The following is a 144,179-nucleotide window of genomic DNA, read 5'->3' as shown; positions in this document are numbered from 1 at the left end:
GTAAAATCCTACAAAAGCGTACCTTTTACGTATGCCCGTATAGTATACGAGCGTTCTCGGAATTTTCTAATTGGGTAGTACCTCTGAGGCCAGTTATTCGTTTGACTTGTTTTACGCAACTTCATTTACATACTTAGCGGTGAGCGATTGCTGGCGCGTCGTTCTCCAGTGAGTGTTTTAATCAGCCGCACGACGTTTACTCTCTACCGAGCCTGCGGTAGTCATTTTGCTTTCCATTAACCACGTTGCGTTGCCATGTGTTGGAATATACATGCAGCGAAAGAATAAAGTAGTGTCAATCATTTCATATTTTTTGTGTATCGATATTTTCTTATGTTTGCTTAACGAATGTTTTGTTTGCATATCTACAAAGCAGTATTCTAAAATTCCTTTTTTTTTTTCTTCGCGACGAGACGCAAACGCGCTCCCACGTGGAGAGCTTTAGGGCATTTTCTATTCTTTCACAGATTCTGCTCAAGCAGAAATATTTTAAAGCCACATTCCAATTCCCTCCTTTCATTCGGTTCTAGAATGCTTAATACTATTTCAAAAGCGATTCAGAACCGCTACAATTTTCAGAAGAATGCCTAGAACCAGGTTAAAATTTTAACTCGCTTCTAATGACGATTGTAAAACTTGATGTTTTTCCTAATAGGCATTATATCAAGGCAGCGCGCTTCACATACCACGTATAATTCAGCCCGCCACTTAATATTTCAGCCGTCGAAAGTGTGATGTAAATGTGGCTTTGCCACGCAATGAAACATGTTGCAACGCAGCCAGCTTTACAGGCGGCACAGGCCGTTAGTTGTTTTAGCACGCAGTATCATAATAATAATAGTTGGTTCACAGGAAGGGAAAAGCGCAGTATCTGTCACACTTGCTTCTGTGGACACCTGAACCGCGCCGTAAGGGAAGGGAGGAAGGTGGGAGTGAAAGTGGAAAGAGAGAAAGAGGAGCCGTAGTGGAGGGCTACGGAGTAATTTCGACCACCTGGGGATGCTGACATCGCACAACACACGGACGCCTCATCGTTTCGCCTTCATCGAAACGCAGCCGCCGAGGTCGGGTTCGAGCCCGGGCGCTCCGGGCAGTAGTTGGGCGTCTAAACACTGCACCACCCCGGCGGGGGCACACCCAGTATCACGCATCGGAATTTTAAGGTGGACGCCTTAAATTCATGTGTTTCAAGGTCGCCTCGTGAGTACAGAAAAATGAACGTGAGGTGCCTACTAGAACGACAGATAGTTTCGCACTCGTTTCAGTTCCGAAAAGTTTTTCTTTAGGTTCGCCTTCGTACTGGCAGCGAATTTGGAGAGTACACCGTTTAATGAGTTACTTGTTAGCGACGTCGCGTGTGCTCAGAGCTTCATTCCGTATAGTGATTGGTGACGACGCACCAGCCTGGCCTTAGTCGCGGGTGGGGCAAGCTTAAAAGTACGCCAATGCGGAAGAGGTCAGAGCAGCTCGAAATGCAGCTCGTAGTAACCGCCATCGGGAGGAAGTGGTTATGTATGAAGCTGCGGCAGCTGGCCGAGACAGCAACACGTGGCCCTAAAGGGACGCAGGTGTTATGAGATTGTAGAATTGATGCAGAGAGGCCGCTACTGCACGTTCGAGACAAGTCGCCTTGAGAGGTGAAGGTACCGACAGGGGCGAACAGAAGGATCCCGGCACTGGTGAGCGGAACAAGCTTCGTAGTGGACTTTCTAGGAAGCTGGGCAAGCGGTAACGGGTACGGCTTCCGTGAAGATAATACACTATGGAAAGATGCCGGGCCAGTTGGCTTCCATTAAAGTAATACATGGTGACACAGCGGAGCGACATCAAAATTTAAGGACTTTGTAGTATAGTCTCCTAAGTGCAGTGCGATGTGCGTTTGAGGGTGACTCGAAAAGAGTGAAACCTGTATGGTGCTCTCTAGTGCGTCCAGAATTTCTGGGTAACGAAGTGAATGCCTTCTCTGCTTTTCGTACGTGTTGAGATTCGCTTGCTAGGGAGAAAACACCTAATATAGCAGTCTGTAATAGGTATGTACATCCCAAACTACCAGATCATCTACTAAGACTCAACTACAGGAGTGAAAAACTGATCAACCTGTCATCAACCAGGCTTTCGTCTTGCACATTCTTAAAATGTGCAAGACATGCAATTCTTATAAGGATCTTCCATAAATATTTACGTGATTTCAACAAACAAACGTTTAAAAACATTAAATCAATGGTGATTTCACAATCCTGCAAGGAGGCAAGCACTGCGGCAAAAGTTCTGGCCTGGAAACGCCGGTTGACGACTACATTATTTCTCGATTTCGTATAGATAATGTCGCCTTCCTCTGAGATAACTTTAATAAAATGTGTTTAGCGGTAAGATGGAGCGTGCAGTCTGGTAGATAGCGCTCACCGATTATATTGAACCTATGCATATCTGCACTAAACGTAAAAATCATACTAAATAGGTCCGATAGCTTGAAGTGCCTATTTCTTTTTCTTGTAACCCTCTTATAGTCTCTACTGAAACAAGGTTATATGACAGTCCTAGATATACAATAATCATTATGACTAAAATATATACATCGGCGTGATGATGATTCTTATAACGGAGAGTTTGCGCTTATTGCAATGTCCCCTGTTGTTTTTTTAATGTTCTAGGCTAAACCCCTGACCACAAGAGATATTTTTACTTAAGTCACTGTTCTTCTTGCTTTGTTCTGCTTATCGGCCAGCAAACTCTGTTCACACTTTTAAATATTTTTACTTTCGCACGTACGCTAATTGCGAATGTATATCGTAACAACAGGCGATTATTATTTGCTTGATTTGAGTTAAAGGTGGAAAAAAAAAGCCCCATTAAAACAACTTTAATTAAAGACATAATTTTGATATAATGGTAGCTTTGAATTTGGAGCAAACCACTTATATTTTGAACTCTCGGAAAAATTCTTGCTTAGATTTAAGTTAGCAACCATTTTCTGAACTTTCCATTTTTAGTGTCGAACGTGGTATTCTCGACCATTGCTAGTTGTCGTTCTGTTTGTCTCTTAGTGTGAACAAACAACTCATAATTGCCTACCTGTAAGCGTTTGAAATTTTATGTGAGCAGAAAGCACAGCTGCTATTGGTTACCTAGACAATTATCTGTTTAAAATCTCTGGCAGTATTTCGAAAAAGCTTGGTCCAGTCAGGAAATCATTCACCTTATGCGCAAAATCTAACGACACCGTGGGCAACATAAAACTGTCATAGTATATTTTCATAGTTAAAACCCGAGCTAGTACAATAGTTCACCTTGGTAAGAAATCAATACACTGAAAAGTTACACTTACATTATTTTTAAATGCCAATCTCAGCCGTTTTCTCGCCATCTTGGTCAGATATGTGAAATGATAGATTAGAATTAGATTAGATTAGAAATGATAGATTAGAAATAGAATTTTTTATTTAATTTTTTCTTTTTCTTTTTGAATTTCTTTTTTTTAATAGAATTTATAAATAGAATGGAAATATAATAGATTAGAATTTTAGAAGGTTACTTACCACAATTAGAATAGATTAAAGGCGGCGCTCACGTCCTTCGGTGAATTTTTAATCCCTCAATTTGCGCTCTTTATTTAGGTTGCATTTAAATATTGATCAGAGGAGGGCGCGCCATTCTTAAGACATCGTCATTGAGGTAAGGGATCTTATAAATTCTGGTTCTAAATGTAGGTAAAAGCATGATATCTGACGGTCAGGAGGTCGTTGATTTTTTAAACCATTGCTTTAAATGTATTGTGATCACTGTGTGGCACTTCATCTTTCACACGGGTGAACGTGCTGGTTCATCTTCATCCTGCTCTCTCTTGTAGATACCCATAATCATCGCGGAGTGTGGTTCGCTACATTGTGCGACCAGGGCTTCAGGACACCAATAAAACCTAATCCGCCAAGCACGACCTTCGCGTTACCTTACAATATATTAACTGGGGAACCGGTTTTTACCAACCAGAAACGATGTACAACCCCTACAAATATTCCTTTAACCTCACCTCAAGACTTGCTGTTTACGACGTGAACTTGTTACCAGTAAAAACAACGGACTTGATGGCATTTTTGACACCTCTTTAGAAACATATTCTGCAGCTAGAGTAAGTTTTAATCATAATGTTTGCACTTTTTTCACGTTCCAGTAAATGTCTCTTGACTGGAAAGTGAACGGATTAGTCTAATTCATAAATGGGGAGATCGATAAGTTGCGTCGAATACAGGCCAGCCTCATTTCTAAGTCGCTCTTGTAAGTACCTAGAGGCTGTAGTAGCAGGCCATGACAGAAATGTTCTCAGTCATACAGGTATACGATCATGGTTTCACCGTAGATGTCGAAGAGGAATAGCAACGTATACTTAGCTGGAAACTGCTGTCAGTGAACTATCATCTCTTCTTGACAATTCGGATCAAGTGGATATGTTGTTCTTAAATTGTCCTAAGGCTTTCAACGTGCTCCCAAGAACATATTGCTTATGCACCTGTTTTTTTGGCCTATTATAATCCAGTTGCAACGGGCAGTGCGAACGACACGCAGAATGCTGAAATGGAGGATGGCTACAAGGGAGTCACCCTCCGGGCGAGAACCGTGATTGGAGGAAGATGTGGAAACAAAGTACGAATGGCGGGCAACCAGAGTTCGGTTATCTGGCGAGGAGGTGCATTCTGAGAGTGCCAGGAATGCGAAACCGCACGGTGCCAGCCACGAGAAGCATCGGAAGAGTGCTTTCCGTCAAAGGAGAAGTGAGACAGCGCTTCTTTTGTCTGTGTGCGTTTCTTCTGCTGAACGTTTACCAACTCGCCCAGTTTTCGGTTCTGTGGAGGAGTGAGAGTGTAGGGAGAGTGGACATATAACTACTACGTAGCATCCAGGTAGAATGAGAGGAAGAAGATGGTTTACACGGTATGAAGGAGCACTGGGTAAAAGGCGTACGCCTCAGTTCGCAAGTCGAGACAACATTTCGACAAGTGGACTCTACTTCATCTGGGCAAAGCGACCATCACAGGCAGGGGTTTAAATACGGTTTTGCTTCCGAAGAAGAAAAGCTGGGGACTGGAAAGTGGGCGAGAAGAAAGTAGGTGAAGGAGTGGGGAGGGGAGGATAGGTGAGAAGAAAGTAGGTGATGGAGTGAACAAAAAAAATTCTTCAGTATGTATTTCTCAGCCTGGAATCAGAGATACTGTAGCCTGCAAAAGAAGTAAAAGCGGCAGTACCAGGAAAAACTACAATACCGGGTAGATGATTAGTCACCACTTAAGCAGGTTTGGTGCAGATACACCTTACAAAGGAACAGGCTTTGCAAAGGGCCCTGATAAGGAATATATCTAAGGGGGAGAATTCTTATAACTTTCTGTAAAGGAGGGGGGAAGGGGGGGGGGGGGGGAGAGAAGTACAAAGTAACAAGGTAATAACCGCACAGTGAACCACAACTGACATGCAAAGAAAAATAAAGCTAGTTCGAGGACAAACTCAAGCAACAAGGGATGACGAGGAAATGTGTTGGAGAAACATGTACAGCTTATGCTATTGTAGAAGGGAATAGAGTGTCCATGCGTTGTGAATAAACTGTACAATTAACGCTATGTGGGATTGTTTTCCCGAATAGTTATGATGCAGAGGGTACATACCTAAGGGACTCTAACGTTTCCTTAGATATATTTATTCCTGCTGGTTCCAATGCTAGAAATTTATGAATTAGATATGCCTCTCTATACTTTCTATCCCTTGCAGATTTAAAGCCTGACTGGAGAATATATAATTTAATTTCTTCGAACTTATGATCTTTCTTATTGAAATACTGGGAAACTGCTTTCGGGAGGATTTTGCCTGCGTCTGCCCGATGTCCATTAAGCCTTAGGTTCATTGGTTTTCCTGTCTCTCCGATGTACTGTTTATGACAGAAGGAGCATCCTAGAAGGTAGATAACGTTTGAAGATGTGCAGTTAAAGCCTGGTTTTATGTGAAAAGTGACATCGCTTGCATTATACTTTTAACCGTGGTGTCTTTTTGTACATATGGGCATGGTCTCTCTCTGTCTGCGACTCTTTCGCTGCAAAGCGCCGCTCTAAAAGATACTCAGCCGCAGTGTTCCTGGTGTGCACGTGCGTGCGTGCGTGCGTGCGTGCGTGCGCGCGCGCGCGCGCGCGTGTGTGTGTGTGTGTGTGTGTGTGTGTGTGTGTGTGTGTGTGTGTGTGTGTGTGTGTGTGTGTGTGTGTGTGTGTGTGTGTGTGTGTGTGTGTGTGTGTGTGTGTGTGTGTGTGTGTGTGTGTGTGTGTGTGTGTGTGTGTGTGTGTGTGTGTGTGTGTGTGTGTGTGTGTGTGTGTGTGTGTGTGTGTGTGTGTGTGTGTGTGTGTGTGTGTGTGTGTGTGTGTGTGTGTGTGTGTGTGTGTGTGTGTGTGTGTGTGTGTGTGCGTGCATGCGTGTGCGTGTGTGTGTGTGTTATTTTCTAGGTTTTGGCTTAATTTATTCTGTTTTTATTAACAATAATGCATTCATTTGTGTCCCATAATGCATACAAGACACTGGAGGCCTGCAGAAAAAACTGCCGTAAGTACAGGGATGGTGGCAGGTTCTTTGAGATTATAGCGCCGCAGTAAGCACAGATAAATTTCCCTACGTTCTCTTTGTCTCATTATTAAATATTGTTACGCCCTTAGCGTCGCGACCGAGACATTCTAGCCGGTTCAGCATGCCAGGTAATCACGGCCAGCGGGAAGCAACACAGGTGCCACAAGACAAAGGTCGAACGGGCGCGCACACTTCTTCCTCTTCCTTCTTCCCTCCTCCGTGCTCTGCTTGAGACCAAGTCCGTAACGGGCGCCGATCGGCGAATGCCTTTTTGCAGCGACGTTGCATGCTTTCACCTTTTGCACGTTTCGCATGCATGCTTTGTACCGAACACGTTTTTCGAACAAGCGCGAATTCGGAAGAGGAAGAATGAAAAAAGCTGCAGATCTGAGCGATTATTTATTGTGAAGAATGAACAACACTGCCTAAAACTGGCAAGAAGTGGTACGTGCCTGGATAAAATCGCATGGAAGGCAAAAACAATGATGAATTTTCGAAGAAGGACGTAAGCGCCGTCTGAAAGAAAACAAGCGGCTCAGGAGTACAGCAGTATAGTTTGCTCTGCGTGGCACACAAGCAAGCAAGCAGCGCACTTCATCGCTGCTTTCGAGATGACGTCGATAGCTTAAGAGTTCAGTTTGGAGTGCTCAAGCTTCTTTCGGCGGTGTGCAGATCCCTAAAGCGAGCTCGTAAAAACGATATTCTCGACCTTTCGTAGGCGACCCATATTCAAGGCACGTGGCTCGCATTTCGAACCGAGCCGGGCTTTGGACACGGGACGGGAGTTGCCCGGCCGCATGTTCTCGCGGGCTTCGAATGGCGTGATCGCGGCGAATAACGTTGGGGGGTAAAGAACAAAGCAGGAAAATTTTTTAGTCATTTTTTCTTTCCCTCTGTTTCTGAAACTAAAATTGAGAGCATCGTGAAAAAAAAAAAAAAAAAGACTAAGAAAGAAAGACGAGACTGGCAGCGCGTGCAGCAAAACAGCAACAAAAATTTCTTGCAGCGAAGTTTCTATGCCGCAAGCCGACTGCCTCCGCCCCCTCCCCCTCCTTCGCCTTACACCGCTGCAGCAATGATATCGTCCAGGATAGAGGAGGTCTCGGGAATCCAGTGTTTCGTGATCAGCACTCGCTTAAATCCAAGGTGCCAGACATGCACACAACTGATTCTTTTTGTTATTCTTATTTTGCAATTCCAAACCAAACTGTTTTATGACGTAAAAGGGAAGTCACACGCATGCAATGACAGTTCGCGCATTTTGTTTGAATGTGTCACTTAGAAAGTGCTTTTATAAGTGCCCTCAGCACAACGCGCAGCTTATAGTCGACATGTTGATGCTCCGAATAGGGTACCAGCGAAATAGTTTTGCCTAAACGATAGTCAAACGATGAGCCTAAAAGGCGAGCTTAAACAGGTGAGGTGTAAAACAACTGAGGTGGGACAAAATTTTATGAAAGGAAAAGAGGTATGCAAAGTGAAGTGAGCCAGTGTATTTATGAGCGTCATAAATCCAAGCACGTACGCTAGCGACGACAATATCTGCTGCTGATTTTAGTATTAGAAGGTTACTGCAAAACTAAATTACTCAACATTTCTTACCAAACATAAAGACTTAATTCTGCTTCGAGTTACAGCTAACGTCTATCGTCTTTTACCTTCTACTTGAATGTATTTTTGTCTCACACAAGAAAGCGCACATATTTTTTTTTTTTTTTTAGTAAGCTTAACGTGTTTCCACGCATGCAGCCGAGACTGGTAGAGCTTCGCCTAACGTTCATTACCACTTGTCAGGCATGAAGCCTATAAAGGCAACACGGCAGACATATACATTTTGATACTTTTTTTTTTGCCATTCCATCTGAAGAGCACGTTTTTGCGAACACTAGGATAGGCATGGGTGCCAACCCAATAACGGCGGCGTCCTGTTACTGGAAATATGACCTTGTTCCTTAGAATTTAAAGTAATTGAGCGGAATGCATTTTCTTCATATTAAATTGATAATGGCGACTGGCCAAAATGTCTATACGCGAAGAAGAGGCCTTGAGAGAAATTTCCGCCCCACTGACCTCTTTCCGGCCGATGGAAAGGTCAGTAACGCATCTTGGATCGTTGCAAACACCCAATGCGTGCTCAATGGGTCTCATTCCAATAGAGCCTCATTCCAATAGGGCTCCAATGGGGGTGCACCCTATTGGAATAGAGCTCAGTTATTGGAGCGAGGGACCAAGGAGAAAACGAACGCTGCCCATTTTATAGCCTCGAACTCAGACCACGGCGCCTTTGGGCTGCCGTCTGTCATCCGTTATATGGCTGACCGGTCGTGTGGAAAAGTTTGGACGCGCATTAAAATTTACCCTTGGCTAAGGGGAAAGAGGGAATCCCCATAAAACGGAAATAAAGTTCAACGGCGTCTCCGACAGAACGGCGCGTCACCCGCCTACGTCTTCGCAGCGTGAAGTAGCGGCCTAATTCCGTGCAGTGCGGCCAGTGAAGGGATAGGGTCAGCCGATGCGGATGTTCAGCGTTCCAAGCGGTCCGAGTACACCACTATCGACCAGCGTGTCCTGTATTCTTTTACGCATTTCTGCCGAGGCGTGGGCTTCTACAAAAGTCTCAAGGATTATGGTCACCCACGCAGGCTTTACAGGCCAAAGGGACCGAAAGTCTTAAAAACCACGAAGACAATACTGAAACACTCATAACAGGATGCTGTTTAATTTAGCGCATTCAGATTCGAAAAAAAGATCTTCAAACGCTGGCCGAGACAAGCAGACGCATCGAGTGGTGTTCCAGCTTATTGTCCTGGTATTATTGAGCGGAAACAATTTTAGGAATTATCTATTTTTACTGTTTCAATGCAAGAACAATTTCACAGCTGTTCTTTTTGTATTTGATATGCCTAGTGTGAATTAAACCGGGAGTAAGAAACTGATATTGTGAGAACACTATAAAGCTCGGCCTCGAAGAATACAACGCGGTGGAGTTTTTTTTTTTTTTTTCTTTACTGCCTGCCTTTGATACAAAGCATTTCACCAAAACGACCTCAACAAAAAGCACAAAGAAAAAAGATTTTTACATACGACACTATCGTGATCAGCCAACATTGGTCTGGCTTCATCACATTAAATTTCACGCATACGCAACAAAGTCACTAGGGAGGTTCCGCAGCAACTTTCTGTATTGCCAGAAAACAAAATAATGTACGCTTTTCCGAAAATAAATTCGGGAAGATCGTGCGCATTTATCCCAACCAGCCATTCTTGGGTGTTATATACAGTGGGGGCTCGTGAGCATAATTAAATCAAATGGTGCCCCATCCTCACTTTCTACGCATAAGTACCGAAAACCATACGGGTCTAGCGGAAAATCTTTCTTTATCGTTCTTTGTAATACATCCCAGTAACCCCTCCTGTCGATCCTCGTTCGCGTACCTGGCTTATATGACTAATCATTTACCTTATTCCTAAATAATCAATTATTTAATTAGAATGCAATTGCAAGTTACTGCATTACTTGAATGCCCATCTGACATAGATAAAGAGTCACGCTTTAAATAAGCCGTATGAACGTGGCGGAGTGGCCTATGGGTAGCATATTTGACTCGAAATCCAAGGGTCCAGGGGGTTCAACTCTCATATCATCCTCCATAATGACCTCGTGACAAGTAGGTCATGACATTTGGGGTCGAGACATCGCGCGAGCCACTGGTCAGTCAGTGGCCGGTCATGTCGCCTGCCAACTACAGCACCTGACAGGTGCACGTTCGCGATTTGTCTAGACGAAACCTACGCCGCGTTTTCTGAAGAGCTAGAGCCTTATTGCTATAGCGTTGATACTCTCACCTACGGGAGCCGTGCCCACGAAATCTGCATGCCAGGCGGCATGCAGATTTCTTCTCTACCGCTTCAGCTTCCTCTTATGTTTGTTGGCGTTTGCGCGTGTCAACGTATGGACAAACCGGAAGATGTATAAATATTCGTTTGCGAGAATACCTACGATTCCTTTCTGACAATAATTACTCCCATTTGAAAGACCACTGTCGCAACTGCGTAAAACATAAAAATAGAAAAAAAAAACTGCCGCCCTTTAGTTGCGAACACTAAGATTTTATTTAGACACCGGGATAAAACAACAAGAGAGCTGATGGCGGCGTACCTGATCCAAAAAAGACAGTCGCAATGTATAAGCCAGCCTTCGGTCATACTAGTAGATAAAGAGGTGGCGTTCCTTGATAATTCTTAATCGTTTCCTTAACCTTCAAGGAAGAGGGGGAAAAACGTGTCGGAAAAAACTATCATTCAGTGATTATAACTTCTCATATCTTTTGTTGACCCCTTCTGATGTGTTTTGCGCAAGTGCTATATACTTGTTATGATTATCATTGAAGAAATTGTAAAAAGATGTGTTTCTTTCCAATAAAAATTTAGTTGTGAGTCAGCGCTCGTGTGTACGTCTTCTTCCTTTCGTCCCGTGTCTTTTTGCGCTGTGCCTTTCCAGTATCAACGTATGACGCACACCTATAAAATTCCCCTCAGTACTGGAAATTGCACGAGGTATACAATGAGACGTATATACCGGCTACACTGCTCCTACTACCGAGGAGGACATCACACGATCGCCTTCCCTCTTGACTACTACAGGCGAATGGATCCACAATATTGGAGTCATTCTCCGCAGCTGTCTTTATTTGCTTTTTTTTTTTTTTTTGTAAAGTTGGGCAACAAACTTCAACGACATGTTTTTGAATAACTAGTGTGCAGCTTTTTTAGGTCTGTTAATGAATTTTGGTAATTTTAAACCTTTCACCGAACGATTTCTGCATGTTGTTTTGTCCAGGTTTTAACAGCTAAAGCATGTTTAAAAGCTTTTTGCTTTACTCATGAAGTGCCTAGTAACCACTCGATTATATATTTTCATACTTCGACTAACCTTTTGTTCCAATTTCCATGCATGTTGGTGATTTCTACCTAGAAGTAAGAAGGCGTTGTTGCCGTATTCGTCTGCTAACACCAAAATCGTCCGAGCAGGGATGCACTGAAAAAGAGTTTCCACCGTAGCGTAAAGCCAAGCTGTTGTAACCAATACGAGTGTTTGGAAGCCGCCGGTTTCACAAAAACGCTTTAGAGCGCTCTAGCAGAAACTTTGCTGCAAAATACTAAGAGTCAAGATGTGAAATTGGCATACCCAACAGCTGAATGAAAAAAAAAAAAAAATCTGAAGTGTTGCCACATGTGCATAAGAGTTTCCCACGCCCTAAAAGTTGCGGTGAGAAAACGCGTTACCGTCTTCTTTTCTTCCCGCTCAAGTTTTCGATGCTTTGTTCACGTGCAGCGCGTACCAAAACCGCGACCCTTTGTGTGTATGACGGGCCATGAAAACTGTTATATCACATGGCCGACACGTGCGGTGTGCAATATTAGATTGACATATGGAAATATTTACATTGGCAAAACAGACCGATATATCACTAAAAGGCTGCGAGAAGACTCCAATTCTTCGAACCCTACTGGCGGAGAAAAAATGCCTCGCAGAAGGGGCTGCGTCTGCTGCCCGCTATTTTCTGAAGCCAGCAGTCTTCTTGCCAGCGGCAAGCGCGAAGTTGAGTGCGAAATTCTCGAATGTTATGCAATGGCTTAACTGTATCAGCATGCCTTCTATCTCGTTGATTCATAAGGAGCTGCGTTGCCTATTGCACGGTGATAGCGCCTGTTATCTCAAACTCTCGTTGTGGTTGTGCGTGTTTTCGTTGTGTTCTTCAATAAAGCACAGTTATTAGTCCAGTCACTGTGTGTGCCTCCTCTCGTACCTGTCCTTCGTCTCCTCACTATTTTTTTTTTTTTGTTTTAATGCAGAGTGATTATAGCCCTTGTATGCCTTGTTATGCTGACGGTCTCACAGAAATTGATAAATTCCTTCTGTAAAGCTAGACTAGGCTTCTTTGTCGTTAAGGTTAGTCACTAGCCTTCCTCCTCCCTTCGCCCCCACCCTCACTTCCCCTCGCGATTTGGCAGATGTAGTTCCACTTTCATTTGCGAAAAGAGATAGAGATCGTGGCACGGCGTATAACAATATGGAAACTGGCACCTCTTTTTTTTTCCGCCCTTGTGTGGACGTACTTTAATGACGACCTTGCTTCTATCATTCTTGATTTCATACCTAACATAAGAAGTTTCTCACACATCTCCCACCTTCTACCACGTTCCACGTGACAAAAGCGGTGATAATTTACGTACTTCGCCAGCCGCTACTAACGAGAGTGGTGCTGATGAACACTGTCGAGGTTCAGTCACACGGTAGATAATTTACGTTGTTTTTAATCTAACCTCGTAAAATCAAGATTGGATAGCTGCCGCCGTAAGTCAGTCCGCACAGTCTCGTGCTCAACATACGGAGGTCGTGGGTTCAGATCTCAACTGGCGTCATATAGTTGCTCTTTCTTCCTTCACATTCATTACATTTCAGCTGTGGTTTGTTGACGCTCTTGCCGTCTCATTTTTCAAAACAGAAATAAATATGAGACATTATCCTAAGATATCCTTCCTTGGTTTCAATGGATATTGGTTTCCTTAATATGTTTCACTTCCATAAAAACAGAGCAATAAATTAAAGTATATTTATTACAACGATAACTCTAGCGTTGACAACCCAAGATTAGCCATGATGTGTTAGCCCAAGTTTCAGCCTGTATTTTCGGCTTTTATCCGGACTTCCATCACGAGTACGAGCTTGAAGACGCAGAGAAGAGGAGCGTCGATCGCAGCCTCTGCACTCATTTAGCGGAAAGCAGCTGCGGCCGCTTACTCACGCAAATTGCTTCACGTCAAGCGCGGTTCTATTGCTACTGCTGCCGCATGTTCGGGCAGACGACGAGGTTTCACCACAAGGCAGGAGAGAGGAGATGGGGAGTAAGCTTCGGCCTCCTCACCGTCGCCTCCGCTCTTGATGCCGCAGCTCCGAGACCACGTCGACGGCGCAGAAAACAAATGCCAGGACCGCGAGCACCCGATGGAGACGAATCAATCGCCGGCCTCCGGCCGTAAAGCGGCTTCTTCGTCTCGCTACTGACCCCCTCCCCCCTAGTAGTCTCGCTGGCTCGCCGGTAGGTCTGCGCGCTTGGCTTCGATAGACGCGACGGCGGTCTATCTTTCTTTGGCGACACTGGCCCACAGGGCTATACGCCCGGCCGTCGGTTTGCCTGATGGCTTGTTTGCTTTTGTGCAAGAGGGATGCTGTCAGTTGGCGGCGCCGCCGCGTGATGGTTTATGTCCGTGGTTGTTACTTAATTGTGGTTACTACCACGTCGTCGTCACGAATACCCCCACCCCCCTCCCCACACACGCACACACACCCTTCATGGCCTGCCCTGTTTTCATGCGCTTCCTTTTGCTCCAAGCCAAGGACGAGGGTAGGAGGGCTATAAATTTAACTGCAGAGGTTAGTCAGGGTCAGCTGGATATTTGTTCATTCAAAGACGGAGCCAGTGGATAAATGAGCGACTAACTGAATGAATTTGTGAGGGCATATGTGTGGGCCAGCAAAGGTAGCAGGTTCAGCTAGGCAGATAGCAGGTGGCGGTATAAAGTTAGGTTGGCCCAAGAAATTAACAAGTTTGCAGGGGTCAAATGAATGCAGCTAGCACATGACTGGTTTAGTTGTGGGAGTATGGGAAAGACGTTCGCCCTGCAGTGGGCACAGGCCGGCTGGCGATGCATGACTGAACTAACGAACCGATTCTCTCGCGTTCAGCTGCTGATCCTGAGGTCACGTGATCGATTCCCGACTGCATCTGCCGAATTTCAGCGGAAGTGGAATGTGAAAACACATTTGTGTCCTGCGACCATTGCCCAGTAAAAATGTCAAGATGTTTAAATTTATCCGGAGTCTTTCAAAGCGATTTCTCTCACAGTCTGCTTGCAGGTTTGGGATGCTAAACACCATATGACACGCGGCATAAATGAGTTAATAAGGCCTTCAGTGCATACGTCAGAGCATGAGTGAAAGGGTTGCCGATCAGTGAAGTGAGGGATTGAATCAATGAAACAATGATTTAGTGGGCCAGGAAATCAGTGGGTTATCGAAAGTTTAATTCAGTGAGTGATTCTGCGAGTCAGAAGGTCAATGATTAGTTGAATAATTGATTAAGCTAGCGGCTCATTCTTAATCAATTATTCGCTGACGCCGCTAGCGAGTGGAGCGAGTGAGAACGGGATGCACGCACCGTGATCCGCTTAGCAAGTCGGCGTTTCGGCAACCGGAGAGCACCCTCGCCGCCACTCAGGAAAAGAGGGGGGGGATGGTGTTCCTTGTCTTTTTGCATGGCGGCGACGGTGTTCTATGCAGCACGTTGTTCTTGAGTCGCTAGCGGAGTCAGCGGCATCAGTCAGTCGCTGCTAGCGCTGCCTCCGGCAACCCCCCTCCCCCTTCTTTCCTCCTCGTGTTCTCCGGTTGCTGCGCGCGCTCCTGCCTCCATCGTTCGCCGCTGAGTGTACCCCCCCCCCCTCTTCCTTCGAGGCTCCGGTTGCCGAAGCACCGGCTCGAACTGGGGAACTGAAAGGAGGGCTGAACTGGTTACGAGGCCGACGACGCCGACGCCGCCGCAAAACCCAGGAACGGGCGCCAAAGAGCTGCGCTCTAAAAAAAAAAGCCAATTTGAGGCCGTCTTCAAGGCCTAAAGGGGGCCAACCCCTACTCTCGTGTTCCCTTTAAGAGTAGATCAGGTTATACACAGTGTGACATACGCATTTTAACAACGGCTATTGACATAAAATGTAAAGTCCTAATCGCGAAATAAAATTATAAAGGTGTCAATAAGCGTGCCAGTACGGACGTGACAGTCACGGGCGAACAACAAGAATGAAATAAAAAAAGGCAAAGCGTTGCTAGAGCTCATGCTTCGTTCGCGTCTCTAGATTACGTCAGCAGAGCAGCGAGCAAAGCAGTGGGCGAGTAAATGATGGAGCAAGCGTATGACATAACCGTTATGCAACGCACCTTTGATCACTTCAAAGCAACTCGGAGGAGAAGCGAGGCGACCGCTCACACGAAATGCAATTCGCAACCGCTTTATGCATCCACCTGTACCATGCCAAAGCACCTCCCTGCGATGCCGCTTCCCGTTGTTTCTTGGTACTGAGTTCTTAGTCGGAGACCGGGGTTTCAATAGAGGCGAGACGCAAAAGGCGTCCATGTGTTCTGCCGTTGTTGCGACTGGATGAAGAAAGGGAGGGAGGAAAACGATGATTAGGCCATGCCAACTGGATCTATAGCTGAGCCACCATCCACTGCCTCTTGGAATAAAATGGAAGATGAGACGAGTGTCGTGACAGCCGTTGTCTGCCACTGGAGTGGTGAGTACGACGGTGGCTTTGAGAGGTGCAGCTGTGGCAGAGGCCTTGCAGCTTTGGAGCCCCAAGGTTCCCAACACCGGAGTGCAAAGAGTAGCTGATGTCAACGCACGAAGCTTAAGACTTAGACCCCGGGCGGAGAGTATTACACTGGATCCCTCCACTATGGCAGTTATTTCATTATTCTTCCTCTCACTCCTCCCTCCATCACTCACGGTGCGGTTAAGGTGTGCACCTAGAATTGAGACAGATGTTGCGACGTTTTTCAGCAAAACTATTTTCTATTTTATTTTTTACGCAGGTCACATTGGCGATAATACCAGGTGTCCCCACTAACTTGTGTCAAGAGTTAAAAAATTACAAAAAGCTTGAACAGCCGTCGATGTAGCTCAGTGGAAGAGTACAGGACACGATATTCGGAGGTCGCGGGTTCGACTCCTACCATCGACGCGTTGTTTTTCCTTCCACTTTGCGTTTGCATTTATTAATCTTTCTGCCTAAAAACATCACATGACAAGTTTGGGCCAATATCAACTACAAAAAATATATATATATATATTCCCTACGTTTACATTGGACTCGTATACTGTTGGCTCATTCAATGGTATTATAACGAGCCCCTCATTCCCCTTCAAGTTCCTGTGTGCGTGTGCGCGTGCGTGTGCGCGTGTGCGTGCGCGTGTGCGTGCGCGTGTGCGTGTGTGGAAAGACAGCAAGCCCCTTGCTCGCTACGGGCGCTTGAAGACGGGAACCGTGTCGCGAAGGGGGCGACGGATGACTGAGCCAAAAAAGAGAAACATATTCAGTATTGAATGGCTCCAAATCCATTTCAAGCACCTGATAATATTTAACATTCATTTATATCACACAGCGAAGCAGGGTGGCGGCACCTCTTCTCCCTCCGGAGCTGGGTGGCTTTCGCTCGTCGTAGCGGAGGGTACTTGCCACAGGATTACATTTTGTTAAAGCCGTCGTCACACTCACCACTTCGGTGGTATAGACGACGGCTGTTGCGATGCGCGGCTCCTCTAGCGACCTTCTTTTCCCATCTCTTTTCGTCGCACAGCACGTGGTCGGTCTGTGCTACGTCAGTTCACGTTTGAAGAACTTCGGGTGGTCGAAATTTTCGGAGCCCTCCACTACGGCGTCTCTCATATGCTGAGTCACCTTGGGAAAGTTAAATTCCGTAAACAAATCCAAGCCAACATCTCTTTGAACTCTCTTCTCTCTGCATGAAGCAGGAGCGATGGCTCAGCCGCAGGTTGTCGGGTCTGCATTTCCCCCTCATTCTTCCTTAGGCGCAACAACAGGAGGGAAGAAAGGAAGTCTTTTGCATTTCACCTCAGTCGAAACGCGGCAGCCGCGGTCGTGATTGGATCACTTTAATGAAGTGGGGCGACTCCTCGTCCCAGGCTATGAGAAGGCGTGCAACGCTCGGAAGCTCTGACACTCAGTCGCGAATCAACGAAACTAACAAACTACGCTCGCCAGAAGTGGATGCCCGCCGTCCATTTGTTGCGCATGCATACCCACGGGCAACGGGCCATAATAACGTGGTGCAGTAGCCCCTTTTGTTTTTATTTACGTTTTGTCTTTCTCGCAGGTGCTACGTGGAAACGAGCGCGCGAAGAAAGAAAGTAAGGCAAACAGAAAAATCCGCTGAGAACCGCGAGAAAGTCCGAAAGCGCCGTTCGTCGGAGAACTCGCGCATTACGAGTCAGTCCTCAAGCCGCGCGCGCGCTGCGCTGGCTCAAATCTTTTATTCATGGCGGCATGTTTTCTTTCCCCGCCTGGATTGCAACGGTGAGCTTCGGTCTGTCTCTGTTTTGTTTTGCTTTCTCGCTCTTTGGAATTAGTCTGCGACGCACGTGCACAGTTTTCGTCATTAGGTCCACGTGAGTTTGCGCCATTTCTGAAGGAGTCAAAAGTTACTGTTGCTGTCTCTTCATTCCAGAAAAAAAGAATAAAGAAAGACGTGCTTGCCTGCTGGAACCTTTTTTGTGTCTATTAGCGCGTACAGGAATGCACTTTGCGCGTGAACTATTCTCCGTAACAGCTAGAAGCCAGTGTATACGATAGCGCAGCTAATCGCCCTCGCAAAAAGCAAAAAGGGTCGAAATTTCCAACACATCGCAAAACCTTAGTCATATATGTTCTTGCTGTTGTTTTGGTATACACTTAACGGAGGTTACTGTCCGGTAACTCACTCTGACTGGACAGACAAGAAGCAAGCGTCAGTACTCCAAGCAGTCGAAGCCTTATTCTGCTGAACTCGACAACGACCCTTCTCATGACCCAGGAGGCGAGTTCTCCCTTGACCCTGAGTGTTGCAGTGCTCAGTTTACTCAAGCCCACATTTCCTGGACCCTATAGGATGCCCCTCCGACTTCCAACTTTCCAACCTCGACATAAAATGAGTTTGCTGTGCTTCCTGCGACTTGGCGTTGCGTTCGCAAACCAATACTTCATCAATATAGCTGATAGGCCTTCATGCCCTGTTTTGACATTGCGGTGGAATTTAACACCACAGTTGCTGACAGCTCTTCTTGAGAGCCGTAATCCAACACTCTGCTCAAGAAGCTCATTACTTCTTGATGTGTTCTGCCGAATCGAAGTTTTCTTTGATGTAGATAAAAAAAAAATGCTTCAGGGCGGTAAAATTTCTTGCTGTCGGCTTTCGCAGAATCGAGTCGGCTTCCTGTGTTTGAGGATCGATCGTAAGCGGTGCGCTCGTTGAAAAAGGTAATAAAGCATTGCGGCAATATTCTAGTTGACCCCGGTTTAAAATATCTGCAGTACTGTTACACGTATCACTTCAACGCGCCTGTACTTTGAAAGAAAACGATCAGAAATGCTTATTGGGCAAAAAGTTCATCAGGAATCCTGAACATGCTCGGAAACCTCAGCTTTTAAGTTTTAACCGATCCCACATATTTTTAACCGTAGTATACTTATCGGCGCCTTTCGGATAAAACCTAAGAGTCATCGGCCCAACAATAGACTGTCAATTTGCTGTATGCGATGTTACAGTGTGCTAACTATAGAAACGTCTTTACTTCGTCTCTTCATCAACAACAAAATTCGCTTCCGTGCTTGTACACTTTTTCACAATATTTCCACACACCTACCCAAACTACACTCCAATAGTACTTTCCTCTTCTCTACATTTTCTTCTCTATTTGCGCTCTCCTCTTTGCAGCAGTCAAACCTCCTTATATCCACATGTTTTTGTTTTTCATTGCCCAGAGGGAAATGGTGGTGCCCCCGTCTATGAGAGTTTCTTAAACAGATTTTCATAAGACGAGCTGAAAGTACAAAATTTGAAATGTTCGCCAAAAATACTCCGACAGAAACACTTTGTTGTTGTTGTTGTTGTTTTACAATCACAGCGTCCCAAATTATATGGGCTGACTACAATTGCAATAAACAGGCGCAATTTTAGCCCGAAATGAGAGTTCGCCCTCCCACCTATTCACGTTAATGTACCAGCCTCCGAAACCATTTTGTTTTTTCGTTTTTTTTTTTGCCTTTGACAGGCAGACTTTTCAGGGTGAATACATATATTCTTTATCTGATTTTGCTTAGAGGTACATTTATTTGATGGAAATGCGGAAAACCAAAACTTTTACTAATGTCGCCTGCCGGTTCGCCCCTGTGTTCATGTAATCTACCAAAGCGAGTTAGTTTATGCTCTCCTTAATGCCGGTGTACATACGAAGGGAGGAACAGCACTTTCGGGATGAGGCAGCTAGAAAGTCGCACTGACCCACAACAAATGGCACGTCTTGCCAGAAGAACGTCACTGGTGCATCCCCAACTGTAACGCCGCCAGCTTTTCTTCTAGGTAACATTAAGAACTTATGCCCTACTCCACTCAGAGGCATCACACAATACGATACGGAATATGTCGCAAGATGTGGTATGGTATGGTATGGTATGGTATGGTATGGTATGGTATGGTATGGTATGGTATGGTATGGTATGGTATGGTATGGTATGATATGGTATGGTATGGTATGGTATGGTATGGTATGGTACGGTACGGTACGGTACGGTATGGTATGGTATGGTATGGTATGGTATGGTATGGTATGGTATGGTATGGTATGGTATGGTATGGTATGGTATGGTATACGTCATAGTAAGTGATGTTTTGAGCCCTGAACTTGTGTGCAGCTAGTTCTATTTCTGACTGTGATGCAATGATCTGTGTTACTGAGATCTGATCTTACATGTATTGATTGGTTGATTGATTGATTGATTGATTGATTGATTGATTGATTGATTGATGACACGTCTTTAAGCAGAAAACACTTAGATAAATAACATTCCACCACGACGATCTTTCGCGTTATCACTAGATAAAAGAGGCACATATCGCTGTGTCTGTACATATGCTCTTGAGAGGCCTGCAGAGACATAAGACAGTGTCACGGCCATAAGCCTTGGCTGCAACTTTGTAAGGACAGCAACACGGCCTAAGCGGTAAATCGTGTGAATTATCTGGTGGTTACATAGTTGCCAGTGTCCATGTAGCGAGACTGCTGCTTCTGAAACAGGAAACCTGTTTTGGCGGAATAATGCGATAGTGCCCCATCGCACGCTTAACGCCCCGAGCAAAGTTTAATCCGAACATATTTCGCGCTTTCGTGCGGGGAAGACAACGAGGCATATGGCACATAATACTCGCTATAGAACGAAAAAAAAAAGTATGACTAAAACAAATATTCCCCAGCCCCGGCAGTACGTGAGCACACCCGATCTTTCAAACACACAACAATGGGCCTGATCGTCCAGGAAAAACAAGAATAAGTAAGGCAGGGAAAAAAAAAGCTGACGAGCCAAGCGAAATACGCGCCTTGCTCGGGAAGTTACAGTCGTCACGCTAAAGCGATTACAGAGGCGTGCTGCTTCGGACAGAACAAATTTCGGTGGGCGGCTTTTCCTCCTCATCTCTCTTCTCCGTCTCTCTCTCTCTATTTATCTCTCACCAAACCAACCTATCTCTCTTTCTCTTTCACCGGCGGAAAGACGAAGTGAATAGCTGCGTGCGCGTAAGCCTCTAGAGCTACTTAGAAGCCCACCAATGTTTGCGCAGAAATGAAAAGATAGAATAGAAGTATAGACGGAGAGGTGTTCGCAGCTCACCCAGGCGTGTGTTCGAGTGTGTGCTTTCGTTTACTCGGGCTCAATATGTTGTGGGAGGCCTTCTCCCTGTATCTCCGCTCACGAACGATAGTTTGCTCTCCAGCTTCTCCTCCCCGCCGATTGATTTAATAAAGGCTTAACAGGAGGCCCGACCGCGAACAGCAGTTTTCGGCGCACACACTGAAACTCTCCGTCAGAAATAGTTGCTAACATCGGCATTAAACGGATTTGGGTTAGAGATTACGATAATTCCAACGCCGAACAGCCATGAAAGCAGGTGGTCGTGAGGTCGCGCGGATTTAAAAGCACTCGCGTATTAAATTGAATGCGTCATTAGACGGATTATAGTTCAGTAATTGAGTAGTAACTACCGCTGACGTCGCCCATATGCTTATGCAAAAACTCGTCGCGTCCAGATGCTCTCAAATGCTTCGCCAGAGTTCGTAGAAATGCTAAAGCTGGTTGAAGGACGAATGCATTAATGTTTCTTGCACAATACGCTGTGTATCGGATAAAGCTCCGAGGGCGCGACATACATTGAACTTAACGAAAACACTTGATATTAAATTAATGACAGCGCAGAAAGCTATGCAAATAAAAATTTGGGAGTGACTTAAGCGAGAGAGAGAAGAGTCGGCCGGAGAGAGTCTAGTTAATGATATCTCAGTGTGAAAAATATATGTATATAGCCTAAATGGACAAACAACGGCGCATGTAGTAGGAATAGCAACCGAATGCACTTTCCTTGGTTGGTCTTTGGGAAGAAGTTTATCTGAGAAAAGTTCGCAGCTGTGGACGTTACAGAGTCCGGTTGGCGGGCGAAATTCGAAAGCTTGTGAATATAAGATGGTGCCGCTCACACATGAGCGAGTTAATCTGATAAATATGAGAAAGGGCTTTGCCCTGCAAAGCGCGCTGTTAAGGTGGTAATAATGATGATTCTGACAGCAGTGATGGTAATTACGATACTGCAACAACGCCGCTCACTTCGCAGAAAGTGAGCGGCCAAAGTGAAATGTAGCATCTCTTCCTGAGGCTATACGTCTTCGCATTCTGCAAGCCAATTTCTACCTTCACAGGTCTGATCTGGCGGTCTCTCTGAACTTTGAGCCCGCTTGGTTCCGAAAGTGAAACTATTCAATATTCTACTGTCCTCCCACCGGGAGGCTTGTTATAAATCCTGTTTTATCGACTCTTCCCGGATCTGTCTATCGCGGTTCTTTTTTTCCCGGGGATTTTTTTTTCTTGCTTGTACTTAAGGGGGTGAATATGGAGATCTGCACTAAGCCATACAAAATTTTCTCTTCGAATGGAAACGTTCTCATAGTTGCTTTTACTCTTTCACAAGATAGGGCCACGAAGTGTTCTTTTCCAATCATTCTTATTTTCTACGTGTAAAACACTCTTCCCAATTCAACCAGGTGTATACCTTGCAGAAACCAATTCACTATGCATTTTCAAAGCGAATATTTTCCAGTCAAACACTGTGCTCCAATTCTTTTCCGCGTTTTAGGGAGCGAAGCCTAGTGTCCTTATCAATTCCTCACAGTATGGTCTCTATTTTATTCGGGGACAACAACTATATAGAATACGGCGGTCGCTACGGGCAGTCAATGCAAATACCTCTCTACACAAGTTGCACCCAGAATTGTTTTCTCGTGTATGCCTGGTAATTATACATATTTATTCATTTATTTCGGCAGCGTTTATGCAAGGCTCCTGGTCAAAGCGTATTTGTCATCATCGTCAAAAAGCATCCATGCAGCCAGCGTGCCGGGAAGGAGGAGGGAACGAAGGATGGCAACCACGGATAGGGTGCCACCTCACGGACGGTGAGGGAGCGGGATGTCACCTCAACGAACCGCTATCAGATTGATCAGCCCGTTCCTGTGAGCAGGTTGCCAAGGGGCACTTACATGAGGTAATGGTGAATATTGGTCAGATGAAAAATCAATATTTATTCATTTATTTATTAAGGCGGAAGCCTTTCTAGGCCCTTGAGTTGCGGAAGTGCCCACAAGAAATGTTCGCACGAACTGACGCGAAAAAAATCTGTCCTCACCCGGAAGAAAGGCACTAAGATTTATATACAATAAACACTCCATTACAGACTCACCAACAGAATTACTTAAACGTGCAGAACTACTAACCTTAGAAAACTGAGCCTATCTTGCAAGACTTAAAATCATATACCAGATAATACACAATCAACTAAAACTGCCTATTACAAAGTACATGCCGACGTCCTCGAACAGATTAACCCGTTATAACCTTACGCATACATTAGGCGAATTCTCATTTCATACTGATATTTTCAAATACTCATTTTTTCCAAGGGCAACACGAGAATGGAACAATCTACACACGCGCATTACTAACACCATGTCCTTAGCTGAGTTTTGTTCCCTTGTTGCAGATGAATTATACCCATTGCAGTAATAATTGTATTCCTTATTCTTTATGATTCCTTGTTCTCTTGGTATTTTTACTTGCCTGTTCTGCTTGATTCAAGTTGTGAATTCATTATAGTTGATTTTCTCTTTTTTAGTATTTTAAACCTTGACTGTGCCTCAACTGTCAATTACAACTAATACTGCTCCCCTCGCTGTATCATCCATAATCATGTAATTAATATAAGTAATATTATCTGTATTATTCGATTGTTGTAAGCTGCATGTAACACTCTACACCATGTATTATTATGTATGCTTTTATTCTTTAGTATATTATGCTCACAGCCCTTCCTGTTACAATCCCTGATGGGATTCACAGTATCAAATAAATAAATAAATAAATAAATAAAATATAAACCACCGTACCTCCGATCCCCAGCCAATCGCGCAAACCACGCCGGGCTCGTCAGAAACCAATCACAATTCTTCTTGACCAGCGTGAGGATAATGGTAACGATGACAACGAATACGAAGTAAGCGAGATTGATAATGATGAAAACAGCGATGACAATGACGGTGAATTTATTTCATAATGGGTATTACTGATTGTGATAATGATGATAGTAGGCACGACAATTACGATGCAGTTAGTTAAAACAGTCCTGTAAAGGGACTTTCGCCATTTACGCTCTAAAGCAGAACAAGCCCAGTCCTGTATATTTTATTTATTTATTTATTTATTTATTTATTTATTTATTTATTTATTTATTTATTTATTTATTTATTTATTTATTTATTTATTTATTTATTTATTTATTTATTTATTTATTTATTTATTTATTTATTTATTTATTTATTTATAGAAAATAGGTTGAAGGCCCGCGTTCGGAGCATACAGCAAGGAAGGGGAGGGGGTAACAACTGTAAACTTATACACATTAGAATTTACCATAAAACATAAAAACGATAGTTATAGATGCGAACCAAAATCAGATTTAGTGTCCGCGAGGTGTACTATTATATAGTCATTAAAAGGATTGCAATCTATACGCAACCGCTTCACGCAGACTTCATTCCACTGCAGAAGCTCATTTGTGTTCGCATTCGCCATCACATGCCGGGAAGCGCTGATTACCCTCATTACCGGAAACGTGTAATCGCGCTCACATTTTTTTTTCTCTCTGTTTTCTTTGTATTCGGCATACCATGAGCTATAATCAGCTCTCCGCATTTGATGACATTCTGCGCTTTTTGCCGATGACGACGCCACGCCAGAAGTATTCGAGTGTTTTCAAGATGTATAAGAAAGCACACTTCTTTCAGTAAAGTTTATTGGGCTGCGAAGCATTTTTTCTCGTTCTTGAATGTCATTCTCTTTTTTTTTTTCTTTTTTTTTTTTGCCGCCTCAGACACGCGGCGTTGTCAATTTGCTACCCCGGACGCAGTCACAGCGCTCCAAAACAGCCATTATTATTGGCGCGAATAGTGCGACGTTCTAGACTGAAGTCGTCAGTGTTCTGGGCGCCGTGTCTCGTGTTTTCACTGAAAACCTAAAAAAAAAAAAGCACGGCTGAGAAAGGCGAATATTCTTACTGCCGAGCTGAGCCTTTGTTTGGGGGCGTAAGTTCACCGAGAGAGAAGTTTTGAGGCATTCGCTGGGTTGTCTGCATTGTTTGCCGTCTTCTGCTGGCTACCTTCTCATCTGTCTGCATAGTCACTTGACAGCAGCAAATAAGCAACTGCCAAAGCGGGTGCAAACTACTCAGCATACACTTACAAGCATTGTAAACACGCTGGAGGACGGAACAACATCAAATAATCAACTCCCTAATCGCATTATTACAGAGTGAAGCACAACATCAGCGTCAGCAACTTCACAACAACGGCCAGCTTTGAAGCGCCGCGCATGGATGTCGTGGTTGCGGCATAGCGACGCAGTGCTGTCAAAACAGATAAAGCGGCGGGAGCTTTCCCGGGTGGGGAGAAAAACAAGCTTTCCCATATTTTCATTCCTCGTCCTCCCCTTTGCAAAGAACATTTCTCTCCCTAGGCACCTTCTCTATAGTACGCAGATGGCGTGCGGGTAGTTCTCTCCGGCTGGCAAAAGTCTCTGCTCTTCATTAGGGGTCTTCTCCCCCTCGCTCATCCTTTGTGCGGAGGGAGAGAGAAAGGGTACGAATTGTGTGGCACAGGCGGCCGAGCACGGCTAGCACGTACGCTACAGCTGGGTTAGGCGCGGGTTTTTCCCCTTGCGTGGGCGCCGTCCTCTTCGCGTTTTTCTGACCGTTAGACTGCGAAGAGCAACGGGCGTTTCTATAGAGCTGCTCGCTTGTGCATTATTTTGTGTGTGTGTGTGTGTGTGTGTGTGTGTGTGTGTGTGTGTGTGTGTGTGTGTGTGTGTGTGTGTGTGTGTGTGTGTGTGTGTGTGTGTGTGTGTGTGTGTGTGTGTGTGTGTGTGTGTGTGTGTGTGTGTGTGTGTGTGTGTGTGTGTGTGTGTGTGTGTGTGTGTGTGTGTGTGTGTGTGTGTGTGTGTGTGTGTGTGTGTGTGTGTGTGTGTGTGTGTGTGTGTGTGTGTGTGTGTGTGTGTGTGTGTGTGTGTGTGTGTGTGTGTGCGTGTGTGTGTGTGTGTGCGCGCGTGTGTGTGTGTGTGTGTGTGTGTGTGTGTGTGTGTGTGTGTGTGTGTGTGTGTGTGTGTGTGTGTGTGTGTGTGTGTGTGTGTGTGTGTGTGTGTGTGTGTGTGTGTGTGTGTGTGTGTGTGTGTGTGTGTGTGTAGTTTGACGCGACAGTACGTGTGCTTGCACTTGTATTCTGCAGGATGGTATCCCCTCTTCCTTGTTTTTTTTTCACGTATTCTACGTTTATCAACCTCCGCATTCCATAACAGAAGTGTCAGGTAAACTTGCAGCGTGGCGGTCTTGCAGGACAAAAACTCCAGAGTGACGTTCCGAAGAGCCGGTCCGGCAGAAAACCGCCATGAACTGGGCTGTCGACGTTATAAACCGTAGGGACATGAACGTTTAAATGTAGTGGGGCCGTGCGGGGGCCCAGGAGCCCGCCTGCCCCCAAATTCCTGTTTTAATGAACGCTTTTACTACTACTACTCCAGAAGTGCACTTGTCTGCTTAGATGCAGTAATGCGAAAACATTGAGAGCTCCGTTACGCCACCTGGTGGATTCGCCCGACACTACGCTAGCGGACCTCGGCCGCACTAGGCCAGCTGGCAAATGTGTATGGAGTATTTATCTAGGTTAAATCAAAGAGCGGCAGAGACGGAATTTAGCGAAGATGACTACGTTCAGTGCAACACTGCGAGGGTGTTCTGCAGTTGGAATTTGATGAAGACGACGATGTTCACTGCACAACACGACAGTGTGTTGAGATAGTACAGTACTCTCGTGCCTGGGTCGGGGAAGCTGATCTTTTCTTTCTGTCGCGGATTTGAAACCCAGTCGCAGCAGTGTTCTCCTTTTTTTTTCATTGACAGTTTGTGCGGACACGGGCTATCCATAATTCCCGTCCACGCTACTCATGACCCAGAGCTTTCACATTAATACAAAGACCGATAAACAGCAAACATGTATACTTTGGTTGCCATAGATACATCCTTGTGCGACAATTGGCGACAATTGTTCGCGTATGTAAAGCACTGCGCGACTGCTTTGCGTATGTCCTCGTTCCTATGTCAAAGCTCTGAACTTCGGACTTTGTTAAACCAGCTAGAACATACTCTGAAAACATTAAGACATTCGCCTTGCAGGCGAATGCCTGCGAACAGTGATGTAATGTGCCGTAACCGACAGTTCCCTCCACCACAAAATTATTACTTCAAGCCATTTTTTTTTCTTAGCTGCACTTTGGAAACTCCGTCAATTTGGAAAGAAAAGGAAGTACCACGATTGAAGGGGGGGGGGTAAAATTCTCAATAGTTCCCTAAAAATTTTATTCTTGAGGTGGTCGTCAGGACGTGGATTTAAAGACGCGGCAATAGACAGATAAAGTCTATCGCTAATCTAAATAATACAACTAATGTCAGCCATATGGTTACGGAGAAGCCCAGATTAGATGTCCGCAAATAATTCTGCGCGAGGTTTTTAGAAACAATGCGTGGTATGGGGAACACACGGTCTTCGAGACACACCGTAATGGAAGGCTCCGTATTGATTTAGATCGCCTCGGGTTCTTTAAAACATGCTGGCATCGCGCAACCAGCGCTCATTTCGGTGTCGCCTTCATTTAAATGCAGTCACCGCGGCCAGGACGGATCAGCGACCTTGCAATGAGCAGGTGAATGCCAAAGCCACAGAGCCATCGCAGCGGGTCCTACAACAGAGAGTAAGGGCAATAAATATAGGTAGAAATGTAGGGCACAGATCAGAAGAGCGGTTACGTTTCTTCAAGAGACACTGAAGTCGAAGAAATGGCGCCGGAATAACTATGGTTCTTCTTACACAAATTAACAACCTTTTCTCAATGAAAATGTAGTCCTAATATGTTAGAAAAGTTCGTAAAATGAAATACAGGAGTCGCCACTACAGGTTGTTTTCACAAGAAAACTGCAATGACGTCACGTCCTTTACGTTGGTGGATCACTAGAGCTCAGTCACATCGTCAATAAATTCCATTTGGCAATGAAGGAGTGCGCAGACCTCTGTACGACACTGTGGACGTGACTAATTTGAACTGAGTGAGAACAACCGCTTCATTTTGAACACCAAATTCCACGGCGAATATAATTCTGTAGATTCCGAATGACCAAGAGAGCGACAGGTCACGCAGTTGGCTTCGAATAAGAATAGAAATCGGGTTAAGTTGTTCGCATGGATTCCTTTCACAACATTACCGATTACTCGCAACGTTACAGGGTGAGCAGTGGTATAACTATAGGGGCTTTTGATGACCATCTACTAGGCTTATGCGTCAGATCTCAAGGAGCCTTGCTATAATGCAATCGGTGACCAGGCGACTACAAGTGCAACTACATTACCCCCTTTGAAGTGAACTTAACCTCGCCCAATGAGGTTAAGTTCACTCCTTCTCCATCATCGGAGTAACATAAGAGGCTGCAAAAAAGTTTATGCCTCTTTTGATCACGGCAATTGAGTTGGCAAAAGACGCTGCTGACTGGAACTAAGGCGGTAAAAATGATGAATTAACCATGGGAATACCATTGCCAGAGAGTAGGTTCTCCCCAATTTATGACCGGCATGGCGACGGAAGCGCTCAGCGTAGCGACAAGCGGAAAGTTTTGTGTACGTTATACAGGGTTACAAGCCAGAACGCGCGCACATATAGACAGGAGAAAGTACGCGCACACACAAACAGAGACGGAATCCTCCGATCACGTTCATAGGGCCCCAAAGCACGTACGCCGCCGGCAAGGAGAGAGCGTGGCGCTGGCATCGCGCAATGATCGAGTTAATGCGTAGCAGACGGCCACCACCGGAACGCTCGCCGAAGCGGACGACAGCGCTACGCGTGGTAATAACCATAAATAAAAATGAAAGAGACGTCGGGCGAGACTCGGGGAACGAGTGCGGGTCATAGGGAGGAAAGGGGTATAAATTTCGCGAACAGAAATAAAAACAATAAATGACGTAATCGGTGTGGCGAAGAGAGGATAGGTCACTCGAGCTCGAACCGCTCTTGCAGACGACGCTGCCTACGTAGCAAACGAAAGCGAGAAGATATAAATGATAAGAAGGCTGCGAGAGGCAGAGATGTGAACGAATTGTAATAAAAAAAATGTAATTGATTCGGTGGAAGTATACACAGCAGAGACAGCACCAGAGCGAGGTTAGAAAGAAAAGGCCTCAGAACTGTAACTCATTTACCCCCACCCTCAACCCCCCTCAAGAATAGGAAAAAACTCACCGTTTTTTCTTGCCCTCCTATAATTATAACATGCGTCGCACGGCATAATTCTACCTCACACGGGGAAAAAAAAAGAGGAGGAAATAAAATATGAAGAAGACTGAGTGCGCATAGAGAGAACGCGAGCTAAACAGTAATTTTATGTTTAGAGTTTAAACTCTCCGAAGGACTCATGTTACACGAGCTGACCAAGATATCCAAACTCTTATGTCACCTGTTCGCAAGTTAAGGATCTAGCTTTCCATAGACTGATGACTAACCACAGAGTACCGATTCCTTCACAGACGGCAGCTTTATGTGCATAACGCAAAAAGAAATCATACATGTGACAGCACAAAACAGAGAGGTCTACGGGGTGTGTGCATTGATGTTATCAGAGAACTTTCTACAAAAAAATTGCTAGCTGACAAACGAAACGTTGATAAAATAGGAGAGCATGAGCGACCCATGCAGTCCTCGAGGAGGTAATGATGAAAACAATAGAATAAAAGGGGCCCCATTCATTGCTAGTTAAAAATAAAGACAAGAAAAAGATGAGCGGAAAGCATGAAGACAGGCTGAAAGATACTAGCCACAATGTTCCCTTGCGTATAATAGGCCAGTTACTTATTCTATACAAGGTTGGAAGAAAAGAAAATAAGCCTAAATCTAGGGTTCAGGGGCTTTCGCGTGCAACATCTATAAGCTACCGATTAAATAAGCCACACTGATGTACGCCGAATCAATTTAGACCACCTAGGGATCTTAACCATTCCCATAAATCTCAGTATATACGCTGGCTTATTTGATATTCGGATCCATCGAACCACCAAACCAGCACCAAAACTTGACCAGCAACCCAAAGTGAAAAGCGACTCACGGTCCCTCTAACCTTTCCATCAAACAATTATCGATAATGCGGTATAGGTGAAAGCCCCACTTCGATTACATCATCTGCGAGAATGGAGTAGAAAAAGAGCGAACTGGAAACGCATTTTATCTTACTTCACTGCTGCGCATTCGACAGTTCTCAGACGGCTGAGATGAATCGGCGCCCATCACTGAAAGAGGAAAGGGTAGGAGAGCGAGAGAGAGGGAAGACAGCTCAGGTGTTACGCCTCGCGTCAAAAGCTGCAAGTCTGTCGCTGACCAAGTTCGCATCAAAGCAGAAAGAATAGAGAGAGTATAGGATTAAACTATGCGGAAACTTGAGCGACAGGGGGAGAGTTTTAGCGGCACTGTTCCCGTGAGAGAATAGTCGCCGCTTCGGTGGCCGGCTCAGGGCAGGGAGAAATCGAATCTGTGTCAATATTTAAAACGCCGCTCGCTATGCGGCACTCTCACGTGTGCCATAGTTATTTTGTTTAGATTTTTTTAACTGCAACACAGTTCGGACGACCTCTCCGTATCCCTCTCCTAGCACGTCCGTACTACGCAGTAGAAGCTCAGTGTTAGACCTCCGAGACATTAAGAAATGGCATCGCACCGAGTCGTTCTGCAGCCTTCACGTTCCAATGCCCTACAAGCAGTTCATTTGTAAGCTAGACATACAGACCTTTTTGGTGTTACTGTAGTTGCTGGACGGTCGTATCACATCTTGTACTAGTTAAATGTCAGCGAGTTTTTCTCCTGAGATCAGCGAACATCACACCATCTCAAAAGTCTAAATTGATGTAATATTTTTCGAATATTTCTGGTCTTACTTGGAGATATGGGCAATATGTTATTTATTTATTTATTTATTTATTTATTTATTTATTTATTTATTTATTTATTTATTTATTTATTTATTTATTTATCTTTATTTATTTATTTATTTATTTATTTATTTATTTATTTATTTATTTATTTATTTATTTATTTATTTATTTATTTATTTATTTATTTATTTACACTGGAACATTTTCTATTGAGCACTTCTACCATAAACAGAAAGTCAAGTGCACAGCGTATCTTAAATAAACGTCTTGTCTCGCACGGCTCCCTCCAGGCAAGTCTCGAGTTGAAACGCTGCGAGAAACTGTCGAGTGTTATTCTTTCTTTTCGTTTTTTTTTTCTTTTTAATAGGAAATCCATATCCGCACAGTTTTTCCACTGTATCATTTGACGAAGTGATCCAAAGCTAGTGTAACACCAGGCAGGTGCCGAGTTCGGCCCCCGGTGTCAACAGAACGGGTGCCTACATGTTTTTCAGCAAGCACAAATTCTCTGGTTCGGCTGAGCTTTCACTAGGGTGAAATCCTTGCAAGCATAGGCCTCGGACCACTCTCCTCCTCCTCCGTTCACACAGAGATAACATTCGTCCCGACACTCTTTTGTCATTAAAGAAATACCGAGGACAACATCGTCCAATTTTCTTTTTCTTTCTTTTTTTTTTTTTGAAACAAAACTGTCATAACAGCTACTGGAAGCGTCGACGTTTTTTCGGCATCAATAGATGCATTCATTGCTCAGAAAATTGAATTTTAAGATTGTACTTCCAGTCGATGCAATTTCGAGACGTTTACACCTAAAATCATTCTGTGATCACTGTTTTGAAAGAAACAGTCGTGTGGTGCAGCGTCTAAGATCTAAAAGAAATAAAAAAGACCTCGCCGACACAGTGCGTGTACTTTTTAAACAGACTGATGACGGAAATCTGTGCATTCCATTTCTGTTTGCCTTTTGCAGATTACAAAAAGTTTAGCTTCCAGTTAAAGTGGCGTCTTCATCCTTACAACGCGGTAATTTATCGATACAGGAAAACTTCACGTTGTCCCTGGCGTCTCTTCAATAGCCAAAAGGCTGCGATCTTCTGGTGACCAGCAGCTTAGCGACAACTCTATGGAAACCGTTGGTATAGCCAGCTGCCTGAGCTTTAAACGTAGCCTGTTGTATGGCTAAGGTATTCAGACACCGGACGACGCTCGGTCGAGAGATACGAGCTACGAAACCACATTTAGACTGCGAGGTGGGCCATCGCAGTTCTCGATTAACGCGGCCTTTAAAGCACATGGTAGATACTGCGCTGTGGGTAAGGCGACCATTTAGCAAGACATCTTCTTCATGTAATACGCAGATATTAAGCTATCGGAGGCAGTAAGGAGGCCACGAAAACTTGATTCCCTCAGTTGCTTTTTTTCTTTCATTCAGAGAGAAGCGAACGACTCTTTATCCCAAAAGGTCGTGGTAAGCTTCAATACACAGCCTTTGAAAGACTTATCGAAACTGACGAAAACTGTGCCGGTGTAGAAATGCAATTTTAAGCTAGCGATGGCTGTTGTCCTCAGGCCAAGATTAGCATCGGGTAATAAATGATCTAACAGACGCAAGCTAGATCCTTGAGATCCCGAGTCCCGAAGGAAAGGACCGACTACAAACGCGGCAGCCTTCGTTTATGGCGCTCGATGAGAAATGTTTTAGAAAAAAAAAATCGAAAAAGAATATCAAAAAACCAACCATTCTCTCCGCGCAATAATAAGCGAGCATTTGAAGGTCGGCCTTCAAACTGAACCGCACCGCTCGCGTATAGCGGCGATCTCGCGATCCTGAAACCCAACGAGACGTCCACGAGAATAATAGAAAGAAGTGGAAGAATGCTGCGCGGCATTTACGTCAGCGCTGCTGGCATACACGCCGGGCGAGCGTCGGCCCACGCTCAATTTCCACCGCAGAAAGGCGCGGCGCCAGTTGCGAGATCCGAGTGGTCCCCGTCACGCCCCCGCCAGTGCCCGCACCCACGCGACCGTGTTCCCCGACCAGGGGTCGTTACACCGAGAACACGCCGGCCCCGAGACCGGGATACCGACATACGGCAGCACGAAAATGCCCTTCGCGTACCTCTATGGCGTTTTCAGCGCTCTCGCTTAAGTATACTGGCGTTAATGGATCCCTTCTTGAGCCCTCATTTTTTTTTTTATTCGTAATGTGTAACTACAAAGTACCGGCAGTGAATGAATTGGTTGTTAGATTCAGTCTTAAGAAACCCGTAATTTAATAAGATGTACGACTGACGTTAATGGACACCTTCTTAGGTTTCTGTTGCATTATGTAACTCTCAAACTTAGGACAGTTTACTGGAGAGCTAATTGAATTACTCATCTGGCTCTTTATTTCCTCGTAAATCATTATTTTAAGAGCATTAATGTTGATTCCTTCTTGAGTCAGGTTTTGCCAAGGTAATTTGTTATTTTAATTCAAAGTCCTTAACTTTCCTGATAATAATTCATTCGTAGTCCCAGTGTTTGTTAAGTAATATTAGGTTTAACACGACTATATCGGAAGGAAACAAATTTCATATTAGACTCATTTATTTTATTTAACTATTGGTCGATGTTGTACTGCTCATTAGAGCAAATAGTCTGTAGACCTCGTTTTTTTTTTTTTTTTTTCGCGCGATCTTTTATTTAATGTAGAGCATGTGTGTTCCTGTAAACGCGTATGTAGGATCGTAATTCTCGACTTAACACGACTATCTACTTATGTTAGTCATTCCTCCATTTTCTGGCTACGGCTCAATAAAAAAGTGGGAAAGAATGCTTTTCCTAAGTAAGGGTTGTTTGCGCTCGATTTCGGGTTGGCAGTACGCCTCCCCTTTCGTTCTGTGAGCGTTCTTTTCATGAGCGCGCAAATACTTTTAAGGCCCCGTTTTTATATCCCTGTGGACTAGTGGGGTTTAGTTTGGTTAATAGGGTTTAACGTCCCCAAGAGCCTCAAGCTATGACAGAAGCCTTAGTGGAGAGCTCCGGAATTTTCGACCACCTGGGTTTCTTTAATGTGCACTCACATCATAGAGCACACACGGGCGCCTTGCTTTTCGCCTTCATCGAAAAGCTGCCGCCGCAGCCGGAATTCGATCCCGCGTTTTCTGGTTGAGCACTCGAGCGCCTTAACCACTCGGTCATCACAGCATGGCCGATGTGGACTGAAAAAATTATCTAGTTACCTGACTGAGCTGCCTATAAGCGTGATTTCATTTTAGGCGGTTCTAGCTTGTCATCTTCAAAAGTGGCATTTTGCCTCTTTCTTTTTTTTTTTTACTCTAGATGACTCCTTAATATTGGGTTAAGTGTTTTCTTCGTCTTATGTTATATTTAAAAATATGTATTGTTTGTGAGGCGAACGTATTAAACCAAAGTGCGGTATACTTTTTCGTGTGCGTCCTTTTTCGTTCAGGTTTAAGTTGGCCGTTCATCCTCTTTCTTCTCTTCATACCGCTTCCTCACTTTATGCAATAGGCCGTCATTAGCCTTTCAAGCGTTTTATAAAAGATGGTAATGATGAGAAACGCGGCCTCAAATTGTAGGGTTTGCCGATGATCACGATCAAGCCTCGTCGATTGTATTTGTGATCTAAAAAAGATGTACGGTGACTCAAACCTAACCACTCTAAATTTTAACCAACACCGCTGTGATACGTACCTCTAGACTAAATTTTGTGAAGCATGTCTCCCGAGTGGCAACAGGCTTCACTCAACAGCAAAATATAAAACTTAAAAAAATAATACTCTACGCTTTCCTTGGCCTCGCCGGCAGTCGACTTCTTTCCTTAAGCGTCACTTAAGAATTACTCGTGATGTTCTGCCTGGGGTACACTTGTCTTCAGCTTCTCACATTCAAATAAGTACCAGTGCTCGACTTAGATACCACGACGTACTCAAATGACAATATCGCATCGTTAATCATGCTAGGGGCAGAGACGCGGATAAATAAGTATACCAGTGGAGCACAGTTCCAATACACAAAAACTAATTCATTACAGTTTTAATTGTAGCTGAAACTTTTATTTCAGTTAGAGCACCTCTTCCATCTGGGCTTATTACATTCTGTGCGGGTTGATATGTTGTTTTTACTACTTCTCTGTCGCCCCCTGCATTCTATGTGTTTACTATCAAGTATGTAAGTCAAAAGCTATCACAGGAGCGGTCAGCGGAGGTATAAGGTAGAGGCTTTATCCCTGCTGTGGATGTAGTGAGACTGGCGATGATAAATACGATGTGTAGCCCAAAATAATATTTACACGGAGGAGGTTAAATTACGTTTTTAAATCTCAGCGCAGTTTGAACCATGTCTTGCCATTGCGGTCATCTTGACGATTTTAGTAAAGAAGTTCGTTTCACAAGCGTTCTCATGAAACTGAAAAATAACTAGTACCATATTTCATGAACTCATCTATCACCATCTTCTGTCGTAGCCATCCTCAGGAAGGCCTTCCGAAAAGCGCTGGGTGTTTCCCTAAATACATACAGATAACCCATCAAGGCGTCTGCATATTCTTGTTCTCACTCACTGATGGGGAATTTATTCACGGTCTACGCCCGTTTGGATGACGTAGAAATAAAGGAGAAATAACTACTTGTGTCCCGAAAAAATGGTTGTTCTGGGAAGAGATTAGATGTATTCGTCGCACTGACGTATCACAGTTCAAAATTACCGACTATTTATGCGGTGTTTTCTACAAGCAAATATAGTCAGTAATACAATTTATAGCAATTATGGCCGCGCAATGAAAAATGGAAAATAAGTGCAGCTCGTCTTGTTTGACAAACGGCAAGCGATCCTCGCGAGGTCCATTCAAAGTAAAAAAAAAAAAAGAATTAAAAAAGATATGGCTTATACCTTTTCCATATCCAGAATTGCAAGCAAAACTACTGATTTCCGTAAAGTGTGCATTTTAACAGGTGCTTATTCTCCAGTACAAAACCCAGCCTGCATACACTCAATTCCAACAAGTAAGCATGTTCGATACGTCCCCAGCAAGCAACCCCGTTTGTATCTGAGCGAATTAGGCTACACCGGTAGATATATTGCTGAGTGCACTTGCAAACTTTCAGCTTCTCACAACGTTGCTGTAATCTTTATGTTTTCCTTCCGTTGTTGTTAAGAAGGAGGAAAGATTGACACTCGTGAAGTAACGAAACTCTAAACGTCGTCACACAGCATTTTTAACAGCGTAAGGCGGGCTAGTTGGTAGCTCAATTCAAGAACACAGCAAATGACACATACATGACAGATCGCAGATCTCTCCTGTCCCTGCTATGTTTTGTATTTTTAATTTTCGATTGCGCAGTCCCACCAAGCACTCGCACAGCCACGTAGCCAAAGGTATCGCCGTAAACGACGCCATGCATCAATCTCTGCATGCTAACGCACTATTCGCTTAAATAAATGCGCTTGTTATTGATCACACAGAGGGAACATTATCTAAGAGCGCACTGAAGTAATCAAGGCTTTTTTCTCCCCACAGCATAAATCATAGCCGCTAGACAGTGCAAATACACACCTGCCTGTGCAAACCCTCTGCAAACCAAAAATCGTTTTCGTAAGCGTGAAGGCGATACGTACTATATTACCATTGTTCAGGCACAGACGTTTTTTGTTCGCCTTGCGTTTAGTTCATTACTCCTCTATCAAAGAATGGAGAATTAAACACATCAGAAACGTAATCCTTTCAGGAGCGAATTTTTTTAATAAGCGAGATAGCATCTTTTTAGTTGAAAGGCTTCGTCAAGGTAACACAGGTGGCGTAACTTTCGGCCGCCGATTGGTTTTACTTTACCGTGCTCTTCGCCAGCGTTAGCGATTTCGCGCCATTGAACCTGTGGCGATTGTCGTCGTTCAGTTAAACGCACCCCCGTCGCGGAAGTGAGGCGGCTCGCAGAGCTAAAAAGCGTCGAAATTCCGCTTCGTGCATAGGCGATAATTGATTGCGGCCCACCCTTCGTTGCCGGTTTAACGCTAATTGCTCTCGGCTGCGTTGTAATCAGCGCGTCGGCGGCTTCGGTGAACAAGAAGCGAAACAAAAATGAGGTGGAGGAGCCCGGGAATGAGGAGCGGACAAACGCTTCTTATCGTGGGAATAAACGGACCACTTATCAGTGAGGCCATGTTCGACAAGCTCGTAAGGTCGGGTCGACATTATTCTTTCCTCTATGGTCCCTCTCCCAGAACCAACATTTCGCTTGCCACAGCATTTTCTTCATATTTACTCGGTTTGCTTTAGTTCTTTTTTTTTAATTGGGTGCTCGCTCAGCGCATCTGTGCCAGCTTCGAACGAGCCATTGAAACTCACAAGGAACGTGGTGTTACATCCTTAATTCTCTGCACGTTCATTCCATTTCCTCTCACTCGCCGATCTCCGATTAGCTTCCGCCCGCCAGACTAGTAACCATAAGAGCAAACCGCTCTTGCAAATTCCTTCCCACTTAAACTATGTTAAAAAAGCGTGGCTAAGACGGACGCGTCAACGCATGAGCCTGTGGCCAAGAATCTGTCATGGTAAAAGGTGCACTAGGTTTTATATGAAGGGAAAGAAAAAAAAAACACTCGCGCGCTCCCCTCAAAACGGCTCCGTCCATCTTAGCCGCTCGGAGCAGCGTTCTGTCGCCTGCTTCACCGGAGGTGTGCGCCAGTCTATATCGGCGTGACCGGGAACGGCTAGGTGTAATGCCCAGGGTGGAGAGCCGTCGGCGCGCGCGAAAAAAGCTTCGCTTCCCTAAATCTGCAGGTTCCCGGTGGCCTATACACATGTTCAGAATGCAGTCAGGCCTTTCGGTAATGCATATCTCTCCTAGCGAGCCAAAAACCATACACGCACACACATACGCACGCAAGCATGGGGAGAACCCGCCCCCCTTTCCCGGTCAAACCCTACGGGGCCGCAGACTTCGAACAAGCTCGCTTCCCTCTCGCTACGCTGTGTGCACTCCTTTTCTTTTGTTATTTTCATTTCCTTCTCCTCCTCTTCCTTCTCCACTCGCTCCTTGCGTGCCGTCGCGGCGGCCGACGTCGAAACCGCGGCCGCGTCGAGGAGGGAGCCACGATATCCACTCTAATGGCTCGCCGGGAACACGGGCGAAAAGAAAACCTCTTTTTCCCGGAATTCTTCGGTGCCCGGGGAGGCGTTCGGGAAAATCAAGGAGACCCACCTGGTTCCCGGTTCGGCGTAGGCGCACTCGCAGCCCAGCCCCATCGCCCGGTGCGGCTCCAAGCGCCGGGAACGCGCAAAAAATCCGCCGGGGTCCAGAGCGTCTAGCGTCTCGACGCCATGGCTGCCGGGACGGCCTTCCGCCTTCCGCGGAGCGCCGGGGCGCGTTCCCTTTTCCGCCCGCGCTTTCCTTTCTTTTTTTTTTTTTTTCCCCACGTCGCTCTAGATGCAGCGCGGCGTGGCGGGAGAGCGACGCAGCGGCGCGATTGTGACGTCGGGGGCGTTCAATTACATCGCTTCCGACGGCGCTGCGTCGTCTGCTCGCCGAGCGGTAAACGCCGGCGTGCGTGACGTCACGCGCCTTCATGTGCGATCACTGCGCCGACTGTCGACGAGATCTGAAGACAAAAGAGCTCCATAGACGCACCAGCCAAGCCGCGCCACTTGCGATTCACGAAGCTTACGCATGCTCCGTGCTTAAAAGCAACCCAAGATCAATGGTTATGGGACGCTTGCTGATTGTTGCGTCACCTTTGGATAGAAAAGCGAAAAAGTGGGCGAATAATAGCTGGCCGTGACTTCTTAAATTCTTGGTCGTTTGCGGCCGATGGGGGGTGCGTACGTTTAGTAGTTCCCAACAGCTTCTTGGCAAGTGTGCGTTTGCTGCTGGCCAAAGCAGACCGATTTCTTCAGTGGCAGGGTATAACTGCAAGATGCTGCCAAATAACGTCAGCTGCGTTCGGATGCGCTATTCGGTGACGGGTGCTAGCTTTCTCGTTGAACTCCTGAACTAGTTTGGCATGCCCGCCATGAATGTGTTACCGTGTTCAGAGCGTTAAACTCTATGCCGCTACTTGCACTTGGGGTTCGCATAGTTGTGGAGCTATGCGCGAAAGGGGTGCAACATTACTCGCGCAACAACAGGCAATGGCGCGAAATCTTTAAAAGAAACCATCACGAACATCGATGAGCAAAGAACCGGAGTAGCCGCTACCACCCAGATTGAAGACACACGTAAAGGTGTAATGATCCGAAGGATCGAAAGGCAGCATACAAAGTGTTTTTCCTCCAAACACCTAATATCGCAGTTAGCCATAATTTTTTTTTATCTGGACGTTTTGGGCTCTTCGTTCTCAAAACTTACGACAGCGACGGATGGCGAAATTCCCCTCAGCTTCAGAAATGAGTGCTAGAATAATCTAGAATGCAAAGTTATTAGAACTGTGTGAGCACACTTGCTGTCACGGTAGCGAGTTAGCGAGACCAGAAGCCCGTTCAGACCGTCCGTGGAGCCTTTCCATTTCACACCCTGCTCCCCTCCCCCTTATTCCCCAAATAAAAAAAAAAGTGCGCATGCGGAAATGGGCACATATGTCTTTCCGTCGACAGGAATTAAACAAATTACTTCATTGTTTCGTTGTTTAGGTTTGGCAATTTTAGGTGAATTACGTTGGCTCAATTAAAGTTTTGAGCTCGCTCTCCGTAATTAGTGAAAAATAGGCCAAAAAGCGAGCACACGAACATTCACGCCTTCGCCAAAGCTTGCTTTGCCACATTACGTTAAATTATACGGCAAAGCCTGCTTTTTGGTTCAGCCTCCTGAGCTTTTTATTGCGATAGCAATACTGCGCCAGGTTTGGAGCCGTCGCGTATCCCCGGGCGGACGCCGTGTTTGACCTTGAACAGCAACTGCTTCAGCCGAACTCCGCCAGACGGCGGCACCATCGGCGTGCCGCGCCTTCGCCGTTGCTTCGGCCTCGCCGTCACTGCTTTGCTATGCAGGCCGCTAAAGAGAGGTGTCGACGACAAGTTGCGGCTAGGAAGCGACAACGTGCACAAGAGACAGTGGAAGAACGTGAAGAACGCCGTGCTAAGCGTCGTGCACAAGATGAAGCTCGGCTACTGCGTTCTAGCTCTCCGAGTGCTTCCACCTCGTCGGCTACTGATGACCACATGACTGCTCAGGAACGCCGCAATGCCACCAAGGGAAGACAGCGCGCTGAAGAATCGCCGGAAGAACAGTCGTAACCATTGTGTGCCATGGGTTACTCTATAGCCAAATTATCGAACCACACAAGCTACGTCACAAGCGAACACACAAGCGTAGCCATGCGGCCATTGCTAACGCAATTTACCAGGCTTAACCAGAGCTAAGCCACTGTTATCTTTTTTTTTGAAGTCGCTTCTTTTTAAGCTCTGTTAATTACAGCTACCACAATCACAACTTGAATATTGATCGCACCCATAACCTAGCTCTTAGGACATGCACCTCGACCGCGTAGATAGGAGAGATGTTGGGTTCAATCCCCCTAGCAGCTGGAACCGACTGGTTTTTCGATGGGTAGTACAAGCTGCTCCCTCGATATGGTGCTCGGCTTTTTTTATTATTTTTATTAACATTGTTTATTCCCTCAGGGCATAAAGAAATATGTAAAAAGAAAATAAAGACGGGTAATAAATGAAAAAAAAGAAAGGTTGGCGGTTCTAACAAAGTCCAAGATGGTGGGGCCCTTGCGTCCAACCAATGTAAGAAGATGAGTTGTTTGGCGAAAGACCCACTGCTGTCAGGTGCCGAATTCTCGTCAGCTTCAGTGCTGGGCAAGCCCACAACAAGGGGTGAATATCTGCCTCATCATTTTGTGAGTTGCATACAGGACACCCTGGCAGTGAATATAAATATCGATATTGAGCCCGTGATATTGTCGACCATAAACCCTGACTGCTCATTGGAGGGTCAAATTCTAAAGTTAAAGCTCAGCTACTTTGGTCATCTGATGAGAAGAGAGGAGTCGCTGGAGAAAGATTTGATGTTGGGAAAGGTTGAGGGTCGCCGGAGAAGGGGTAGGCAGCGAACGCGATGGTTAGATGGCATCCTCGAGGCACTGCAGATGAAATTATGTGATGTTAGGAAGATAGTGAGAGACCGGAAAGCGTGGCGTGACATGGTCAATAGGGTCACGAAGAGTCGGACACGACTGAACGACTGAACTGTGAACTCGTGTTACAGCAAGTGTGAGGGCAACCCCGACCCAGATGCGGGATGGCGTTGAAGTTACCCGACACTGTAAGCGGAACAAGGTCGAGTGTGCACTTAGATGCCAAAATGAGTCTGTTACTCCAGACCTCTCGGCCACTAATGCCAGCCACCTTCTCACCTTTCAACGCGCTAAACCGGATAACTTAGCACTCCTAATATCGGGCGCCGTTTGTGGGGTGAATCAGGAAAGATTTATTTAATGAAACTCCCTAAAGGGCATGCATCTCGCCATCGTCACTTGAGCTGGTATCTTAGTACCTCCAAACGCCTTTCGAATTTATCGGAGCGATAAACGTAGCTGCCCGATCTGAAGACGCCGTCATAATGCCGCCACAAAGCAACCGACCACTCATAACCCACGGATGTCTTAAATGGCTCTAAAAACGGGCAAATGAAACATGCCAACCATGATGTCTCCGCAAATACGCCCTTTTAATTCGATAGGGCGGTAGTAACTATCTAAAGAGAGGGCTCAATCGCGGATCGAGTTGCTCCGAAACGAGCAGTGCAACTCGCGAACCCGACCCGGAGCACCAGTGTTAAACACATAAGCCAACGTGTCGCAAGAAAAAAGCTGCTGCTGTTCGGCCAGCGCAAATTCGCTATTTGGTCGCCACCCGCCCTCAAACCCAAAACGTCTTCGGGAAAGATGGCTCTGCCGCAAAGTGACTCTTTGTGAGGTAGAGCCAGTTTGCAGGCGCTTTTTAGGGTTTAAGGGGATAACCAGGTAAGAGTAGGGGGCTTTAAGCGCAAGGAGTACGCCCTCCCCCCTTTCTTACCTATAACATTCGCCGGAGCACGGCTTTGGGTTCTACGCATGCGCAAATGTGCGGTGCATTCGCCGGCGAGCAGTCCTGTGTTCTGCGCGTGCGCGACGACATTCGCCGCTGCCACAGCGATTTCACCGGTGGTGCCATCTTATTTTTCAGCATGAAGCTGCATTTCTTATAGCTTAAGAGGGTCTTTTGATAGAAACAATATATTAAGACAAATAATTCGAGAGATGCTTATATGCACGTATGCGCAGTTCCAAAGCACTCCACATCTTTCTCAGGAGCCAAGAAGAACTTCTCAGAAGAGAGAGAAGAGCCTAGTGGCGCAGAGCTCGTGGCTCTTCTTTCTCTTCTTCTGGGAGTTCTCTGGCTCTCAAGAAAAGCAGGTTCATCCCTTCGATGGAACAGCGGTATTTCGAAGTATTTAATAATACAGGGTCTCTTAGATGCTTCTCATCGTTTGCGTCTTATCGGCGTTTGGTGCTACATATAATTGGTTTACAGGAAAAGAAAGGCGCAGTATCTGCCACACTCTCCGACAAGTGTGTTTTTGGACGGTACACCATCGGTCCTGTCGCGTGGAGTTTCTTGGTGCGTGTTAATTGTGGCATTGCATATGGCAGGAACGCTAGACAAGAACTAATCTCGTGAAATCTCGCGGAATATGACAAATCTCGCACACAGATCCCATGCACGTGATTTCGTTTCATGAGCCTAGAAAGGCTTTCGGCTTAAAAAGGGTCGTTGTAGCGCTCGGTGCGAACGGCCAGGGAGTGTCGACATCGAATCATCAATATTTATTAATATGATGCCAGTCGCTAATAACACTTTGTTTACAGTTTCATTGTGGCTAGCGTTCGAATGCGATGGCTGAAGGAACCACGGCGCTTGTAGACAAACACAGAGGACGAGAACACATGCACAACTGCGCTGAACCCTACTGTCCCCGTTCTGTGTTTTTGTGCACAGAACACTACACCATGTTTCTGCACGACAAATGGAAAGCAATTGGACGAGAAAAGTACACCCTACAGAGCATAGTCACACAACATGAACATGCCACCCTTGCAAATGTCACGAGGAACACATCGTTTTTTTCTGTCTGCGAACAAAGCCCAGCTTTGAACGGACTAATATAATTTATACAAGCGTGCTGCCGTGTTTCGAAACGCGCCTTCTTGCTCCCTACGTTCGACCTGTGGTGGTGGTGGTAGAAAACATTTATATAGGACAAATACAGGAGGTTGTGCGTGAGCTGACCCTGAAGGGGCCAACCCTCACAAACACTAGGTGGAGGTCCCTAGTTCGGGACCCCAGTGGCGTCTGCCGCCGCTCGGGCTCGCCCGACTAAGGCCCGTTGGGCCTTCAGGTCGGAGCAGCCGAGCAGGGTCGCCTCCCAGTCCTCCCGGGTTGGGTTGGGGTGAGGGGGGATAGCCGGATTTGAGGGGCAGGCCCACACCATGTGGTAGATGTCCGAAGACACCACCCCCCAGTGCGGGCAGCTGCCAGAGAAAGCAAGGTCGAAGTGTTTTAGAGCTGCCGGGCACAGCAGTGTGTTGGTATAGAGGCGGAGCAAGAGCCGCTCATCCGCCTTTGAAAGGCCTTTACATGGGCTGGGGTGAAGGCTGTGGCTAGATTGGTAGTAATTTACGATATCTTTGAATGTATAAGCCGGATTAGGATCAGCGTCCTGGTCGGAGGGGGAGGAGGAGGAGGAAACTTCCCGGAGGGAGAGCGCGCGGGCGGCGGCGTCGGCAGCCTCGTTTCCAGCCAGCCCCTGATGAGCAGGAGCCCAAATAATATATCGGGTAGCGGGGTCCCCAATGTAGGAGCTATGTTGAAGTATTCGGTAGGCTAGATAAGGGGTCCAGCCCTGTTCGACATTCCGACAGGCCCCTCGCGAGTCGGAAATTATATATTTCGAGTCAGAGTGGGAAGCAGCCAATGCTATGGCGACCTCCTCCGCATGAGTTATGTTGCGGGCCCTGAAGCTAAGACCGTTGACTGTTTTCGCCTCGTGGACGACTGCGGCCGTGTACCACCCCCCATGGTGCGGGCCAGAGGCGTCCACATAAAAAACGCCGGGTTTAGAACCATAATGGCGTGCCAGGGCTTCCGCCCGCGCCAGGCGTCTGCCATCATGGTCTTCGCGTGCCATTTTGGCGGGAAGAGGGCGTACGCGGAGGGCGCATCTCCACGGCGCTGGAATGCGTGCCCGTTCTTCCATAAGTGTCGTATGTTTGATGTGGAGCCGGGCAAGAAGGCGGCGGCCCGAATTCCCTGAAGGTGTTCACCATTCCCAGCGCCATGAGGCGCTGGTTTGAGGTATTCACCGGAATATCGAGGGCCCGCTTAATGATTTTGCGGAGAATGACCTCGAGGGCATCCTCATCTTGCTTCCGCAGGTGGAGATATGGAGTCGAATAAAGGATTCGACTGGTTACGAAGGCGTTTGCCAGCCGCAAGGCATCCGCTTCGTAACCCCCCGCGTTTATTGGAAACCCAGCGGACCATGCGGCCCACCTGGTCCCCCACCTTGCGGAGTTACACCAATGTGGTATCTGGCTTGCGGTGTTGGTGAATGAAGAGTCCCAGTACTCGGACTTCTTATGTTTCTGGAATTGGACCTGATTGAAGAGTAAGTTGAATTTTAGTAGTGCATTTTGGAGAGGGGCGGATGTGCACAAATTCCGATTTCTGTGGGGAGCATTGAAGGCCGCAGCGGCTAGCATAGCGGTCTACTATAGTCGCCGCCTGCTGCAGGCTGGCCTCAATGTCTCCAAGTGAGCCCTGTGTAGCCCACAGGGTGATGTCGTCGGCGTACAGAGCATGCTGCACGCCCTCGACAGCACCCAGCTGTGCCGGCAGGCGCATCATGGCCAAATTGAATAGCAGGGGAGAAAGCACTGCGCCTTGCTGCGTTCCCCTGGTACCTAGGGGGAAGGGGCCGTGTTCGTTATCCTGAATTCGGATGTAAGATTGGCGGTCTGTGAGGAATTGGCGGATATATTGGGAGGCACGGTGGCCACAGTTGGTTTGACTTAAATGAGTGAGAATAATATCATGCGTTACATTGTCGAAAGCCCCCTTAAGATCCAGGGCGAGTACGACCCTGTCGTTATGAGGGCACTCGAGGGGGTCAAGGACTTCCCGATGTAGTTGAAGCAAGACATCCTGTGCGGATCTGTGTGGGCGAAATCCGTACATGGTGTCCGCGAAGACATGTTGTGTCTCAAGGTACTCAGACAACCGGTCCCGCACCATCGTCTCCATAAGTTTGCCCACACAAGAGGTAAGAGAGATGGGGCGAAGGTTGTCCGTGTTTATTGCTTTGCCGGCCTTTGGTATGAATGTGACCACAGCGGTTTTCCAATCAATGGGGAGTGGCGTATCTCCTCGCCATATTGCATTGATGTAGTCCAATAAAGTGGTATAAGCTGAGTCGGGAAGGTTAGCTAGTAATTTAACAGTGATTTTGTCCCGGCCAGGTGCAGTACCACGTTTTATTTTGCCCAGGGCTGCCCGTAAGTCGTGGAGCTTAAACGGCTGATCAAGCTCAGCGTTCTCAGAGCCTGCATAAGAGTACGCCTGCCCACGGGTGTCCTGTATGTTGCACAAATATCGGTCCCTGAGTTTGTGCGCGAGTTGTGTAGTATTACCAGAGAAGGTGTGGATTACACGCTGAAGATGTTTTTGTGTTTCTCTACGGGTCTGAGTTGGATCAATGAGGGCGCGAAAGAGGCGCCATGTGTTTCGGCTGGACATTTGACGCGCTGCCGTGTTGCACCTATCCACCCAGTTAGAGTCGGCGAGCTTGGCCGCATACTCAGCCGCTCGCTGGGTGAGCTCGGCAATTCGAGCTTTAAGGTTTCTGTTATGTTTCTGCCGGCGCCATCGGCGGACGAGGGAGTGCCGAGCTTCCCAGAGGTGGAGTAGGTGGTTGTCCACATCTGATACCACCTCTGAAAGCTGAATCTGAGTTTCGGTGGAGCGAAGGTGTGAAACCAAATGCTGGGACCATGAGGTGTACCCTTGCTCTGTAATGGATGTTGTGTTGTCGAAATTTTGTCTGAATTTCGTCCAATCTGGGAGACGGGCTTGTGTTGTGGGTTTAGAGAGTGGACGAGTACTGATTGTGGTATTGATAATGCAGTGGTCGCTGCCGAGGGTTTCCTCGGTGTTGACCCAGTCTGCATGTTGGATGTTATAAGTAAAGGTGAGGTCCGGACAGGTGTCCCTTGTCACGGAGTTACCAAGTCGGGTTGGGTGGACGGGGTCAGTGTGAAGAGTGAGGCCCAGCGTGGACGCAAGCTCCGCCAACCTGCGCCTTCGCTTTTCTTCACGGTGGTAGCCCCAAAGCCGACTGGGGGCGTTAAAGTCGCCTACAATCAGGAGGGGGTCGTCGAAGTAGCCGCGAGGTGTAATGGCGACGACCATATGAGGCCACGTAGTACTCGACTTCCAGTGACGTAGGCCTAACTTCCGGTGACGAGAATTTTAAATGTTTGAACATGAACGAGCAGGAAAGCAGGCCTCGATAATGACAAGCATGACGCCATCCTAGAGACCACGATAGAACTAGGGGTTGGCCAACGAACATACAATTACATAAGATCTTTCTTGCAAAACCGAACGGCAAGCATGTGCGTAGACAACTGTTTGTACACGCAGCTACACACTAGCGAACATAGGTATCCCGCAAGGCTCCGTGCTCTCACCTTTACTTTTTTAACGCAGTACTTATTCCGCTTGCGCGGAAGCTGCTGCAAATACCCCATCTTGGCCATACCTTGCACGTGAACCCTGTGAACTACATATGGATCGGACGCCCAAATCGAAGAAACCCTAGAAACAGCCGCAATGGTAGTACAAGAAAAGGTCATCAAGATAGGCCTCAAGTGCTGATTGGAAAAAATCTGAACCTCTCTTGATTCCTCCACACGGCAAAACTTACCTCACCCCCATCAGAACCTGCGTGTAGGGTGGAAAGGTCCCACAGGTGCGACCCATTTGCATCATGGGCCTCTACCTCCAAGAAGATGGGGAAAATACTGAAACCATCAAAAGTTTAAAGGGCACGCCAGCAGCCACTACGCAGCTAATATGTGGAGTCACAGGTAAAGCTCAAGGATTAAGGGAAGCGGATACTCTGCGAGTGGTGCAAGTTTATACTATGAGTAGAGTACTGTATTCTACCCCATATCTCAAACTCAGTGTAACCGAAACCCCAACATAAACTCTATAATCAGACAAGCTACTAAAGCAGCAATCTGCCTGCTCAAAACCACCAACAAAGAACGTCTGGCAGAGTAAGGTGTGCATAACACCATACAAGACTTAATCGAAGCGCATCTACAAGCCCAATATCTGCACCTAGCCAGCACCCCTCCCATACTAGCCATACCATACCATACTACCATGGGCACATCCTCTCTGAACTCCAAGTTCCCATCCACGCTAAACACAGTAGAATTCTGAAAAGTTTAAACGCCACCAACTGCGCCGAGAAAACATTTAGCTACATAAAAAACTTTTTAGAAAATCGGAAATCTTATATCAGATTGGGTAATGAACAATTCGGACCCATCGATATGGGAACCCGAGGAACGCCTCCACTGCTCTTTAACGTTGCCCTCATAGGCCTCCCAGAGAGGCTTAACGCTGTGGATGGCGTACGCCACGCCATCTATGCGGACGACATTACCATCTGGTCGTCTCGGGGCAACCTAGGGCAGCTGGAGGAGGCCCTCCAAGAGGCCGCCTCGGTAGTAAAAAACTACGTTCGGGAATGTGGTCTAGAGTGCGCTCCGAATAAATCAAAACTTTTGCACATTGCAAAGCATTAAGACCCAGAACAATAGATACACATTTACGTAAACAGCATTCCGATACCAGAGGTGAGCACACTTGGGGTAGTGGGATTGCAAATTGATAACCGGGGTAACAATGCCACGAAGCGATGGCCTTGTGGTAGAGCATCCGCCTCGCAATCGGGAGGTACCGGGTTCGATCCCTGGTGCCGCCGGGTACCCACCGGTTTTTAAATGGGTACAAGCTTTCCCCCGGCCTGGTGCTCGGCTCTTCTGGGGTGAAATGCTTGGGAAAAGGGGTCACGGCCCAAATAGTTGCGCCGATGTGGCAGTGATTCGTTCCGCCATCGGACAATAAGTCCGCCTTGCGCGGCAACAGCCCATTATGTGGCCCTTTTGACAGCTGCCCACACCCAGTTTGTTTTCTTTTAGCCCTGTGAGAACCCGACCTTTGCAGGTCATTAGTTGTTCGAAACTTTAAGCCCTCTAAGGAGCACAGCAGGGTTAGCAGAGCCTCTTCCAAACGCACACCCCTGAGAGAGCCGGGCGCCGGGCCGGGGGACGCTTGTACCCATTTTACCAGTGGGTGTCCGGCGGTGGGTTTCGAACTGGCCACCTACGAACAAATTAGTAGGATGATTGGAAGGATATCCGGCAAACACGGTGGACTTCTTGAAAAAGAAACCGTTCGCCTGGTTCAGCTAGGCGTTCGTCGTTAGTCGTGTGGTGTACGTGGCGCCCTACCTCAAGCTGAGGAAGAGCGACCGTGGCACGCTCGACTCGATGATTCGGGCGGCGGTAAAAAATGCCCTAAACTCCCGGCCAGAGCGTCTACAGAGCGCCTGTTCCAACTTGGGATCCATAATACAATAGGGGAGCTGATTGAGGCCCACAGAACAAGCCAAACCGCTAGGCTGTCGGTGACCAGCACCGGCAGGCAAGTCATTCGAGACCTCAATCTAGGGCTTCTCCCCACCACAGAAAACAGAGTGGACATCCCGGAAGTGTGGAAAAATACTTTGACGGTTAAGCCGTTCCTCAAAAACATGAATTGGGAGTACAATCAGGGGAGACATGAAGCCAGGGCAAACTTTATACAAAATAACTATGGCAGTAAGAGAGACACATATTACGTGGATGCAGCGGGTCCCACCGAGGATGGCATCTGCACCATTGCTGTTGTGCACGAAGGAAAGCAGGTGAACGGGCTATCAGTAAAAACTAACGACGCGCTAATGTTGGAGGAAGTGGCGATTGCACTGGCCGCCACCCACTGCGACGCAACCTACATAATGTCGGACTCGCAACAGGCCTGCCGAAATTACATGCGGGCTAGGATAGCGCCACTCGCCCGCAGAATATTATTGGCACATACGAAAAATTCATATTCGGCTACTAGTAAAAAACAGGTTATATGGGTGCACCCGGTCACCAGGGGGTGGAGGGGAACGAGACCGCTCACGCGGCTGCCCGAGCATTCCGCCCCCGGGGTTCGCTCAATCCTCCGGTTCTACCGAGGCAACCATACCAATCCCGTTCATAACTTATGCGAACATTACAAATTATTTACGCCTCTGCAGGAGGGCACTCCCCGGACCCGCCAAAGGTCTCGACAGATCTGAAGAGTGCCACCTTAGACGGCTCCAAACCAGGTGTTTTCTAAATCCCGCCATACTAAAACACATGGACCCGACATTCACGGGTATAGGTGCGAATTCTGCGGGCAGTATGCTGACGTATACCACATGGTGTGGGCCTGCCACCAAAATACAAAACTAAAAGCAATAAAACAGCCAATTAGGGAGGGCTGGTAGGCGGCCCTGTCCAGCTCGGACCTGGAGGCCCAGCGTGTTCTGGTCCAGAGAGCTCAGGCAGCGGCGGCGGCCAATGGCGTCCCGGAATAGGGTCTGCCACTCAGCTCCACAACCAAACGCACCTCCCTTCCCAAATCATATCATCATAAATAAATGTTTTCTCCTCCTCCTCCACGCTAATTATAACTCTATAAAATCCCTCTGCGAAGAAATTCGTCAAAGGCTGCGCATTCGGCCACTCTCTCGTAACATGCACCCCGGCCGAAATCGCAAACGGCGGGAAGCCAGGGCAGCGGCCCTTCATGTTCGATACGGCGATGAGCAGAAAGCCATATGGGTATCACTGAATGCGACCAGCACGGAGCAACAGCGCTTGCATATACCCCGAACATCCCTCCAATTATAAAAGGATTACCCAAGGGGACTAATCCGGTGGAAGCAGAAGAAATAGCAATAGCGCTTACGCTTGGCAGCTCCAGTGCCCGCTATGTACTCAGTGATTCAAAAACTGCGCTGCTAAATTATGCTAGGGGCAGAGTCCACCCTGCTCCCTATCAAATACTGACCCACCTAGAACCCCCCCCCCCCCCCTACTCCTGCAGCACTGAGCTCATCTGGTTGCCCGCGGACTCTGGAAACCCCGGCAATGAGGCCACCGATTCTTAGCCCGAGGATCTAGAAACCAAGCAGACGCGGACTTAACGGGGGGTTTCTCAAAGGAACGTGCGTGTACATTCGCTAAACTCATTGCGAATGCTCCCATATACCCCCCCCCCCCCCCCCCCCCTGACTGTTCACTACCCAACAGCAACACCTGTGGCGCCGTCTGCAAACGCCGACCACATCAATCCCCTCTCCTCTCACACCGACTCATCCCATCTTCCTGCCCTGTGTGCAATGCATATAACGCAGATCTAGCACATATCCTTCTGGCCTGTCCGACTTCGCCTCCATCCGGCAGGCTGACACTCCAAACATGGGAGGACTGGAAGACTACGCTCCACGGATCTGGCAAGGCAGAAGGTCGTCGCCAGCTGCAACGCCAGCGTCACCTACTAGACATGAACGTTTGAGTGTGATGGGGTCAAGCGGGAACCCAGGGGGCCTGAGAAGTCCCAAATTCCTCTGAAAAGTAAAGATTATCTCTCTCCCTCTCTCTCAGGCATATGACATGGCTGCGCACTTACTGGACGCATATAACGTTTTCTGAAGCTCAAGCCAGCAAAGGGCGCCTGAGAGCTGCGCTCAAAAATGTATTTGGTTGTGACCTGTGACCGGAGGTATAACACAAGTCATAAACTCGGGTCATGCTGCTATCACTCAGTTGAACGCTGTGTATTAGGAGGTAATTAGGATATGTGCGCTGGACAGAAGTTAACTTTAGACTGCGCTCTCAGTATGTGTAAACCCTTCTTGAGAAGCTCTGGTTCCTTTATTAGGATACTTTATTGCGCGAATTGATTTGCGATGTTTACTACACAGCACAAGATGAAGAAGATGCTTATGTACAGTCCGAAATTTGTTGTTTTTTTTTCGAGAAGTTTGTCTTCAGGCATAGAAAAGGAAGTGGGGAGTAGGAGGAAGCTAGAAGAAAGAGTGCAAACAGGTCTCCCTTAAATAATCACATAGGCTGCCGATAAAGTGATTGTTTAGCGTCTACTTCCTGTAATCCCAGTCAAGGTCCTACGCAGGCCTACTTTCCGTAGGTAGCACTGTATCATGGATGCCGTAGCTGGGCAGGTCCACAATAGGTGCTTCGCATTGCACAGTTCCGGTGAAGCACCACAATGCGGGCACTTTTCGGTCGCAGCCCCAGATGAAATAATTCATGCAGCGAACGAATACGTGGCGTCATCTGTGGAATGCATGAGGTACTAGGTCCAGCAAAAACGCGAAACTTGCAAATGAACGACGCTCTAAAAGAAACCAAAGAAACCATCAATGAGGAGTGCATTCGGACCACTCGGCTTCGAACACGCAGATACCGAGGTTCAGTTGCTGAGGGTCTTGCACATTGAGCCACCACGACGTTCGCTCGTTATAACTTGGAAACATCCGCCGTTTTATTGAATAAAAAGGCTTATTCATTATGAGCACAAGTGATGCAGGTTTTTTAAACGGCATGCGATAAATGTTGCTGTTGATCGCAAACATTGGGGTGAAATGTAACCCGAAGAGGCTTACATAGTTTTATGTCTCAAGTTTAAAACCCTAATTAAAACCACACAGGATAGTGAAACAATCGCACCCCTCGCATGATGTAAGAAGAGCGAAGAGTGAAACGCGTCAACATTCAATAAAACATGCAATGCATAGGGCCGGGCGCTCAACACGAAAAGGAACGATCACGTAGCCCAAAATGCAAATTTATTCGTTAAAAATTCTGGCTAGTGTTGGGGTTCTTATCTAGGCCGTCGAGGCTCTTCTGAGGTGTAGACCGCAAACTCCGAGCTCCCGCGATTGCACACCACGGGCAGCCGTTCTTACGGCCGCAAAATGGTAATGCGATGTATGACACAACACAGAACAGAACTTTTGCCCGGCCGGGACCAAATATTTATTGGGTCTCCCAAAAACGCTGGGGATGATCTTGCTGACGACCCTATCCGTTTGGATGGGGCCTGATAGTTGAAGGGCCAGATGGCGACAACAAAGAAGTAGAGCGGGGAGGTATTTACTTCGCGTCTTCTCATTGTCGCGGCTCGCTGTCGTCTCTCCTCGGCGGTAGCCGGTTCCTGCCCATCTCGGCTCATTTTGCCCTTTGTCCTTTTTCGGCAAACGAGCGTCGCGTCTGCGACGCCTAGCGGTGCCGTTGTCAGATGGGAGGAGGTTTGGCACCAGAAGGCGCCGCACCTCAAGGTCTCACATAACCCATCTGCCCGTCATCATTCATACATCATCCCCGGCACGTCCCCCTCCTCCAGGGATGTCCGGGAGGAGGAGGATTTTGTTTCGGGATGACGGCCGTACCCTGGCAAGGGGGCAGTCGTGTGGTGACACGCACACAGCGTCACCGAACACTATGCCAACTGTGTTTAAGGTCCCCGCTGTGACAGCAGGCCGAACACAGGGAGACCGGACCTTCTTTGGACCTCGGATGTCCTGAAAGACAACTGTAACCCTGAAGTGCTTCATATCGACCCTGGTATGGTACGCCCAGAAACCGTGCAAATAATCGGTGGCCTGCTCCACATGTGCATCAACTCTTGCTCGCTGAGGTGACGCTGCTCGCGGCTTAGGCGGAACCAGACCTCCCTGCGGACTCGTGCGAGTACTTCATGAAGGCCTGGAACACTGCGTCCATACGCAGCGGCGCACCTGACAGACCAGACTTGGTACTCAACGAGCAAGAGCACAAACTGTTTCACTGCATGCCTAGGTAACGGGTTACCTAGGCATGCAGGTAACGGGTTGAGGTACCTGAGAGTTTGGTACGGCACTCCTGGAATATTGAACAAATCAGCCACTCGTCGAAGGAGGGCTGCTGGGAGAAGACATTGTGAAAAGATGTGCACCATGTCTTCACGACCACCACAAAACGGGCAAAACTGGATGCAAGCTCGCCCGTGTGAGCGCCCTGCTGCGGATGGGGAGGCATCCGCGCGCAAGGCGATACATGAACGTTGCTCTGCTTGCATCCAAAAAGTTTGTCAGTATCAGAAAAAAAAAAAGAGAGAGAGAGACTCCGCGAGATACGCGTACGTGACGTGTAGGCTACGTCACCCATGTGTCATGTGATTGCGAATCGACGATCTGCAAAAACATTCTCCCGGTTACCCATCCTGGGAGGCGAAGGAATACTTTTGTACCCTTCGTCATCCGCGGCGCGCGGCGTTTCGAAGGGATGCGTGGTTCTCCGCGATCGCTACACTAGAAAACATGAAAAAGGGTGCTTCTCGAACACGATTACGAAGTAATCATTTATTGAATAATTAAACCTTGTTCGCTGTCATATAGTGTGACCCTGTACCTTTCTTTGGCAGCTCTTGAAGAAATAGACGAGCCTGAAAAAGGTCGTTTTTGTAACATGATGCATTACTGCCAAAGGTAACTACGTGGAAGGTGTCCGTTTTCCACTTATTTGTGGCAGACACCGGGCTTTTTTTGCTCTACTAAAGGGCACATAATCGTGCAAGCCAATAAACCCCTCTTCAAGCATGGCCCCACTACTTTTTTTATTTTTTAAGTTCCTTTCTAAGTACTTTTTAAGTAACAGCATTAGCTGTTGCAGCTTTTAACACGGTTTTACAGCAACGTAATCGTCAGCGTCCACGCGAGCACAGAACATTCGTCACAGTGACGCCACTCATGATGGCACTACATCGCATCACGACAACGCGAGGCAAAACCATGACCTATTGGGCAAAACACGCCAACTGCCCTGCCCTGCATGGAGTAACGTCATGCATGACAGACTCGGTGACACGCACCTTCCAGAGGCCTCCAAATACAGTGACGTCACGAGAAGACCGCCCAACAAGTTTTATTCGTGCACAGCCTTGATCAAAATATACAGTCCCCAGGGCTTGCTTTGAGGCAGTGCATTTGCAGGCTCAGATCTGTCCAAGTCAGCAGGTGGTTGAGTCCACATTGCCCCTTAGCCCGGGATTTGCAGCGGTGTTGCAAGGATACCCCTGTGTTTGTTAAAGGGCCACTTCGTTGTTCTTTTTTTAAGCATTGCGAGTTTATAACTGCATCATATAGCAGCATCACATTCCTCCAAATCGCCTCTTTCTGGCACAAAAGAAATATTAAAATATCAAGCTGAACCATTTTAAAAGAGCGAAAACCAGGAAAAGGAAACCAAAAGCAAGTTTCGATCAACCTGTGACGTCATGACAGACCAACGCATGACGTACCAGATACGGTTGCAAACCTATCCTGTGCGTGTTATTAGAGAGATTTAGCTTACCGTGATCCGCGATCCGCCACCGTGGTTCTCTACCGCGCGTGGGCGGGGCGGTCAAGCTGATTGGTCCCGACGCGGCAGGTGGTCTGTGTGCCGACATCCAGTATGTGGCGCCATCTGTCGGCGTCAAGGGGGGTCTGGGCATGCGCTGTGGAACGCGCGGTGGCGGGTCCCAGTAGCGGATCGCGGATCACGGTAAGCTAAAACTCTCTATTAGCTGAATTCGCAACTGTAAGTTACAGCTGGTGTCAAATTTATCTGAAATAGCCAAAAGCAAGCTCAAACTTTTGCCTTGCAGTAAACGCGCGGAGCAGATGTAAACGGCCGTACATAGCGACGCCAAGCACCCAATCTCCCCCATTGAAATTTTAAATAGTGCAAAAGCACAGGAACCTGCATTTTCAGCTGTACATGTGGCACCATCTTGGTGCCGCAGCGTCAAATGTCAGGGGCTTAAACATGCCTTCCGAGATCGGATATGGTGCAATGGCGTGCGTGATCGCGGAGGCTAATAGTTTGTGGCACCATCTGGAAGCCGCCACGTCAAATGTCATGTTTTACCCTATTTAAACCTGGTTAGGAGGTGCGAAAACATGCGCTGCGCTGCCACAGTGGTTCAGGCGCTCAGCTAATGATCCGGGTTCGAACCCGGGCGCTTCGAATTCGCGCCAATGCTTTTCCTAAGAGTGAAAGCACTACAAGAGGTCATGATCAGTCATTGCTCAATCATAGGCTCGATCACTCTCACTGTTGGATGTTGAACTTGAAAGAACTGTTGGCGTGACACAATTTGGTGCCCCCTATACCCGACTTAGTTTGAAATACCTACCCAAGGCCACATGGTTCATGGTGGTTATGACCTCATGAAACAGCTTAACCAATCAGAGCAACGGCACAGACTGGACAAGATTCTTGAGAAATGGTAGTGAGCGTATGGGTGCATTCACATTAAAAGTAACGCAGCTGCTCTCTAACTCGGTTGCGTATTTTTGGCAAAAACTGCATCGACGAGTTCGCAAGTTTATTCCTCTGTGGTCAGGCAGCCCAGTTCCGAGGACATGCATGCATGCTTCATTCCCTACAACGAATACACTAGCTGCCAGGACAGCAACAATGTACAGAAAAAAGGCTTTTTTTTCCTGCAGCCCACATTCCGTAAACAGTTCTCTCAGACTTCATCTAAACTAACAAGGTGGGACACAGACAACCACATGAGGACGAAAAACAGACTTACTATAGGTTGAGTGTTTGTCCCATCTGTTCGTGACTAGTGTACTTTGAAGATATGCACAACCATCCCAGCACCAAGTTTTACTTTTGTTTACAACTGTACAGATAGTGACAACATGAAAGAAACTACATTATGAGCATTCAAACTATAATAGCAAAATGAGCAGAAACCACACTTCATGCTTTTTTCTAAACAGTTCTCTTGACAAATCATATGAATTTACTTCGGTGCAGAATAAACAAAATGCACATGTGTATGCAAAGCATTTCTTTTTACATTTCATCTGCCTGTGCATAGCTGCAGCATCGACAGTATTTGTGACGAAATGGTGCAGTTTGGTGCAAGCGTTGCATTTTTGCCACTGCACACCACCTTTCTTTGGCAACTTTCCTTGTTCAATGGTCTTTTAACCGTCTCTTTACCTTTAGTCGCTGTGCTTTCCATTCCTCTGAAACTGTTCTTGACCAAGTCACTTTTCATCCAAATTCAGACTGCCAAGCGTTTAGCACTTCAAAACTGCACATAAGAGTAATTATCGTCAGTTTACGACTCTCTGAAGGCAATTTCTAGCATCATTTTGTTGAAATAATTGCCCAAATCATCTACTCTAGCCTAATGAACTCATACGAGAGAAAGCCGAGGAAAGCTTGGCAGCTGTGTATTGTATGGTTTACTTACACACGATTTGAAATCCTTCGACTCGGCAATGCAGTTTTCTTCATGCTTAAAGTGATATTTATCATCAGGACAACAAAACTGTGATGACATAATCATTATAGATGGACTCCACTACATCACACTACAGGACATATACAATCAGTAATCTGCACATCCAGGTCGGTATGTCCCAGCTGCTCTCCAATCAGCATCGCCTCAAGCGAGGCCTGTAAATTCCTCCAGCAGTGATTTCACGTCCCATGCTTGTAGGGCGCAGGCGCCTGACTGAAAATGTGTGCTCCTCTTTTCCAACGTGTATAAAGGCATTGCTTTAGATTTGCCCCAAGCACAATTGCTTGGAAAATGGTGAATGGCGGAATGCATCAGAGGCGATTTTACGTGGATCGAAAATTTACTGATCACATTTGTACTCTACAGACCTGTGGCTGCATGCCCGCAGGTTCCCTGGCTACAAAATAAAATTGTGAGCCAAGAAGAAAAATTAGGCAAAATGTTCATCTTCAAGCAACTGCAACACATAGAGCAAAAGCTCGAAACAAATATTTGACACAAAACAGCCCACCCCTCCAGGAATAAAGCCTAATCTGCCCTTGAAAATACACCCTGAGAAGTAAAAAAATTATGTCACCACACCCAGCCACCCAAAAGAGTGCCATGCGTTGTGAAAGTCACCACAGCCATAGACGTGCACACAGAGGGAAGGGTGCCCCCCTCCCCCTCTGATATCCAAATGATACCAAGTCTGCCCCATAACTTTACTCTGTCAGGCATGTGCTATCATTCTTTAAAGTGCAGGGTTATAGCCATGCAGGTTTCTTTAACGATACTGGCGCACGAGGACCTGTGATGTTGCATTCCAAGAGCTGCTTATCTTTTGCCACCTTTACTCCCAAATAGTTGGGAGCTCAAAGGAACCATTCTGAGCAATGCATCGACCGTCGCGTCATTTTCAATTCTGCATCCGTGACAAAGCTTGTTTTGTTTTTTTAAGTGCACAATAGTATTTTGTATATGTTCCACTACATTAAAATAAATGTTTTGTTGTTTCGTGACAATTTCTCATCTTTGCACTACGTTTTCGCTGTAGAGGCGTTGGTTGGGGGGAGGGGAGGGGGGGCCACTGCGGTGAAACTTGGCTTCCCCTACTGATGAACCCTGCGCATGCCTATGACCACATTTAGTATGCTTTGTCGACCTTGATACCAAACTAGCCAACATACGCTTCTTAATTCCGTATACCAGCAGCAGCTGTCTTTACTAAAACCATGCTAAGCAAGCTTTGCTGAAGTTTCACATCATGGCACTTGTTCCACGCCACTTTCAAGTTTATTTTCATTTTTGAAATGTCGCAGCAGCAGTATGCAGCCTTCACTTCTTCGTGGATCATTCAATGAACTTGTCAAGCTTTCACAATTCCCCCAAATTAGGCCAGCAAAAAAATCAACGCATGCAAACGTGGGAAAAGCAAGGCTTGCCTTTGCCACTTTGGCCCTCTTCTTGGGTACAGCATGTAATACAGCCTCTGTCAAAAGTTTTCATGCCACATGGTTTGAGCTTTGCAGCGAAGTACTTGCAACATACCGCAAACTCACAACCTCTACCGAGTGGTCAGAAACCTCAATGTTTTACAACTTACGATGGCCTGACTTTGAAGCTAGAAAAACATTAATGCTCAAAAACAAACCACGAAACCTGAACACTTTAAAACCGGGCAGAACTCTCACATTCAAGTGTACAGCTTACAAAAAAAAATCCCATGCCAAAAAGTGCTTTGCGCTCACACTAATACTAATTAATTAATTGATATTAATTAGTACTTTTGCTAGTACTAATTTCGTAGCTTTTTGCAGTGATGCCAAGAGGGCTCTGCAATTCAGGAATTGATCAACGTAGCCTTCATTTCATTACGTCAAGATTTGAGCAATTTTCATGCAGCATTTAAGACATACATTAAAGCGTACAATATGGCCGCCACTCTCTCAGTTCGCACCAACAGCAGCCCATTTGTGGCAGTGAGAGTCAATGCCAGCACAAAAGTGGCAATGAAAAATGCCAGAAAAGGCAAGACTGAGAAACAGAGCACAGACAGGCTGCGGTTGATTAGGGTGACACAGGGTACACCAAGCGGGAGAGACAAGATAAAAAAGTTTGCCACGAAAGACCAGCTACAGCTGATGCAAAACAGGGTCGGTATACTACACATCACTATCAGCCTCAGCCCTTTAGTGAAATTAATAAGGCTACCAATGATGACAATGAATGTGAGGAGAAAAAAAGATGTGGCACTGTTCAGAACCACATCTCACTACAGCTCGTTCTCACATATTGTGGGTCCTGGTTACCCCCACATCAGATACATGGTCGCCGTACACATGATCGCCTCTCGACTACGCTCAGCAGCGTTTGTTGCAGGTAGTGGCGAATCTTCCCTAGTCAATGTCCAACCAACGTGGTAGCCACGTGAATCTTTAAGAACACATAGCAAGACTGCAACTAACCGAACCAACGACACTTTTCACTTTACAACAACAGCATCATCACCTTTACTACATTCCCAAACACTTCGTAATATGCTGAGCAAAAAAAAAAAAGAAAAAAAAAGCAATGTATGGCAAGAAAGTCAGCCAAAGTGGTGGAGGACGCTGCGGAAAACAAATAAACGCCGACTCTGGACAAAAGAAAGTGCATGGATGACGACCGAGATACACGACTCTCCTTAGCCTTCGTGAATCTTGCAGAAATGCCGCAGTGGTTGCATAGTGATCTTTCCACTGCTGAAGATCTTCACCACACCCTCGCGTATGTCGATGCTGAGCAGCTCTCCCGTCTCTTCTCGGTCTTCGCCCATCAAAACCTTCACCTGAAGAGGGAGAGGCAAAGTCAGTAATGTTGCTAGAGACTGGCCACAGGCAGTCCATATTCACCTTTTACAGAGGAAGCTACTAATGTGTGAGCTGACACTCAATCCACACTGTATGCAACGCATACCAGATTAAAGCACTGTCCAGGCTGGATACTGTAAAATCTTCTTAGGTAATCTCGACAGGTGCACAAGAAAGGAGAGGGTTTGTAAAAGTAACAGCTACAGCAGGCCAAGAGAATGGGGATGTGCATGGATTGCCAAGTTTTCGCTTTGCCGGCACACAGCCTTTACCTTTGCAGCTACACCTTATTTGAGCTTCTTTCTCGCCTTTTCTTTTTTTACATACAGTTGAACCCACTTGTAACAGCCGCAGTTATAACGAACAGTAATTCATTAAGAACGTGGGTGCAGCTAACGTCAAAATATACAGTGAAAGCTCAATAATTCGCATTTTCGGATAATTCGAACTACATTCATTAAGAATGTGGGTGCAGCTAACGTCAAAATATACAGTGAAAGCTCAATAATTCGCATTTTCGGATAATTCGAACTACATGCCTCGCTGGGCCGCCCAGTCTATGGCGTACATTACCTTCCCAGCCAGACCTTAGTCTTCTGAGCTATGGAAGAAGCACACAAGGAGCAGACATGTACATCTTGCGCACATATGTACTACAGTAGTTTCATCGCCACTTCCCCGTCATGACTCCAAGACATGAATATCTCAATCACTATCAGTATAAGCACCTTCCCGAAGCGGCTTGTCCCCAGCAAGCACCTCCGCCAGGTGCACACGATCACGCTGGAGAGCTTGAGATTCAGGTCGATAGCAATATTTCTTCAGAAGAGTCAGGTGCAAACAAACAACATAATAAAGAAACAAATGCCACTTCTATCTAACCTCACTGCACTTCTTTTCAGCTAAAATAAGGCAAGTACCCGTATTACGAACCTCAAGTATCCGTGTGATCAATGAGATTGTTATAAGCGGCCTCTACCGAAATTAACCTGTGGTTTAACACCGTTGCAACCAGCTCACCTTGTCTCCACGCAAGGACGGTGGCACAGGTTCGAGGTGCTCACTGGGAATGCTGACCACCCGGTCCTCTTTGAGCAGGAAGACTGAGCACATACCACCCTGGAGGAGGAAACGGGTAGACATGAGCACGACTCGGAACCGCACGAAATCCACCGACGGATCGGCAGTGATCCACAACTCCGACTTACAGCAACACTTCTCTTCCCAGAACAACGACACAGTGAAAAACAGAAATGAATCTGAATCAAGCTGACAAATGAAAATGCATCACGTGCTACAGAGACACCACGAGCACAGCGCCTAAATGCGATGGCTTGTCAACTGGCACTAACTCCTTTCACTCAATTTAAAAAAAAATCGCTTTCAGCTGTTCAAAGGCTATACAAAACTTTCTTAATTAGCCATTCCCACGAGCAAAGGAGTGCCAGCAGTAGCCGTGCAGCAAAGGACCCCACCCCATCCCCCTACTGCAAATAGCATAAGGCAGTTTGTTAAAACAGCAAAAGCAGCAGCAGCAGTAGAGCTGGTAACGAGTCAAGAGGGGCTCATCACTGGACAGATCAGTTGGGGAGGGAGATGAGGACGTACCGAGATTCCGCGGATGACCCCCGTCTGGCCAATGAGGCCTTCTCCTTCGTGCGTGTCCTTGATGCGCACCTCCAGGTCCATCGTCTGCCACTCCATGGAGAGCTGCTCCATGCCTGCACAGACAAACAGTGCCACTACGCTGCCACTCTTCCTACTAGGACAACCAGGGAGCGTTTGCTGCCATTCACAGGCAACTCCGGAGTCTTTGTAACAATGTCACTAGATAATCAAACCACCCTTCTCGCAGATCCCTTGTTTGGCTGCGAATGTCCAATGCAACTTTGACTCTGCCTATAAAAAGTACTGAGCTTCTGCACCTGGGTAATTGTTTACAGTGTGGAAAAAGTGCAATTTCTCGCACAGAAACCAGTCTAACCATTTCGTAAAAAGAGCAAATAAAGAATAATAATTTAGGCTAAAACATAACACCACCTTTTTTACAGCGCGAAGGACAAGGACAAAGACAGAGGACACACACACAGATTGCTTTCTATCTTCCTCCTTGTCCTTCGCGCTATTTAAAATTTGACCATGAACAACCGACTAGCCTGCACCTCAATGCTTATAACACCACATCACAGCAAAATTTGGTTTACGTTCCAAAGCGACCCAGGACACCGCAATGGAGGGCTCTGGATAGTGTGACTATTTGGTGTTCTTTTAACGTGCCCTGATGTTGCACAGCACACGAACGCCTTGCTTTTTAAAACTGTCATCAAAAAGCAGCCACCATAGTCAGGATCGAACTTGTGTTCTTGGAATCAGCAATTTAAAGGCCATTACCAGTCAGTTACCCCAGGGGGTCCCAAATTTGGCATAAAATGCTAGAACAAAGACAAAATACTTACCAAAAGGGTTCTTTTTAAGTAACTGAACCTTTTAATCCAAAATTTCTAAAAAGTACCATGGCATGAAAGCAACAGTACACTGACAAGTGCCCTAAGCAAGCGCTTTAAAAAAAGGCGATCATAAATTTAATAACTCCAAAGTAGCTGGCCAACTGAAGTGTAGCTATTAACTTTCAGAAATTTTTCTGAAGCCAGTCACCAAACCACACATAGCTGCTATTAGCAACATCTTCATCTACCACTTGTGTTCACGCAATTCGCAGAAAAAACGAAAAAAAAAAAAAAAAAAAAGTCTAATGAAGCCAAAATTCCTCGTTTCTGCTAGGCCATGCACACCTGAATTGAGACTAACTTTTTCCAAGGTATCCAAATGCCCACCACTTTCCAGTAATGCACCTGTAATGCAGCTGCAAACCTCCAACTACTAAAAAGCACAGCTGTGAAACTTCAACTCAATTTCAAATTGCACGCTTTCTTTTCTTTCCATTTTCATTGCTTAAGTTGATCTTTCATTCTACTGAAGAACTGGCAGTGCACAAAGCACAGTGCAACGAGTGCGAGAGTACGAGGCTTACCAGCACCGGGCGTCTGAGGGTTGAATGGCGAAGGAGCTCCTGGCGTAGTGGGGCTGTAGCCACCATATGTGGACGGGGAGGGTGTGCCGGCCTGGAAGGCGACTGGACTAGGCGTGGTGACGTAGCCCGTGGGGCTGGGAGAAGCTGGAAAGAACAGCAGCCCAGTAGACACGCTCACCAAGGGAAGCAGTAGCGGAGGAACAATTTAATGCAGAGCCCTTGGCCCAACAAGCTGTGAGCCTCAATAATGTGATCAGGTCTACAGCAGTGGCTCACTCCATTAAGACTTCTGCACATGGAAAAACTCATTGCCCCACACTGCAAATGCTTGCACTGCTAAGTGCATCAGGTCATAAGCTAACAGCCTCAAAATGCAAGATGTACTTTGTTTAGCTGGGTGTTCAGGATGCTACCAGCAAACAATAGGGACCTAATCGGGCAGGGACCTAGCCAGTGCGTTGTCCTGTCTCCTCTCTTGTGTTTGTCTCCTTTTTTTGCGCTTACTTTCCCCGTACGATCATGAACCAACTAGCCCAGCAACAAGTTCTACTCCATATAACAGCCTTGTCTAATCGTGATTATATCATGACTGTACTACAGCACAAGCCAGTACAACGTTAGTTTATAGCATTCTCAAATCAGTACAGTATGCCGAGCAAACGGGATGGTGTGCGCCATCTGTCGAAAATGTGCCAAAGAGTACGTCACTTGCTTCTGTTGCATCTAACCGGCAGTTTCGGTACGCTTTTGCAATGCGCTTGCTTTGGCAACCAATGCAGAACGGGATATTAATTAGCCACGAATTTACGTCCACTTAAATCTTAAGTAGTCAAAACCAAGACATTTCTGCGTCGCTGGTGGCACGGAAACTATAATGTCAAGTGAAGGCAGATTTGAAAATGAAACCGTAACTGAGGCCAGATATGCCACAACTAGATGCAGTAACACCATGATGGAAACTCCGTCACCGTAGCCTCAGCTCCATATACTGAAAAAGTTGTCTGGGAGCATAACAAATCTGAGAATGGGCTCGTGCAAAAATCTGATACCAAAACACACTATATTCCAGACTCAAAACCTACTAACAAACAAGAGAATCCATACTTGTCTCCTTGTGACAGTTAAAAAAAATATTTTAGAAGCCAGAACATAGCAAGTTCAAATTAAAACAACAAAGTTTGGCGAAACAGGTCTACGCTCTCATTTATCTGAAAACAAGCCATCTTCTGATCAAATTGTGTGGCTTTCTGCAGCACTGACAAGAATGAACTTTTCCATAGGATCCAAGAAAGAGAGTGCCTTTTTTACATTGGTAGTTTTAGCCGTCAGCAGTTTCTCTAAGTAGCTTCGAATCCTCCTGACAATGTCTCCAGTGCTGCTTGTTGGCGGTACTTCACTCAGTTTGTCATCTTCACTGCCTCTCCTGCTGTCCTTCTTGAGTAACATGACGTGCTTTACAATATCCTTATCTGTCAGCTCAGGTAACTTTCTATTGGCCAAAATGAGCAAAATACGTCGAAACCTCAATCGACCCCAAGTTTTATCCAGCTCCATGGAGCAAATGGCGTGTCGCTCCTGGTATGTTGATGTGCTCACTTTCCCTCGTGATGATGATCGCTGGACAAGTGGCGCCGTCGTCACATACAGCTGCATACTTTTAAAGTTCACACATTCTGGTTATGGGTGACCCAACCAGTCAAACGCGCAACTTTTGTATTAAATGCTGAAAACTGCGGTCTTTTTAAAACTAAAAGAAAAAAAAAATGCATTCATAAATTGTCTTTCACATTCTATTTTGCATTTTTTATGCTAGCTTTCCAGTTCAAACTTTGCCCAAACGAAATATTTCATTGTTACAGCCGATATCATGGTGGACCTTGTGCTTTCAGTTTCATTATAAAAAAAAAGTACCGCTGAAATGAAGTGCGACCAGTCGAAGTTTGTATTTACTTCACTAAAACCAATAATTTCCATTAATTTGCAATATCAGTGCCCATTATACCAAGGTTCAACAGCATGTTAGGGCGTGTAGCTGAAAAGTCAGGAGACGACAAGAATATTTTGAGTACAGTCGAACCCGGATATATCGAACTCGAAGGGGATCGCGAAATAGTTGGATATATCGATAATTCGATATACAGAAATTGGCTTGTGACGGCACTTACGATGCGAAAAAACGATACCGTATTTGCCGCATAATCAACCCATTCGCATAATGAACGCACCCTCCACTTCTGCACCCGAGAATTTGAAAAAAAAAAAAAAATGCATAAAGGCCAGCTCGCTCACATGCAAGCGATTGAGCGATCTCAGCGAGGAGCGGCAGCGAGAGCAAAAAATTTCGAACTTGTTGGAACTGCGTCCCTATCGCCGCTCGAGCCACCGCGGTAGCTCAAAACAAGGTTTCTGCGCCGACGTGGCAGAAATTGCGAGCGTTTTCGCTTGCATGTCGATGGCGCGCGTCACTCCGTTTCGGTCGTCTCATCCACAGCTCATTTCTTGGCAGCGTGCCAAGATGCTGCGCAGCGATAACGTTCGGGCACGTTTATTGCTCCTGTGCTGGCGGGGAGCGAACTTGGCAGAGTGCCCGTGATGGCTTGATTGCACAAGCCACGCCGCGCTTGGGGCGGGCGTCATGATCGCAGCAGCTGACCGCGTGCTTTCATTGATTCATACATGCAGAATAAACGACTCCCGAGAAAAAAAAAAAAAAAAGAAAACTGCCGCCGGTTAACGTCCGAACAGCACAACGATAAGAAAGGATGACTCTCAAAAAAAAAAAGAAGAGAGAGAGCTGCCGCTTCTTAACGTCCGCAGGCGCCATAGCCTAGTCAGCCAGCCGCCGCCGCGCGCAGAGGGTTCGCAACACACGCTGGAGAAAGCGTCCGACGTCTCTCTGAAAACAGGGTGGGCTAGCTTGGCGCATGTGTAGCGTGTGCTGAAGGAGAGAGATAGCTCGGCAAAAGAATGGGCACACCCACGCACATGGCTTGCAATGGCGCGCGGGAAACAATAACTGCAGATGCGCGCGCCTTTGGGGAATGGGCGCGGCGCTGCCCAGACCAGCCGTCGCCTCTGTTGCTTCTCATTTCTTCCGCGCATGGCTTGAAAACATCACGCGGCAAACGGCCAAGGATGATGCGATCGTCTTTGGGGAAGGCACACTTTCCAGTGCGTGGTGCAGAGTTCGATATATCGAACGACCGGTGAAATTAAGTTCGATATATGACGCGGCTTTCCTATACTTTTACATGGGATTTTCAAGGGGATATTTCACGAGTTCGATATACCCAAAATTCGATATATCCGGGTTCTATATACAGTTGAATCCCGCTATAACGAAATTCACGGTGCACGAAAAAAAATTCGTTCTCGTGGAACTTCGTTATCGCAAAAATTTGACGTGAAACGCAGAAAGAATTGCCCAAGCAGCAGCAAAGGCGTTTAATGCCAAAAATCTGTAAGCTTGGTTTGCTTACGCTTCACGGCGAGCAACACCGTCACGCGATTTTCGCACTCGGTCAGCAAACCCATTGCAACATCGTCGTCTCGGACAGCAACGAAATTCCTGATGACATCAAAAGCGTCCATCACCTGTACGGCGGTTGCCGCAGCCGGCGCTTCCTGTACGTCGTCGTCTTCTTCATCGGAAGAGTCCTTATCATTCCGGGCAGCTTTTATGATCTGCTCATCACTCACATCTTCGTGAACAACAACACAAGCGTCAGCGCCGATGTATTCGTCGAGCTCGAGATTAGGCGGCACGGTTCCTATTTCTCCCAGCGTTTTCCAGGCGGCCGCGATCCCCGGAGCCGGTGACGCCTCTTCGTCGTCGTCTGTAACGCCTGGTGTTAGGCCAGCAGAGTGTACGGGTCGACCTTCGGCAAATCCGGCGTGCCTGAAACAGTTCACAATTACTGAGCGCCCCAGTGTGCTCCAGGCAGCAGACATAATCTGCAGTGCCACGTACAAGTCCACCTTCGTGTCTCGGCCGGTTTCAGTGTTAAAAAGCAGCCGCTGAATTAACCTCCCGCGGTAAGCGCGCTTCAGGCTAAGAATCACGCCCTGATCGAGAGGCTGTAAGACAGACGTGCAATTGGGAGGGAAAAACCTCAGCTCCGTGTTAGTGAGCTTGACTTCGTCGGAGTGATGCGCTGAACAATTGTCCAAAAGCAAGCAAACTTTACGGCCCTGCCGCTTCATGTCGCGGTCGAATGCCATCATCCACTCGGTGAAAATAGCGCGGGTCATCCATGACTTGTTGTTCGCCTTGTACTGCACAGGTAGGCTACGAGTTCCCTTAAAACAGCGCGGCTTGGCACTTTTGCCTATGACTAACGGCGGACGCTTGTCCAAGCCATCCATGTTTGTGCAAAGCAGCACTGTGATGCGTTTTTTGCTGTGTTTGCCGCCGTGACAGCGCTGCCCCTTGAAGTCGAGCGTCCTAGCCGGCAACATCTCGTAGAATAGCCCGGTCTCGTCGGCGTTGTAAATGTCTGCAGGCGCGAAGTTGCTTAAAATTCCGGCCATGTTACTCGCCTTCCAAGCAGCTGCTCCGTCCACGTCTGCTGACATTGACTCGCCGCACAACACTTTTCCAACAATGTTATGGCGGGCCTTGAAACGGTTTAGCCAGCCAATGCTGGCTTTAAAATCATCAATGCCAAGTAGGCATGCATAGTTCAAGGCTTTCTGCTGGACGATGCTTCCGGACAGGGGGACGTTGCTGGCTCGTGCTTCCACAAACCACGCATGCACTGCTTTGTCCAACTCTTCATGGAGGGGCCGCGTCACCTTTTTGTGCTTCGAGGATGTGCCTGAAGCAAGTGCCATTCTCACGCTGTCCTTATTGCCTAGAATCGTTGACAGCGAACTTGCAGGAATTCCGAAGTCTTCAGCAATTGCCGCTTTCTTCCTTCCGCTTTCTGCTTGGGCGATTATTTGAGCTTTTTGCTCAAGGGAAAGAGTTTTGCGTTTTTTCACTTGCGTTGCCATCGTGTCCTGCGGATGAAAACTCGTCGTTGTCGAAGAGAAAGGCAGCGAGTGAACAACGCGACCACGACACAAAGCCAAAATGGCGGAACTGCAATCACGTGATTTCATGCTTAATGTGGCTTTGGATTTGACTTGGACTTCTCGCCAATAAAACTAGTTTCGGTTTCGATTTAAGAACGCGAAAATTTCGTTGAAGCGGAAACGCTCTGCAAAAATGGTTCGTTGTGCAGAGAAATTTAGGCCATTAATTCTTATAGGATACTCGCGGGGAATAAAAAATTATTCGTTGTCGCGGAAATTTCGTTGTGGCGGTATTCGTTGTGGCGGGATTCAACTGTAACCGGGTTCGACTGTAGTGCGTCGAACGGCGACGGCGCTGAAGTGAGAACTGTTGTGTTGACGTGTGCACTGGTCTTCTGGAGGTGTGGTGTTCCCGACTGTGGAAGGTGACTCGTCACACTCGGAAACGCCCCGTAAAAGATTTATAAGTAAAAAAAAAAATTAATGAGTAAACCAACAATGAGATGCAATAAGTCTGCTCCGACTAAGCATTGGTAATCTTCGAATCTGATTTCACATGCTGCCTCGACTTCCATGGGGTTAGCAGTAGATGAAGCCCTTGTCTATACAGTGAAGGTGGGTGGAGGCTCATAGATGGGAGATGCATATTTACCACTGCGTACCTGAAAAGGCCATCCCTTCCCCCCCCTCGCTTCCCTCCCTCTACACACACGCACACTGTCTCTGCTAGCAGAATAAAAACCCTGATCACATGCTAGCAATTAAAGGAAATGTCATTTGATTCGCGAGTAAGCTCTATTTCTTCCTGGGTGCATATCACGCGCACAACTCTTCCCGTTTTGCTCACCTTTGTGACTCTACATAACGAGAAGTAATCCAAACAGCGCAGAGGACAGGACAAGGAGCAGAAAGAAGGTAGACCTGTCCTTGGAGTACTTCTCTTTATGTATAGCCACCAACTCGCTGAATCTGCCGTTGTTCTACAGTTTGTGAATTTACCTGAAGCTAGAATGGTACCATACAGCAATGAGGGTGCAATAAAGGTCCTAGGGGGTTATATCATCACAGGACCATGCCAGTGCCACTCACGCTGGTAGGCCGTGGGTGAGGGCGAGTAGCTGTGGTCGGAGCCATACATGCCAGGCGTCTGTGGCGTGAAGGGCCCCTGTGGTGTCTCGGGTGCCTGGTACCCCGGTGTGGCCGGCTGGTAGGAAGGGGACGGGGAGCCTTCGTCCAGGTTGTAGTCCTCCAGCTCCGGCCTGGCTGGTGTGTTGGAGGCCGTAGGGTCCCAGGCGCCGTGCACGGGCGTCCGGCTGCCATCGTGCAGGGGGGTCTGGCCCCCACCAAAGTGGGGGGTACGGCTGCCCGCTAAGAACAGAGAGAGGTGGGCCATAACTTTAGGATAGCCAACACAGTAACCACAATGGTAATTGTGAGGTAGTAGACCATTTTACAGCAAGAGCTGGGTTCCTCGGAGCCCTTGGGGTCCTTCATGATGCATGCCTCAACCCCTTTTGTTTACTCCTAGTACGTACCACACTGTAAAAGCTTATAAAAGACTGGCTCGCCCCATATATATAGCCCATTGCCATTAGCTGAGTACGGGCATATTCTGAGGAGCCATGCATGGTTGCCTTTTCCTTTGCCCCTATGTTTACAGATTGAAAAAGGAGGAAGCCAAAAGATGGATTTGCTTGCTCTTTTTGAAAAGCATTAGGGGTTTCAAAAGGCATGCCTGGTGAAGACGTCCATAGAGCAGAGGAGCTCAAGAATGTAGGAAAAGTAAGGGAGGAGGAAAAGTAGAGAGAGAGGAGAGGATAGAAGGAAGGACCTGTACTGTGGGTGCAACTTTGCTCCGTTTCACAGATCCACATGTAGTACAGTGTGGCAGCTATATCTGGGCTCTCGCGCAAGCAGCTTAGCACCAATAATCATCCGCCTTTTAAAAGAGCTAGCCGACCAGTGAAAACAAGAGAAGCCACACACTGTTCTCCCTCTCCAATTAATGCAGTTCCATGCCAAGGAGGTTCTCGAAAGCCATTAGAGAAATGACAATTAGAATCTGTGGCCTCAAGGTCTCATCGCATAAAACAGTAAATCACCGAGTCCCTCATACTGCAAGGTGGCAAGTATTCCTGGGAACCAGCTGTAATGACCGCTCGCACACTGCATTCGCAAGGTCACCAACGAAGACAATTGAGTAAACTGCGGGCACCCACCTTCGTAGAGGGGTGTCTGTGACCCATACATGGGTGTCCGGGAACCACTCTGGTACATGGGTGTCTGGCTGCCACTTCCATACATGGGGGTCCTGTTGTACGTCGAAACTCCACCACTGGCACCCTTGCTGGCACTCCTGGTGAGGGAAAACACACAAAAGGGTCACACCAGGTGGCAAAATACGAGAGCTGGATGAAAAACTGGACATTTTTGAGTCGCTAAGCTTCCTTGTTTTACAGCAGAGTCTGCAGGTGTCATATATTCTTTTTTACCAAAAAGTACAAACACCCAGCTACATTTTTTTTTTCCCTCCTTTTTAGAGACAATAGAAAGCTTCATTTTCAGCCTTTTAGAAACAATGCACGTGTGCTACGAAAACAGACTAGCAAAAAAGAGCACAAGATGCAACGAAAGGCGAAAAACTCAACACTTGAGGAACAAGCAAGGTAACGAGAAAAAAGAAAGAAATATCTCCCTAAAAACTCACCCAACCACTGAAATACGAGATCTGTCCACGGAAATCGTCTGGCATTTCGTGTGCAGCTCCACCCTGGCCGTTGTCTCCGTGGCATCTTTGACAATGCCAATGTGTCCTGGAAAAGCCAAGGGTGAGATTGAGTTTTTTCAAGTTTCAGCCACTGAGCGCAGCTCATCACATACAAACCCTTGAGACAACCTTCGAACTCGGACTGAAAACAGCACGCGGTAAGAGACATGCATCTCTCACTGATTTCCATTTTTTACGATAAGCAAAGAGTTCCCAATGCAAACCAGCTACACATAAAGCCTTTCGGTTCTCTCCTACATGGCGGCCTAAGTGGTGTGGAGGTGGCCGCACTGTATGCTAAGCCTACTCCTTTTCACTATCATTTCGTCAAAGAACTTGATGCCTGGAATCGCAAGACAAGGGCCATTTTTGAGTGCAACTGGCATTGAGTGAGAATGGACAAATAAATTAATCAGTAATATAAAAGCTGCTTTACGCCCAGACAGAAAAAAAAAAAAAAAAAAAGCGTAAGCATGTTGAACGAGTGGTCATTTTGCAGCATGCATCTAATCAACCAATTTAAATTGGTGTTCTAAGGAAATGGCTAGGCTCTAGCCAACCAAAGAGCCCCCAAACAGACATTAGCATGAAATACAGTTAAGCCCACTTATAATGGTCACAGTAATAATGAATGCTGGCTTATTAAATATAAAGGTGCAACTAACACAAAGATATCTATTGGAGCTTGCACACCACGTCTCAGATGAAACAAACAACTGCGGTCACAGCGCTCGGTTATAACGAATGAGGAGACCCATAAATACTACCCCAAAATTCAAAACTAAGCTTCTAGACTGTGCAGAGATGAAAGATAGTCTCCCAGCTCCAGTGGTACCTTTTTCCCTTACAAAAACAAAAACAATAAAATATGCATAGAATCGGCTGTAAACCATTTGCAAACCGTGCCCCAACAAAATAGAAAGGCAACTGGTGCGTGCTAGTATGATACGTGGCAAAAGCGTCTAAAACAGAATGAGAAATGTGGTCAGCGCAAACAGAGGAAGATTCGAAAAGAAAATTACTTCATATGGGCAGTCATCAACCAAAGATAGCAATCTGAGAACTTTTGAATAGCAGTCACAAAGTGTGCCTTGATCAAGTGACAACTGCGTCGTCTGCACAGCCAGATCCCGTGCCTGCTGCACTGCTGTGATATGCAGACAGTTTGCATCACACTGGTGTCTAGCAGTGGACAAGGCGTACAATTAACTAAGGCTAAAATCAGACTTAAGGTGGCGGTTTTCCGGTAAAACCCAACTTCCCACATATTTTCAAAAAATAAATGCCACTTTTGCATGGCAGTGTCTGTTTGGCTGTAATGGGCTGAGTCCATTTGCTACGAACTTCGGATACAACGAATGCTGCAAGTGTAACTTCCAGGCTTGTTTTCAATAGGCTCGACTGCATTCAGCATCACTTCCTGCCACTTCATACCGCTCCATACTTTGCGCAGTTATGACACTAACAGCAGATATGCACTACCTCCAAAGGAGGTTTGAAGCCACAATCTGCAATCTGAAAATTCTGGCTCTCTCCCGCCATTCTGATGACTTCCAGTTGCCGAGAGTTTACTGCACATTTTCCACAAACAAAAGTCCCTTCTGCCCCTCCGATAATGTGTCTAATACCACACTGGCCGTGCTAGCAAGCCAGAGTTTGAGAAAGACCGTCTGCTCACCCTTGTAAGGGCCCTGGGTGATCTTGATGGTCTGGCCGATGAGCTCGCTGTCTCGGCGACCTCCACGGCCCCTGCCACCACCCCCACCAAAGCCGCCTCCCCGGCCTCCTCCTCCACCTCCCCCACCTCCCGAAGGGTGCATGGGGCTGGAGATGCGGGGGGACAGCGGGGTGTAGCCACCCATGGTCGGGCCGGTCGACTGCTGCAGATGTTGGAAGCAGAAGCGGGAAGTTCCGAGAGTTCAAACCAGTCATGTATCTTCGATACTATCTTTAAATACATTTTGTGTATCAGTATCAGGCATCGAGTGCTGAAAATGAAAGTATCGGAGTATCAGTATCGAAAATACATTTTTGATGTATCGTGCATTTTAACGATGCTCGATACTCCGCAAAATATTGAAGCCACTGTTTGTCAGACATTTGGTAGACGGCACTCACTCAGGCGCTAGTACAAACCGGGAGGCATCTTTGCTTGCAGTGCATCCTGATTTCCCTCCTGCTCAAAGTTTCCTTCAGATGCCCCGTATCCTTAGCCTCCATCTATCCCTATTCCCTTTCATTAAAACTGAAGGAGCCAATGGTAAGTAGGTGCTCAAGAGGTTGTTTACTTGTGAGCACCGAGTGCATACCACGAAGCCACTAAGCCGTTAACAGACACGCAGAAACAAAGAACCAAATCAGAAGAAACAAGAAGTAGAAACCACGCAGACTTCTTCCCTAGCTGCTCTCCCACCCTTTGCAATCCGTCTCCCTGTCCGCCTCTGAAGCATGTGATTCTGGTCAAGCAGCATGCTCAGTGTGCTGACGAACGCAGTAACTTATGCACGACCCTAGCTCATGAGGCCCTTGAGCTTCGCATGTCGGTTTTGCTTGGCGGCAAGAACATGAGCGTCTAAGGCCTCAGTCGGCCACGATGCAGTTGGCTAACCGCCATTCTTGTAGTTTACAGCGTTTGATTTCAAACAAACACCTTTTTTTTTGTAACTGCGCCGGGAAGAAGCTTCCACTAAGCTTTTTCTGCAAAAACTATTATGTCTAAAATATCAAGAAATACACAACACAAAAGCTATGTAACAGCACTTTTCCAGCACATAGGTTTCAATAACAAATCCATAGTCAAATAATTTTTATGCTACAAACATTTCAGCGAAACGTGAATAAATCTTGCGAAGATCCCCTTGTTTCATAAAGCAATAAACTGTTAAAATGTTTTTGAAATATACGAATTGATTGACATCATATTAGCTACTCTCTCTTAAAAAGAATGTTTCTTTCTTTTATCTAAACCAGACTAAGTTCTCGAAAGGAGCTAATGAATCTTGACTTTGTTAAATACATTCAAGATCACCGAGTCGACGCGGCTATGATTCACTCTTATTTTCCGGTAAAGGGCCCCTTCACCAAATATAACAGTGCGGCGTGCTCGTCTAATTATATAGAGACGCTTTCCTTATTTGCCTCGATTACAGAACGCCCACATCGCGGGACTATTTCGGAACTCATAAAAACGTTCAGCCATTTTATTTTTGTTCTCATCACAAAATGCGAGCTTCAAATGTCGGCTATCGCACTAATATCAAAATACCTGCTCAGTTGCCCAAGAGCACGCAGCACTAAGCCTTGTAGCAAAGAAAAAATGGAGGGGGCCATTGCAAAGTAACGTGTAATATATGAAATGGAAAGCAATAGAAGAACTTCCAGATTTAATGTAGCCAAGTGCTCACAGGGTGGTTCGTATGAAGAACATTAGCTGAAAGAAATTGTTTGCTAGGCTGCTTGTGGAAATTTTGTAACCCTGGCTTCAATTCGATGTCAAGTTGTGACTAAGGTCAGCTGCCCAGACAGCGGAGCTTCAATAAATCCGTGCTGTCGGATTCGTTTAAGCCCTTTTAGAGAAACAAAAACTGCGATATAGGTACCACTGAAACTTCTAGAAACCATGGTAAAATTTTCCAGCTTCTCTAATAATACGTATTACTGCCTTTATCATATTGGGATTTCAGAGATGTATCGAAGATACAGTATCGAGTATCTGTATCGGAAACCGATTTCGCTTTTGTATCTTGTATCGATATCGGAAATACAATTTTTCAAGGTATCGAGTATCGGTATCGAAGATACTTTTTTGGAGTATCTTGGCCAGCCCTGGCTCAAACTGTCCACATGCTTTCCTCCATTTTCCTCTCTAATACCCCAACCACATCTGGTGCACTACTAAAAAATTTACTCACATCACAGCTCTACTCTCCCATTATTTCATCTCAGACCTCCCATTTTGTGACAAAACATCCATCTGCAGGGCCTGATCACGATGCCTCAGTGGAACCCCTTCCCATTCATTAAAGCCTTTCCTCATGCCACATCAACAGCTTAGTGCTCCTGATCAACTGTTTTGGAGAAAGGCAGACACGGCCTGAACATCGTTTATGCCTAGGCTTCAATCTCAAGAATTATTGTTAGCCCCATGTATTTTACTCTGGTGGTGGTTTAGTAGTAGTTGCATCCTGTTCCCCTTTGAAAAAATGGGAATGCCAAAAAAAAAGCATGAATGCAGTGAACACTAATAAAATTTCTGTAATGAAGCAAGGAGAAGATAAAAAGCCAAGATAAAAGTATAAGATAAAAAAACTCCTAAACCTCTAACTAGTATGCTGACTGTGCAAGGTTACACAAGCAATGCAGCCAAAAAAAGCTTTGCACTGCACCTCTACTAATAATGTGATTCGATTAAGGCTTCAAAACTTCCAAACAAGACCTACCAAACCAATAGAACAGAGTGAATGCAACTGCAAGAAATACAAATATGTATCGGCAAACCATAACAATACAATAAAGGAAAACCTCTATACTCTGTTCAAAAACCAAAACTGTCCTATTTCGGCAATTAAACTTATTTTTAGCAGGACAGGCTGTGTAATGCAGGTCAACATGCCAAGCACAAGCTTGAAGCTTTAAGCTCGGTAGCACTGACCACAAGCCAACTTAGTGTTCCATGTGATACTCAGCCACAGTGTATTTGTACTGAGGTGGTGGTTTGTGGGGTTTAACGTCCCAAAGCGACTCAGGCTATGAGAGACGCTGTAGTGGAGGGCTCCGGAAATTTTGACCACCTGGGGTTCTTTAACGTGCACTGACATCGCACAGCACACGAGCGCCCTGCTTTTTGCCTCCATCGAAAAGCAGCCGCCGAGGCCGGGATTCGATCCCACATCCTTGGGAACAGTAGTCGAGAGGAGTAACCACTGCGCCACCCCGGTAGGGCATTTGCACTGAATTCGCACTGAGGGCCGTTGACGAGTGAGTGATGCCTGACAATGCTTACCCGCGTGCTGCCAGCCAGCAGCAGATGCCTTGTCTTGCAGACAAAGATGCCTCCGTTCTCGAGCATCATCCGAGAGTGGAGGAAAGCGAAGTTGCGGAAGATGTGCTTCACTTCTCCTTGTCGCCCCTGCATGGGTGAAAACACACAGAACACGCACGGTCCACTCGCAGCCAATGATTGGGGACAGAGTGAGAGCAGACACTGCCAGCTCCTATAGCCGACTCCTTAAGCAAGAACAACTGGCGTGAGTCGTCACAGTGCCATCACAGCACCGTCACAAGCGATTGGGGAAAAGAAAAACCTGACGCAGACTCAGAAAGCAGTAGGTAAGGAGAGTACACTAGGTACGCTCGGCTACCTGAGCCTGCTTCACAAACTGGCCAAGCGCTGATGTAAGATCTGTGCTAAATTGAATTTAACTGGGCACACTCAACTAACCCTGCACATGTATTGCAAGGCTTTGGCTGGCAGACCAAGGCGACTGATATACTCAGTATATATATTATAGACAGTTCAATCAACCTCCTAGGGGACCTCTGGTCAATAGCTCAACACGAAGTTCACCACCAGCCATAGCGCCTTGATTGCAGGACAGAGATCTCAGGTAGCCTCTTGCTAGAACTATAAACTAAAACCAACCAAAATTACAAACTAAGCACTGTGTTGCATAAACTACATTCTATTGTGTGTGTGTTCTATTGCACTCACCGTCCCAGCTAACATGAAAGGCTCCAACAAATAATCCACAGAGAATTAGCATTCGCGCAAGCTGCCTCACCGAATGTGGCCCATCGATGACCTTGACGATGTCCCGGACCTGAATCTGATTCTGGTCAGAGTCGAGCGCAACCGCCTTGCGGGCATCACACTTTTTGGTCACCGACTGATGCTTCACCTGGACAACCTGCGTTGCAAGAGAAAACGATCACAGCAATGAAGTGCACACCACAAATGTATGCAAGACAATAAGCAGGGAATGCAGCAAAAAGCAGCATCGATGGCAGAACTGTCACACTATGAAACATCCATTTCTGGCGATACTACCATCATCAGCGTCCGCAAGACTTCTTATCATAACCAACTACACCAACACAGCAAATGACAGGATACTGTAGCCTCCCGATCGCCCTTTTCAAATAACCGCTGCCTATCCAGGAACAGTTATCACCATGTCTTTTACCACAAGGGGGTTTCCAAACTGGATTCCACCTCGGGCTGCTTATATACTCCTTGATATTCTACATGCATCGTTGATACTGGCTATGCCTACAGGCAACACAAGTGCCAAGCAAAAAACGTCTTGGAAGGAAGTCGAAGAAGAAGTATCTTCCTGCTAAGGTGGCTTCATCGCTCCTCTGAAAATTCTTGCCGTTCCTGTAAGCACCTGTCCTGTCTCCAGAGAAGTGGATCTTCTATTTCCGAGGAAGCTCCAGACGTCCTCTCCGCGTCAGGTTGCGAGACCTCCGGCGCATGCTACTCATGCATGATTGCAGCTCAGGTCGGCACGGAGGCTAGGCCTAGTGCTGCCGCTGCCACGCTGGCAGAGGCAGCTTCGCCGGAGTTGCTCGCTGCAACTCCTGCCCTGCCGTCGACACCTCTACCTGACCATCGGCCTCAGGTCCAGCTTGGTGCTCCCGGTTCTTCAGCACCAGCGCCCATTCAGCCTTCCCAAAATGGACAACAGCCCGTAAGTGAACTGTTCTCTGGGCGGAGCACGGCTATGGCCACTCAGCTAACACGACGAGATGCACATCCAACAGTGCGTCCTGAGGAGACAAGCTCTTCAATGGACCTATCGGCTCCACCATCCGTATCAACGAGCACCCGTGCGCCTCACAAGCGTCCTTCGGAAGATAATCAACCGAATTCGTCCTCGGCAAGTGGTGGCTATCAAGGAAAGCGCTCCTGTTTAACTATCGAAAACCAGGTTGCACCTACACCGGGATCGTCATCTTATAAAGTGGCGATTAAATCTCTAGCCAACAAAAGCCTCACCGATATACCAAACAGGATCATTCAGGCCAACTTGGACGCGTGTCTCGGAACCAGAGGTTTTCGGGGCTTCACGGCAAGGAAGAAGTCAAACACTATAGCTGTGTGGCTCCCGACACTTACTGCGGTGGAACGTGTCCAAACGCTTAGTTATATTTCAGTCACAAGTGAGATCTCAGTGCCTGTGCAAGTGTATCTAGTTGAAGGCTCCGACTTGCAGCGTTGCGTTGTTTACAACGTCGACATAAACGATGATCAAACCACCCTTCAACGTGAGCTGTACTGCCCAACGCACCGAGTCATACAGGCCCGACACATAGGAAAGGGGCGTTCCTGCATGATCACCTTGCAAGGCCCTCCGACACTCCCAGCTTGTCTGTACTACTACGGCTGCATATTAAGGCCACGGCCGTATAAACCGAGTGTGGTTTACTGTTATAACTGTTTTCGGGCAGGGCACATGCGCAAATCTTGCCCCTTTGCTACTGCTGATGAAGGTGCGTCTGAAGGAAAAGTTACGTACCGATGCGGCCTCTGCAAATCGGATGACCACGAGATAACATCTCCAAGTTGTCCGACAAAGCAAAAGGCAACGCAGAAGGCTCGTCTTCGGAACACTAAGCGTTGGCCAATAGAGGACATGACACCGGTGCAGACATCCAATCGCTTTGCAGCTCTTCAGTGGGATGATGACGAGTGGCCAGAGCTTCCTGAGCCCGCTTCGAATGCACCTCCAGCTAAGACAAAGTCTAATGATACGGTGCTCAAGAAACGCCGTCGACAACAGCCAATACAGCAGTGTACTGATCTACCAGACGACGATATGGCTGTAGTGGATGAGCAAATCAATCGTCTCTTAGCAGAGGTCTCAAAGCTCCGACAACACCGCGAAATGCTTGCTCGACGTCGGCGAGTTACAGAAGTAACCGCCAAATCTAGTAATTGCCCAACACAACCGCCTTCATTCCGCACAACAGGGCCATTTGCTGCCTCTTCCCAGTGTACCACAACGCCCAATGATAACTCTGCAACATCGCTGCTCCGCTATATGGTCAACCAGTTATCCAACCTGACATCTGTGATACTACAGCGCTTGGACTAGCACACAAAAATGGCGAAATCCGGTCGTCCTGGTGTACTACAGTGGAACTGTAGAGGCATTTCCACGAAGGTTGCCGAGCTCAGGACCCGACTGCGATTTAACAAGCTTCGGGTGTGGGCTATGTTACTTCAGGAAACGAACGCCTTACCATCTATTCCTGGCTTCAGCGGCTACGTGTCTCCTTCAATGACCGACCGTCGCGTGCAGACTGCTTCTCCCCCGGGAAAGGCGGCGATATATGTTGAAACGAGTATTCCTCATGTACGCCTTTCTCTCGAAAACTGGTGCACATCATACCAAGAGGTAGTAGCTGTTGCTGCGAAATTTCTGAAAGGAACCGTTGTTCTTGTTTCTTATTACGTTAGACCAGCTGGAGGCGCTTCTTCCCGTATTAATCTTGGCTGGTTATTAAGTGTTCGTCGGCAATACCCCGGGTGTCCAATTTTAGTCGGAGGCGACTTTAACGCCCCTCACCCAGATTGGGGGTATCCGACTGCAAGCCCTCGTGGTAGGCGTGTGCGGGACGCCTTCACTGATGCCCTGTTTGTTCTGCTTAATCACCCTGGGACAGCAACACGGCCTGTGCGTCATATACATAGTGCTGCCTATGCTCCAGACTTGACGTGGTGGTTGGGCGCAGGAACTCCCTCATGGCACATGGAGCCGGACTGCTGGGGAAGTGATCACCACCCTATCCTCATCGGTCTCCATCCCTCCCGCCTCCGCCCTTTACGCCGCAAATGTTCTGTGATAAACTGGGACAGCTTTCGCTCATGTCTCGACAGTATGTCTTCAGATTCGCCGTCACTCCTTGTTGACCGTATACAGAGAGCACTAAACAGCGCTACGACTACTACCTGGATTGATGTAGGTCGACCGGCACCAGATCTCGGCCTGCTTAACTTGTGGGCAGCCCGCCGTCAAGCTGAGCTGGCTGCTACGCGAGACCCTACTTCGGGGCAGGCACGTACACGACTGAATTATCTTACCGCGAAGGCTCGGAGATATGAACGCGATCTATCGCGACGCCAGTGGCATGCATGGTGTGAACAATTTTCTGATAAATCATCGAATGCCTCACTATGGCGAACGTTTCGTGCAATGGAACATGGTCGTCGTTCTACTGACGCAGCAGCAACAGCATGCTTTGCGGCTAATCTGTCGCCGGGTGATTTCGCCAAAGAAGCTGCTCGAAAATTTTTCCCAAAATACGATATACTGCCTCCTTCAGCTGTAAACCTTAATTTGGCAGGTATCCCTGCAGACGCATGGAAATTACCAGCTGCTGCCGACACAGATGGAATTGCGAGCCCCTTTTCGATGTGCGAGCTGCTGGCTGCAATTGACGATGCGAAACGGAAAACAGCGCCCGGCCTGGACAAAATTCAGTATGAGGTTTACAAAAACCTCAGTACTGCTGCACTTCCTCAACTACTAGACACCATAAACAAAGTGTGGCTTGATGGTGTCGTACCCGAGAGCTGGAAAACCGCTGTCGTGATCCCTATTCCCAAACCTGGGAAGCCTCCAACGGACCTCGCCAACTTGCGACCAATCTCCTTAACATCAACGCTTTGCAAGCTCGCAGAGAAAATGCTAGCCACACGACTTTCTTGGTGGCTTGAACAGCACGGTTTTTATCACCCTGCTCAAATTGGATTTCGTCCATACATAGGTACAGAGGACGGGTTGGCTGTCTTGGCCTCAGCAGTTCTGTCATCTACCCGCAGCCGCGATGTACGTACCATATTAGCAATGGATGTTGAAAAGGCATATGACAACATCAGTCATGCTGCAATCCTGAATGCCATTGACATGCTCCATCTCCCTCCGAGAGTACGCACTTTTGTCGCATCATTTTTGGACGGACGAAAATTTGCAATACGCCTCAGCGGTGACACTGTTGGTTCATTCGTTTCACTACGTGGCGTGCCCCAGGGATCAGTATTGTCTCCGACGTTATTCAATATTACTTTCATCCCATTGGCGTGGCGCTTACATGATATCCCTGAAATCAAGTTTTTGCAGTACGCAGATGATATCACGGTATGGAGCACTCACCATGATCTTCTCACTCAAGAGGCCGCCCTTCAGTCAGCATTAGACGTAACCTCTGATTACGCATCCTCCATTGGCCTTCAACTTTCTGTGTGTAAAACTTCATACACGTCAGTCGCCAACCGCTGGGGACGCCGTAAACTTGCCTCAAATCCAATTCGTCTCTCTCTATCAGGCACCCCAATACAAGAAAGTTCGAGCCTGAAAATTCTGGGCTTAACAATTCACCAATCAGGATCAGCGACTGCTTGGCTCTCTCAGGCAAAAAAGCAAGCACTTCAAACTATAAGTTTAATAAGAAGAATTGCACCTAAAACGGGTGGCGCTGGCTCGTCTGTTGCACGCCAGTTAGTGAGGGCGGTTCTGCAGCCCCGTATTGTTTATCAGGCCCAGTTCCAGCATCTTACAAGGGCACAATGGGATCGCCTTGAAGCCGTAAATCGAGAAGCTATGAGGACCATAACATGCCTTCCACGAATCACACCGGTCGTAGCTTTACAGGAGAATGCGCAGCTCAACACCATCGATGAACTGGTGCAGCAGCGCCGAGATGCTCGCAGACTCAAGGCCACTTTGTCACATTCAACGCAAGCACTGAAGGCGTATGCAACGTCACACATTATTCTTCAGCCACCTGCGCCAGTTCTCCCTCCCTGGAAATTTATACAGTTAGGAGACAACAAGCCAACTGACATCCGCAGACCGACGTCTGCCAACTCTGCATCGTTGCTACGCCAGAGATTTGAAGAGCAAGATACTAACCTGCCTCAAGATTCCATAGTAGTGTACGTAGATGGAAGCCTGCAAGGCTGTGAAGCCAAAACGGCAATCCACTGTCCACGGAGACCTATCCTGAATCAGACAACTACGTTTCAGCTTTCAGAACCACTTACATCTTTCTGCGTTGAGCTTGTGGCAGTTCAAGAGGCACTCTGCTCCTTGACTTCTATAACCATGCTCCCTACAGCCCACATTGTCATCCGCACTGACGCACTACATGCAGTACGTCAGCTCCGACGTGTCAGCCGCTGCCCTAAAATTTGCCAGGACATCCACCAGCTTGCGGCGCGCATCCCACAGTCAATACGCATTGAGTGGGTCCCACGGGATCTGCTGCCTTCCCAAAGTCAAGCTGATTTTGCAACCCGCCTCGTGAACCAAGACGCATCAATCCCACGGCGTCTCGAAGTCGACGACGCTACCCTCCTTTTGTCAAGAAAGGAGCACCTCCGGCGCCGCACACGTGCACTTATCCCTCCGTGTGCGATATCCCTTCCCCGCGGTCTCACCCGTGCAGAGGAGGTTGCGCTTAGGAGGATCCGGGTCGGTGTTGCCCTTACACCAGCTGTAACTAGGACGTGGTCATACTTCCAACACTTATATCCACGCCCAGGATGCCCGATCTGTAACAACGAAGATGTCGAGGCCGACATCCACCACTTGCTGTGGGACTGCCCAGCACTCAAGCCAACACGAATCCGGCACCTGAGAATAGCTGGCCTTTCAGCAACCAATCCTGCCTCATACGTCACTTGGACGCAGGGACCTCATCATCGCTCACTTCTGGACTTCATAAAATCAGCCAACCTATTTCCATTCATTTAATCATTTATTCATCCTTCATCTCATAACCTACTGATGCCCTGAGGCAATAAATATCGACTTTAAAAAAAAAAAAAAAAAAAAAAAAAAAAAAAAAAAACGTCTTTAAATTGCTGGCAACACTGTCACAACCCAAAAAGAAAATCTGTCCTCAGATCATGTGCAACAACCGCTTTTATTTTTTTAGCTTTAAAACTGAAAAAGAATTAGGCAACTCAAAGCAATCACCACAGAGCAGTGTTGTGTTAAAAAGGATGGCCCAACGCATGCACCAGGCCACTCTGATTTATAAGTTTAGGCCGTAAATTCAAATAGCATGTTCTGAAACCTTTGAACCCACTGTTCTCAGTTCGCACTTTTTGCAAGGGCATAACTGTTGGGAAAACTATCATCTCCAAACTATTTCGGCAAAGGCTGCTTTCAAGGTGGTCTCTGGACTGGTTGGTTGGTTTGTGGGGTTTAACGTCCCAAAGCGACTCAGGCTATGAGAGACGCCGTAGTGGAGGACTCCGGAAATTTCGACCACCTGGGGTTTTTTAATGTGCACTGACATCGCACAGCACACGGGCGCCTTGCTTTTCGCCTTCACCGAAAAGCGGCCGCCGAGGCCGGGATTCGATCCTGCGTCCTTTGGCGCAGTAGTCGAGCACCGTAACCACTGCACCACCCCAGCGGGGTGTGGTCTCTGGACTAAAATTTTGTTGGGAATAAGATAAGATTCTCTTTCTATTTTTTATTATTCTCTAAGATAAAAAGAAATATGAAATATGTGATATAAAATAACAAAAAAAAGTTCGTTTTGAAAGCACTCAAATTTTAAAAAAAATGTCATAAAGAGCACCAATTCAGCCTTATCCTGCATAGTGAACTATCTATAAGTTAGCTAAGCACGAACGGTTAGTACATCTTCATTAGTATTGAAATGATAGTTTTCCTAGGCTGACACACTTAATTAATCATTATGACACCTACAACTTTTTTTTTTTTCTATTTGTGCTAAGGTGATGAAATTTACTCTAATATGAAGAAGATAAGCCATCCCTGAAAACTTTATTGAAAGTAGTAAAATAGTTCAAAAGTTGACTCTTTAGCCCCGCATACCTCTTAACCCTTTCTTTCACTGTCACGAACATACTGGTACATTTTCGCACTTCCCCTTACAGTGTCACCGACGTACCGGTACGTTCTCTATCGTGAATTAAAAATTCCGCGCCTGTGCGCGAAGCTGGCGCACTTGAACAGGCTGCGCCATCAGTCAAATCTTTCTACAAGTTCATATTTTCGCCTCACGTTGTGTTGGTGTGTATATACTGAAGAGTGTAGAGCGACCGCGCCCACCCCCGCCACCTTCTTTACTGGGGGGCGCGGTGGCTTCGCGCACTACTCAATCGCGCTAAGCAATCATGCGGCGCACTTTTCGCGGCGCGTGTGTGCGGTTACGGGTTCAAAGGTTGTTCTGCCATCTTACACGTTTGCAGGTTTTTATTTTTATTCTGTTGGCGTGTCTGCTACGACGCGTCACGTTCAGGGGCTCGCACCATTGCCTCTCCAATAGGTCGACACATGACATTTTATTTGTATAGCAATCATAATAAAAAATAAATCGCTATGCTCCTTCCCTGATATGCTCGTCCCCTGAAACCAAGCCAACACTGGGGGTGCGTCACGGCCAGAAACGCCCGACAGCGAAAGGGTTGAGGCACTTCTTCTTGAAGCTCCCTTTTTGACTGCCTACTATAGCCATCATCATCATGAGCCAGATTATAGCCACTGCAGAGTGAAGACCTCTCCCATATGACTCCAACTAAATTGGTCCTCTGCTAGATGCATCCACCTGACCCCTGTGAACTTCTTAACCTGATATGCCCACCTAACTTTGTGCCCCCCCCCCCCCCCTCGCTACGCTTTCCTTCACTTGGAATCCCAACTTGGTTCCCTTAACGACCATCAGTTATCCTCTTTACACTACGTGTCCTGCCCGTGTCCATTTCTTCTTGATTTCAACTAGAATGTCAGTAACTTCAGTTATTTCTCTGACCCACTCTGCACGCTTCTTATCTCTTAATGTTACCCCTACCATTTTTCTTTCCATAGCCCTTTGCATTGTCCTTACCTTAAAGAGAACACTCTTTGTTAGCCTCCACGTTTCAGCCCCATAGGCGAGAACAGGTAAGATGCAAATGCAACTGTTGTATACTTTCCTCTTGAGCGATACCGGTAAGCTGCTAGTCATAATCTGTGAGTACTTGCCAAATGCACTTCATCCCAATCTTATTTTCCTGGTTATTTCCCTTTCATGGTCTGGATCCAGATTTCATGGCCTTTTATAGTACCCGTGGTCATTCCATTAGCCAAAACATCCAAAAATGCTGAAGCCCTGTCATGTTCACCTTAACCATCTAGAGGATTTGGACAAACTAGGCTAGTTGCAATCCGAATGTCATTTCTGGCTCCAACAAGTCCAGCTCATCACGTGTTTAGTGTCACTCTGTGTGCAGCTTGTTACGATCAGGCGGCTCGTTCAACAGAAATGTTTGCTCAGTCCAAAAACGGTGATATGGGTGTAAACAAACATTACGGCTCAAATTTAGTTTTTGAAACATTTCCTTTAGCAGGTGAGGGGCAGCCCAATGGAAGGAGCTTTGAAGTGAAGGGTTATGACCCCTGGAAGGATCGAGGACAGCTCACCTTGCCATGCATGTTGAGCACCTGGAAGTTTTCCTTTTCCAGTCGCACGATAACGCCCACGGTCTGTGGGCTGCACAGCAAAGTGCCAAACAGTGAGTGAAAAACAGCCCGGCAACCCACACGCTACTTTTGTAGCACTTTGCACGCACAGAGTGAGACAAGCGACAACTCCTGCAAGACTAACTTGCACAAGTTCAGGATCTCTGACATGCAGTCATTGTCCGCAACACACAAGTGGCATCACAACAACACAAAGGGTAAAGCAGGCATACTACAGAGAGCAACCGCTCACAACCCAACTGATACTAAGATAATGCTCAAAGGAGTACTATCTTATCTCCATTGCTACACGTGGTCTTCTTAAAAAAACCTCACGATTACTGAGCCGTTTCACAAATACAGCACACTCCGCCATGCTACGTATAATTACTGTAGAAAATAAAAAATACAAATTTACAGCGTTCCAAAAAATATTTGCAACTAGTTAAATTCATACATTACCGTATTTACTCGCATAATGCTCGCACCCCCAAAATGGGTGTCAAAAATATGAATTTTTCTTTCCTCGCATAATCATTGCAACACCAATATTACCACCGTGAGAGTCGTCAGCCAGCAGTAACAAGCGCCATCTTTGGAGCGCTACTGAACTTACCTGGCCTCGTGTGCACGCACTACCAGGCGGCGATAGTGTGCTAGGGTAGATCATCATTATCATAGGTTATGCTCGTTTTTTTCTTTTCTTTTCTTTTTTTGCCTCCATGATACAGTAGCTATTATACAAAGGCAACAGAGTATTCTAGCCTCTGTATCCATGATGCTCGCAGTCGTCGCCATTTTGCGGGGTGTCTCCTCGTCTCGTCATTGTTCCTTCGTTCCATCCGTGTTCCTTGCATTGCTCCATCGTCTACTGTGTTCTTGTTGCAGCATCGCAATGGGGCGGTACGCAAGTTATACAGCTGCATTTAAGCTGAAAGCTTTCGAGTACGTGCTACAGCATAGTAACCGCGCTGCCAGCAGGCACTTTGGAGACGGCGATTGCAGTGTCGACACGGACTCGGATAAAGTCTCTGATCAAGAGTAAAACTGTATGGACTGCTGTGAGCATTATACCACGAAACACGAGGAGTGATGAGGCTATGTGCAGCAAATAGTGTTTTAGCAATTTGTGCTTTTGGCGACCCTGTGCTTTTATAACAAGGGTAAGTTCTGCTTGAAAGTAATATTTTAGTTATATTTACAATAGCTGGCCTAAGAATCCAGATTTACGTCTCTTTAAATTTGCTTTTAGCGCTCCAAAATGTCTGCTCGAAAATTTTCCCCACATAATTATCGCACCCCCCAACTTAGCATCAATTTTTCGCGAAAAAAAAGTGTGAGCATTATGCGAGTAAATACGGTAATCCAGAACCCTCTCTTAGGGGTCTCACAGAGCCAATGAGATCTACCATCCAAAGCAAACTAAACAAGCAAGCCAAAGCATCAGAAAAGACGCAGATGTTTTTGCATCTGACAGAATTAATGGCTACGCTCAAGGCTCGCAGCGCATTCCACACAAATGGTGATCACTAATGTCGGTACTCGAGAGTGAGGCTGCAGCTTGCGCATATGCATCGTCTATAGTGGCATGAGAGAGTGTTCGGAACACCCGAAATTCTTCAGACTGTATGCAATGCACTCTGGTCAGAGAGTTTTAAGGATATGTATTGTCCCAAAATTCATACCAACTTTTCACTGCGCTACCATCCACAAAATGTCACTGTCGCCCATTTAAAATAACTTTTCTTTTAGTGTTACGACAGACAGCAGCCCAGATAATGACAGGCGACGTCAATGAACGCTCATGATTCTACACACAAAATTAATGCGGAGAGATTTTAAGGTTCACTTCTGTTTTGTTATGCCAGCAAGTGTAGCTACAGCTTTCTTGTGCAAAGACAATGCCCACCAAGAAAGTAGAACTTTGGACTTGTTGATAAGAAATTCCAATTCCACAGAAGGAAAAGGAAACGCAATGAATGGGAAACGAATGGGTCCCTTTACGTGTCCTCTTCTATACCCAACCCTATTCCCTTCCAGTCATAAGTGTATGTCAACAAGTGCTCCCTTCACAGTGATGAGTTCTAACTAGGTCCATCCTTCTTTTCTAAGTCATCAACATTTGCTTGCTACTGCCTAAGCTCGTTGCACAAGGTCGCATGACACGCATCATGTGCTTGGGCTGATGTACAGATGGCACGACCGTAGAGGAAGCGAACAATGCAAAGATCCGTTTATGGCAAGTTAAAACTCACTCGAGCTGCACAAGGTCCCCCCACTGGAACTGGCCGAGGGAGTCCACACCTGTCGCCATGTCAGCGCACAGCTGTAGATCTCGAGGCAGCACTTTCAGCTGCACCAAGAGAAGGAGCACGGGCAGCGGTTAAGAGATTCAAAGCAAGACAGCTCGGAAGAAAAACGAGAAAAGAAAACACGATGGATAATCCTACTGAATTTATAGCAAGATAAAGAACCATGTCTGTCATTCAAGTGGCCCCGAAAGAAAAATGTTGTGAGGGGGAGGAGGCACAATACAGCAGTACCACTCACTTCTGAATCATTCTAACAGCAAAGAATTTCATGATTTGCAACAACAGACAGAAAAATTTAGGACACTTTCTGCGTGCCAGTTGGTCAACCAATTTTACACGGTTGTAATTCAATGACTGTATCATATGAAGAGAAGCGCAGAGCAAACATGAAATAGTAATACATCATAAATTCCCTGATATGCATCTCATTTGCCTCACTTGTATTGGTGCTACCATGCTTTTGTTTCTACTGTAAGTTCACTCCCGCCCTCCCCTTTCCCGTGCTTCAGATTTTCAAATTTAAAAAGTGGGTGGTCTTCCAATAATGTAACTATGGTATGCTTATATGCCCAGCCTAACAGCGCAACTTAGCTTGCATTATGCGGGTTCTCACTAATCAAGATCAAAAAATTTGACAGCCTAGTCAGTAGTACAGTAGAATCTCATTCCCTCCCAGTCTACCCGAAAAAAGTCCCGATCCCCTTGGAGTTCAAATCGCCAAGGGCCAACCGTATCTGCACGTCAACTGCCAGTGGCAGACTTGGTCACCTGTGGTCGCCGCCTAATGAAGCCGATTCACAAAAAGAAAGCTGATCAAGAAAAGAGAATGAACTTGAATGCGGCAGCCACTACCGCCTGGCTGGTGCAATAGGTGACAGCACTTTAAAGGATGATAACCCACCCACCTCGTGCATGGTGAGGTCAGAGAAGAGGACCACCATGTTCTCCTCCACACGGACAATGAGCCCCGTGTCACCTTCAAAGCGACCCGAAATGACCTTCACGTGGTCGCCCATTTTGAAGTACTTCTTCAGCTCGTGCGCTTGGAAGTCCAGAGGATCCTGCGCAGGAAAGAGCGAGGAGAGTGACCAAGTGGACAGAGACCTTAACACTCTGTCCCAGCAACCATCAACAAAATCACACAAAAAAAAAAAGTAAGCAGAAAATAAGCAAACATGGACCATCTGCCACTACTATATCCCCACCACCGGAGAACAGCTAATCTGCTATGCAGTGAACAGAGCATAAATCATGAGCTTTTCAGAAGGTTTACATAAATCTGTTGGTTGGCACCAAGTTATTAAGAAACTAGTATACATTCTGAATGCGACACATATATGAGCTGGATGCACACTATAGCATCATGTCTGAAAACAACAAATAAATGCATGTGAAAAAAAATATATACCTGCATTAGAGATCAAAAAAGTGACAGAAAAGATGGTTGAAAATTACAACTTGGTGCGAGAGGTGCCTGATCAATCTCACGGAATACCTGCAAAATGTTCTCAGCCAACACAGTGTTGAAGAGCAAACAGCACAAAAGATGAAGACGGGAGCAAAAGCACCCCAGAACGAGCACTGACTCACCGCGCTTGTCCTGTGGTTCTTCCACTCCTGTCTTCGTTTTTTGCACAGCCTGCCCTTCAATATGTGCCACCAACTCGCCCGTTCAGCTATAGTGTCGACACTGTGTATCACAGCTGTCAAGTTTACTCGTAGCAAAGTTGGAGGGTATGGGGACTCCCTAGGCAACTAACTTTTCCCCAGAATTGAGTTTCCTCACAAAACCCTCCCGCAAAGCTGCTACCCTTCTCTCCTCGCCTAGTTATGCTAGCTAGCAACAGTAGGTGCCTGTGCTGGCGTAGCAAGTAGCAGCACAGGAAAGAGGTGATCGTTGATATAGTTGCCGGGTAACTAGAAATGCACGGGTGACCATGTACGGCTCAGCTCTTCGTCAGTGAAACACAGCCTCGCAGGAATAAACCTCGCAGGTCCCCTTCATCTGGTATCAGATCATCAGTACCGCCCAGCCTTGGTATGAGTGGCCATTCATTTCTAGCTTCGCTGGTGAGTCGGACGTCCATTACTCTCCAGTGCATCCCTTCCAAGGACCTGCTCCTCGTCACTGTCACTAGCCAGCATTATTGCCTGAGAAGCATGCCATCTGTGTCCGTGCATTGTTGTATTCCTTTGCTGCGTTACAGCCAGTGTTTCATCACATATAAAGTGAAGTATAATATATAAAATGCTTCAAGAGGATATACAGATTCTACTCTTTTCCTGCCGCTCAACGCAGCGTCTAATATTTTAGAATGCTGTCACAAAAAGAAAAAAAGAAGAGGAAGGAAAGGACAGGCGCCCCACTCACCGTGAGGTCCTCGTGCTTGGGCAGCATGGTGATCTTGTTGCCATCGATGCTGATGATCTTGCCCTGCAGGTGCACCAACTCACCCTCAGCAACCTCCACATTGTCGCCCGGTGCAAACGAGTGACCCTGCTCCTCCCGACGGCTCTCCCCCACTGGTCACATGATTTCAGTCAGTCAAGCAGTCGTACAACAATGCGCAGGACGCCCATAAACACAACACATCAACACAGAGCGAAGTCAACACAGTGTCCACTTCCTCAGCAGGGTTTCTACCAGGCTCAGCAGACCGGCAGCAACTTTTAAACTGCACAATTACAGCTGACTCAACCTCACTCGATTCAACCTACCCATTAATTCGAAGCAAATGCAATGATCCATGAGTGTATTTAAAAGGCTACCCTTACAGCTCAACTCCATGCAATTCAAATGAATTCTCACTCCTCACTGGGTTCAAGTTACCAAGTTCTGTAACTACCACCAAAAAAAAGAAAGAAAGCAGTCTGAGAAGAAGCGCACAAGTTACAACATCCTCCGAATTTTAGTTTTTACCCTTCACCTTCTGGCACTGAGTATAATGCCTAGCTTTCCTCTCTGCTTGCGAGCCATGGCCTTTCATGGGTGAGAATAACGACAAGGAAATTAAACTGCAACAGCTGGATTAAGACAACAACAATGGAAGGCCAATAGACTTGTAGCCGGGACACAAACAAGAAGGCAAACAAAAGGATACACTCCAGCTCCAGCCCCTCCGGCTGCTCTTCAAACTTCTCCAGTTCAGACAAGGTTGGCTTCACACCGTCCGCAATCTGCAAAGGAAAAGAGTCGAGGACAGATTGAAAGCCCAGTGGAACACCATTGCAGCAATATGCAAAGCATCATCGCATCAGCCCCAGCTGTGCTGAGATGCATGACGAGCAGTCAACTAATGTCAGAGCGTAGTACGACTGGAAATTTCAAGCAACGGAATATGTTAGAAAAAGTCGGCTTGCAGTGCTACGATAAACAGGAATGGGTGCCGCTGGGAATACAGACAATGAAATGCATGAACAGCTTTCGGATGGAGTACGACAGCTCATGTCAAGCACACTGGAAGCAAAAGGGGGCTCCTGCAATGGCAAGCTTCTGCAAGTACGCATACGGCATTTTTAAATAAAAAAATGACAAATGACAGGGAACTCCGACGAGGCAGCAAAGCCGTGACAGGATGTTATCTTTTCATATTCTTCTGTGACAGCCATTTACAAGGATGGTTAGGATAAAGTGCACATCTAGGCTTAACCCAGTAACATTATTCCTTGGGAATACGACACATGTAATGAGTCATTTAATACTAGAGGAATAAAGAAATTTGGAGGAGGTCCTTGCAAGGAACACTCATCTCAAACTAGGGATTAAGCATGCAACAAGCAGAATATGACACAGGCTTATCTGATAAGACCGTAATCAACCTTTGGGGCACGAGCACAAAGCTAGCAGCTACGTGAGCTGCACTGATAGGATCTATTTGGATGCTACTGATTCCTTCACTACTAGTGTAGTAATAGACTCGTGAAGTAGCAGTGAAGTAGTAGTAGGAAGTTAGTAGGCTTGAGTGCAAGGAGGTCACGCTTAGCACATAGGTTACTTATCAGACCATTACCTTTCCAGAGATTATAGCAGCAAGAGAACTGGCATTGCTGCACTGCACCCTTAGCGGGCGCACACGTTGAAAGGACAGGTCACTGGCATTTCAGGCAACCAATCGCCTTTGTTTGTAAAGAAGAAAAAAAAAAGACCGCCAAATTCAAGGCTTTCTATTACGCCTGCTCTTTCCCCCAACCATTCATAAAGCCAGCCATGCGCTCCAGTTTCAAGCTTCCCAAATGTAATAATGAATGGCCAGGGCTTTTGCCGTAGCGATAATTCAAAATGAGCTATCCAAATTAGATTAAAACAGCAGATTTTCAGCAAACTTACAAATTACGCTAAAGTTTTGACCCAGCAGTGCTAGAACACCATTTGATTAAAGATTGCTAATTCCTTTTGAAGCAACCCTTGTGACTTCAGGTACCAAAATGCGCCATTCGATAGAGGCCTCCTAGCAGCTTTGTTCTACACTCTTCAAGCCTAGAGCCTAGAGTCCATGTCTGTACTGAACTTGATGTCTGGACACATTCTTAATAATACTTATACAATAACTCTTTGGTCCTGAGAAAAATAAACAAACCTAGGAGCCAAGCAAAAATTAGTGCTCCCTGGTGCCTTCATGCTTCTCCTGTTGTATCAATATACATACGGATTTTCTGTCTTTCATCATCATCAACAGAAGCAGCATCACCATCAATTTTGTTTTCAACAACAAGAAACGTGGTGAGGCTGCTGCAAAACAAACGCCTCTGCCAATAACTTCCAATTATGTTCTAGTTACAGCTGCATTATTCCTGAAAATTCACCTTGTATCACTTGGCTGGTTCAGATGCTTTGAAATAACCCACAACGAGGTGTCCCATCCTCTGCCCTTCAGGACTCGCAGTAAGGTTCGCTAGCATGAGCAGCTGAGACAAGTGATGGAAAAGTGTGCCATCATTTCTAGCTGTCACTTACGATGGCCGACGTGGCAAATGCCTTGTAGAGGAAGCCCTTGCGACTGTAGCGGTTGCCTTCGAATATGAGGAAGTCACCATCGGTGGTAACCTCGCCACCTACAGCCCTGAAGACGGAGTGAGCAAAAGACAAGGTTGAATGAATGGGTTAATCACGTATTCATACATTCATCATCAGCAGCAGCCTGATCATACCCACTGCAGGGCGAAGGCCTCTCGCATTTTCCTCTTATTAACGCACTCCTGTGCTAGCGGCATCCACTTGATCCCTGCGAACTTCTTAACCTTATCTACCCACCTAAATTTCTGTCACCCCCTGCTACACTTTCCTTCCCTTGGAATCCAACTTGTTACACTAAGCAACCATCAGCTATCCTCTCTTCGCAATGCACGCCCTGTACACGCCCATTTCTTCTTCTTGACTTCCACTGGAATGGCATCAACTTGAGTCTCTGACTCACTCTGCACCCTTCCTACCTTTTAACGTTGCACCTACCATTTTGTGTTCCGTAGCTCTCTGCATGGGTCTTTAACTTAAGTTCATGCATTAGTACATGCCTGTTTAGGCACACAGCAACCTAGTTGATGACCCCACCTGATGCCATCGACGTCAAAGAGCTTGGCTGCCGGCCTCTTCGATTTCTTTCGCTTCTCCGGCTCCTGTGTGGGTGAAAGAGGAAAGTCGTAACAAGGAAATCATGGCAGGAAACAAGAACCTCGATATACTGACATTTCCAGTGGAGCGCAGGGCCCCCCGAGGCCGGGTGTAGTCAACGCGGGGCAGCAGCTTCAGGTTGACCTGGCTCTGGGCTGTGTCCACATAGTCCACCTGGGCCAGGTCATCCCGATAGATGCCCCGCTTGAGACGCACCCACTGCTTGGGCCGCAGCTGGGCCTGTTCCTTGGTGACCCGCAGCACGTCCGTCATCTCCTTGATGGGCACCATCGTCTGCTGGTACTGGCCCATGCGCAGGTTGCCCACCCCCTGGATCACCTGCTTGACGTGCGTGTGCTTGTATGCCTCGATGTAGATGTAACCTTTGACCCCCTCGGGTGCCACGACGCTGCGGATTTGCAGTGGCTGCGCAAAGGGATAGACGCAGGATGAGGCATGGATCACAACCGGAGCACTCAACGCTCCCAAGCAAAGAAGCAAGCCTTCTAACGCTCTCCACAGAGGCAATGAAGATGCCAGGTGACTCTGAGGGTTACCGAATTTGGAATTGGCAAACCCAAGCACGAATGCGAGAAACAGTGCACATGATAAGTTGGCCCTTAACTCCACTGAAAATCGATAAAAACCACAAAACTGGATCTAAAAAAAGAAAAGAAAGCTTGGAACAAGCGCTCCAACATTCTTTAACAAGCCTGTTTCTAGATAATGCCGAAAACATGCTTTGCCGGGAATTATTTAATGCAGTTAGCCCGGAAACTTTCTTCTATGGCGGTTTCTGTACCAAACACACATGGAAGTTTGGAGGAGAAGAATAGGTGTAAAGAAAATAACCTCCCATCTATTTAACATTAGGATGAACATGACAGTGAAAACTACCTGTTCAATCATAAAACTGCATGTTGAATATGATTAAATGCAATGTAGCATCAAATAGGCCTGTCCAGGAAATTTGTACAGGTTGCTGCCTAAGACATCACACGAGGTTTAATGAGCTCAATGAGTTTAATGAGCTGGCAAATAATGAATGCTGCGTGCAGCAAATAACACATCAGATCATCCGAGATGTTTGTGAAGGAATGCTGCAAATTACATCGTGCGACACTAAGCTACATCAGATAAATGAGGTTATGTTATTTACGAGGCGTCAGGCTGCCTAAACCGTTCTTAAACTATTGGCCCGTTTAATGCACTTTGCTCATTCAAGACAGTAGCCAAGCCCTGTAAGCCATCTCTAAGCCATGGCAGATAGAGCAGTGCCTACCTCATCGGTAAACTGGAAGGCGATGAACTTGCGCATCATTTGGAGCAAGGTCGCCTTCTCCTCACCCAGCTTGCATTTCACCATCCAAAGGTTGGGGTCCCTGGACGCATCAGTAGCATGCTATTTTAGAGTTCAACACTAGCACCATGCAAATTTTTGAAGGCACGCACTAAAGATATTCAGTAAAACAAGGTCTCAATTATTCACCACCATCACCGACAATAAAACCTCGTTGATATGTTCTTTAAAGAAACGCGGGAAAAAAACGGTACCGTGCAGTCCACTTTTAATGGTACCAGATATAGCGATAAATTGCTTATAATGATCAAATTCTTGGGATCTATCAATTTTCCCATTGGTTCAAAGTAAAAATAAACCAGATATAACGATCAATTATCGCCGGTAAGTCGGATACAACGATAGCTTCGTCGCCGCCCGGTAGTAGTTTACCACGAAAATGAGTCTGAATGTTTAATAAAAAAATAAAATACTAAGAAGAGAATGACTTGAACACTCGTATATGCAGTGAAAACAGACTGTCAAGAAGCCCGTGAGCACTATCATCATTGCAATTGTTGCCTGTTGCTGCGCAAAGGGTGTGGCCGTATTGTCATCACCATGACCGATTGTGCATCCGTGAAAGATGGCACCGGCCACATTGATGACGTGATAGCTTCCGACATGAAACAGCAGATTCTTCGGGAATTCTGGCAGGGTTTCAAGGTTGGAAGCCTCGTGAAAAAATGCGGACATTCGCACTCTACGACATTAACAATCATCAACACTGGGAATGCCCTGCAGTTCTCCAGTCGCTTTGGTTTCATGCAGGCAAAAATGACTGCCGCAAGCGTATGCGCTACTTGAAGCGATGCTCACAGCGATTGTCATGCTTCAGCTGCTGCTCAAGTGAGCGCGAATTTCTTACTTTTTTAAGTATTAAGTTATTTTATGGCTATTGATGTATCCTGTAATAAAGTGTTTAGTGCTCTTTATGACGATTTGCATTGTTCAACTCTATTTACTCATCGCTGGTAAGCAGGCAAGCCTACATGCATGGGAAAAAACGTGGGTGCGTGGTTTTTTTTTTTCCTTTTTTTCGCCAGTCCAGGTATAACAATAATTGATTCTAACAATTGGATTTTCCAGTTTTCTCGATATCATTATAAGTGGACTGTACCGTATTATCCGGGAAAACATATGATCCAAACTGCCTGGTTTTGAAACGTTCAACTGCTGAAGGAGGTACAAAGACATTCAGAATTGAGACTTTGACTGCATAAAAGTGTAGATTGGCATTTAGAGACATCAGGTATGCACACCTCCTTTTTTTTAATTCTTGCAAAATTCAGTCGCACTTGCATTGTCTTAAGCGCAGAAGAATTTAGTAACAAATCCGGTTCGTAGAATGCAAAGAGCCAAAATGGCTTCCTTGGTTGTTTCGGGATGCTTTGCCCCCTCACACCAGTGACATGTGGAGAACCCATCAGTTGCTTACAGTTGCCGTGTTTTTGTTCATGCTGCACCCTCAGACCCAGCCCGTTCTTATGCAAGCGAATAACTGTAGTTATCAAATGGGTGAACCCTAAGCCCCTAGGGCACCACAAAGAAACCACTGTGTTTCGCCTAATGGAATCATGTTTCTGCAAGAATGGGCACCTCGTATGTTGGCTTGTTGGCGTTCTTTGGTGCTTCGCCCCTTTGCACCTAGGCACTACAGGAAAGCAACTGTGATGGGTGAGCCCCGCTGATCAGTTTTTCATGTCGCGAGTGTTCGTTAGCACATGTCCAGCTGATCACAACACACATTATAGACCACAATCTGTCAAAATTGCGAACATAGTAACTGAGAAATCGTGTTATCTGGGAACATATTACCTGGGAGAAAAGTAGGGCAACTCTATGGGAGATGTTACTTCCCACGATTTTGAGCGTATGAAACGGGAATTCGTATCAACTGGGAACGCCTCAACGAGGTTCTACTCTACATCCAATGCAAAACAGAGGCCTCTCTCCCTCCTGTGCTCTTCCAATAACTCCCTACTATGTCTCCCTTCTCTGGCATGCATCCCATTACACTTACTAAGAGAGCATTGGTTATACGCCACTCAGATTATGTGCCTTGTCCACTTACTATTTCCTTTTTTTGACCTTAGCAAGATCATTAAGCCGTGTTCATTTGTTAGCCTCCTGTGCTCTACCTTTCGATATTACAACCTGTCACGTTTCTAGCCCTATACCATAAAACAGTCCCCATTTCCAACTACTACAATGAAACAACAAACTTTGTCATTCCATAGCCAGGTTCTTGAACAAATGCAACATGCAATCTTCTTTATTCAATGGCAATCGCTGGTGAACGGCATTATTAAATATGAATGCCGCCATCTAAATTCCTCCACATATACTTAGGAGTGACCACAGTTTTGAATGTATCAAAAAAAAGATTAGAATCACACATGAATCATTAACAACCGTGACAATGACAGCATCTCAACAATCCCCACAAGTGTTCAATGTCAGCCAGTTCTCACAGGAGCGTATAATGTGGCGCAGTGTGCCCCAAGGTCAATACGAGTTAAACCACTACCAGCTACTAAATCATAGCACAAAAAGAACTCCAGTCCCAGCACTGCACAGCACAGAGGAAGTTAAAGAGGGTGGTGCAAAAAATAAAGAAAAATAAGGCACAGTTCCGGTGTCGACGCAGCTGCGGCTCAAAGTCAAGCGCGGCGTCCACCGGGTATGCGCAATGGCTCAAAACCTGCCGCAGTATTGCTTACGCAATAAAAGAACCAGTAGCACTCACTTCACACCGGGAAGCAAGGTCTGCTGGGCGATTTCATCAGAGAGTTCCACGTCGGCCTCTCGATAGCCTCCTTCCGCCGCAGTGGTGTCAGCATACTTCCTCCGGTAGTAGTCTTCAATCTCATCCTCCTTCTGCGACCTTTTCAAAAGGAAAAAAAAAACAAAAAACAGAAAAATGCACTGAAGTACAAGAGGAAGGACAGGAATAAAAAATTATATGCACTATCGGCAAGCACAAGCAAGAAATGACTTACCAATGCTTGCTTGTCCAAACCCCCTTGTTTCGAAGCGATTACTAAACAACCGTAAAAATGGCCACTCTTCACCAAACGCAACGGCTACAGGTAACCGATTACTACTCGTAATAACTTACATTTGCTCCACATTTTGTAATTTACTAGTTACTATTTTGAAAAGTTACTATTTCTTGCTACCATAGGAGTGGTCACTCTTCACTCCAAACTCTAGTTACAGTCAGATTTGTATGCAATGGTTACAGGTAATCGATAACTATACTTGTAGTAACTTTTGTAATTTACTGGTTACTATTTTGAAAAGTTACTATTTCTTGCTAATCCGTTAGTTTTTCTTTTCATTTTTTTCATAAACAAGTTGTAGGCAGTCTGGTAACCTTGAGAACCTGAATTCGGTGGCAAACAGGGGGGTAGCCCTGCCTTTTCTTATGTTAGAGCAACAGCAAAAAGCCAGAAGGCTACAAAAGAGGGCAGTATAAAAGGGAATTCTGCATTAAAAATTTACTACACTAAGAACGCCTGGGAATAGCCATGCCTGTCTAGTCTCTCAAAGACTATTGCAAACAACAAGACAACCAATCTTAAATTTTACGCTGAACAAATGCCTGCAACTCTTACCACACAAGTGATTTGCTTCATTTCTCGTCCCTCATCTCCAGAGTACAGCAAGTCTAATCCTGGCCACAGGTACGACTTTCAGCAAAGTAAATGCCTTGCTATCAACTCAAACATTCAAAAACCAGTGCACAAACAGATGGCAGCATAAGAATGAGGATGTCTAGATGACAATACTAAAATTCAGCCTCAAGCACAGCCAAATGTCAGATTTTCACTCTGAAATGCTTTGTTTGTATCAAAATACTAAAAAAGAAGATTGTACACAAAAAAAAATAGTGTTACCTTGAAGATAAACCAAGCATGCAAATTATACAGAGAAATATTAGAGGAAAGAAAATATGTAGCCAAGTATGTAATTAGAAAAGCCTGCCCCGTTTTTCCTTACGTGAGCATCATCTGCAGGCGTCGATGAGAGTTGAGCTCCTTGGATGAGGTCTCCTCAGAAGCCCGATGGGGGTCAATCATGTCCTCAGCCCCCTCCTCCCAATCCTCCTCGTCCTCCACCTCATCGTCGACCTCGGCCTCGTCGAGAATAAAGCCACCGAAACGCGCCTTTTTGCGGCGCTTTCGCCTTGCCTCGTCCTCCTCATCCTCCTCCTCTTCCTCATCATACTCATCTTCCTCCTCATTCAGGTCCTCACCTTCGGGCTCTTCCTCAGGCTCAGGCTCCTCCTGAACGTAGAGAGACACCACAGTAATATGCCTTGTGCATGACACATGATATAATGCTACATCAGCAGCACTGCAAGGGGTAATTTGCCTCTAACCTCGAAAGCAATGAACTATGTAGTACTAATCTACTGCGTCCTACCATACTGCACAGACTGATGATTCCCACAAAACTTGGAGTCATTTTTGCCCCGCTGACTGCCATTGAAACGTTTCATTCCACACAACGCTCATCAGCGCCTCACTGCAGTGAGTGACTAAGTGGTCACACTACTCGACGACTGAACCCGGGAACGCGGATTCAATCCTAACTACAGTAGCCGCATTTCAATGACGGCAAAACGTAAGGTGCCCATGACAGAAGCGATGTCAGCGAACGTTAAAGTTAACTCCAGATGATCGAAATTATTTTCTCATGGCCTCAGCTGCTTTGGGATGTTAAACCCTGACAACTGAAAATAAACCAAACTCTTATTGGCACCGTGTCTAGCCACTTGCATTTTGTTTTCCTCCAGGTCCTTTTGTTTTTGTTTAGTTAAGCGCTTTACCACTCTCCTATGCAATTCCACTTAGCCTTGAGGGTACCAAGTCCTGAGTTATTCAATGGAGGAAAGATATTAAAATCAGAGACGTGCCCTGATTGCATAGACAAAATGTACACTCCCAGGTAGCAATTTATGCAAGTTACACAATGTGGTCTCATGTCCTCGTAATGAATGGACACTGCTTCCGAAGAGTTTTCAATTAAATACTGCTTTCGAGGCACTTATGTTATAAGATTACGTAAACAAACAGCACCTTTTAGGTACTTTGTGGTGCTTGCGCCTACAAATAACACAAGCAAGAATGTTTGCACATGCCCCACTACAGCATAGACACAGAGGTGTAGATCTGGAAAATAATTTTACATTTCTTTTTCATTCTCAGCTTGAAGTACTTCTACTTGTTGCAAAGGGCCTCAGATATCAGTTCCTACCATTAAAACCACATTATCTACTAGCAGTGACCGACACCAAGAAAGTTGCATGTACCATAGGGAACAAAAGTTTCCATGACGCATCATCAGGAATTGAAGCCAATACATAGCTCCGTTGTTAACTGCTGTCCGGAGACCAGACTTAACAATCTGAAAGACAGACTCTCATGCTGTAACACCAGCTAGTCAAATCAAGAGATCGCCAAAGAATGTGATGCTTGTGCGCCAAATTTGCTTTTGTCGTGTCCTGGAAACTTTTGTTCCCAAGAGCACATATGGCGACATCCTGATAGAAGAAGCTACAGCCCTTTGAAATGAAAAAAAAAATAAAGAGGGCGCTTTTTCACTGTGGGATGTGAGACGTGGTCAAACGTAGGTTTGGTATACCAAAAGCTCAGTGTCAGACAACTAAGTCTTTCTAGTGTGTGTTACTAATGTAGACACCCAAGAAAGAACATCATGGCAGTACAGCCTGGTCTGGTTATGAACTATAATCAAAAATAAAATTTAAAGGGTTTTTTTCAATTCTTACTGATCCTTGGAAAGGTACTTAATAACTATTCTTATAAACACTGAAAATGCTTACTGTTTGGTTCACCATTTATGTCAGGCTCGCATGAGTTTGTGTTCAATTATGGCATGCCAACACAAAAGTGATGGGTGCAACGAGCAGTAGTGCCATCTTCACCTCTTCACCTCTTTCATCCAAATGCCAAGCCCCCCCCCCCCCCCCCCCCCCCTCTCCTCCCAAAATAATTATAATTTTTTCAACTGTGAAAGTCACAGCCCAGAATGGCAAATAGTTGTGTGAACGGACACTCAGAAAAGAAGTTAAGCGTCTTCCTCTGAGGAGAACATAGACTCTTTCAGCAAGGCCTCTAGTAAGGGTAACACAGAAGATCTCAGTTTTCAACATTTCGTTTCACTAAAGAAAGATAGGCTGTTTGCAAAGATGCTAAGTCATGCACTGCCTACAATAACACCCTCATTTCATAAATGTTTCACAAACAAGGCATAATCCAGGAACAAAAGAAAAAAAATGCCACGCAGCCATAGCTGTTTATTAACAAGCAGTGAAAGGCTGGTTAGCTAGTTTACCCTTGGACACTTCACAACAGACAAGTTGTGGGATTCGGGCTTGCTGCGGCTGCCCTTTGCGCGGCCGCCGCCCGCTTCCCAGTTGTTCTCCCCGTTCCCTTTCTCCCGCCTGAGGCGGCGGAGAGGGGCTCGAACAACTTGTCACTGTCGTTCGGGCCACAGCTCCGCCCTGGCGTCCCAGTGGTTGTTCTCATTGGCGCCTTTTGGCGGGAACACGGCACCGCTTCGACAGCCGCGCTCGCGTGACTGTCCGAGCGAAGCTCAGAGAGAGACCCCTCCAAGACATCGCAAGGTGCGTACGCAACTGTTCTTGTCTGCCGGCCTTTGTCCGCGCAGACCAGTGTGTACTCGAGTTCGTCTGCTCCGGGTCGCACCTGAGAGCGCAGCTCGAGCCTGTCGATCGTGATCCAACGATCCGCGACAGGCGTACCTTGCGGTGGTTGCCCACTCTCTCTCAAAGGAACCCTTTGGTCACTGCGAGAGAGAGATCACAGCACGCCCTTGCGTGCTTGCGGCGCGCACTCCGTGTCACTTCGTGCGCGCAGGGGAGCCTTGCTCCTCGCGCGCTCCCTTGACACTGTGACTGCGTATGTGTGTGTATGTGCGTTTGTAAATGTGTGTGTGTGTGTGTGTGCCGCTGGAGGATGGCGTTTCAGTAAAGTCTTTTTTGTGAACTTGGAGGCTTGTGTCCTTGCAGCGAAGTGCTCTCCTCCCTGTGGAGGTTGAGTGCACGCTGCGGTGTTTCAGTGTGCGTGTGGTGACGGCTGATCGGGGCTTCGGCTCGCGCGACGCTCGAACCCGCGGTGGTTTGTGGTCTATGCCCACGTAGAAACCACAAAGTCCAGCACAAAGCTCCTTTTCTTTTTTTCCCAGTTGCAGCTGTCACTGCCAAAATGCTTCAAGTGCCTGACGCACACAGTCCGGCTCAACATAATCACAAAAACAGAAGGCTTTATGCAAGCATAAGCCATACATTCATTCACTACAACCACAAAGCTTTTCCAGTGAAGCATCTCAATGCTCGCTGGAATGCTGTGTGCGCCTGATGACATCAGTACGGTGGAAGCAGCAGTGGAACCAGTTTGCAACAGCCCAGAGAGGAGGTGTTTTGACCTACTCCTTGCTCGATGCAAAAGTCTATAAACAGACCACTTTATGTTCCTTACTTTGTGAACCACTTATCAATGACAGTGTATTTTTTTGCCCTTTACTTGAACGGTATAATCCACAGCAGGATGCTGAAATATAGTTTTGAAATATGTATGCCAAGCTGAGCCATGCATTATAAACACATGTATTCAATGGGAAATATTATGAACACAATCTGTTCGCATATCCTAAATTTCTGCTATAACAACCAATATATCTGCAGGTCTTCTCTCGGGAGGCTCAGTTTTTCTGTTACTATTAATGTTCATGATAACACCAATATTAATGTTCATGCTAGCACCAAAAACATTCCCCACTGGTTTTCTATGGCAGTCTTGATTCTATGCGAAAGAAGCACAAACTTTAAAGGAAACAATTTGCTACACATCAAAAGATTAGACTATTACATACAATATTTGCCTACCAGTATGTTATAGTATTCCACAGTTGCCTCACAGTTAACATCAACGTCCAAGAAAGCTGTACTTGCACACATATCTACTGTGTTTTTTTGCTGCTGCAACTATTCGTGATGAGTATTTTCAGCACATTCTAATACAGTAGAACAAATCCATAGTTGGAGATCATGAGCCCGCATGGCATTCGCACGTGTTACTTTTTCCTTCAGTACCACTGTAGCCCGTCACATGCAAATGAGAGGTTAGAGAAAGCTACCTCATGAGTGCGACCTACCTCTGCACCTTCGGGCACCTCCTCAGCTTCAGCCACACCAACCCCGCTTCCAGCTTCACTGCGAGCCTCTTCTTCTTCTTCTTCCTCCTCCTCCTCCTCCTCTTCTTCTTCCTCTTCAGCATGTTCGCTTGCCTGGAAGCTTCGCTCACTCTCGTTGTCCGAGTAGTTGCTTCCCTCGCTGTCCGACATGGTTGCCGGCTTGCTCCTGCAGAGCCTCACTGGTAATAGGCCTCTCCGTGAAAGGTATGCTTTTAAGAACCTGGAATAAAAGAAAGCAACAAGAGCTGACATAAGAATGTACAAAGTGCCTTCAATTTCATAAAATGCCTGAGCTTTTATCCGGTATCATGCTCGAACATGAACTCCTACTGCAAGGAATGCTGGGCTGCAGGAATTCCAGTCATCTTGTACTTATTTCTCTGACCACAAGGACGAATACAGCAAGTAGCAGGTAGCAGCTACTGGCAAAATAAAAGACAGCAGTTTGGAGCATTCCTGATTATACAGTACTAGTCAAGGGACTGAATTTGAGCAGGAATGGTAAGGCTGCAGTAGAGTTTTCAAAATGTACAAAAGAAGGGGAATGAACCCGAAAAAGTGTGCTGAATGCAATTTCGCACACTTCACAAATTTGCTTCTAGGAAACAGAGTTCAAGATTTCCACATGACGTTCACTTAGTTTTACACACATATGGAAGGACGCATTCTTAGGAAAAACATTTACAATGAGGTTAGTTGTATGTATCACTGTGGCTGCTATCATGTGTAATATCACCATGAAAACCTTTTAATTTTGGGAGGCAATTATGGCGCCAGAAGCAGCCTCCGCGATTCAAGATGGTCACATATCACTGGCCTTGAAACAGTATACAATTTGTTATTACGTTATGCACACAATTCATGCAAGCCACAACCAAGTCATGTGCGTTGTTTCTGCATTTTCCTTGCATGCGAAAGCTCTGCAGAATTACCAAGCAATGTAACACTCTTTTGTACAGCTTGTTCTGAAATGTACAGATATACCAAAACTTAATCCAGTGGCATTTAATAAGCATCCAATGTCACAGTAAACATGGCACAGAAGCTCCAGCTCCGTCAACGCTCGAGCCCTGCACTGCCAATTAGGAGAGCATTTACTACATATCATGAATATGGCACGAGCGTCAATTTTCACTGTTTCTGTAGGTAAGACAGTACGTTGTTGCAGGTTTAACTTGCGCGTAAAAGACAAAACAGGGACACATCTAGCATGCGATCTCTGTTCTGTGACGTGAGAAACCAGTGACATCGTGATAGCTCTTTCCAAAACTCCTCAACTGCTCCGTTTATAACCACGCGATCCTCAGAGCCATGTTTCAAATTTTGGCACAAAACACTAGCAAAATCTGTTCGCAAATTCACTGCTGAGACTCCGCCTAGGCGAGACGTCCACACACAACCCGATCGGCGTAGTATTAGCGACAGGCCGAATATGCAGAATCAAATTAGCTTTTTCGCTCTTTTAACTTCTTCAAATTTGATATATCATGACATGCCGCCGCTACACCGGCACTAGTGTTCCTGTATATGACCGGCACTAACAAGCAAAACCTTCTGCAGGCGACGACAGTGTGCCGTACCAAAACAAAGCAGTATCGTTGATCGCAGATAAATTACATATGCGACAACAACAGTGGAGAAACAAACGTCTTATAGGAAATAATCTGGAATAACCTATTATAACAGTTATAACAGATGGTTTATAGAAAATGAGAACGCTTGATTAATACGCAAGATACAGTGCTTTGGAACTGCTGGCAACACACACCATGCGTTGTGGGGCGTTGTAGCAGTATCATTTTACTAAGGACCATTTAAAGCCTGCTGTACACTTACCTGCTTTAATAAGCAGCAAGTTGAGGACGCCAAATGGGAGCAAAGGGAGTTTTACAAGCGAAATAGATCAATTGTCGCCAGCAAACAAGCAGCCCATACCAGCCTGCCTCGACAGGCACACTGTTGCTTGCATGAAAATGGTAGTCCGCCCGTCGGCCTCCATATTCTCACAGTATGTCTGCGGTGCTCAAGTCCTTGAGCTGCTTAAGCTCCGCATTGAGCAACGTAAACTGTTGTTACAATAAAAATATGTATATAAATTTATTATTCGTACTGTAATTTATTTCTCGCGTAACAATGCGTTTTCTTTTTGTCACCACCGATTGGCGCTGCATACCGGTCTCTAGCAGACGACTCCAACGTTCGACGATTGTGCAGCATATGCAGCGCAAAACTCGCGTGAACACAGTTTAAAACAGTTTGAAGAAATGTTACTATCCGTTAAAACAAAATACTTCAGAAAAGGAACTTCTGCAGACTAGTGCATATTTTGTGTCACAGCTTATTTCAATATGGCAATCAAAATTTTTTTGAACTAAGCGACGGGGTTGCATTGACCTGGTGACTTGAAAAACGAATTGCCTCAAGGAAACCAAAATATTGCTCATAATGAAGTCTTTCAATGCTAATATTAAATTTTTGGCAATAGCTTAAACATTCTGTCCAGTGAAATAAATGCAGCAATGCTGTACCTTGGCTGTACTGTAGCATATATATAGCATACATCGCTCGTGAAAAACCACATGCAGCAACCATATAGTTCAAGTCAGAAATTTTATTATTTACAACACATTCAGCATAGTATATACATATATATGTAAATATTTTACAACAAATATTTGTAACAATAAGTTATACCTATACCAAACGCCGACATATTCAATTAATCCACTTCTTCAATTGTAGGGCCAGATTGTGACGCCGAAGCGTTGCTGTGCTTGGGGTCCTGCTGGCGCATTTGGGACATGTAGGAAGCGCAGAACTGTTGAAGCTCCTTCAGCTTGTCTTCGTACTCATCTTTCTCGGCGAGGCTGTTGCTGTCTATCCAGGAGATAGTTTGTCTGCATTTCTCCAGGACACTGTCCCGGTCTGAGGACTTGAGCCTACTACCGGCTTCTTCAGCGGCCTGCTTGACGCTATAAACGTACGCCTCAAGCTTGTTCCTAGAAGCCACGCGTTCTCGCTGTCCTTCGTCCTCCTGCTTGAACCGTTCGGCCTCTGCGAGCATTCTGTCGATCTCTTCTTTTGTGAGGCGCCCCTTGTCGTTGGTGATACGTATGCTCTCTTGCTTGCCTGTGCTCTGGTCCTTAGCAGACACGTGCAGGATGCCGTTGGCGTCCATATCGAAGGTGACTTCAATCTTCGGAACGCCGCGGGGCGCTGGTGGAATGCCGTTCAGGTTGAAGGTGCCCAGCAAATGGTTGTCTTTGGTCATCGCCCGCTCACCTTCGTACACCTGGATGGTGACGGCAGGCTGGTTGTCGGAGTAGGTAGTGAAGACTTGCGATGTCCTGCAAGGTATCCTGGTGTTGCGCTCCACTATGCGCGTCATAACACCGCCAGCGGTCTCGATTCCGAGTGACAGGGGTGCTACGTCAACCAGAAGCACGTCTCGGATGCTTTCACTGCTATCACCGCTAAGGACGGCGGCCTGTACCGCTGCTCCGTAGGCGACGGCTTCGTCCGGGTTGATACCCATGGAGAGCTCCTTGCCATTGAAAAAGTCGCGCAACAACTTCTGTACTTTCGGAATGCGTGTGGAACCTCCTACCAAGACAACGTCGTGGATCTGCCCTTTGTCTATCTTGGCATCATGAAGGGCGCGCTCCACGGGTCCCAATGTGCTACGGAAGAGGTCGATACAGAGTTCTTCGAAGCGCGCTCGAGTGATCTTCGTGTAGAAGTCGACGCCTTCGTACAATGCATCAATTTCAATACTGGCCTCCGTAGAGCTGGAAAGCGTGCGCTTGGCGCGCTCGCAAGCTGTCCGTAACCTTCGGAGAGCTCGCGGGCTTTTGCGCAAGTCTTTGCGATGCTTACGCTTGAACTCTTCGACAAAGTGCTCCACCATTCGGTTATCGAAATCCTCGCCGCCCAGATGCGTGTCACCGGCGGTTGAGCGAACCTCGAACATCGAGCCTTGATCGATAGTTAGCACGGAAACGTCAAATGTGCCGCCTCCCAGATCAAAAATGAGAACGTTTTTCTCACCCTGGAGGTTCTTGTCCAGCCCATAAGCCAGAGCCGCAGCTGTCGGTTCGTTGATTATCCGCAGTACGTTCAGTCCGGCAATAGCTCCAGCATCCTTCGTCGCCTGCCTCTGGGAGTCGTTGAAATACGCCGGCACGGTAATGACGGCGTCAGTCACTTTCTTTCCCAGGTACGCCTCCGCTGTTTCCTTCATCTTGGTCAATACCATGGCGCTGATCTCCTCCGGGTTGAACCTCTTCTTTTCTCCCTTGAATTCGACGCAGATTTTTGGTTTGCCGCATTCGTTGACCACTTTGAAGGGCCAATTTTTCAGATCTTCTTGGATCTTGGGGTCATCATACTTTCGACCGATCAGTCGCTTGGCGTCGAATACTGTGTTCTCGGGGTTCATCGCCGTCTGTGCCTTGGCGGCGTCTCCGATAAGGCGCTCCGTGTCGGTGAAGGCGACATAGCTGGGCGTCGTGCGGTTGCCTTGATCGTTGGCAATGATCTCAACACGGCCGTGCTCGAAAACGCCGACGCAAGAGTATGTCGTGCCGAGGTCGATGCCGATCGCCGGTGCTTGAAGACGGGAACGAGATGGCATTGCTTTTAAATCGCTTTGCAGTAGAAGTTTGAAATGTACCCGCGCTCGTAGGATATGCAATCTGCTGGGCAGCAGACGACGCGTTGCTTATATTGAAATCTCGCACCATTCGAGAAAGATCGAGAGGCAACCGAGCGCTGTTTGACGAACCAGAGAGCAGAACTGATTGTGACGTCACATGCGGGCGCTGCCATTGGCTAGAGGCATGCCGGCGGTTCTGGAGCTTTCTCGCGACGTCTGCTCCCGTTTTCGTCTGCTGCTGTTTTCGTCTGCGCCAAAAATATACACGGAGGCGCTTGTTCTTACTACGTTCATTGAAGGCTGCCTGAGTAAGCGTGCCGGACGCATCAGTGGGACGAGATTTTTTTTTTTCATTCGTGTCTGCTGAGAAGTACTGCGTTTTATTTTCAATTGGCTATGTTAGAAGTATCGCTGGCGCATACAGTCATAGTAGAGTCTATCGCCACGGCCAAGAGGCACATCCATTGAGCGGCCCTGTTATTGCATTAAGTACGTGACTACACAGCAGATGGCGGCACGTGTACATGTGCCGCAGGGTGCCTTGATGTGCTTCGCTGGCATCGAAGCGCATTTTTTTTTAATTATTATTATTTCATTATGTATAGTGTGTCGGAGAGTGGGCAGTGACGGAGGAGCTAGCTGTAGCATGCTTACCCAATGGTCTAGCTTCGGAACGCCTATAAACTTGTAGGACAACTGTCGAGTTAAGTATTTCAGTGCTTGTCGTGCAGAAAATAGTTTCATACGTGCGTTTGCGGCACCAATTTACACTCTTTGCGCCGCTTGCTCCCACTTTTGCCGTCCCAGAATCAGAAAAAGAAGAGTCTGTTAGGAATTCATGTATACGCAGTAGGGTCGAGTAAAATATCCGCGGAGCGGGTCGCGTTAACTCGCTTGCCGGGGGTAGGTTAACACACTAGACCCGCTTAATTGTCTAAAAGCATGTAGACGCTGTCGAGTCAGGGAGTCGAGTTATGGCGAACTATGGGATTAAAAAGCAACCGGAGCGGCGATAAGCGTCGTCAGCGAAGTTGAATGCTTTTTAGCCCTCATCAACGATAAAAAATAATAAGCTTTCGATAGTAGAAGGCAACGGAATCAAATACAAGAAACTTGCACAATAACTTCAAATCTCGACGTTACGCGCCGCTGCGATACTTACTCGCTAGAAAGTGAGTTCATGTAGACACCAATCGGGTCGAGTAACTGCAGATGAAGTTATGTGATGTTAGGAAGATAGTGAGAGACCGGAAAGCGTGGCGTGACATGGTCCATAGGGTCACGAAGAGTCGGACACGACTGAACGACTGAACTGGAATGGTGACCTCACTTACTCGACACTTACCCGACCCGGTGCTGTCGAGTCCATGTATACAGGGCTATTATAATTCGAAAATGCGAGAAGATTAATTACGGGAAAGTAAAATCTGTGTGTTGCATATCAAAGTCAAAAATTTGCAAAACAACTAAATTATCCGATGGAGAAGCGCCAGCAGTAGCTGTATATATTTCGGCTGCCAAAAAAAAAATCCAATGAATTGTGGTGGTATTGTATAGCGGATTTTTTTTTTTTTTTACATGACCTGAATTAATTGAGGTCACACACACAAAAAAAAAAAAGAAATCAAAATCTCTCCTTCGTTTTTCTTGGCCTCACCGACAGTTGGCTTCTTTGATACGTGAATTCTTAAAGGTCTGATTTCCCCTTCAATTTTCTGAGATAGAAAGGTGATCGTTTACGCGATAAAAAGAAGCCAAAGCGTAAAAAATTCGCTACGCTTCCTGGCAGGCTTCTTTCACATATATATATATATATATATATATATATATATATATATATATATATATATATATATATATATTATTATTATTATTAAGGTTTATTTACAGGATACGACTCAACCCATGGTGCGTTTTTGGACTGCTATATAATGAAAGGAGCTAACAGTCTGCGAGTCCAAGGTAAACGGAGGGGATATCTTTTATTTTTTATATATATACTTGTATTATGGATGTAAAAGTTAAAAAAAAAATAAAAAAAAAATGAAAGCTAATGAACGATATCCCCTACGTTTACCTTGGACTCGCAGACTGTTGCCTCCTTTCATAATACCGTAACGAGTCCCTCATTGCCCCTTCAGTTTCATATGTATATATAATATCAGCGCGTCGTTTTTTCTTCCGCTTTGCATTTAATGTCCTTTATCCCAATAATTACATAAGACTAATTCCTGTAAATGCCAACAGTATAAAGAAAACAAAAAAACTGCATACGTATGTATGTATGTATGTATGTATGTATGTATGTATGTATGTATGTATGTATGTATGTGTGTATGTATGTATGTATGTATGTATGTATGTATGTATGTATGTATGTATGTATGTATGTATGTATGTATGTATGTATGTATGTATGTATGTATATATGCATGCATGCATGCATGCATGCATGCATGTATGTATGTATGTATGTATGTATGTATGTATGTATGTATGTATGTATGTATGTATGTATGTATGTATGTATGTATGTATGTATGTATGTATGTCTAACCGCCACTGACACAAAGGAATGCATAGGGTAGGAGACTTATTTTATCAACGTGAAATGTTAAAGCAGTGGCGATCATTGATTAGAAAGTAGAAGAAAAAACAACTAAACGGCCCTGTTACAACGGCCAGCCGATACGTCTGCGCTGGTTTCTTCGCCCGCGTCAGCCAGTCTACGCACGTAACGCTGCAACCAGCGTCACTGCGTTTGGACAGGCCCGTACCATATGGGAAGGCCTGCACCATGGTTGGGAGCATCACAATCGGGGAGCGCCAATGTGCTGCTCACGTGATTGTTTTTGTATTTCGCGGGCTTTGTTTGGAGCTCGGAAAAGGTACACGTGGCCTTTCTTTATCGCAAATAGATGGAGTTTCTGAAGGTGCTTGAAGAATAATGGATAGTTGGGCACGTTCTTTGTGGCCTTTCTGCTCGTCCTCTCTTTGCTCTGTACCTTCCAATATAAATGTGATCTGAAGGTGCCCTCCAACTTGTATGTATGTAATTGGTTCACAGGAAGGGAAAGGCGCAGTAACTGTCACACTTGCTCTGTGGACACCCGAACCGCGCCGTAAGGGAAGGGAGGAGGGTAGGAATGAAAGTGGTCAAATTACATTTATTGTATAAAAACAATATAATGAGTACAATAGAAAAATATTTTAATTACTAATTAATTAATTGCTAAACAACAGTGCATGTGGTGTGCCAGACGGTTGGAAGTTGAATGCAAGTGGTTTCCCTGACCTACCTCAAATTTTTTATTGTTTACCTCTTGGCTAAGGTCAGCTGGGACACGTTGTAAGTATATTAACAACAAGATACCTACGAAAGGGGCTAACAGCGACTCACACAGAGGGATCCGGGAAGAGACTTCTTTTACCAATGGGAAACGTTAATTATTTACAAATATTGCAAGCCATTTCGGCCCATGCAGGAGTGGCACAATACACAAAAACTAGCTGCTAGCTTGATACATGAGACACATTGCTCAAAACGAAACGACACGCAAAAACATCCAAAACTTTTGGAAAAAACAATGGTGAATGATACAAATACAGAATACAAATTAGAAAAATTACATGAGAATATCTTCGAGTTCCTTTGCAAAATTATATGATTCAGTTATTTTTACCGGCAAGGAATTCCAATCTGCAATGATTCTTGTAAAAAAAACTGTCTGAATGCTCCCGTGCGCACAAAAATTGGGACTAAGGAATTATTGTGGCTATGTCTGGTTTTTCGCGCTGTCGATCGCTTTATGCAATTGCGTCAAGCTGTACTTACCTTACCTGTAGGAATTTTGTGCAAAAATATGATCCTGTTAACTGTGGGCTCTGTATACTGCTGAGCCAAAGGACATGTATGTATGTATGTATGTATGTATGTATGTATGTATGTATGTATGTATGTATGTATGTATGTATGTATGTATGTATGTATGTATGTATGTATGTATGTATGTATGTATGCATGTATGTGTATGTGTGTATGTATGTATGTGTGTATGTATGTATGTATGTATGTATGTATGTATGTATGTATGTATGTATGTATGTATGTATGTATGTATGTATGTATGTATGTATGTATGTATGTATGTATGTATGTATGTATGTATGTATGTATGTATGTATGTATGTATGTATGTATGTATGTATGTATGTATGTATGTATGTATGTATGTATGTATGTATGTATGTGTACGTGTGTGTGTATGTATGTATGTATGTATGTATGTATGTATGTATGTATGTATGTATGTATGTATGTATGTATGTATGTATGTATGTATGTATGTATGTATGTATGTATGTATGTATGTATGTATGTATGTATGTATGTATGTATGTATGTATGTATGTATGTATTGTGAGCACTGTGTGGCGCTTCTTCTTCCACACGGCTGAACGTGCTGCAGCCACCGTAGTGCTGCTTCATCTTCATCCTGCTCCCTCTTGTAGATACCCATCGTCATCGCGGAGTGTGTTTGGCTGCAGTGTGCGACCAAGGCTTCAGGTCTGCAATAAAGCCTGATTCCCCAAGTCCGACCTTCGCGTTACCTTACACGTGGTGGAGGTGCGCCTTGATTTCCCCGCTGCTTCGTCACCTGCATCCACCTGGAGCTTCGTTCTGGCCGCCGTTTGACCCCGACCACCATCGTCATGACTCAAGAGGGCCACTCCGCTACTTCGGCTTCTACCAACTCGACTCCAGCTCCCCTTGCCACTTGGACTGTCAGCAGCCGTCAGCGCGACCCGCAGATGTTCGCCGGTCTCCGAGGCGACGACGCTGATGACTGGCTTGACAGCTACGACCGGGTCAGTGCTTTCAACCGGTGGGACGATTCGCTTAAACTAATTAATGTGTCCTTTTATTTGACGGATGTGGCCAAAACGTGGTTCCTAAATCATGAATCGACGATTCCTGACTGGGCTACCTTTAAACAAAAGTTACGCCAGATTTTCTGCGCTCCTACTGTTCGCACGGAGTCCGCCAAGAAGAAGCTAGAAGCCCGACTTCAGCGGTCCAATGAGACCTATACCTCTTATATCGAAGATGTTCTAGCACTTTGTCGGCGCATAAATGACACCATGTCAGAGGCCGAGCGGGTTCGGCACGTCCTTAAAGGTATTGGGCCACTCGCCTATAACGCCCTGGCCGTGCAGAACCCTACCACAATTGACGCCATCATATCGACCTGTCAACGCCTTGACGAACTACAGTCAATACGCCTGCAGCCTGATCCCACTTCATTTGGTTTCACTGCCGAAGCTGACCTCCGTGCTCTTATTCGCGGATTAATTCGTGAAGAGCTCTCGGCTCAAGGTAATTTGTGCCGCCCTGCATCTGAGCCACATCCTTCAAGTGCCGGCCTGCGTAGCATTGTCAAAGAAGAGCTGGCCTCAATGACCTATTGCCCGCCAACATCGGTCGCTCCTACCATCTGTCAGGCGCCAACGTACGCCCAGGTCACATCCTTGCCGCCTGCAGTTGGAGCGCCTACGCCACCGGCGCCTACCACTGCTCATGTCGCTGCATTGGCACCACCTGCCGCGGCGCCGACATACTACCCTAACTGGCGCCCAGCCCGCCCTGTTTGTTATTACTGCGGGTACCGAGGCCATATTTCCCGCTTCTGTCGTCGCAGGCTCCAGAATGAACGCCGCGGCTACGAATCATTTGAAGCAGACTACCCTCCTCGCTTTTCCGGCTCTAACCACCGTTCATTCCCTGATTATCCCCGACGTTCATCACCCCCGCCAGAAAGCCCCGCTCCGCCTGCTGGTTACAGGCCTTCAAGACGCCGTTCTACTTCGCCTTTTCGCCGCTCAACCTCGCCTCTCCGTCAAGCTTCTCTGACGACCCCCCGCTTGTCGGAAAACTGACCACTGCAGTTTTAGGAGGGAAAACTGCACTCTTCGACCATCCCAAAAATCCTCCGGAACGTCCCTGGAATATTATTTTAGTGCGGGTTGAAGGTTTGTCTGTTGAGGCTTTGGTTGACACGGGCGCCGCTGTTTCTGTGATACACACTGACTTGTGCTCCCGCTTGCGAAAAGTGAAAACGCCTTATGATGGACCTGAACTCCGTGGAGCTAATGGTGCAATAATTCGGCCTTCTGCTAAGTGTACTGTGCGAGTTTTTGTTGATGGTGTCCGCCACCATGTACAATTTGCCGTGATGTCACCCTGCGCTCACCCAATTATTTTAGGCTGGGATTTTCTGTCTGCCGCATCAGCCAGCATTTCGTGTCGCGACAGGGTCATTTACATGACCGAGAGCGATCCGTCTTCTGAACCTCCCGAGCCCCGTTATCGCCTACTTGCCGCTACTGACTCAGTGTTGCCCCCTGGATGCGAACAACTTGTTGCGCTTACTGCTACTGACATTGATAACGGAGATGTGCTAATCGTGCCTTCTGATCGCCATCTGACCCGTGGAATCGCGCTACCACCAAGTCTTGTTCGGTTTGAGCATGGCACAGCGCTTGTCGCTGCTTCGAACACTTCGCCAGAGCCCATTGTGCTGACTAAAGGGACATGTTTTCCTTGTGCCCTGGACATTCACCCGGTGTCCCTCACCACCCTTACCGCCCCCTCTTCCTCACCAGCAGCTTCTTCTGATGCTTCTCTCTGTGTTCTCTTTGGCACCATCAATCCCGACCTTCCTGCGACTCACCGCCAAGCTTTGCAGGAATTACTTCGAAAACACCAAGCCTCCTTTGATGTCACTTCTCCGACCTTGGGCCGAACGTCTTCTGCACAGCACCGCATTATTACAGAAGGTACTTCTATTGTTAGCCGCCGCCCTTATCGTGTTTCCTTATCAGAACGTAAAATCATAGAAGATAATGTGAATGATATGCTCCGACGAGACATTATTCGGCCATCAGCTAGCCCCTGGTCATCTCCGGTCGTCTTGGTCAAAAAAAAGGATGGCTCCGTGCGTTTTTGCGTTGATTACCGCGCACTTAACAAAGTCACTCGCAAAGACGTTTACCCTATGCCACGAATTGACGACTCCCTCGACTGTCTTCAGGGCGCCGAATATTTCTCCACTTTGGATTTGCGTTCCGGTTACTGGCAGATACCGATGCACGAAGCCGACAAAGAAAAAACCGCATTCGCTACTCCCGATGGGCTTTACGAATTCAATGTCATGCCTTTTGGACTTTGTAATGCCCCCGCTACGTTTGAGCGCATGATTGACACTGTTCTTAGAGGACTTAAGTGGAAAACATGCTTGTGCTACCTGGACGACATAGTTATCTTCTCTGCGACTTTTTCTGATCATTTATGCCGCCTTGATCAAGTATTAACGTGCCTAGCATCCGCCGGTCTCCAGCTGAACACAAAAAAGTGTAATTTCGCCAAGAAAGAAATCAAGATCCTGGGCCACCTCGTCAGCCGCGATGGCATTCGACCCGACCCTGACAAGCTTGCTGCAGTTTTGAACTTTGCACGCCCTCAACGGACTAAGGAACTACGCAGTTTCCTTGGCCTGTCTTCGTACTTTCGCCGTTTCATTCGCAATTTCGCTACCATTGCTGCACCGCTCCACCGCCTCCTTACCGACAGTACTACTTTCAATTGGTCAGAAGAATGCGAAAAAGCTTTCCAAACCCTAAAGAATGCCCTCACTTCGGACCCTGTTCTCGCTCACTTCGACGACACTGCTGCTACCATTCTCCACACCGATGCCAGCGGCCTCGGTATCGGCGCCGTACTTCTGCAACGTGACACCGCTTCTCGGGAAAAAGTAATTTCGTTTGCCAGTCGAACTCTAACACCAGCGGAACGCAACTACACTATCACAGAGCAAGAGTGCCTCGCCGTCGTTTGGGCAGTTCAGAAATTCCGCCCCTACCTCTACGGCCGCCATTTCACGATCGTTACCGATCACCACGCTCTGTGCTGGTTATCAACCCTCAAAAATTTGACTGGACGCCTTGGCCGTTGGATTCTGCGTTTGCAGGAATACCACTTCGATGTCATATTCAAATCAGGTCGCAAACATCGAGATGCCGATGCTCTTTCCCGCTGCCCGCTCCCAGAATCACCACCTAGTGCTTCTTCGCGCCTTCCTGCGTGCACCCTCGGCGTCGCAATGTCGTCCAGAGCTCCAAACATCCCCTGTGCTACTCCTGCCGCTGCTCCAGATCGGTACGCCATTATTTCACACCAGCAAGCCGATCCCTACTGTCTTTCCCTAATCAACCTTCTCACCGGTGCTTCTCACCCTCCTACCGCTAGGATGCGCAGACAACTCCAAAATTTCAAACTTGACAACGGCGTGCTGTCCCGTTATATTTATTGCTCTGAAGGCACCCGTTGGGTCCCCGTTATTCCGAAAGCGCTTCGCACCCGTATCCTGGCGGCTTTCCACGATGATGCTACAGCCGGTCACTTAGGCTTTCATAAAACTTACCACCGCGTGAAAACCCGTTTCTTCTGGCCAGGCCTCGCCTCAAGTGTGGCAAAATACGTCGCCTCTTGTCTGCCATGTCAGAGCCGCAAACGGCCAACTTCTCCTCCTGCTGGCCTACTACAGCCGCTACCTTGCCCAGCTACTCCTTTTGCCGTTGTTGGCATAGACTTATACGGGCCACTTCCATTGTCCGCACGAGGTAATCGCTGGATCGTCACCGCCGTCGACCACCTAACACGCTACGCTGAGACCGCTGCCCTGCCTAATGGCTCAGCACATGAGGTCGCGACCTTCTTTTTGGAATCGCTCGTACTGCGTCATGGGGCCCCTCAAGTGCTTCTCAGCGATCGTGGTCGGACATTTCTGTCGACGATTGTAGCCGAAGTTATTGAGGCCTCAACCACACATCACAAATTGACCTCCAGCTATCACCCGCAGACCAATGGGTTGACTGAGCGGTTCCACCGCACGCTTTCTGACATGTTGTCTATGTACGTCGACCAGGACCACCGAAACTGGGACGTAATACTTCCTTTTGTTACGTTCGCCTACAATACGGCTGTACAGCGGACCACAGGTTACACCCCGTTTTTCCTCGTTTACGGCCGTTCTCCTGCTACCTTTCTTGACGCCTCTTTCCTTTCTACACATGCCAGTTCCTCGCCCTCTCTTCCTGACCAGTTCCTTTCCCGAGTGGCCAAATCTCGCCGGCTTGCTCGCGTCAACACGGAAGCCAGCCAGGAAGACCGCAAATGCCGCTATGATGCAACCCATCGCCAAGTTTCGTTCCGTCCCGGCGACGAGGTGTTACTTTGGACCCCATTACGCTCTCCTGGTCTTTCTGACAAGTTACAGCACCGTTACATTGGTCCTTACACAGTTCTTGCAAAAACCTCCCCGGTCAACTATCGCGTCTCTCCTCGTCACCCTCCTCCGGACAGTCGTTACCGTGGCACTGAAGTTGTCCACGTTTCACGTATGAAACCTTTTATTCGGCGCAATCCTGCGGACTAACTGCGGCCAGGCTGGCCGCTTCAACTGCGCGGGCGAAATAGTGTGAGCACTGTGTGGCGCTTCTTCTTCCACACGGCTGAACGTGCTGCAGCCACCGTAGTGCTGCTTCATCTTCATCCTGCTCCCTCTTGTAGATACCCATCGTCATCGCGGAGTGTGTTTGGCTGCAGTGTGCGACCAAGGCTTCAGGTCTGCAATAAAGCCTGATTCCCCAAGTCCGACCTTCGCGTTACCTTACAGTATGTATGTATGTATGTGTGTGTGCATGTATGTATGTATGTATGTATGTATGTATGTATGTATGTATGTATGTATGTATGTATGTATGTATGTATGTATGTATGTATGTATGTATGTATGTATGTATGTATGTATGTATGTGTGTGCATGTATGTATGTATATGTGTATGTATGTATGTATGTATGTATGTATGTATGTATGTATGTATGTATGTATGTATGTATGTATGTATGTATGTATGTATGTATGTATGTATGTATGTATGTATGTATGTATGTATGTATGTATGTATGTGTGTGTATGTATGTATGTATGTATGTATGTATGTATGTATGTATGTATGTATGTATGTATGTATGTATGTATGTATGTATGTATGTATGTATGTATGTGTGTGTGTGTGTGTGTGTGTGTGTATGTATGTATGTATGTATGTATGTGTGTGTGTGTGTATGTATGTATGTATGTATGTATGTATGTATGTATGTATGTATGTATGTATGTATGTATGTATGTATGTATGTATGTATGTATGTATGTATGTATGTATGTATGTGTGTGTGTATGTATGTATGTGTGTATGTGTGTGTGTATGTATGTATGTATGTATGTGTGTGTGTGTGTATGTATGTATGTATGTGTGTATGTATGTATGTATGTATGTATGTATGTATGTATGTATGTATGTATGTATGTATGTATGTATGTATGTATGTATGTATGTATGTATGTGTGTATGTATGTATGTATGTATGTATGTATGTATGTATGTATGTATGTATGTATGTATGTATGTATGTATGTATGTATGTATGTATGTATGTGTATGTGTGTGCGTATGTGTGTATGTATGTATGTATGTATGTATGTATGTATGTATGTATGTATGTATGTATGTATGTATGTATGTATGTATGTATGTATGTATGTATGTATGTACGTTGCATAATATACGTACCGCGCGGGCATATCAGTCACGTAACAATAAACTAAAATTAGTGACCACTCCACCCCGTGTACAGAAGGCAGGGAGCAGTCAGCATCTGTCTATGCGGCTGTTAATAATAACAATAATAATTGGTTCACAGGAAGGGAACGACGCAGTATCTGTCGCACTTGTTCTGTGGACACCTGAACCGCGACGTAAAGGAAGGCAGGAAGATAGGTAGGTGTGAAAGTGGAAAGAGAGAAAGGGGAGCCGTAGTGGAGGGCTACGGAGAAATTTCGACCCCCTGGGGATCTTTAACGTGCGCTGACATCGCACAGCACACGGATGCCTCTTCGTTTCGCCTCCATCGAAACGCAGCCGCCGCGGTCGGGATCGAACCCGGGAACTCCGGCACAGTAGTCAGGCGTCTTACCACTGCACAACCGCTGCAAATTCATATCCGTTTCTTTCTCTATGTACAAGCAAAGTCCTTTGGTACAACTTTCATCCATACTGTATAATGGTCCAGCGCGTTGGTGCGGGTCATTACGGTCGGTCTCTCCGGCCTCTTAGGTTGCTCGACTAGCGTAATGTTGCGTGCAGCCGCGGTGCATATTTATCTGTCGCCCTGGAGGGTGAAAGAGGGGGGGGGGGAGGAAGAAAACAATGGCACTCAGCATAACTAAGTTTCATGCCGCCTCCCCACATTACACCCTCCATTTGATAAAACTGTCCCTTCTTCGACAGCCGCAGAGCGGACCGCTATTCGTGTCGCAATTAGGCATGGCAGTTAGCAGAGTCCACAGCAGTGGTCTATTTTCACAGATTCTAAATCAGCCCTGCAAATCAAACCGCTCTTCGCCGTGGAGCCCGTGAGCAACTCGTCGCGGAAATACGAGAACTTGCTCCCTATGTCATAAATGAACGACATGACAAATCTGCCAATGGCTTCCAGGACACAGCGGCATGGCGGGCAATCTCCGTGCGGACGAGGTCACACGAACAACCCACCAAGACGGCGATTGTGTGTTGATACCTTTTTGCAGGGCAGACGCAGCGGGCAGGCTTCGCGCACTTGCGCGCGGGAGCACACGCTCGCCTTGTGGAATTCTGGCCAGTTAACGAACTCCCGTTTAAAATCCCTGGATCCTGACCTGAAGCTCCGGCTTCCACCCGGCCTACCCCGACGTGAAGAAACTTTGTTGTGCCGCCTCTGGGTTGGTGTAGCGTTCACAAACTCTTATTCTATTGTGATAGGTATGGCAAATAGCCCTGTATGTGCAACCTGCGGGTGCGATGAGACTATATAGGCCGCATTATTTGTAAGCGCCCCATATACAGTTCGCAAAGACAGTGTTTCTGCCGTGCGGGCGTCTATATATGGACGCCCATTGATTGAAATCAAGGTTATTTAGGCCACTGACCGCGACGATCGTCGGCGGTGAAGGCTTCTGAGGCACTGCTCCGCTTCATGAAAACCACGGGCCTGATCGATAGGCTGTGATTTTGCTGTTATCTGACGTGATATGACATTGACGGGATGTGATGTGACGTGATATGGCTACGATGTGACTATATACTGACTTTACCCATCCCTCTCTTACTCAGTACTTTTATTTCCACTAACCCCCTTCCCCCAGTGCAGGGTAGCAAACAGGTTTATTTTACTTGTTAACCTCCCTGCCTTTCCTCCTCCTCATCTTCCTCCTCCTGCTCCTCCCTGCTGCAACTCCGCTCTCCTAATGTATGATAGCGTTTTAAGCAAATGTGGCTGCCGGAATATGGCACAGCGATCGACCTACGCAACATGAGCGTGCGTGTGTGAGTTCGTGTTTTATGAGTCAATATTTCGTTATACTCCGTTAAATCAGGCATGAAGTATGCACGTCCTCTTGGCACGTGCAAAACTTAACTGACAACACTGTCATCAAGATATTTTTTGTGCTTCCAGTGCTGTATAAGGTAAGTAAGCCAAAGACGTACTTATGTCTGTGCTCTGCAAGACGATCTCACTTAATTTTTTAGAACGCAAAGTTTTACGTGTTTCCCGCATATAACCTACTACCAGTACATAAAATCTGAATAACACTGTACTCGAGGCTGTCAAATCATATCGATGTATACCTTGGCGTCCACTTCTCTCACATGGTCACTCCACATTAAAACCGTAATTAACAACGCTAGCAGCATGTTAGGCTACCTTCGCCGCAACTTCTCCACTGCTTAAAACTAACGCTGTATAAAACTCTTGTCCGCACCAATCTCGAATGCGCATCAGCAATTTGGGATCCAAGCTCCACTAACTTAACTAATGTACTCGAGCGCGGGCAAAACAACTCTGCCCGGTTGTCACCTCCCTGAAAAACACGCTAACTCTTCCTACTTTAGCCTCCAGTCGAAAATTACCTCGGTTATGCCTATTTCATAAAATTTTCTACAATTGCGCCATTCTACGAGATGAACTCATTATTTAATCTCATCACGGCTTGATCTTGCATATAAAGTCGGCATCACATCATACAAAACCAAAGCTTGTATACAGTCGTTTATTCCCCGCACATCAACGGATTGGAATCACCCTCCCGGATCGACAGCCACCTACTTAGCTAACATTATATACTCAGGCTCTTAACAATTGTAGTCATTGTTGTTTTAATTACCAATGTTATTTTTGCCTCGCACTTACAACTATATTCTTACTATTTGCTGCTAAAATGTATTGCCAGGAACACGACGCTTGTATTTTTCGATTTTGTTCTTTAACCTCTGTTCTATTATTTCTGAAACCACTCCCCTCTGGAACGCCCCTGGCCTTGGGGTAATAATAAATAAATAAATAAACGATTGCATTTACGGCATCAAGATGTTCGGGGCTAAGAGCTCAGACAAGATGGCAGACGGCAACAGACAAGAAAGTTAAAAGCTCTCATGTATATACACTTTCATACTGCACATTTAAAAGAATAAATAATGCATAATATTTACGCTGCATAATCACCCAGAGAAAGTGGATGTGTACAATTTCACAGTATATACTATGCTTCAAAGCAGATGAATTGAAAGCCTAACAATCAGGTGATACCTTCGATGAAAATTCAGGCATCCAGTTAAAGATCGGTACGACCTATATAAGCACGGTGGCTAGAATTAACCTTGTAAACAAAAATAACTGTTGTATACTGTACTGAATAGATGGAGCCAAGTTAACCAGCAAACGTGTGGGATTGCGTTTCAGGTTTAAGTTTCTGCTTTAATTAATTTCTACACTTATTTATTATCAATTAATTTCTCCTTGATAGCGTTGCAGAATCTTTAGCTCGGTGCATGCAGTTGAATCGGTCGCGTTCGCGTCGAATTAAATGTGCAACGGTTGAATGGTAGCGCATGCGCACCTGCCGTAGTCCACTACTGCCCTAGAGAAATCCCGTAAATAGATGTCCCAGTGAACATTGCAAAAATTACTAAATGCAGGGCTGTTGAATCAAAAATAAAATAACCTCAAAGACAAACTGTCAGTCCAAGCGGGCGTTAGTTTATCCGATAAAAAGAGTTAATTAAATAATCAACAGCATGAGGTCTAAAACCCACCAATTACATGTTTCACTGCCACATCGGCTTTTGAAACAAAAGAACAAAACAAAATCATAGAATTCGTGCAGCCCGAGGAATGTGTTTGTGTCCTGAATGCACCCTGGCCAATCCTGCGTTGGTATGCATGTGTCATGGCTACAGAGCCCCCCCCCCCCCCCCCCCTTAATCATCATCCTAATCGTCATAAAATCAGAATTTTGCTCATCGCCAGCCACGTGGCTGTAATTTTTAAAAACAACGAAGCAAACGATTATCTTGAATTGGGTGCCGTGTATTAGATGCAATATGTCGCTTTAATGATATGCACGCTATCTGAAATTTATTGCGCCCAATGCGCTAAATTTGGATTTCGTCCGCAAAAAGGTACCAGAATACTATGTTATAACTGCCATGCTTTTGAAGTTAAAACTGGTATGACACTGTCCCCCCGGCGGCTTGCAACTCTCCAATCGCCCTCACTATCGATATGTGTCGTATACAGTACATAGCAGGTTAGTAAATGTTTAATTATTTCACAGATCGATTAGTTTGACTTCTAAAACAACTACCCCGCCGGGGTGGTGCAGTGGTTACGGCGCTCGACTACTGTTCCCAAGGACGCGGGATCGAATCCAGGCCTCGGCGGCAGCTTTTCGATGGAGGCGAAAAGCAAGGCGCCCGTGTGCTGTGCGATGTGAGTGCACGTTAAAGAACCTCAGGTGGTCGAAATTTCCGGAGTCCTCCACTAAGGCGTCTCTCAATAGCCTGAGTTGCTTTGGGACGATAAACCCCACAAACCAAACCAAAACAACTGACACATGGTACAGCTTAAAGTTTAAAAGATTTTTTATTTCATTCCCCCATTTTTAGGAACCTTCGGAAGTATCCACCAGAACACTCGCATTGGCAGAAAGCGCATTACATGCGTCAGGCGTATGCGCTATGCAGTCGAACCCGGATATATCGAACTCGAAGGAGATCTCGAAAAGTTCAATATATCGATAACTCGATATATGAAACATGATAACAGATGAGCTGCTCGGTAAAACAGGAGTTTGAGTACGGTGTACCCACGACTGCGGCACGCTTCCCGCAGCGACCAGCCCAGTCAATCCTCACTCGAAGCACGCCAGACCGAAGAGTTCTTTCAAGCGGACATAGGATTTGCATGGGATTTTCAGGGAGATTATTCGGGGAGTTCGATTTAGGCAATAATTCGATATATCCAGTATCGACTGTACACCCATTCAATGATGCCGCGTGCATGCTTTCATCGTGTATGTGCTGTCCATTAAGAAAATTTATGGCATCGATCTTGCAATGCAATGGACGACGAAACTTTGTGCAGTGATAGATCTGCACCAGGAAGAAGTATTTTTTTAGTATGTCCTGTTTTACCTCGTATGGTAAAACTATGTTTGAAAAAAAAAAAGTAAAGTTTATATCGCACAATTGCCAAAGCAATACTTACACTGATCAAATTTATGCGCGCATATCTGTTACGAACTTTATATAGGCGATGCACTAATCAAGTTTTCTATCACAAGTGCAAATAATTACCCTGTCGCTCACAGAATATTTCATCTTTTTTTAAAACTGCGTGCATAAAACAAGGACAGAGCGAGAAACGCAGGAACACACAAAGCTCTGTCCTTGTTTTATTAGCGCAGTTTTAAAAAATGAATGATTACGCCAACTAGTCCGCCAGAAGACACTTCTGAACTTTATTTCACCACAGGCCTGTTAACTCGGAACTTCTGCAATACTCTTTATTGTTACGTCACGGAAGCTAGTGTTAGGTAATCAAGCCACGCGAAGCTGTCAAGGAACACAACTTTGTCTGCAACAAACATATTTCGTCAAAGAGCACGTTTGGTAAAGCATGCTCTGCTGGAATCCGGCTCACCTGCCGCAAGTTCAAGCAAACGATAATAGACACATATTCGTTTGAGATAAAACACTTTATTAAAATCTAACCGTTAGTATGTACAGTATGTACAATCACTACAATTTAAAAACCAGTCCTTTAAAATCACCGACTATGAGAGCGCACAGCGCCTTAAGCCGAACACACAATCCATTTTTTTTTTTAATGCCGTCTAAAACGCGCAGTGCACATCTCAGTCGACCTCTTCTATGGTGGGCCCGGACTGTGACGAACTGCCTTGCTTTCCGCCTTGCTGGTGCATCTTTGTCATGTACGGTGCGCAGAACTGCTGAAGTTCTTTGAGCTTGTGCTCGTACTCGTCCTTTTCTGCGAGGCTGTTGCTGTCTATCCAGGAAATGGTGTCCTTACATTTCTCCAAGACGCTGTCCCGATCGGAAGAAGACAGCTTGCTTCCGGCTTCTTCGGCCACCTGTTTCACGCTATACACATAGGCCTCGAGCGCGTTCCTAGAGGCCACGCGTTCCCGCTGAGCATCGTCCTCTTGTTTGAACCGTTCCGCGTCCGCTAGCATCCTGTCAATCTCTTCCTTGGTGAGGCGGCCTTTATCATTGGTAATGCGGATGCTCTCCTGCCTGCCCGTGCTCTGGTCCTTGGCGGACACGTGCAAGATGCCGTTCGCATCCATGTCGAAGGTGACTTCGATCTTTGGTACGCCCCGAGGAGCTGGTGGAATGCCGTTCAGGTTGAAGGTGCCCAGCAAATGGTTGTCTTTGGTCATCGCCCGCTCACCTTCGTACACCTGGATGGTGACGGCAGGCTGATTGTCGGAGTAGGTAGTGAAGACTTGCGATGTCTTGCACGGGATCCTGGTGTTGCGCTCCACGATGCGCGTCATAACACCGCCAGCGGTCTCGATTCCGAGTGACAGGGGTGCGACGTCAACCAGAAGTACGTCTCGGATGCTCTCGCTGTTGTCACCGCTGAGGACGGCGGCCTGCACCGCTGCTCCGTAGGCGACGGCTTCGTCCGGGTTGATACCCATGGAGAGCTCCTTGCCATTGAAGAAGTCGCGCAACAACTTCTGTACTTTCGGAATGCGTGTGGAACCTCCTACCAGGACGACGTCGTGTATTTGTCCTTTATCCATCTTGGCATCTTGTAGAGCGCGCTCCACGGGTCCCAATGTGCTACGGAAGAGATCGATGCAGAGTTCTTCAAAGCGCGCCCGTGTAATCTTACTGTAGAAGTCAATGCCATCGTAGAGAGCGTCTATTTCAATACTGGCCTCAGTGGAGCTTGAAAGTGTTCGCTTGGCGCGCTCGCAAGCTGTTCGCAGCCTACGCAGTGCACGTGCGTTCTGGCGCAAGTCCTTACGATGTTTTCGCTTGAACTCTTCGACAAAGTGACCCACCATTCGGTTATCGAAATCCTCGCCTCCCAGATGCGTATCGCCGGCAGTTGAGCGCACCTCAAACATCGAGCCTTGATCGATAGTCAGAATGGAGACGTCAAATGTGCCGCCTCCAAGATCAAAAATCAGAACGTTTTTCTCACCCTGGAGATTCTTGTCAAGCCCGTAAGCCAGAGCCGCAGCCGTCGGTTCGTTGATAATCCGCAGTACGTTGAGCCCGGCGATGGCTCCAGCGTCCTTCGTCGCCTGCCTCTGGGAGTCGTTGAAATACGCCGGCACGGTGATGACAGCGTCAGTCACTTTCTTTCCCAGGTACGCTTCTGCCGTTTCCTTCATCTTGGTCAACACCATGGCACTGATCTCCTCCGGATTGAATTTCTTCTTTTCACCCTTGAATTCGACGCAGATTTTCGGCTTGCCACATTCGTTAATCACTTTGAAGGGCCAGTGTTTGAGATCTTCCTGGATCTTCGGGTCCTCGTACTTGCGGCCGATGAGTCGCTTGGCGTCAAAGACAGTGTTTTCGGGGTTCATCGCTGTCTGTGCCTTGGCGGCGTCTCCAATGAGGCGCTCCGTGTCAGTGAAGGCGACATAGCTGGGCGTCGTGCGGTTCCCCTGGTCGTTGGCGATGATCTCGACTCGACCGTGTTGGAAAACACCGACGCAGGAGTACGTCGTGCCCAAGTCGATGCCGATCGCCGGAGCACCTGAACTAGAACGAGTTGGCATTGTGTCAAAGTTGCTTTGCAGCAAAGTTTTGTTGAGTTGTCACTCGCTTGCACGTTTGCACAACGAAATCTGCCGGAGAGCAGACGACGCGCTCCTTATATAGAGACCTCGCATCCTTCGAGAAAGTTCGAGAGACGCCGGGACAAACTCTAGCCAATCGCACGCAACAAAAGCGCATGACGTAACAGGAGAGCGCTGGGATTGGTCAGCCACTAGCAGAGGGCACTGAAAATTTCTCGTGTCGTCTGCTGCCCTTTTCGTCTGCTCGAAAAACACGTAAATAGAGCTGACAATTTTTGTGACTTCATAGATTGGCAGATGAATAAGCGGGGCACCCTGGCTGAAGGAACAAAACTCCGCATTTATTCTTGCAGCATGGTCTTTGCTGTTATAGCTTTTGTGAGCATCCTAAACAAACATGTTGCCGAGAATCCGAGCCGTTAGTTTCCGTGGCGCGACGGAGATGGCGCGCCGTGTCCGTTGACGACGACAGCCGAACAGCCGTGTGGGTTTGCACAAGGAAACTTGCTCGGCGCCGGGACCAGGTTGTGTTCTAGTTTCGGATGCTTCTGTTCTCGCGTCGTCGCATCATATTCTGAACTCGAATCGCGGTTGCTGCGCGCTGTGTTCGCTATCCTAAACTCTATTCTGGCGAAAGTTATTGACGCAGTCAGCACGCATCCACAGATTTCGTAAGCATAGCAGTCCTCAGGACCTTCCAAACATAGTGGGCCATAATTTTTCGATGACCCGCAATTTAGCGCAACGTGGGCCGCGGGTGAATCATGCGTCCCCGACTTTGATACCTGTACCGAGCCGTGGGCGGAGAAACGCAAAAAAATAGCTGCAGCCGTGCTTAAGTCACGTGATGCCAGACAGCCAATGACAGGAAGCTCCGGTCTTTTCCACGAGCTCCGGCGTTCTAGAAGCTTCGCGTTCTCTCCAGCAGACGACGTTTCTCGGTGCGACCAAAACAGTAGCAACCTCTTTCGCCAACACATGACTTGAATCCCGCAATACAAATACGAATACTGCAATGCACGTAAAATGTGTGCCGTTTAAATTTTGCGCACTGGAATAGCGAGAAACCTGCGGTATAGTGTTTAAATTTTGCGCACTGGAATAGCGAGGACTTCCAATGAGGAGAAACCTGCGGTATAGTGGCTGAAGTAAATCGAATTTCGCTTCTAGCTCGCCCCCCCCCCCCCCCCCTTGCTCTCATGATTAAGTTAACGAATGTATGGCATATATGCCTGCAGCAGTCTTAACACTCATTGGCGTCTACCTGTTAATTTAGTACATAGATAGTAGTTTATTGTCCATTCGTACGTCTTGTCTACTCTTTGCAGTCTGGCTAAAGCAGTTGTAAAGGTGGGAAAAAAGTTAACTTGTTTTTCGCTTTTCGTTTTTATGTTTTGTGATTACACGTTAAGCACACTTTTATGTTTCACTCAGAAAGTGATGCTTGCAGTAAATGTAAAAGCGAAATTTGATATACGTTTGGAGAACGACTTTTGTTATTGCGGATGCGCAATCGAATCCCGGCAGCGGCTGCCGCTTTTCTATGGAGGCGAAAAGGAAGGCGCAAGTGTACTGCGTGATGTAAGTAAACGTTAAGGAACCCCAGGGGGTCGAAATTTCCGGAGCCTTCTCCTACGGTGTCTCTCATAGCCTGAGTTGTTTTGGGACGTTAAACCCTACAAATGAAACCAACTTTGCGTGAATGCATGTCGTATTTATGTGCAGTTGAAATGCTGCACCCAAACGCTGTCGCGATGGACGGGCGCGCGGACGACGAACTTGAAAAACCACAGCTGGTTGTAGTATACGCACATAGATTAGGCGTCGCGTTCGCTGGCTCTTCCGCATAGACTGCCAGAATCTAGACACGCGCTGGTGGGAAGCTTTGTTGTGTTTATTGTTTCTTTTCTTCGGCTCAGCGTCCTTGGTCGTCATCACGCACGGCGCGAATCTCCTCGATGATACATGCGGGTTATCTGCACCGGGGTTATAAAACATTTCTTTTCCCTTATTGCGATTCCTTTGTCCCCGTCTGAGCAATTATGCCTCGACCAGAAAAAAATTCTCCATAAACTGAGATTAACTGAGCTGCCGACATGGGACGAGCTTTCGGTATTACTTTTCGCAACTTTTTCGCTAGATCATAATACTCGTTTCGCATGCAGTGGTTCGGGTATATAGCTAACTTGTCGTGTTTAGTTTTCATTTTACTATATGTTCGATCACTGCAGTGATCGAACAAAGGGCAAAGAAAAAATTTAGTAGGACAGAGTCTGTCTTTTCGATGGATATACGCTATTTGCCTGTATCTATATGATCAGAAAAAATCCCCAGCCCCCCTAGAGAGTTGCAGTTGCAATAACAAAAAGTATGAGGTGAGTGTGAACGTTGAAGTAACTTGAAAATGATAAGCCATGAATGAATACCTTGCGCGAATAATCTCTCCGCCTTTTATTTCTGAGCCAACCAGTGCGAAATATAGAGCCATTTATTTACTTCACATTGCGTTCAATATAGTACCGCTTTTCGTAAAGGCTATGGAATATGATGTCGAGCTGATAGTATTCGACGTGATATGTATGTAGAGAGAAATTGAAGGTGGCGAGCGTCATCCAAATGATACTCCATAAAACAATGACGAGAAAAAAAAAAAGGCAGAACGCGAATAAGACAATAGGCGGTGCCTGGCGTGATCTTGTCGCAAGGTCATTGCTTGGCCAGCGTGGGTGGAATAGGCTGCCGGCTAGTGAAATATCGTGTTCCCAGGAAGAAGCTACGCGTTGGCGGCTCAAAGCCCGCGCAGAAGGACGGTCGTAGACGGATCGACCTTGAAGATGCCGGTCCTCCCGTGGCTCCAACAGTCATCAACTCAGACTGGCGAGCGAATTTCGCCAATATTTCTCACGCATAATTTTTCATTGCCGCTGTTATTAGGGCTGTGTCTGAAAGCCTTTTTTTTTTTTTAGCAATATTTAAATAATATCTATGTGTTATGGGAGAGTAGCGCTTGTGACGTAATTATAGTGTGGGTCAAAAGACGAACTCCGGCAATGATGATTCAGTACTTACGCATATACACACGTGCTTTTTTTTCTTCAGAAACGTGACTAATTAGAACCGGCCTCTGCCCGAGTTCAAAGCAATCGCGACGCCTGCATAATATTGCATCAGAAAGACTACACGCAGTATTGGGCAGCTCGCATTTTATTTTTGTTACAGTTTATAGTCAAATGGGCTAATTACATTTATCTTATGGATGATGTGAGATGGCAGAAAAACCTGGCCGCCCTCACAATGGTCGCTTGTGAGGCCTGTAGGCATTATGATGGCAGCATTACAATTGACGCAAGATGCCAAACGCCCCTGTCCCCTGTATAGTGCGACGACAGTGAATTATACCCAGATAGGGCAAATACGAATACTTGTTATCCCGCGGTGAGAATTAATCTCGCCACTTCGGCACTTTAAGCCTCACATTACAGCAAGATATCACGGCACGCGTGAAGGATGAACATGATCTCGAAAAGAATCGCAGTGTTCGGGAATGCACCATAAGCGTCCTTCTGTTCTTTTTTCCGTCTGGTCGTGCGCATGTCTGTCTTTCTGCTCCTTTCTCGTCTTTCGTGGATAATAATAATAATAATTGGTTCACAGGAAAGGAAAGGAAAGGCGCTGTATCTGTCACACTTGTTCTTCCGCTGATCCGTTCTTATATTTATTGCTGCCTTTTCCATTGTTTCATTCTTCATTTCTTTCTTTTCTCCTTCTTTCCTTGCGACGTGTCTGAGCTTTGTTGTCCGGGCTTTGTTCCAGCAGCGAAACGATTACAGAGGTCTGCGCAGTCACAGCGGGATTCCTCACCGCCGCAGTCAGCTTGGCAGCGTTTTCCTCAAGGCTGCCAGTTTAATTCTGGAGCGGCATTAGTCAGCAGTGTTTTGACTCGCAGCTGTGTTGATCTCATCGTGAAACCGCCCCTCTCCCTATCTGACGAAGCCCGTGACCTCGTCACTGAGCGCATTTTGTTTCTTGTCTGTGATTTGCGATTTCATAAATCGAAACGAATTTACAGATCTGCGTGTAAATAAATGTACACATATGAAGAGCGTAAAGAGCAAATCATTTTCAATATTTCAGTTTTAGTTGCTGTAGAAATCAATACCAGTCGTGCTGTACTAATTCAGGCCGACGTATACTTGCGCACGTGCTCCCGCTTCACCTTGATGGTTTCACCGTTCCGTGCCTTGATAAGGCACTGACAGTTAGCCGCTCTGCGGTCACGTGATACTGTTGAAGAATTTGCCGCGGCGTACCTGGGAGGGAAACTATATTATCAAGGTTACGCGCGTGTCACGCCACATTTGAATACGTATACTGAGGACGTTATAACCTCCTGTAGGTCACCATTTGCTCTCCGCATAAAAAAATTTGCATTGCTACGCCTTCTCCCAGTCCCTGCGTATTATACGATTCGCCAAGTTTCCTGGAGTGTCAGCTTTGTTCTACCCCACTACATATACCTCTTCTTCCGGGAATCTTAGAGGATTTATGGGTCGCACTTCTGGAGTTTTATTTTTGGACAGCCTAGCGGAATTTTCCGTTTCGTTATTCCCGAAACCAAGTTTCCTTTCTTTTTTTTTTTTTTTTTCTGGTAAAACTTGCGACGTTTGAAACTGCTCAAAAGGGACGAAACTGTCCAAGTTGAATGAATAGCCCGCGAGGAGCAAGCCTAAATCGAAGTTTAGTTAGGCCTTTAAAAGCTTAGTTGTCATATCCCATTTGGAAAAAAAATTGCAGAAGATTTTCTGTTGTCATGACACAATTTCAATGCGATTTGGACAGACAACCTGCTGTGATAACACAACTTTCTGTAGACACATTAGAACTTTCTGAAGTTACAGCCGAAAAGTACTGCAGAACTACAGACAACAGAAAACTACTACAGAACTACAAAAAAATCTGGGGTTGGGGACATAACTGCAGAATATGTTGTGGTATTTTTGACACGGTTCTGTAGTTTCTTTGTTTTTTGTTTTGTTTTTTCACTGGGATGTTCGGGCTACAATTACCGTCGAACTAGAGGACCGCGCATCGTGTGGCCCGCGTCTGACGGCAGGAATGGTTAACGTCGCAGAAGCCAGAATATGACACATTCGCGCTTTTTATATGTTTTGCTTTGCTGTTGATGCCCAAGTGGCCCCGTATACAATAAAATAATGCCATAAAAATGTTATGTATGAGTCAATAACGTTTGTGTTACATTAGTTCAACATTCCAAGTAAACGTTATTTCATCATCATCATCAGCCTGATTATACCCACTGCAGGGCGAAGGTCTCTCCCATATTTCTACACTTAACCTGGTTCTGTGCTAGCTGCATCCACTTGACCCCTGCGAACTTCTTAATCTCATCCGCCCACCTAACTTTCTGCCGCCCCCTGCTACGCTTTCCTTCCCTTGGAATCCAGTTTGTTACCCTCAGCGACCATCGGTTATCCTCTCTTCGCACTACATGTCCTGCCCATGTCCATTTCTTCTTCTTAATTTCCGCTAGAATGTCGGTAACTTGAGTTCTTTCGCTGACCCACTCTGCACGCTTTCTATCTCTTAATGTTACCCCTACCATTTTTCGTTCCATATCCCTCTGGGTTGTTCTCAACTTAAGTAGAACCCTCTTGGTTAGCCTCAATGTTTCAGCCCCATAGGTGAGTACAGGCAAGATGCAACTGTTGTATACTTTCCTCTTGAGCGATACCGGTAAGCTGCTAGTCATAATCTACGAGTGCTTGCCAAATGCGCTCCATCCCAATCTTATTCTTCTTGTTATTTCCTTTTCATGGTCCGGATCTGCGGTTACTACCTGTCCTAAGTAGACATATTCGCCTACTACTTCCAGACGTTATTTCAATGCGCACCTATTTAATGTTACGGTAATGTTGTCAATTACCAAACAATGTTACATGTCATTTTGCAAGCAATAATTCAATGCTACGAGTAAATATTAATTTATATAGGTTTGTGCATGTTTTTATGATGCTTGCAACAACAACAAAAAAGAAAAGATTTCAAATTTATCTTCAAATTTCAAATTTCCAACCTTTCTTCAGTAAAGATATATTTAACTAGCAGTATACTTTGCAACCAATATACTATATTGGGCTAGCTAGCCCCATTATTTTGTTAGAAAGTTTTACGTACCCCCCTTATTCACTCATGGCACATAGTGACGACTTGATAAGCTTGACTTTGTGCCCTTCGTTGGTGAGTGTATAAACAATATATGAGCTGCCTGCTGTGCAGCATTGTGGAGCTTATGTGTCGCCCCAGTTGTTGGTCGATAATAGCGATGAGCTCGCGTCGTGCACTTTGACCAATGCGAGCATGCATGCTATGAAATGTATCTCTACCGTTCTCAATAACTTTTCTTACGTATATATGTTAAATATATTGCCGCATAGAAGACGACGCAAAAGATGACGACAAGCGCGAGCCTGGAAGTGAAAGAAGCTTGAACACAAGACTTGTTCTGGTCGACCATTCAAACCATCTATCGCTAGGTTCTCCTTGGTCTTCTACCGAGACGTGACACTGGTGGAGCGCGCTGGGGTATGCATAGGACTCCTTCCGGCAGTCCACAGCGGATCCCAAACATCGACACGCCTGTCCATCGTGCTAGCCGCCGCCTTCTAGGCCTAGCGCCGGAGTACAGTCATCTGCCGAACGACTCCTCAAACGCCCAAGTTCCTAAGACCTCTCAAGCCATGGCACATACCAATCCTACACCGGTGACTCTACAGAACACCAAGGTGCCAGAGTGCTTTCGCGGGGAAGCGTTTGAAGATGTGGAAGACTGGCTCGACCAGTTTGAGCGAGTGTCAAAGATCAACCAGTGGAGCGCGGACCAGAAGCTTTGTAATGTTTATTTTGCCCTTCAGGATAATGCTAGAACGTGGTTTGAAAACCATGAGGCCAGCTTATCCACATGGGATGACTTCCGCTGCCAGCTGGTCGACACTTTCGCGAGAACTGACCGACGGGACAATGCGCTGCGCCTGCTTGAAGTGCGCATCCAGAAGCCAAATGAGAGCGTGGCTATGTTTGCGGAAGACATGGCTCGCCTTTTTCGCCGTGCCGACCCTGATATGAGTGAACCAAAGAAGCTACGGCATCTCATGCATGGCGTCAAAGAACAGGTGTTTGCCGGCTTGGTCCGCAACCCCCCTAAAACCGTGAGTGAGTTCGTTAAGGACGCTACGGCTATCGAACGAGCCCTCCAAGACCGGTGCCGCCAGTACAACCGACCGGTCAACTGTGCCCCGACGACTGCGGCGGCGCTGACTGCAACAGATACGACCACTCTTCGAGACATCATTAGAGGCATTGTCCTTGAGGAGCTGCAGCGAATTACGACTACGAAGGCTCAGTCGTCAGGGGCCCTCATGGAAACAGTGAGGAATGAAATTCGATACGCCCTATCACCGTCTACACCATGGAACGAGTCTCATCCAGTCTACAACGCGGCACCCCTTTCCGAACCATACCACGCTCCAAAACCGATCAGCTGCACCGCCAACATTCCTGCAGCTTACCTCGAGCCGCAGCCCGAGAGCTATGCTGCGGTCCTTCGTCGCCCACCTCCAGACCACGCCCCACCGAGCTCACCGAACCGTCAGGAGATTCGGTTCCTCCAGGGGCCTCAGTGGGCGCCTCCCAGGCGCTCTCAACTGCGCCGAACTGACAGGTGGCGCAGTTATGACAGCCGACCACTTTGTTTCTACTGCGGACAACCTGGCCATGTGTATCGGTACTGCCGCCACCGCGAAGAGGGGCAGTCCTTTCCGCTTGCTTCTGCTCGCCGCCGCTTCGACACTAATTCTGCCCAAATCGACGACGACCCTCCGGTCAGCAGGGAAACCGAAACCCCGGGTTTCCGCCGCCGCTCCTCCCCATCGCCACAGCGTTATTCGCCGACACGTCGCAACACTACTGGCGTTAGCGGACGGCGGTCTCCTAGCCCTCACCGGGGAAACTAAGAGCTGCAACCTCGCGAGGGGAGGTTGCAACCAGTCTAAAAGTGTCGAAACCCTCACCACCGCCGCAATTGCCGACAACCCGGGCTTCTGACGCCGCCGCTAACATTGACATTTCCGCACTACCGCCGAAAATGCCGTACCAGATGATCAGCCATGACGACGAAGCTGACAGCGCCGACCTTGCCGCGCTTCCGCCGCAAATGCCGAAAGGGACGATCAACCCAGATAATTTTGTTAGCGCTGACCTCGCCGTTTCCATTGATGGGCTGGCGGTACATGCTCTGGTGGATACCGGGGCAGATTTTTCAATTATTAGCCAGAAACTGGCCGACACCCTGCGCAAAGTAAAAACTGAATGGACTGGGCCAGTAATAAGAAGTGCTGGGGGTCAGCTACTGGCACCGACAGGGAAATGCACTGCCCGGATAGGAATAGGAAACGCGGTGTTTGTTGGCAGCTTCGTTATTCTCCCTGACTGCTGCAAAGACCTCATCTTGGGCACGGACTTTCTGCGTCTTCATGGGGCTGTAATCAGCATCCGTGACAGCATCGTTGCCTTCACCAATAACCATGAAGACCTTGGTTATGCGCAAGTACCACTATTGCCCTTACGCGTCGCCAATGAGACGGTGACATTACCTCCGAGATCATGTTCTCTTGTTGAAGTGAAATGCGACGTGGCGCATACAGGCGATGGCGTCGCCGAACGGGCAGTTACCCTGGTACTCAGCCGAGGTGTTTCTATAGCTCGAGGGCTGGTCAACTTGACCAATGGGCATACCGAACTGCTGCTGACAAACTTCAGCGACGAGCGTCAGCAAATTCCGAAAGGCACAACTGTGGCCTTTTTCGACAGCCTCCCAAATGCGCAGCACTGTTGCTTACTGCAACAGAGAGGATCAGTGTGCAAGACACCCGTAACCATCGTTGATGTGAGCCCAAATCTGTCTTCTTCAGAGCGGGACCGCCTTTTGGATCTCATAGATCAATTTCGAGACTGTTTTGCTTCAGAATCGCGGATCGGCCAAACGCCTTTGACAAAACATCGAATTGTCACGGATGACTCGATTCGCCCGATTCGACAAAATCCTTACCGTGTGGCTCCGAAAGAACGTGAAGCCATTCAGCGCCAGGTGGCCGAAATGCTTAGAGACGACGTTATCCAGCCGTCACAGAGTCCCTGGGCTTCCCCCGTGGTACTTGTTAAAAAGAAAGACGGCAGCTTACGATTTTGCATAGACTATCGCAAGCTCAACCAAGTGACCAAAAAAGACGTGTACCCTCTCCCTCGCATCGACGACTCCTTAGATCGCCTACGAAATGCACGTTACTTCTCGTCGATGGACTTGAAAAGTGGATATTGGCAAATCGAAGTGGATGAGAGGGATCGGGAGAAGACAGCATTCATCACTCCCGACGGATTGTATGAGTTTAAAGTCCTTCCGTTCGGTTTATGCTCGGCGCCAGCAACATTTCAGAGACTGATGGACACTGTGCTTTCGGGACTTAAGTGGCAAACATGCTTGGTGTATCTTGACGACGTGATAGTGTTTTCGGCTACATTTGAAGAGCATCTACTCCGTTTGCTAGCTGTGTTTCAGGCCATACAATCTGCGGGCCTCACATTAAAACCCGAGAAGTGCCACTTCGGTTACGAGGAGCTGCAGTTCTTAGGCCACGTCGTCAGCCAAGAAGGTGTTCGGCCGGATCCTGAAAAGCTCTCCGCAGTCGCCAAGTTCCCAACACCTACGGACAAAAAGACATTGCGGCGCTTCTTGGGTCTTTGCGCCTATTACCGTCGGTTTATTGCTGGCTTTTCACGAATAGCCTGGCCATTAACTTCACTGACTCGTGACAACGCAGTCTTTCGCTGGGGTGAAGAACAGCAACAAGCTTTCAATGAGCTGAGGAGGCGTCTACAGACACCACCTGTCCTGGCGCACTTTGATGACGACGCCCCTACACTGCTTCATACGGATGCCAGCAACGTGGGCTTAGGTGCTGTGTTAGTACAGCGCCAGGATGGTGTGGAAAAGGTAATTGCTTACGCCAGCAGGACCCTATCTAAAGCAGAAGCGAACTACTCGGCAACCGAAAAAGAATGTCTTGCAGTGGTATGGGCGGTTATGAAATTCCGCCCTTATTTGTACGCTCGCCCCTTTCAAGTCGTCAGCGACCATCACTCTCTCTGTTGGCTGACGAACTTAAAGGACCCTTCAGGGAGACTCGCGCGTTGGAGCCTTCGATTGCAAGAATTTGACATGGCAGTTATTTACAAATCTGGAAAGAAGCACACAGATGCAGATTGCCTTTCGCGAGCGCCGGTCGAACCTTCCACTATGACCGATGAAGACACTGCGTTTTTAGGTGTCATAGATGACGCAACGCTTTCCCAACAGCAGCGAGAGGATCAGGAATTGCTCCCTCTTATTGATTTCTTGGAGAAGCGAACTACGGTTGTGCCGAAGATTTTCGCCCGAGTAATCTCTTCATTTTTTATTCGCAACAACGTCCTTTACAAGAAGAACTTCCGTCCTGGGGGAAACAGTTTTCTGCTCGTCGTCCCATCGGTTCTCCGCACTGAAGTTTTGCAAGCGTGCCACGACGAGCCAACCGCCGGTCACCTAGGCTACACCCGCACGTTGGCTAGAGTACAGCACGGATACTACTGGCCAAAACTGCCGGCGACAGTGAAACGCTATGTACGTACGTGCATTGACTGCCAGCGCCGTAAATCACCCCCTGTAAAACCAGCTGGCCTACTCCACCCTCTTCAAGTGCCAGCGACACCTTTTAAGCAAATTGGCATGGACCTCCTGGGACCATTTCCGACGTCTACAGCCGGGAATAAATGGATAATTGTCGCCACTGATTATCTGACCCGCTACGCGGAGACCAAGGCTCTGCCAAGGGGTACCGCCGCCGAAGCAGCTAGGTTCTTCGTTGAGAACATTGTCCTGAGGCATGGCGCTCCGGCACTTATTATAACTGACCGAGGAACTACATTTACGGCCGAACTTTTGGAAATCGTTCTTCGCCTCAGTGGTACCAGTCACCGTAAAACTACTGCCTATCACCCTCAAACCAATGGGTTGACGGAACGCCTCAATAAGACCCTCGCAGACATGCTTTGCATGTACGTCGACGTAAACCACAAGAATTGGGACGAAATACTTCCCTACGTTACGTTCGCCTACAATACGGCCCGCCAAGACACCACTCGCATGACACCATTCAGCCTCCTTCACGGGCGACCAGTAACAACTATGCTGGATGCAATGTTGCTCCCGAATGCCGACACCGATGATCTCGACCAGGACGCCGAGGAATTCGCTCAGCGTGCAGAGGAAGCTCGCCAACTAGCTCGTGTGCGGATTCAAAATCAGCAGGAGCACGATGCACAACGCTACAATCAGAGACACCGGCATGTAATGTACGAACCTGGCGACAAAGTGTGGGTCTGGACACCTATTCGCCGCCGTGGACTCTCCGAAAAACTATTGCGACGATACTTTGGACCCTATGTTGTTCAGCGACGTTTAACCGACGTCACTTATGAGGTGATGCCAGACGGGGTGTCGACATCAAAGCGACGCCAGCACCAAGCTGACGTCGTCCACGTCGTGCGTATGAAGCCATACCACGCAGTCTGACCTTAACCTCCTACTTCCTTTTGTTCTCATCGGGACGATGCTTCCTAAGGAGGGGGGCAAATGCCGCATAGAAGACGACGCAAAAGATGACGACAAGCGCGAGCCTGGAAGTGAAAGAAGCTTGAACACAAGACTTGTTCTGGTCGACCATTCAAACCATCTATCGCTAGGTTCTCCTTGGTCTTCTACCGAGACGTGACAATATGTTGTTTAAATGTTTAATTTTGTTGGCTTATTTAAAATAATACTAATGATTTAGAGAAAGAAAAGACGATAGGCTGTTACAGAATTGTATCGGAGCAGACAGAAGGACTGGCTGCATCTAGCTACCCTTCGCACTTCCACGCAGCATTCTGTGCATATATATATATATATATATATATATATATATATATATATATATATATATATATATATATATATATATGCACATAATGCTGCGTGGAAGTGCGAAGGGTATCTAGGTGCAGCCAGTCCTTCATTCTGCTCCGATACAATTCTGTATATATGTATATATTTGTGTGTGTGTGTGTGTGTGTGTGTGTGTGTGTGTGTGTGTGTGTGTGTGTGTGTGTGTGTGTGTGTGTGTGTGTGTGTGTGTGTGTGTGTGTGTGTGTGTGTGTGTGTGTGTGTGTGTGTGTGTGTGTGTGTGTGTGTGTGTGTGTGTGTGTGTGTGTGTGTGTGTGTGTGTGTGTGTGTGTGTGCGTGCGTGTGTGTGTGCGTGCGTGCGTGTGCGTGCGTGTGTGTGTGCGTGCGTGCGTGTGCGTGCGTGTGTGTGTGTGTGCGTGCGTGCGTGCCTGCGCGTGCGTGTGTGTGTGTGTAAACTGTCCCTTGCCATCAGTTTCAACTGACAAGCAGGCTTAAGGAAGCCGCCATACAGAGTCAGGGAATAAGACCTGCCCTGCTTATTTACGCCCACCCCTCGGCCCCTTCCTCACCATTTAAGCGTTTGAGTGGATATTGGTGAGTTAAGTCATTTGATCCAACCCCCGCCGGGGTGGCGCGGTGGTTACGGCGCTCGGCTACTGTTCCCAAGGACGGGGGATCGAATCCCGGTCTCGGCGCCGGTGTGCTGTGCGATGTCAGTGCACGTTAAAGAACCCCAGGTGGTCGAAAGCTCTGGAGTCCTCCACTACGGCGTCTCATAGCGTGAGTTTATTTGGGACGTTAAGCCCCACAAACCAACCAAACCAACCATCATTTGATCCAAATTAATCATATATATATTTGGCACTCCTACAACACAGAAAACGGAAAGTACGGTGCGATAACGAACACAAAATATGCTTACGCCTCTATAACTAATGTCATGCACTGTCATGTCTGGTCAATCATACACTGGGCCACGCCAAGCATGCTATTATTTAATGTCACGGAATTGTAGCTATCCCTTACAAAAGTGACTATTGAATTTCTTATAATGTTATAATTTATTCGTGATGAGTTACCAGAAAAATGATAAGAAAAACAATGCACGTCATAACATAATCCCATAATCCCAACAATGCAATCATAATCTCATCATACATTCTTGATGAGTATCTGCACTCCGTTTCTTGCATCATACTAACTTCATAAATCTTGTTTATTAATTGATCAACGTTTTCGCGTGCGTCCGCGAACGTTAAAGAACCCCAGATGATCGAAATTTCCGGAGCCGTCCACTACGGCGTCCCACAAAGCCTCAGCCGCTTTCGGGCGTTAAGCCCTATAAACTACACCGAACTCTGGAGTTGCATTTTGTTTTAAACACTGTTTTCGATTGCTCTCCAGAGTATTTCTTTCCTTTTTTTTTTTTTTCAGTTTCTCTTAATTTACCTTTCCTTACGGCGGTTGCATTCAAGCTACATTTACTTTACCGCCCCTCTGCACACTTTTTGTTTAAAAAACAAAGAACAAAGATTTTAAAAAAGGCGGACCACACCCATAGTGGTTGGCCCAGGCCTCACTGCCCGGGCAGCTTGATTTTCTTCTACATTTTCATATTTCTTCTCTCATCCTACCTTGAGCGCGTATTTCGCGATACGTACCAGATGGCGCAACGAGCCTGTAGCGTGTTTTCATGACTGTGGTCAGTTTTTTTTTTTTTTTTTTTTTTTTTTTTCCACTTTGGTGTAACAGCTAGGCTGCAAAATACCGTTCGTTTCCACCCCAAGCCGAGTCCCCTCGATACAAAGAGAGCAGCCGCGTGAACCTCGTCATTATAAGCTTTAGAGCGGAGCTTCAGCAGTGCTTAATATAGCCCTGAAATATGTCCACACTCGACCAAGTCAAAACGTAAACCGCGTGTTTCGATCCTTTCAAGTACTGCGGAGGTTGCTGGCGCTCTTCTAGCTTATTAGTAGTGACGCCTATTGATCCATCGTGCGCATACGTTTACACACAGCCACAAACACTGGCACCGAATAACACTGAGTTTTAGAACGTAGCATCTACGGTGACTGTACCACTTAGTACCCTTATTGCAAGCCATAGTGAGCGAGCAGTGATTGGAAGAATGTGCGGTAGAGGCACATGTCGCGTCTATTCCTCCACTCGTGAGCATACCATTACTCTAAGCCAAGAGCACTGTACAGTGTTTTGGTTTGGTTTCGTTCGTGTGGTTTAACGTCTGAAAGCGACTTACGCTGAGAGACGCCGTAGTGGAGGGCTCCGGAAATTTCGACCAACTCGCCTCCATCGAAAAGCGACCTCTTCGGCTGGGATTCGATCCCGCGTCCTTGGGTTCGGCAGTCGAGTGTTCCATCTACTCCAGCCAGTATTGTATATATCCGATCAGCGGCTGGTGGTAAGGGTATTCGGTGACGATCACGGTGGAAGGTGACAATACAGGTGCGGACATAAGTAAACGGAACGCGCTTTTCTGTACAAATTTCAATCATTCCTTCTGTATTGAAGATAAGAAAACATTATTTGTACAAGTAAAAGCGCACTGGCGTCTACAACCGGTTTGCACATACCATGACTGCCAGTTTCAATTATAGTACGCGTGACAATTTTTAGAAGAAAATAGTGTGCTCCTTTTATTTTTGTCCTCATCGGTACGTACTTGCTGTGCCAAGTCTACTCATCCACTTGTGCGTGCACATGATTACTCACAGTCACGAGCAGTACACCATTATGTCGTACCGTTATCGCCAGCCAGCAATACACAAAGTGATTGACGGCTACTCAGCCAAAAGCTCTGGCATCTACTAACAGTGCTTTAGCACATAGTATACACCAACACTGCGTGCTACTGTGCAGTGCCGTTATCTCTAGCCAAAATGCGCAAACTGATTAGTTGCTGGCTGTAGGGTGTGCAGGGACGGTATATAGTCACGGTGCGCGCTGTTAGTTCCCGCTAGCACCGCGCTGTTGAGATGTTGTGCACGTGCACTGCACGCACATACTTTGAGATCCCATGGTAACGGAACGTTGTATCATGTATAGCATAATCGTGCATTACTGTTTATACTATAGTGGTACGCCTAGATGACACGTTTAGCTGTACCGGTCGGTATATATGTCGTCACTTGAGCAGTAAAGTGCCTCTATACCCCCGAGATAGTTAGGGCGGACTTCGACGGTACAGTATGTGTTTGTACATATCGCCACATTTTACCGGCACCTAGTGCTTAAAGTCCTCGGTAACTATCTCGAGGATGTGCACCCCCCCCCCCCCCCCCCCCCCTTCCTCCTCGTTCACGCTGGAATGTAGGGACTATACATGAATACGAAGCGAACGACGTGTGGTCTGATGATCGTATACGTACGTATACGTACGAATTAGGTACGTATACATCGCACCGATCAAGCAGACCAACCTTGTTATTTTTGTGGGACAGCATAGATGTGGCGACGGGATGAAGCACTGAGGGGAACAAGCCTGAAAAACGATTTCCCATTTGAAAAAGAAGAGTTTGCCATTGTTAACTGTTGATAACTTGATAAGGAAGGAGGGTTTGTGACATTAGTCCATCGGTCTAAAGCCGCTGAAGCCGTCCATTCAGCATTTGTCGGATGCTCCGATGCATCAGTGTGAAATAACGCAAAAATCTGTGCCACCGATAAACCTGGATAAGCTCTCTTGAGCGATATAAGACAACGAAAACACCTGTTTGGAAATGTTTTTCAAGGTAAGAGCACGCAGGATAGGATGCGCGTAATTGTTTCCGGAAGGAAAACCCGGCAAAAAGATGTTCAAACTGCACAGCCTGCTGCCTGTTAACGACCCGTTTCAAGTGAAAAATTCAGAGGAAGTAGCCTTGACCGATAATAGAAGCAAGGCCTTCTTGTGGACTCTGCATCGACGTTAAATGCTTATTTTACTCAATACCGCAAGGCGATCTCATCAGTTTTGTGCGTGAATCAGTTGACGACAACTGCGCTGCAAGTTTTCAGAAAGAGTGTTCACTGTCAACGTTTCTTTTTTTATTGTTGTCGGCATACCTCAAATCAACATCTGACTCTCGTTTCATTTAAAAGCAAGGAATCTGTAAAGGAGCATACACTGCCCCCTCCTCAGTGACCGTTGAAGCGGTAAGCACGACAAATAGTTCTTAAGGAGAGCTTTGATAATTCACGCGTTCTTAAAATCTTCGGTTCTTGGATTATTTCTTAGTCCTCTTAGACTGTAATAACGAAGCCTTATTACCCGATTTACTAAAATTTTGACCGTTTTTGCAACGGCACCGCTCGAGCTGAGCCCCGCTACGGAGGCGCAGTGATGACAGCATTCGACTACTGTGCCCAAGGACGCGGGATCGAATCCCGGCCTCGACGGCCGCTTTTCGATGGAGGCGGAAAGCAAGGCACCCGTGTGCTGTGCGATGTCAGTGCACGGTAAAGAACCCCAGGTGGTCGAAATTACTCCGTAGCCCTCCACTACGGCGTCTCTCATAGCCCGAGTTGCTTTGGGACGTTAAATGCCATAAATCATAAACCGTAAACCACTCGAATTGACCCGTGAAGTGTTATTATTCTCCTCTCAATTGATGGCACATACCCACACAAGGGGATCGGCCAAGAATTGGGGTGCAGACATATTTGTTTTAGAAATGTATGATTACATCATCAAAAAAATTATAAATATTACCTAGGGAAGAGAGAAGGAAAGTAAAGTATGAAGAACTGAAATAAAAATAAGAATTCATAACGCATGCAGGAGGTTAACACTGTGAGATTTGTATCTACAGATTAAAAAATTCAAACTATATTAGCGAGGCAGATGTTTAGATTCTATGAAAATGTTTTGAGAACCAGACCTGTGGCTGTACCCAAGCATGGCGGCACCAAACGATAATAAAATCTGGCTGCTCAAATTAACTCCCAGCAGTTGAAACGGCTTCTCCGAATGCCGTCTTCTCACCATGGTGAAACGGCGGCAAAACAGCAAGAAATTTTCTATTGATTCTGGTTTCCCGCAGGATTCACAGATGGGAGTAAATGCCAAACTAGACCCGTGTATATAGAAATTTGGAGGCCGGATATGGCAGCTCACACTATTTAGAGAGACTTCAATATGCCGAGATCGACATGGTTGCCTACTCCGGGAATAATTGAGATGCTGGTAGTCATACGATGTTAAAACTTAAAATAAACATGATGAATAAACAGCGCTACAGACTAGGACGAAGATCAAGAAGCAAACAGGACGGGCGCTGACTGGCAACTGAAGTTTATTGAAAAAAACAAACAGTATAAACATCCAAGCCAAGCCTCACCAAACCACACATTAAACAAAAACAAAATCATGAAGACCCAGCACACACACTACGTTCAAGAAACCCAACCTCATTATCTGTTAAAGCGATTGACGGTTCACTAACACATTTTTCACCTAATTGCATGATATGCCTGGCCTCAATGATTTACCTGAATGGTGTGTGTGCTGGGTCGTCATCATTTAGTTGTTTTTTTTGTTTAATGTGTGGTTTGGTGAGGCTTGGCTTGGATATTTATACTGTGTGTGTGTGTTGTTGTTTTTTCAATAAACTTAAGCTGCGAGTCAGCGCCCGCCCTGTTTGCTTCTTGATCTTCATCCTAGTCGCAAGCGCTGTTTATTCATCATGTCAGCGTGCCAACTCGCCCAGATGTCTCTTCCATCACAGTTAAAATAGATCCAATCTGCGTGATTAATAAGGAGCGCATTCGAAATCGCGCTGCTGTTATGTATACGCTGTAGCCGGGAGGATAGGTAACGCGGGGTCATTGTGAGACTCTATAGCTAGTCTATCAGCAACCTCATTGATTGTCACATTGCCGTGACCTGGTACCCACACCATATGTATGAGGCTTAAATGTGAAGGGAGCAATGAAAGAAAGGTGTTTAAGATTGGCGAATCCATATTCGAAGAAAGCGACGAGCACAAAGAATAAGAGTCTGTAATTACAGCCACTGTTGAGTATGTTGGGTCTAGTTTGCGCAAAGTAAGCAATTGCACCACAGCCAGAAACTCCGCCTGAAAAATTGGAGTGAAATCCGGAAGACGAACATAAAAAGCCCAGTCTAGAAGCGGACAGTATATTTCAACGCCTCCCTTTTCATGACATTGGGAGGCATCAGTATCATTATCATTATGACAATGGGAGGACTGTGTAAATGATCTTCTAATAATCCATTTAAAATGTGAGGGGATTAGTTTTTTGCATTATTGCGAAAACTGTCATCATAGACGATTTAAACCGAAAGTCCACTGACTTTTGTTGGAAGGATGTTAAAGTGGGTTACGTTTAAAGGTTGTAACACATTTTGCACTAGTGCTACCTGCGGGGTACGAAACCGAGGCCATCTGACTCTAAAAAAGGAGGCCGGCTGGCAACAAAAAACTGACAGGGAGCGATGGAAATGTGATTCATATACATTTAGATACGTCTGGACAGTCAACAATTCTAATCTAACTAACAACGGTGGTATTTGGGCTGCAATGTAAGGTCATAGCCTCCTTTGTAAGGTACATTGTTAGCCCTAAATTTCGGGAGCTCAAGGCATAACCTAAGCGCTTCCCGTTGCAAAAGAATGAGCGGACTAATTTTCATCGGTATCATCATCATCATCATCAGCCTGACTATACTCACTGAAGGGCGAAGGCCTCTCCCATATTTCTCCACTTAACCCGGTTCTGTGCTAACTGCATCCACTTGACCCCTGCGAACTTCCTACCCTCATCCGCCCACCTAACTTTCTGCCGCCCCCTGCTACGCTTTCCTTCCCTTGGCAACCAGTTTGTTACCCTAAGCGACTATCGGTTATCCTCTCTTCGCACTACATGTCCTGCCCATGCCCATTTCTTCGTCTTAATTTCCACTAGAATGTCGGTAACCTGAGTTATTTCTCTGACCCACTCTGCACGCTTCCTATCTCTTAATGTTACCCCTACCATTTTTCGTTCCATAGCCCTCTGGGTTGT

The 144,179-nt window shown here is 46.6% G+C and overlaps 3 protein-coding genes across 3 annotated transcripts; all 3 read right to left on the bottom strand.

Annotated features, from left to right (window-relative positions):
- Nucleotides 1–56,859: 56,859 nt before the first annotated feature.
- Nucleotides 56,860–104,151, bottom strand: Spt5 (Transcription elongation factor subunit Spt5). Its single transcript, XM_084576082.1, has 23 exons — nucleotides 104,006–104,151; nucleotides 102,131–102,389; nucleotides 97,931–98,217; nucleotides 96,675–96,812; nucleotides 93,869–93,968; nucleotides 92,662–93,012; nucleotides 92,527–92,591; nucleotides 91,933–92,038; nucleotides 90,080–90,155; nucleotides 89,350–89,501; nucleotides 87,884–88,039; nucleotides 86,922–87,019; nucleotides 84,628–84,697; nucleotides 75,964–76,089; nucleotides 75,186–75,311; nucleotides 71,862–72,063; nucleotides 70,124–70,229; nucleotides 69,636–69,772; nucleotides 68,506–68,784; nucleotides 62,401–62,544; nucleotides 60,978–61,090; nucleotides 60,390–60,488; nucleotides 56,860–59,347 (listed from the first exon to the last, which is right to left on the bottom strand). Exons 2-23 carry the CDS (start codon nucleotides 102,317–102,319, stop codon nucleotides 59,204–59,206), a joined length of 3,264 nt encoding a protein of 1,087 aa, XP_084432208.1. The 5' UTR covers nucleotides 102,320–102,389; nucleotides 104,006–104,151; the 3' UTR covers nucleotides 56,860–59,203.
- A 487-nt stretch (nucleotides 104,152–104,638) lies between these two features.
- LOC146180577 (heat shock protein 68-like) lies at nucleotides 104,639–106,894 on the bottom strand. Its single transcript, XM_084576081.1, has one exon. It carries the CDS (start codon nucleotides 106,800–106,802, stop codon nucleotides 104,889–104,891), a length of 1,914 nt encoding a protein of 637 aa, XP_084432207.1. The 5' UTR covers nucleotides 106,803–106,894; the 3' UTR covers nucleotides 104,639–104,888.
- Nucleotides 106,895–122,888: 15,994 nt separating this feature from the next.
- LOC146180576 (heat shock protein 68-like) lies at nucleotides 122,889–125,152 on the bottom strand. The gene has a single exon (XM_084576080.1). It carries the CDS (start codon nucleotides 125,082–125,084, stop codon nucleotides 123,177–123,179), a length of 1,908 nt encoding a protein of 635 aa, XP_084432206.1. The 5' UTR covers nucleotides 125,085–125,152; the 3' UTR covers nucleotides 122,889–123,176.
- Nucleotides 125,153–144,179: the final 19,027 nt, after the last annotated feature.

The sequence above is a fragment of the Amblyomma maculatum genome, chromosome 8, assembly GCF_055883805.1.
Source record: "Amblyomma maculatum isolate TAMU_Amacu chromosome 8, ASM5588380v1, whole genome shotgun sequence".
NCBI lineage: Eukaryota > Metazoa > Arthropoda > Arachnida > Ixodida > Ixodidae > Amblyomma > Amblyomma maculatum.
Note: the sequence above shows the minus strand (reverse complement) of the source record. Positions and strands in the feature narration are given on the sequence as shown.

Coding starts and splice junctions, on each gene's coding strand:
- Spt5 (XM_084576082.1), bottom strand. CDS start 102,319: ATGTCGGACAGCGAGGGAAGCAACTACTCGGACAACGAGAGTGAGCGA. Junction 93,013..93,868: donor CCTTCCAGTTTACCGATGAG/GTAGGCACTGCT, acceptor CCCTTTGCGCAG/CCACTGCAAATCCGCAGCGT. Junction 62,545..68,505: donor CTCACCCACGGCCTACCAGC/GTGAGTGGCACT, acceptor TGTTCTTTCCAG/CTTCTCCCAGCCCCACGGGC.
- LOC146180576 (XM_084576080.1), bottom strand. CDS start 125,084: ATGCCAACTCGTTCTAGTTCAGGTGCTCCGGCGATCGGCATCGACTTG.
- LOC146180577 (XM_084576081.1), bottom strand. CDS start 106,802: ATGCCATCTCGTTCCCGTCTTCAAGCACCGGCGATCGGCATCGACCTC.